Here is a 117517-nt window from a genome sequence, read left to right as displayed (position 1 = left end):
ACATAGCGTTAGATATTGTCGGTCGTGATGGCATGCAAACATGAACATCGTCCTACGTGTTGCATTTATTTGTCGTACCTTTGCAGGGCTGTCATGGGTTTTCTCGTATTTTTTCTAGCATTAAGGGCCGATCCGGAGGATTGTTCAGAGTATTCTTTTTTTTATTATATAGAAGTAGCGAACGAGCATGCAGTCCACCTGATGGTAAGTGGCTACTGCCGCCCACGTACATCTGTGATCAACCCCAGGTGGGATCAGATATTCCCACCTGAGGTCGACCACAGATGCGCCGCTACACCTGAGGACTAAGTTGGAACGCCTCGGAAAAATATGTCTCCCTTACCACACCCTTAAAAAATGAACACAGCAGCGCTTAACACTGCTGCTATTAGGCAGAAATAGGTATGGCGGTGGTGCCGCGGGAGTCGACTCACAAAGGGTTCTACCACCTTCAAATTGAAAATTCCTGTTCGAGTGAAACTCGAGTGTTTTACGTCGGGCGGAAACTTGCGCAATTTTACTATAAGCAATTAAAAAAACAAAATAAATTTGAACCTTGAGTTTCTTGACGAATCTCGAGGTCGTGGTATGTGGTCTCTAAGAGAAGTAAAAATGTAAGGTCATAATTATTAAGTACAGGACAGGACCTAGGAGGACTAGTAGGTGTGCCTCTTCCGATGTTCAACCACTGTTGGATCACCTTTCAAACCAAAACATAATAACTCTTAACACTGTTGGTAAATTTCTGTAATAGGCATGGACTTAGTGCCTCCAGTGTCCAACTACGAAAGATTTCAAAAATGTCCAAAAATAAACTCGTTCACCCAAAAACACACGGAATTTTAAATTTATTCTCCGATATCGGTAATTTGGTGTTGACAGCCCTACCTTGGTACCTCTGTCGGCGCTTCACATGTTATCGCTCCGTCAATATTTACACTTCGCTCGTTTGACGGGAATGAAAGCCATGGGATCAATGCATAATGATGGTACTTTGGGCCAGTTATATAGACTTTTATAGATAAATTTTACATGGTAACTCTAAACGGATTGGCTTTGCGCAATCTAAAAAGGTTTCGTTTTAAATCGTGAAGAGGTACGTGATGCTTGCAGGCACATTTCTTACTTAAACCACGAAATATACTATATATTTCGTGGTTTACGTTTTAAGTTTGGAGGTACAAGGACCATTTCTTGCCTTATAGCATCGCTGCTATATTCTCGTTAGAAAGTTTAACTTAGTCCTTTAGAGGCAGAGCTCTTAGTTCTATCTCAAGTAAGAACCTGAACTTATTAAAGGTGGATAACAGATGTCTATGGGTGCCAGTGGCCAGTTATCTGCAGTGGAACTGTACGCTCGTTTGATACTTCTTTTTCATTATAAAATAAAGTAAAGTAAAGAAGAACACGAACTATATTCTAAATAAACACTGACCTCTCTGCCTCCAAATTTATTAATATAGACACGGCAAAAATCATTTAATAATATAAATTAAAATAATTTTAGACGTAGCGCATGTAAATAATCATACAGCTAGTGCCATCTATCGTAAATTTGAAGAACTGTGTCTACGAAAATTACACCCAGAGGGCGTAAGAAGTGTAAATCAAATGTTAACTTGTCTCGCAAAAATAAAAGAAAAACTATTCTTTTATTTTTGCAATAATTCTGCTATGAAAACGTTAAACAGCCATTATATTTCATCATTCATAGATTTCTCATTTGTTCGCGATATTTTTATTATGTGATAAGTTTAACTCACACTTCACTGAGAGAAAGCTATTTACGAATAGAATACTTATATAATACAATCTGAAATCGGTTAACCAGATTAATTAAAGGTTATCAAAAAGTAGAGAAACCAATAAAAAAAAAAACAAAGAGTAAATATTGGCACAGCTCGCTTTAATTTCCATAAACAACTAATAGTCTAAGATCCGACCATATGATTTCTATATCCATTTCCATTTTCATTAAAATACATTTTTGTGAAGTAAGTTTAATTTTTTCTTTTTTGTAAAAAAATACTAGACGCTTTCATTAGTTAAAAAGAACGAATTGTCTATGTCATGACATAGACAACCCGACTTAATCATATTCCTGTACTAATAAGAATATCATTCTACAAAAAACATATTTTAATCAAAAAGGATATGGACATAGTGATCACGTGGTCACATCTTTTACTATAACAAACCAGTAACATTTCTAAAACCAACTATTTACAATTACTACACGTATTTACCCATCAACAATTACTTTACAAAAATGTTCAACACGAATTTCTTTGAATAAATTCTTATACATTTTATCAAATCCAATATGAGGCATTGCAAATATTTCATTGTTTAATTTACTGATATCAAAAATTTATTTATTATATTAGTATACTTCAGTGCTTTTGAAAAATCACTATTGTCACAACCAGAATATAAATTGCGCATTTTTATAATGAACTGCTACGCAGCTTTCGGATTCGATACACGGGCAGACATTTAAATGTAAATATATTATAGATGTCTAAGGCTGCGTTCAAAACAAACGTACTATGAACACGCTTTACTAAGTTTTTTTCAGTGTGCACTCCACCTGGTGATGAGGATACTGCTACCCTTGGACATCTGTAATCAACCCCAGATATATTCCTACCTGAGGTTGGCGACAGATGATTTGCTAAATTGCTACCTCTGAGGACTAAGAACGCCTCGGATAAATATGTTACGTTGTACATACATACAAATAGGTTTTTTTTTTTATAATATAGGAGTAGCAGTCGAGCATGCAGTCCACCTGATGGTAAGTGGGTACTGCCGCCCATGGACAACTGTAATCAACCCCAGATAGGATTAGATATTCCTACCTGAGGGCTGCCACAGATGCGCCGCTACCCCTGAGGACTAAGCTGGAACGCCTCGGAAGTCTGTCTCCCTTACCACACCCTTCAAAACGGAGCACAGCAGCGCCTAACACTGCTGTTATTAGGCAGAAATAGGTGTGACGATGATGCCTCCGAAATCGAATCACAGATGGTTCTACCACCTTCAAGTTTTCTGCTTGATGGACGGGTATTATAAGGATATGATTTCGGCGGTCTTAATACGTTTGATGTGGACGTAGCCTGAATGACCTTTATATAAATATATGACGCACACACAGAATTCTAGTGCAGGTTTATTATTATTAATGAATAATTACATAAGCTATCATATATACATGTCATATAAAATTTCCATTCATATTATACATATAAGTAGGATTTATAATAAATATTTTGTACATTTTCTTCATTCGAAAGAATATTTGAGTTTTAAAAATTAATTTTATTAATAAATACATCGTGAATAGTTCAAAATCTTAGAAAGTATTATCATTTTCGTTGTCAATTATAGTGCCAGCTATAATTATGTGCATCAAATAGAATGTGAACTTAGTAGCCGCCTTATGACCTACATATAACCATTTTTTCACCCTTTCAAACTATAAAAGACAGCCAATACTAAATTACTGATGAGGTAGGTCATCATCAACCCATACTGTCCCACTGCTGGGCACGGGTCTCCTCTCAGAATGAGAAGAATTAGGCCATAGTTCCCTGCACTAGCCAAATGCGTATTGGCATACTTCACATACCTTTAAAAAGTTTTATATCACGGCGTGCGTAAATGGACGTTTTACGCACGCTTCGCGTGCGCAAAACCCCCATTTCCGACCCCGTAATATAAAATTTTATACAACACGCGGACGAAAAATGTTTTTCTGACTCGTGTGATTGCAGTCCTCGCCTGCGGCTCGGCCTGCAAACTCACACTTGTCAGAAAAAAATTTTTCGTCCTCGTATTGTAATGTACTATTTTTTTAGATTTCTCAGGTATGCAGGTTTCCTCGTGATGTTTTCCTTTACCGTTTAAGCAAACGATAATTAATTTCTTAAAAGCACATAACTTTGATCAATCAGAGGTGACTAGGATTTGAACCTCGGGCCCTTTCATCGAGAGGCCGAGTTTCTTAACCACTAGGCTATCACTGCTCTTCAATGATTTAGGTATTGCAATAATATTTTGGTAGCTGGCTATACAAGTTCTTTACAATTAATTGAGGTAGTCTGTTCAGCTCGAAAGCAAAAATAACAATAACATTGCCAAAGCGATTAGCATTCCAAATAGATTTTCTTTGGACCCAAACAACAAAACACTCTGGACTGAAGTACTATACCTTCCTTTGAAGTCACTATATCTATCACACTAGTATAGTCCGCGCCAAACTGCTAGTCCGCTCTGAAGTTGCGAGCAGGTGTAGTCATACAATTTGCTATGGTGACGCGATTCATTTCTATATTCAGAGCGGACTAGCAGATTTACGCGGACTATACCTTTCTTTCAAGTTACTGTATATCACACTAGTACTTTTAATGTTACACTTTCAATTTCACTCAGTCTATAATCCACAAGCTTTTAATAAGTTTGCTAATCGAGTATAATAACAGGATTAGCGGGTAGAGGATGATCGATCTGTCAGCTCGCGTGGTAGAGACCAGCCAATGCATCCTGGAGAGCTCTCAAACACGGCAATGTTGAGGAATAACCACCAGCCTTCTCTGTGTCCGTCTCTGCTCTGTAAATGAAGAACAAAAGTAAGTACAATTTCGTTTAATAGTGGTTAATTGTTTTCAGAAATTGTATTATTATCATTGGTTATTAAATAGTGAGAATGAATGTCAAATAACATTAGTGACATTTTTCATAAAGCTCATATTCATCCATGGTATCCACTATGTTCGTGAAATAACTGTGCTCTGTACATCTGCAACCGCTCTAATGGAGACGGTAAGCACATCTCCCTAAGTAATTGGAATATAATGAAATAAAATATGTTTATTGCACACCAAGAAAATAAAAAACTATATTCAACTATATTCAATGCTACAAACTAAAATAATAGTGTTACGCTTTGTAAGTTACAGTTTTTTTTATAAGTTTGGAATAACAAACAAGCTTGCAGTACATCTTGTTATATACACTACTGACTAGTGTACACTTGGTTATATTCAATACATGTGACCAATGCCATATAGTATGAATGTACTGCCTAAAACAGATCACAGATATTTTGCCACTCCTGAGTACTAAAAAAGCCACCTCATGTGTAATTCAGCTGGCATTTATACTCTTCCATCATAACCTGGCACTACTTCACATTACCACCTTTGATTTATTACAGAAATGCTTTCTACACTCAGCACCTCACTAACATTCCCGGTATTGTGTACACACACATAGACAAATACACAGAAACCCAGACCCAGAAACAGAAACCTAAATTCGTCATTTCGTTGTTGTTGGCCGGGATTGAACTCAAGAGCCTCTGCGCATCATACCAGTATAGTGACCACTCTGCCACACAAGTCATCAAAACTCTATTTTCTTTTTGATGTAACAAACTTTCTTTTTTTAGTATTTCTTTTTAGACATAATGACAAAAACTCACCTAACATGTTGCAGATACCCATTACTAACGATATCTTGGATGGAAGGTGCGTCAGGGCCACATCTGTCAGGTACTATTGGTGCTTCATACTTGTATAACGGTCCCTCTTCTATTATGGGAATAGGTAATTGCCCAGAACCTCTTGTGAACTTAACACCTGATGAGAATTGTGTTACCTGGAAACATTAAAAATAAATTACTTAAAATGTTAAATAATAGACAAATGTTTAACTTACATCTTTAAAATAGCCACATGGCCAAGTGTAGATGAAACATACAAAGAAAATAAAAATTATCAATTTATAACTTCCTATTATATTTGCATACTAGCTGACCCCGAAAACTTTGTACCGCCTCAAAATGTATTTATCAAATATATTTCATATAAAATATAGCCTATGTTACTCGTGGATAAGGTAGCTTTCGAATGGTGAAAGAATTTTTAAAATCGGTGCAGTGGTTTTTGAGCCTATTCATTACAATCAAACAAACAAACAAACAAACAAAGTTTTCCTCTTTATAATATTAGTATAGATTATATTGCAAATGATCCTTTTTGAACCAACTTTTAAATATACTTTCATAATTTAAATAATGCTTTCTTTCATTCATTTTTTAGTGATAAAATTATTTCTAATAATATGTGAGCAAATATTTTTTAACTCAAATGTTGTAAAGTACATATTGACACACTTGAGGATTATTATAAAAAAAAGAACTATTTAAATCACCTATTATGTCCATCCATCACGCGGTTGTGACAGCTAGGCTTGTCATCAAATAAGACATACATTCATACACTTGAGAAACATTACTCTCCACAGTTGAGTAAACAAAATTCATTTTGGATAATAGGTTGACCTGTGCCTTGCATAAATCTATACATTGCTTTAAATATTGCTCAATGTCCATAAGGATAGCTTGCAATTTCACATTTAACATTTATAACATTTATTTGCAGAAATAAGGTACAATTTAGAAGGCATATTACATGTATACAAGTCCTCTTATTTTATCTATTGAGGCATGCAAATTACAATAGCATACGTAATGTATACGTAATACATAATAACTGGTGAAATATAAAAAAATATTTTTGGACAATACATAAGAACAAAGAAAAGTACATACCTTTGGTACAACAGGAGCAATTTCAACATCAGGTTTATTGGCAATGGTTTGTGCAAAGGTCGTCAATATATCCTTTGCATCCCCATCAGCGAACATAAGTTCATCAATGAGTGCTTCTTTGTCCCTAATCTTCTGTTTTTTCGCTTCCTGCTCCATTCTGACTATTTCTGCTCTTCTGAGCTCCTCCATTTGTTTCTCTATTTCTAATATTTCTTCTAACTCTAATTCTTTTTGACCTAGAAACATTTTCAAAAACAAATATGAACTGACATAACTAATCACATCAGGTAAAAATTTGCAAATACAGAATATTAACATGTCTCTATGAATATGTATATTGTCATGTAGAACAAGCTAACAATTGATTTATTATTTTATTATTATCAAAAGCTAGAAAGAATTTCAGTTTAAATAACTGACAACTGGTAGAGAATCTGGTACAGGTAATAAACTGACCAAAATAAGCTCAACCAGAATGTGCCTTAAGTCTGAACATTAAATAATTTCGTAGACATACTGCTAAGAATTCAAACAGAAAGTTTCTTTGAACATTGTTTTTATGAATTTAATACTAGACACCACAACTATTGTTTTCTGAGTCAAAGGCTATCTCTTAAAATAAAAAATCATACCCAGTTTAGCTTTATTCTTCATAATAATCTCCTTATTTTCTTTCTTATATTGCTCTATCCTTTTATTTGTGCCAACAACATCTATATTATTAGCTAAATTGTATATTATGGTCTCAATTTCTTCTAAATAGTCATTGTACTCTCTTATTGTTGCAAAGTCTTCTTCTTTCTTGTTATAATCCTTAAGAACTCTCTTTCTAATATCTATTTCTTTTTCTACCATAGGATCTTCGAAAATTTGGACCCTGAAGTTGCTTCTACGGAGTGGAACATTACATTCGGGGCAGGAGCCAGAACCTGTAAATAGTAAATAGAAACGAAATTTTAAAATGACCAATCATACAACATAAATGTTGATGAATGCTAATGATATGCAAACTAAAAGGTTATTTAATTGCCAATGGAAAATATAATCTTAATAACTGTCAAAACAAGACAAGTATGAAAATGGCCTCCACACAAATTTTATATATTGTGGTGTCGATTTTTCGGACAAAATTAGAAGACTAACAAGTTGATAAGCAAAATATTTAAGTCATACCACCTACTAACTAACCAAACAGTATTATATAAATTATTTAACACGTGTAAAACCAGCCTAATACCTCAAATAATGATGATGAAATTATTAATACCATTCAATGTCTTGTATTTAATAGATTTGGCATATCTCATCATATAAGCAGTTTATACGTCATGTGTTTATAGCGTTATGTAGTTAATACAACAAAAATAATAACGAGTGCCGGTACCTTTTAAAAACAGCAATTCCACACAGCTTTCACACAAAGCATGGCCGCATACATTAACCATTAATTTTAACGACGGATTTCTGTATTTCGTCGTTTTACAACGAGGACACACTTGGTCATCCATTATAAAGATTGTTTCGAACTTATTTAACACATAAAATTGTTAAAACTTGTCTATTTGCCCATGAATTGTGAGAAATATGTTCAACAGCAATTTTACTTTTACAACAACCGCGATTATTAGTGACAGATGGCATTGACAGTATTTGACAGAACAGACAGATGGCTGACGTTTTGTTTCATCGAAATTATAGTTGTGCGTAAAATGAAACTCCCAATGAAAACTTAAAGAAAAATATATATTGCATAAATATTTTTTATAATGCACTATTCTTTATTTTCTATGGCTTTATAGACATTTATAATATACATTGATTAATTCGTAAGATTAACCCTAAAATAATATATAAAAGAAAGTATGTAAGTATGTGCACATAGTATTATTATGTTATAAATACTTAAATAGTTAATATACACGGCAGTATAGAAAAATAGCTTTGGCTCTTCTCGTCTTTCTTCATATTTCTTATAATGCATATAAAAATAATATTGAAAAATATATCGAAATTTATTTAATATTTAGTAACGTTTATTTTATACTAATGTGATAATGTAATAAGGACAACTGATTATAAGATCTTTGCTTTACTTCATAGATGACAACCATATTGTAAACAAGTCTAGCCAATAGGAGAATGCAATTTTCCGAAATGTAACCAATCACAAAAGAAATCTTATCCAAAATAAACAGATTATCCAATCGAGAGATTGACAGATTCAGTTATCCGAAAATTTGGAAAAAACAAATGTTTTTATTTTATGTGTATATTTAATTTTTAAGAAATCGCATTTCATGTTTCACTATCAATTTGCGTTTAAGTAAACCTTTTATTTTTTCCACAAAAATAAAATATGAACTTAGCTCTTAGGCAAGTTTTGACTACTCGGACATTTAGGTTATGTGACAGAGTAACTTACAAAAAATTACAAATTCCTGTAACCTCAACATGTCCGGTAATACAGCTTCGAAATTACTGCGACGATCGCTCAGGTGCTTCAGGGGCTCGGAAACTCCCACAGTTAATGGAATTCCCGCCAATTGTGTGGCCATCTTTCATAAAATTCATTAAGAATTGGATGTTTGCAAACTTTATCATTAGGCCTTATTTCGATCAAGAATTTAGCTTGCAAGAATTCGTAGAGGCCTCAAAACATGCTGTTCAGGTTTGTCGTCAATTATTTATATTTACCAATAATTTGTAATGCAAATTTTTAGTTTTATCTTAAATTCAAGAGTGTGAACTATTTCTCTTAACAACAAGGCAATCACTAAGCAATTATGTAAGCATCCAAACCTTCATTACTCCAGAACTTTAAATATTTTAGAATTAAATTTAATTAGTAAATTAAATTAACACATTGTCTTTTTCAGTATAATAACATTTGGCTGCCTTATTTATAAGGCTTTGATTCTGAAAAGACCTTGGCCAGCATAGGGGACTATGGCCTAAAGTTTAGGCCCTATACCATCACTCTTACAAACACACTTCCAGAGATGGGTTGATGATAAAATAATGATTTCTATACACCATAGTAGATATCTTCAGGTCATAATAACCAAAACAAAATCTCTCTGGCTAAGGATTGAATCCAAAACCCACAATGCCAGAACCAGTTTCTTGATATACCATGTAGGTTGGTCATGATGACATTTTCAAATCTAACATTTGTTGTTAGGTTGTTTCAGAATGCCTACAAAAGAGTGATTTCAAAGCGCTTGACGGCCTAGTTGATAAGGATGCCATCGCAGCCTTGAAGACAGCGGTTTCCCAACTGTCTGTCTCACAAAGACAGTTACTGGCTGTTGATAAAGAGGATATATTCTATTGCTTCCCCTATCAGGTATGTTTTGGTTTTTATTATATACCCAAAGGGTAAAATCTGAACCCAATTTCTATGTTGCTGTCTATTCATCTGTCACAGGACTCTATGTCTAGAACCAGAATAGATAGACACTTCAAATTTTTACAGAATGGACATAATAGTGGCCGGTTTAATAACAAATACTAAACTCCAGCGGCACCACCACCACAGCTATTTCTGTCTCATAACAGCAGTATTAAATGATGCTGTGTTCTTATTTGAGGGGTGTGGTAAGGGAGACATAGTTTTCTAATGTGTTCCAGTGTAGCACTCAGGCGTAGCGGCGCACCTAGGCCGACCTCAGATAGGAATATCTAATTGTGTCTGGGGTTGATTACAGATGTCAATGGGCGGCAGTAGCCACTTACCTTCAGGTGGACTGCATGCTCGTCCACTACTCGTATGTTACAATAAAAAAGTAACACAATTATTGTTATAAGTTTTATATTAATCCTTACAGGTAGGTGTGATGTTCGATGAATCAGATAAACGTTGGGTGGAGATCACAATGTGCTATCATGTTTTAAGAGGGCTTAAACAAATGCAAGAGACTGGAGATGTGCCACCTATATCTTTAGGGTAAGTAGTAAACTAGTTTATTGTGGAATTCTTATTTCGTTTTACAATCTAAATCTCATTGTGAAAGTTTTACCAACCATGGAAAAGTCCAATTAGTGGACCAAGTTTGTTTATGATGAATATAAATTTTTTCAATACAAACATTTTAGTTGACTTCTCTTTATCTAAGAATAAATTTGTGACATAACATAACAATTAAATTTATGGCATTATGGCCGAACTTTTTATTACATTTACCGAATATGTGAGGAAAATCTAATGCTGTTGTAACAGTACATATTAACACACCTTAAAGAATTTAATTTATATTACAGTTATTTGAACTATACCAATAAGTAATCATGGTTATTTATTAGACCCTTGAACTACTTAAGACACTATTTGCAAATTGCACTATTAAAACCGGCAGTATTGATTTTTTTACAACCTTACCCAATTGGGTACTTGACAGTTATAACAATAAAATATGAAATATGTTGGATATGATAGCTTATAAGTAAACATAAATTATGCAGTATTTCGTTTATTTTTTAATACGCTCTAAGTATTTTAATTTTTAAAAAGAAATTTTTGATTTTTTATCTGTGGATTTTAAATCCCAAAACGGCGACAGTGCTGCCTCAAATGTCATGTGACGTCACTACATCGAAACCAAACAAGACAAATAATAATTAAATCGTTTGCTGTTAGAGTTGGTTGAATTTATAATATGTTGTGAACCGAAATGAAGCCATACTATATTAAAGCTGATAGCGTGAACCTGCTTAAAGAATCTCCATATATGCAGTGCAATAAATTAAAATGCATACAACAACTTCCGTGAGATAACCTATGGAAATATCAAATAAACAACGTAAGTAAAACATTCTTTATATTTACATTTAATCATATCGGACAATTAAAACATTTCTTAACTAACTTCAGACAGAAGAAAGGTTGTCTTCAAGTGATTATTAAGATTTTTCAAATATACTTATATTCTTATGTGAACTGTTTTAAGGTTATTAATTGGTTATATTTATATTTACAGATCTTCCCGACAATCGTATAGTGACGACGTTATAGAGTATGTGCAGTTTAAGAGGAAGGCAAGTTTGTGTTTCATGAAAAGTAAAAGTTGTCCTGAACACAAGGTACATCAATGAAAATGAAAATGTGATGACTGTCCTGCCTAGAAGAAGTGAGGAGCCAAAAGTTTCGAAAGTAGGCACCAGTCTGAAATACATAAAGTAAAGTACACGGGAAATAGTACTTCTTTCTTGCGTAACCTACCCAACAAGATGAAGGAAGAAAAGTGACTATACAGTTCCTATTATTGCATTGCAATTTAATTCTGAAAATGACAGTGATAAAAATATATATCCATTTGTTACGGAAAATAATTTTAGTAATGAAGAAAAGCAGACACGCAAGCAGCACAAATATTTAGCTTAGGTGATCTGTAGTAATTATTGTAACTGTAACATATGATAAATATATACAAAAGTTCTACTGTGTGTACTCACTAATAGAACCATATAAACCAAATAAACAAAGAAATCGGTTAATAAAATACTAATATTAGCAAATCATATATTTTTAATTATACAGTCCTGTAACTTAATCAGTGCACATGCACCATCAATAATAACACAGTCATGAAATATTTTAATTGTGTCCTATTAATTACAGAATGGGCCCTTAAAATAGAATTCTCATATTCTATTCTTATCATAGACATCTATATAATATATTAAATATATGAATACTTCCACTTGCTGTTTTGTTTTGATTACGTCCTGTTCCAATGATTTGGAATTGACGAATCACTCGAGAGTTACTAAATTTATTCCTTTTTTTCAATAATACTTCTCTTACATAGATAGTATAAAATGTCATTGCTTGCAAACAGAGGATTTAAACATATAAGAATCTGCAAGTTCTTTAACGTTTATGAGATTTGGGTTTAGGAACTTGTATAAGCAAATTTGTTAGGATATTTAGTGATCGTACTTGAACACATCGTCACTGCACACGCCTTGTAATTTGACATTCTTGCAATTGTACTAATAAAAGTTAAATAATTCCCAAGATTTCCCCTGAAGTATGTGTAGCGTCGAAGTTTATTTCTATATTTTCAATGTGTTGACGTCACGCTACGAAATGACACTTGACGGCCTGTTTTGGCGTAACGTTCCGTTTACCGTAATAAAAATACGTTTTTTATTAATAAATATCCCTTTTTTCGAAAAAATGATCAATGAAAGGCATATATAATACGTATATGAATTCATAAAAACAGTTTCCCAAAAAGTGTCAAGTAGCCAATTTTGAATTACTTACATTTTTACTGTATTTTTTGTTTTTTATTTTGTAGTGTCCAACCAGAGCTTCAAGACAAAATGTTCATTCTGAACTACAGATTCATCCGAGAGTTTACGAAAGGAGTAGAAGATAGCTGGTGGGTAAACATAGTCAACCACTTCCAACCACATAGTCTGAGAAAATTATAGATACTCTAATGTTAAACGATTTAACCAATATAGTCAGCTAACAATTCAGTGAAACTTTGTTAAAATAAAAAGCAATTATGATAACATGTTTTTTATTTACAGATGTTTATAATAGACAAAACTTGCACACTTTGAATATTAAAAAATAAAATACATATAAAACTTTCTGGTAGAAAAACTCACTTATATTATCACAGAAATATCATAAATTCAATTGTATTATTACTAATTCATTAATACCTATGGGTACATATTACTTAATATACGATGCACTATGTTGCACATAACAATAAAATTGTCTTGATTTTTTTTTAAATAAGTTTTATATAATAATAATTTAAACTGATTTTTTTTTAACTCAAGCAGAGTGAAGATGCAATGTATATGTAATTCAGTGTCCTAATTACTTTCTTTTCTTAAACATTGTACGAAAACCAATGACATAAATGATGCAGTTGGCTCATTGACAAGGAATTTGGCTCAAAGAAGATTAATCTCGGTCATCATTCCTTTGTCTGCGATCAGTCTGACAATTCTATTTACATATCTTAAAATCTAACGCTTGATACGGAAATAACTTAACCAATTTTTGCCAACAAAGACAATAAAAATATTGGCAAGAAAATTTGTCATTTTTAACTTTGAGAGGCAATAATTAGTTAAGATGTTTATAATAGGATTGAATGTTATTAACGGGCGTAAATGCTTAACGTGTCAATGACCATAACCGACGATAGAGAGACCAACAACTTATAAGAACTTGGGAGCCTCACCTGTAACTGATGTCCATGAATGGTAAATAATATTGTAGACACAAATGAACTATTTTCTTAAGCAAATTGTCTAGTCCTTGTAACTCTTAAGTTCAATTTATGCCCCAGAAATCCAATCTTAATCGCTCCTAGATGACAAAATGTTCATCAGGAGAGAAGAATAGTTACCAAGAAGAATACCAACCAATCATAAACTTAAAACAAAATTTTACATGGAAACACACTCCTTGTATTTTTCACTAATTTCTTGTAAATTGCAAAGCAGATCTGGTGTATTTCCTGGAAAGAAAAAGATTTTTTAGAGTTGTGAGAAACAAAATAAGCAACTTTTAATGAGTTAATAATCATTCAATTTATAAAATCACTTATAATAAGTGCAGTTTGCATGAGACTTATGCCATAAACATACAAAAGAAAAAAAAAATGTAAAAAAGTCCCACCTTATATGATGTAGAAAAAAATATTTATAGAGCACTATGACAAGGGGCTTAAAAGTTCAAAAGATTTCGCCAGCCTTACTACGAGGTTTAATTATAAAAATAATTACCTCTAACTGGATCATATAATGATCTCTTGGCTACACCACATTGTACTTTGATAGGTCTTTGCTTTTTCATTGAGTTTTCTACATCTGCAAAATAAAATGGAAATCACTAATTTATAATAATTATTTTTCAGTTCATAAGTGTTCATTTTACTTTCAGCTTCAGACCACCTTTAAACTTAACAATTATCTGTGCAAACAGTTCTGATTTATATACCATTTTTGTTTCACTGTAAATGATTTTAAATAAAAACTAAAGAACATATAAGCTCAAATATGCCAAGTTTATGGTATATTGAAGTAAAATGACAATCACAACATTATGAATAGCACTAGAAAGTCACAACTAAACTCATACCAGCATGTACTTTGTCCAGAAGAGTACTGACGTCAACATTCTCCATCAATCGTTCACATAATGCTGCAACATACTGACTTGATCCAGGCACTATTCTACCCGTATCTCCAGGCTTAAGCTCATACGTTACACAATTGTCTAAGGTGGTTGAACACTCGATTTGTAGTACTTCATAAGCTGCCTGGGACGATTCTGCTGAATATCCTATTAGCAAGTTGCTGTGTATAATGTAGTCTTCTATGAATGGTACAGCTGCAAATATTGGTAGATTTGTATTCCTGTAAGAGCACAACAGTTCAATATATATTCAAGATGTCATTGTCTTTTGTGACAACATAACTTGTGAATTAATTCACAGATTCACACCGTCTATTTATTTGGTTTGAATAATAGCTCAAAGTTATGCTAGGATCTTTAAGTGATGTGGTCAAGTTATTAACGAATTCCAATACACTTTTTTGTCACTATACCTAAAGCAATCAATAAAGCAAAGTAATTATGAAATCAAAGTTAGGAAAGGCTAAATAAAGTGTTATATGATAGCTAAGCCAATTCTTATAGAAGTTATAAACAAGAATGCAGGTACAGTGGCTGCAGCCCATGGACATTATCACCATAAGTAAGTAGAACAGGGTCCTTTTATAATTTATTCAAAATAAAATAAATAAATAGGGCAATACTTAAAAAATTAAGTATTAAATTTGCTTGTAGATTGGCCATAGTTGAGCTCAATGCAAAAATCACCCGAATTAAATATTTTCACACTTAATTTATTAAGCTTATAGTTTTACTGAATTAAGATTTTCTCAAAATATCTCACCTATCCAAATACATTCTACACATATCCATAATAAGCACACATAGTTCTGGCTTGCATTTGCTTATTTCTCTTAGTATCCAGTTCTCTGTAACACAGTGGTCGATCTCAATATTTTCGGTGGGGCAGTCTATGCTTAGTATGCACTTGGTATTACACAGTTCACAACCATGGCCTGCATAGAAAATAAAACCTGAAAAACCATAATAAAATTATTAAAAGCATTCTTGCCAAGGACATCAAAACATTATTATGAAATCAATGTTCATAGATTGACAGAAAATTCAGTTTAATTTCTTACTATGTACTTACTATGTAAGAAATGAAACTAAATTTTCTGTTGAGTGTAAAAGACACAAAATAACTGCTATTCCTGAAAATGACAGTTATTCTGCAATTTTGCAATTATGTGCAATATATTATGTATAATGCCTTAGAGCCTTATGCACATTGTGATTATGCTAAGACCTTTTTTTTATTATAATATAAGAGTAGCAGACGAGCATGCAGTCCACCTGATGGTAAGTGGCTACTGCCGCCCATGGACATCTGTAATCAACCCCAGATAGGATTAGATATTCCTGAGGTCGAACACAGATGCGCCGCTACCCCTGAGGACTAAGCTGAAACGCCTCGGAAAAGTCTGTCTCCCTTACCACACCCTTCAAACCGGAACACAGCAGCGCTTAACACTGCTGTTATTAAAGACCTATTTTTAAATTGGTCTATCTTTACAAGCAATTCTTAGAATTGATAATTGACTATGAATTATCCAGACTAAGAAAGACTAGAAAAGCAGGCAATGTCCGCAAAACCACTCTACAGCCAGAATATCTCATTGACGATTTAAAAATAAAACAAAAAATGTTACAAAAGAACATCTTCATTTAACAAAACAATACTTACAGTAGGAATCTTCAGGTATCTGAGAGATAACTTGAGTCAAAATATTCTTCAAGTCTTCACTATAAGTATTTCTTATTATCATGCAAATAAAACCCAATTCCTTCAAATTTACAGCTAATGACTCACAGTCGATGGACGGGGTGATCAATTTGGATAAATGCTCATATTTATCATTCGCTATTAAGATAGCAACTTTTGATTGAGGTCTGAAGTATGTAACTTTAAAATTCAGTGTATTTGTTACTAATTGCTGAAATTGTGATACAGAAAAGCCTCTTCGATCTAGAAATTTCATTAACTGTTCTCCAGGACTTTTTGAGTCATTGTAGGTAACCCTGTAAAGTTAAGAAGCAGAAATGTAGAATATGAATTCATAATATTGTACTCACAAAATATTGTAATGGATATTATATGGATATATATCATAACACAATAGTCTGTTTTCATTAACAACCCATTACTGTCCCACTGCTGGGCACGGGTCTCCTCTCATAACGAGACTTCACATACCTTTGAGATTTTTTTATTTTATAAATCTCTCAGGTATGCATGTTTCCTCACAATGTTTTCCTTCACCGTTAAGCGAGTGATAATTAATTTCTAATACTACACTACTTTTAGTCTGTTTTAAACCACTAAAATTACTTAGAATATAGAGGTAGCCAATAAGTTTAAAGTTTGTTTGACAGTAAATAGCTACAACCTATGAACATTTATAATCAACCTCAGATGGAGCAGGACTCCATTGGCTCACAAGTGCATTGCTACCCCTGAGAACAAAGTTGGAATGCCGCGAATAAGTGCCTTTCCTTTACCGCGCTCTTTAAACAAAAATGATGCAGTTTTATTATTACGCAGAAATAGGTACAGGGACAGAACCTCTTCAGTCGAACCACGAAGAGTTCTGCCGCCTTCAAACCAATCCTGTGCAATACTTACGTTAAATTTGCAAGTTTAGCTAAAATATCGCACTGTTCTTTACTCATAGCACAAACATTTTTATATTCAGGATACGATAAGCTCTGTAATAGTGACATTATTGTGCGTGTACAAATTTACCCTTCTTATGAATTTGCAACTTTACAATTCTCTGAAGGAAGACCGGTTGTATGATTTTATTTCTTATTGTTTACAGTTTATTTCCTTTTTCCTTATTTGATGATATATGACAACATGACATATGATCGTTGTCAAAATCTCACTTAGGATTAGTATCATAACAGAAGCATAATTTAATCGGAATTAAATCGTAATTCATTTTCGATTCGTTTCTTTCTCACCTAATCATGCGTTGAAAGTCGAACAGAGAATGAGAGTTAAAGTTAAAAAATCAATGTGTCCGTAGTTACGTATATTTGGCGGTCCATTGGATTTGGTATAACGGTTGACTACTGGTAGCATATAAATTATACAAATACACGGTTTTCAGATACGAATCTATTACACGAACCTATCCACAGAACACCTACACCTCGGTCAGAATTCGTGATCTGCTTCTGCTGGCAATTTCGGCTGTACTTTTACCGAATCAATTTGAGCTCGAGTCGACAAGTTCAGAAAGTAGCTCGAGTTACTCGAATAAGTCAACTCGACATGCACATCACTTACGGAATAAATTGTCAAAAATTAAATAAAGTGTCAAACTCAAAATGGCAATCGGTATAGATACTTCAAAGTGGAAGCCGAGAAAAATAAAAGGAACACCAGCTGACAGAGGAAGAAATATCCTTGGTTTAGGCATCATCGGTTTTGGATTGATATGCGGCGCTTTCTATCAGTAAGTATGCGTACTAGTTTGTGTAAAAAATCGTACCGTAACGTCAAAAGGTTATGTGAGAAACATCAAACTATTATGATTTTACTGTGCGTAGCTCGAAGGTTACACATTATAATTATTATTGCCAGCTAGTGAGCTATATGTATTCTTAATTATACAAATGCTTCGGGGTCCAATACCAGTAAAAATAGTGTTAAGCACTGCTGTGTTTTCGTTTGAAGGGGCGTGTTGAAGTAATCCTCAGAGGTAGCGACCCTTTTGTGGCAAACTTCAGGTAATCCTATCTGGTGTTGATTATAGATATCAGATGAACAGCATGCCCATTTGCTGCCTCTACAATATGTAACAAGAAATGTACAGAATTTTAAAAAACATCCTATTGTTATGATAGGTAAAAATTTTTTTTTAGATTTTCAGGTATAACAGGAAAGTTCAGAAAAGCATTAGACAACTTCTATGAAGATCCCATAGAAGAAGTAGAAAGAAGACAATTGATTGTTAGCGGATTACCAGTTAGAACTGGTGACAAGATAAGAGAACTTCTAGAAGATGCTGAAAGGCCCGACAGACCAGATAAATAACATGAACACAGACAATTGTAATAGGTTAGTGTAAGAAAAAATTAGATGATTTACGTTAATAAACAGTTTAATTAATCAAACATTTGTTTCAATTGTCAGAGAGGCCTCAAATTCATGTGAAGTTGTGAGCACATACTTTACACATAACCTTGTTATGGATGAAAGTTCCAAAAAAATCAAGGAGAATCAAAATACATCTCAAAAGCTAAAAACAAAGACAAATCAAGCCCAAAAGAGACCAAGAAAACGACCACAAGGCCAAAAAGATATAAGGACATTGATAAAAAAGAAGAAAAATGAACTAGTATCATATTCTAAAGATTTCGAATTAATTTGCAAACAATCTGGCATAGATGTTGATCCCGAACAGTTGCAATTAGCTATAGCTCTATCGAAATCACTCCAGGATTCTGAAGCTAGTAACAGTGACACAAAGGCAACAAAAAATTTAACTTCAAACCAAAGAAAAGGAAAAATTCGAACCACACTACAGGAGTATGGTTTTAAAGTACCGGAAATTAAAAGTAATACTGGTAAAAAAGTGAAAAGGTATCGAAAACAGTATAAATTACTTTTAGTGTCTGATAATGAAAAGCAGCAAATAGTCGCTGATAAGTATGCACAAATATTAATCAGGAACATTAATATATGTTCAGTAGATGACAACAGTCTATGTAAAGTTGATAATTCAGATTCCTTTTTATATCATTTGTCAACAAATATCACATATGAATGTATAAAAAATGATGACATTTATTATGTACCTGATCTAATACAAAAAACTTCAAACGAAAGGCACAATTTGTTAAGAGACTGGTCTACAATACCGGGGAGGCCAGTAAGCCCTAAAATAGAGCCTTCAAATATAAATTTTGATAGTATAGAATGTTCACAAGAGGAATTGTGTGATATATTAAGTGGAACGATTGAAACAGCCCAAAATATTGTTAAGAGAAACTATGAAAATAATATTACAAGTGAAATAAGTTCTGAAGAAATTAAATCTAATACTGAAAGTTCAGATATTCATACTTCAGTTGAAGCGCATAATAATAGCAATCAAAATTCGATAAAAATAGAATTGGTACAAGAGAAATTGACTGAAATGAATTCTGACAAAACAAGTAAAGTAGCAGATGATTTTATAGATTTGTCCAATTATAAAGAAACAGAAAATATGAGGCTACCACCAAATAGGAGTTATTCGCCTGACATATTCGATGATGAAGTTACTATAATAATGGATAGTTCAAAAGACATGCAAGAGGAGGCCACGGAAAAAACAACGGTAAGAGAACAAAATGATTTTATGGATCTCACTGAATGTGTAAATGTAAATTTTAATAATACTAATTTCAAACAAAACCCATGTTTATCCCAAGGAAGTAACAAGACTACAATAAATGCGAACGACTTCATGGAACTGACTGCATGTGTAACTGCTAATTCACAAAAAATCCTTAAAGATATACAAATTGAAAAAGAAAACAACAATCCTAATATAGTAGAAGATAATAGTAATATAGATAATATGGATTTAACTCAATCTTCAAGCTCTAATAGTTTACCAATCTTAGAGAAAGATACCTGTTCTAATAAATCCTTAGAAGATGACACCATTATAATGATTGATGAAGATTATTGTAATATCAATACAGGTAGAAATCCAGTGATGCCTTCAAGAGACACTGACATTATAGATTTAGTGGCAGGACAAAACAGTTATCCCAAAGTATTACACAATGCCCCTGATCATCATGCAGTAATTCATTTAGTTCAAAGCCCTGAAAATGATACTGAGAAATCTGAAGAACTGGGATGTAATAAAAATTCTGACTCTATAGACTTAACTCAAGCATCTAAATGTGAAAATGATTTACCAATGAGTGGTAGTAGCAAAATGTCTTCAATTGATATCATATCGAATCATGACCCTAAAGAAGACAATAACATACAAGATATAGCAGAAGACAAGCTGAATAGTCCCGAAGTAAACTGCAATTATGATAATGCATATAACCCTGAAATAGATTTAGAGAATAGTCTAGGAATTAACAGAAATTCCATTGATTACCATGATTATCATGCATTTGACGACCCCATAAACGATATTCCACTAAGCCCTTGTAATTCGGATAAAAGTGAAACAGAGGATAACATATCGTTAAAAAATAAAAGTCTTGAAGCAATGGATTTAACACAATCTTCGAAGTCTGAAGACAGTATAAAAATCGTTAATGAAATTGATGATGTCATTACCAGGCACACACCTACACCCAACGATGAGATTATAATGGAGTCATCTCTTCAAGACGATACCATATTACTGAATGGTGAAGACTATTGCCCAAATAATTTAGCTAACAATGATTTGGAAAGAGGTGACGATATAGACATTATAGAAATTAAAAATTCTAGCCTAACAAAGAAGATTTGCAATAATATTAATGAAAATTGTAATCATTCAAACATCGACAGGGCACAGCAATCATCAGGAGCAATTTTGGACTGTGATAATGACTTTGAATTTGATAACCTACTTAAAAACGTATCTAACAGTAAACAAAGTACTACAAGAACCTCAAATTCGTATTATGAAGATGAAAATAATCATGAAAATGAACCAGAAACTCAAAATCGTGAATGTGATTTAACTCAACATTCAGATTGCTCTGAAGATAAAAATTGCAGTCCAAATATTGCAGAAATATCTCATAATTTTGGAAATCAGCAAGATATTAGTGATGATGAAAATAGTGAGATCGATTTGACTCAACATTCTGATTCTGAAGATAACATAAGAAAAACGAATGAACTAAATAATAAAAACATCATTTCTATTGTTTACGATGAAGATTATATTGAAACTTATAATAAAAACGATTGTGATATTGTATTTGAAGCTCCTACATATAACAATAGCAAAGAAATAGGTAATCATTCAAAAGATCTATCAAGTTCAAGTCAGAACTCAGAAGTATTTGAGATATCTGACAATGAATTTAACTATTCTATAAACCAACATAAACAAGATTCAGTGCGTTTAAATGACACAAGATTTGATATAGGTGGGATGTCTATAATAAATGAGTTTTTGAGCCGTAAAAGTGATGCTATTCGACGGGAGAAACTAAGTTGCAGTTGTTCAACACCAGAAACAAATGAAAGTAGAAATCAAAATTGTTTAGTACAAGATACCGTAGACTTTAATGATAAGGTTTTAAATATCAACGAAAATAAGAGAAAATCGTATACAGAAATCGAATCTGTTAAAATCGCAACTCCTTCGAAATCGAAAAGTTGTGATAATGTATTATTTGCACAGACACCAAAACATAATGACTACATTATAAAAACTGATCAAGTGACTCCTATGCCTAAATACGAGATGATGTCTAGTCCGGAGAGGAATGAGGAATTAGATAAATTTGGAATCAAACCACTGAAAAGAAAAAGAGGTAAGCAGTTTAAGATATCATGGTTAGTTAATTATGATTTTCTTATAATGAAAAATGATGTAAACAGTTCTGTATTAACTAGCTATGAACTTTTACCAATCTTTATTAAAACAATAAGCATTTCTCCTAATTAAATTAAAATAACAAACGAGCATACAAACCAACTTAATGTAGGGGATTATTGCTCTCTGGACATCTGTAATCAATGGTAAATAAGTTTAAAACCTGTGGTTAATCAGACTTCTTCTCGAAATAACGAAAAATTTAACTATATTTTTCTTTACATTTACAGCCATACAAATATTAACACACATCTACAACCAAACTCACCCAGTAATGGAAATCGTATCGGACTCCGAAGCATACTCATCACCATCTAAGATAAGAAAGAAGAGTCTTGCGTCATTTCCAAGAAGGGCCATAGTTACGCAAATTGATACTGAAATAGTAGAAAATTGTATAGAATTGCCTGGCCCTAGCGAGTATTCAGAGCCTTTATCACAAGAGTCGAAATCACGTAAGGGAGTACCTAAAAATCAAAATAAAAAGTCAAAAACATCCCCTACAAAGTCTTACCCGACGCCCGAATATTTGGAAAGTGTGAATAAAGAGAATAATTTATACGAAGAAAATAAACTGCTTCCAGATATAAGGGATATTGAATGTTGTTCTGAAGAATGGGTTTTTCAGAAGAGGGAAAAAGCAAAGGTAGGCGAATTTTATACTAAGTTAAAATAAATATTTATATTGCTTGCAATTGTCCTACAATAGAATACTTTGAGGATACCATGGATCACCTGATGATAAGTGGCTACTGCCGCCCATAAACATCTGTAATCAACCCCAGACAAGATAAACTCAACTGGAATGCCTCGGAATAGTATCCTTACACCATTCAAACCAAAACACAGCAGTTCTTAACACTCCATTCATTGCGCCTCCATTTAGAAAATGACGTATTCATTTATTTAGACAAGAGATGTACCAAAGGTACCTATACTATAGACTTGAGAGCCAGAAGTGAACGCAATCGACGTTATTTCATTCAATCAATCAATAATATATTATTTCTTCTTCCAGGTGCATTCTTGTAGAGTGCCACTGCACATAGCTTTCCACAACTACGTATCATGTCGAAGAGCACTTAGAGAGGCCATCCTGAGATATGAACCTATAAATATTGATGACATTCATAAAGGATTGGTCGCTATTGGCTATAGGTACAATCCTAAGGTAAGGGTATCTCTGATTATATAGACTGTAGTACTAAGTAGAAATCATTGTGGCTGACCGCATTGGCACAGCCGCCGCACCTTTTTGCTTTATAATCGCAGTATTAGTGGGTTTTTTGGGATTTCAAACCAGAAGCCATAAGAATATTTACGTCAAAATCCTTTTTAAATTGAAACAATAAAGATTTGTATAGTGAAGACATGTATTAAAACGTAAACGCTCTATCGCTAACGTTTTAATATCTATTGTGGATATTTATCGATATTTTATACATAAAAACGTATTTTATTAACATATCTAAATCTTATTTGTTTCAGGATCTCTTAAAATTCATGGATAAAAAGTGTATCACTGTGAAAACTGCGGACAACGCGAGGAATAATAAAAAATAATGTTAAAACAATTTTACACAAAATATATTTTTAAACTGAATGTAAATATACAAAGTAAACCATCTTTTTATTTTATCACCAACTTTTACGTCCGGCTTCACTTGGTCACTGGCATGTGTCTATCAATCAGACGCGGTAAGTTCGGAATAAAAGGTACCCTATATCCTGTTCTGAGCCGCTGATAACATGCATATAAAATTTCATACAATCGGTTATGAAGTTAAGGAGTGAAGGTGTAGGAAACTCACATTCGTATTTATAATATTAATAATTGACCCATCCCTGGCAGTGATAGCCTAGTGGTTAAGAAACTCGGCCTCTCGATCGAGGGGTCCGAGGTTCAAATCCCAGGCACGCACGTATTGGAAATGAATTATCACTTGCTAAACGGTGAAAGAAATATCGTGAGGAAACCTGCATACCTGAGACTTATGTAAAAAAAAATCTCAAAAGTATGTGAAGTCTCCCAACGCACATGGCTATGGCCTAATCCTTCTCATTCTGAGAGGAGACCCGTGCCCAGCAGTGGGAGAATAATGGGTTGATGATGATACCCATCCCTGGACAGAGGGTCTCCTCTCAACATAAGAAATTAGGTTTGGGAATTTAATTCTAATTTGCTTATTGTGTGAGTAGGGTAGGTACAGAGGGCTAATACATGGGTGGTAGTGCAGGACCTTTTTTGTCTTCATCCATGAAATTCAGAAACTTCTAACCGGACTCCCGGAAAAAAATGGTTATGTAAGTATATAAAACCAAAAAGAGCATTAAATTGTACAGTTTAATAAATCCATTCAGAATAACAATATTATTAACATTTTATAGTTACTAGTCAGTAATTAGGCACTTCATAAATATAGGTAGGTACCTGGATCTGATACTGTTTTGCCTTGAAATAGTAATAGACACAATCAATTTATGTATGATGCCTTATGAGAAAATATAAATAAAAATGGTAAACACGACAGACAATTTGTTTACGCCCTAAAATTAGGGCTAAAAATAATTTGTTTATTGCCATTTCATTCTATTTTTTACCATTTTTATAATATGTCTTAGGAGGAAATACATATAAAGATCCTTCCTATTATTTTCTAATAATTACAAATGCTAGCAGTATGAAAGGTGATGCCAGTATGAATGAAATTAGTTAGTATTAAATGTCATTTCTTCAGCAAACCAGCCTGCTGTATGACTTGTCTCGTCGCATTATTGATGTGCCGAAATCTATCTGGACCTAACTGGATTCCACCATACCTATAAAAAGAAATAAAAACCAGTTACTATGGCCAAAAAGTTCAAAATTTGTTAAAACTGCATTTAAATTGGGACGATATTTTATATAGAGTTGAAATAACAAAACATCTATAAGGGAATAAAAAAAAACATTGTATCGAAGAAAATATGAAATGCCTGTTCAATAATTTATAACATCTTAATTTACAAAGTATATCACTACGTGGCGTTGTTAAATATTAGCGCAATAATTTATTTAAACAAGCAGTAATATGATTTTCCTCATAGAATGTTATAAGTTTATGTTCATTTTATCTTCACCAAAAGCTAAATATTAATAGTGTCGATCTAATACACGACTTCCGTAACCAATGCGGTATTTCCGTAACTCACTGATCAGTTTTTGGCAACGTGAGAAAATAAATGTACTTCCTTAAAAATCCTTACCATCTAGATACTACAACAAGTGTGTTCTTCTGATCCAATATTTGCAATAGATGGAGCATTCTACCACCAGCGTGGGTTTCCCCATCGTCATCACAGTCTTGTAGCACAGTTGTCCCTTTAGATGCTTTCTTTTCTATCCGATATGCGTACATATTGTGCGTGGCGTTTAAGATCTTCTTGTTCTGTTTTAGCTTTGCTAAGACCGCACTAAAAATAATATTAAGTTTATTGTTATGCACACACAAAGACAAAAACTATGAGACTTGGAACAGTAAAGGAGAATGCCCATTCTTGGTACTGATTTTTCTCATGCGTCAAAATGAAAGTAATATTAAAATTATTTTTTGATTTTCTTACATAATTTGTCGATCAGAATAGATTCTTGGAACAGAGGATTCCATTTATTCCATTCCATTCCATTTATTTTCCATATGTTAATCGAACTACATTATAGGTACCTACTATCAGTTAAAACCGACCATCAATCTATCGTCGGATATTTTCGATTTTGAGGTTATGTAACATTTTGGTAAATAACTTCAGTACCCAGGTGCTGATCTAAAAAAAAAAATATTGGTGGTAGTATTTGGTTAATTATACATCGTCCACAACAAGTTTCAATTTGATGCAACTCTGGACGGCGGTCCATACTTTCATGGGCATTGTCCTTTACAATTTGGTTGAATTGCTAAAGACTATTTTATAATTTTGCAGTTATTAAGTTTGTCAGACTGGTCAGACATTATATTTTCTCAAAATAATGTATAACATGACCCCCAATGGATTGCCACAAAGAATGTAGATGTCGCGATAAATAATTTGTATTATGAAATTTATTAAGGGGACAACTTCAACTTGTTCATGACTGTCACCAGTATTGTCACCCATTTTGAGCTAAGCCTTAAGTAATATTAAATAGTATCACATATAACCACTTAAGAAAAAGCAAATTTACTCACTTTATGTCATCAAGACTGTGCACTTCTGCAGCATGACCTTGGAAGGAGCTTTTCCTATCAATGATTACTTCTCCATGAATAATTTCTGGACAATTTATTTCTAGCTGGAAAAGCAATTAGTAAAAAGGTTTATTATGTACTAAAAATCTATATATTGAATATGGCTTTGAGAAATGTGAGGCACCGTGGTTCAAATCTCTAGTTTTTAAATTTGCAGTTTTGTATAGGCTTTCCTTTACAAAAAAAAAATAACAATTTACCTTAAATATCTCTATCAACCTACGGCTGTCCCACTACTGGGTATGGGTCTCCTCTCAGGACAAGAAGGATTAGATCAAGTCTTCCCAATATATCAACCTCTCCTACGTATAATAAGTAACTGCAAAATGACAACTTTACAGGAGAGCTTTTCAAAGTTTTGAATATGCTAAAAGGCGCATAAAAGCTACATTTTTGCAGGTATCTCTATGAAATTGGGTATGTTATGGAATGAAATGTTACTTGTGTCAAAAAAACACATTTAAATAAGGCAATTTATGCAATTATAACGAAAAGTCACTTTTGTGGGTTACAATATTATACATATGAAGGGTCGATATTAATTAGTGACTTCATTTTAAAATATTATTGTTACCTGTGTCAGATCTATTTCTTGCTCGACCGGCTTAATTTGCTTTTTCTTTTCAACTTCAGGTGGTTTAATTGAAAGTAACAATTCTCGTATTTTTTCTACACATTGATATATCACAGATTCACCAATATTTTCTCTGAAAAATTTTAAAATTAAATCTATGTGTAAGAATAATACAATAATATAAACACTTGAAAATAACTAGAGATACAGCTTGACCTCTCCTTCATATACCCAACCATACATGATGAAGGTGAATGGTTTTATGTTTCTGCAGTATTCTGGAATGACATATATAAGATGTTTTCTGACATCAAAATCTAGAACATATATGTTTTAAAATAGTTACTTTCAAATTTAAAATTTTACATCCATATTTACTATGATTATCTACGTCATAAGTACTATGAACATACACATGGGTGTTTATTTTTACAGATATAGGTTTGCAAAGGGTCCTAAAAGGTCATTAAGTCTGTGAAATTTGTTGCCAAAAACAAAAAAGGTGGTTCAAAGAATTTTTACCCTGGGAATTTTATTTATTTATTTAATTTTTGAGAATTGGATCTATATGTAACTGCGCAATAAGTGTGTACTGCTTGGGTGGTTATATGAGTCATCCTTTAAAATTGTCTATCCTATATGAACCCCCAAGCAAAAAGTAATATACTAATACCAGTTTCCACTTACAAATATACCTCATCTAAGCCTCTGTGTAAGTCCTCCTTCATCTTCCTACTCATCCAGGGTGCAGATATCTCAAACTTTGGGGGTGAAAGGGTAGGATAGTCTGGTGGCATTGTAACTGATAGAAGTACTTCATTGTTGTTCTCCTTCACTCGGATGCTGTAACATCTGCTCTCTGCGCTCTCCGTTATGAAGTCATCTTCGTAGATTGAACATAGGGCTTCTACTTCATCTATCTGGTTATAACACATATTTGATTGTATAAAGCTGGCAACAAAATTATTGTACTTATTTCATATAATATTTTATTTCAGTAAATGAGCATGTAATCTACCTGTTGATAAGTTGACACTGCACCTCATGAACATCTATATCCAATATAATATTGCAATATCAATAAGATAGAATATCTATCATAAGTCAGTCACAGATATGTTGCTACCATTTACTGCACAGAGGTAGCAGCGATACACGATACACAGGCAGGTTTTACCTTCGAATATATCCAAATAATAACATAATTCTTGTGAAATATTTCTCACCTGTTTGGTTAAATTATCTGAATCCATGTTGAGCGGTGAGAACTTAATTGTCAATCTGTTAAAAGAGATTCAATAAATTTATTTTAACCTTTTTGTTGTACTTACATACAACTTTAATTTTACTACAAATATAATTCTGGTTTTTCTTTCACATAGTTCACATACGTATGAACTGTCAAACTGTCTAATGTAAACTGTCAGTGTCAATCAAACTGACATTGTCAAAGAAATTGTTTGTTTTTTTTATGACAAAAGCATGTATACGCTCAGCCATTTAGACATTTTAACGATCGTGAATTATTTTTGATTTATTTATTTTATCACTAATTATCAACCTTGATCTAAATTTACCTACCTATATTATTATTTTTGATCAAATAAATCCGATATACTGAGTACTGCCATTGTTTTCAAGCAAAATGAGAAAAAAGTAAGTATGTGGTATGTGCGGGTATGTTAGTTGTGACGTCGTGACTTATCAGAAACATTCTAGCATAGAGGAATACTATACACGGGGTATATTCTGACTTAGTCCTCAAGAGGTAGCAACGCATCTGTGGCCAACCTAAGGTTCTAATCATAAGTTTATATTTCCATGGGTGGCACTATCCACATGCTTGTTTTCTCCCTACATTAATATTAAGTAAGATATTATTTTAATTTAATGTCTTATGAAATAAAAACATAATTATGTCAGTATATAATCGAATTCATTAATTATTTATTGGTTACTAAAACTACTTATTGTTATTTTTCTTAAAAACCAAAGGGCAAGTAATATTTTCAAAAATAGATCCTGCATAATTTGAAGGTAGAACCCTTTGTGGTTCGACTCCGGCGGCACCACCGCCACACCTATTTTTACCTAATAACAGCAGTGTTAGGCGCTGCTGTGTTCCTTGTGTAAAAAACGGGACGCCTGGCAGATGTGAAACATCGACATTATTTTGTAAAAGTAATATGCAGAAAAGAGCATATTGTGATAGGAACTAAATATGTCATAATGATAAAATCAAATATTACGATTTTTTTCCAGATAACGATGACTATTTATTGAATTCGATTGAGCATGGCGACGCGTCGCCACACCGTACACGCTACTGCATATAGACTGTATATATATACCATCGTATAGCGTGGCATGCGTCGCCACGCCAGAAATCGGTTTTACGTGCGGCTATAGATGTTTCACATCAAAAAACGGGCAAGCACTACTTACGAATATTTAATAGGCGTCACCACTATGAAATATCGTGTAAGTAATGTCGAGCTTTAGGTAGTTTTTGCATAAAATTACCAAGTTTCCGGTGGTTAGGCATTTCCATAATAGTTACATCTATTACTTACGTATTTGCATACTACTGTGGCAATTATATATGTAATCTGTGGTAAGGGCGTGGATGTGTGCAATAATTGAACGTTGAATTCGATTACCTTCGATAAGCTGGTGGTGAAACACAGGGTTAGGGTGAAAAGCTCAAGGTTCTACCATGTTTTTTCTTTATAAAAATATTGAGTAGCAAACTAACTTCTACAAATTAATTATCACTTGCTTAAAATGTCGAAGGAACGCATCGTCAAGAAACCTGCATACCTGAGAGATTTATATATAAAAAAAACTCAAAGGTATGTGAAGTCTACCAATACGCACTTGGCCAGCGCAATGGATTATGGCCTAATCCTTCTCATTCTGAGGGGAGTCCCCTGCCCAACAGTGGGACAATAATGGGTTGATGCCTCCTATGGTCATCTATTTTCAAGCCTACGTAGAATTGATATAAATTTAAGTCACGAATTTTTTGCCATCTACCTAAAAGGACTAATTTGAAACGCCTCGAGTACCTAAGTGTTTGTGCTTAACACGTCCGTTGAAATTTTATCGGTCCTTATAAGTTCGTTTCAATTCCCAAGAACGCACCTAGAATTGTACAAATTTATATACGCATAGAAAATATTTTTTATTAAGTGTGTGAAATCTATATAATTCTAGACTAGCGTGATGGATAAGGCTACATCCTTGAACCTTAGAATACCAATGGCAATAGCACAATAATGGATTTAAAATGCGCGTAATAACTTATTTAGAGTTTAACAACACCCACTACGTTTACGAAGCATGCCCCACTTTTGTCGACTTTCAAATCTATTGCTCAATAATCATGTCTGCTTTATTACTTTTCTGTAAATATTTATTTTTATACTTACTTTATTAGTCCTCAAACATTAGACGGCATTATCATAATTTAATAGATTAGCTATGGATTATTGCCCTTTGCTTCATGGCAGGTGCGTTTAAATAGGTAGACATAAAAACAAATATTAGCGCGATGGTGACGATTAAAAAATTATACGCTCCAAATTTGAATATTTGGTTTATTGTGCTGTTTAATAAACAACTACAGTGTTGTCTATGATACAATGTATGATGCAAGTTTAAATACATTTTTATAATGAGAATGGTGCGTCAAAGTTTACTGTAGGTGACGCCTGAATTATTTACCAAACTATTTTATTTTATTGAACCTGCCATTGCTTTTTCTTTATATGGTATGAAAATTGGCGTCTCTACCAGTAGACATTGGCTTCCCATTTTCAAAACATAGGTCATAACTAGAACTAGTCCATTTTTTGTCTATTTTACAATAATCTATGACACTAACAAAGGAATGTTTGAAGCAAAATTAGTACTAATAATATTCTAAAGTATTCTACAATTAGATAAATTAATATTGTACAATATCACAGAATCACGATACATAATCTGTTTGAAAATTAATTTGCAGATAAAAATGGTTGACTTATGGCACCAATTTGTATCATCTATTTAGTTTATTGATTGAGAAATATAGGGGTACATCCAATTGGTATATATACATTTATTTTGATTAACTTTCAATATGTTACCTACATGTAATTTTTAGATGTTTATTTACTTTCTTTCATACCATAACATTTATGTTTTATTAATCTAGACGATTTTAAAATTAATATTTACAACAATGTACACTAATAACTTATTAAAAATAATTTATCTATCTAAATAATATACAAATGGAATGTCTCGACCGCTTAAGAAAAATATATTGTATGGCAACTAATGAATATTTTTAATCTATATCGCTAAAGACCAAAACGTGATTTTGATACTATGTCACGACTAGGTGAGAAGAAAGTTAATTTCCCGCTTTTATTTCGGAACTTCCGGATTCTGTGAAACAGTCGTTTGAAACTCCGCTTTGTACAGAGCAGTAACTGGCGGGAGAGCTTCTGTCACTTGAAGGTTTTTCTTGGCTCGGATATTCCACCATACTGCCGCTGGGTTGTCGAAGGAAATTCTGGAAACCAACGGGTGCGGCGTTGACACTTTCTCTTATTTTTTCTGGTTTTTTGAGTAGTTCTTCGATCGAATACGGATTCTTTTTCTTCTCTTTTTCGTTCATAGTTTTCTGTTCTTGGTCATCTGTATCAGGCCTGTCAGTACTATCGTCGCTGGCTTCGACGGAAATATGTTCCGAATTCTCTGACTTCACTTCATCGGTGTTTATTCTGTTTAGCAGATCACCATGTAGGTTCAGGGCGTATGGGGAGAAGTTTTTGTCTGTATGGCAGGGCATCATGATTCTTTGCCAAGGTGATATTGGGTAGGGTTTGAGAAGTCCTTGGGCTTGCACTTGGTTGGCTATAAGCCAGGAGGTGGCAAGTCTTCTGTCGTACATGGTCGGGTCTGTTGGTTGCGGTGGTGGTACTCTAACAGCGGAATGAGCGAAGTATGGAGAGTTCTGTTGAGGGAGAGGCGTCGGTGCCAGCGTGGTCTTCAGAGACATGTAGTCCATCATGTTCGGTGTTAGCTCCGGTTGTGGAAATGGTTCTGGAAAGAAATATTTCAGTTCAGTGAATTGAGCAAAGATTTTATGTAGTTATAACCGTGTTATAAATTATTAAAGAAAATATTTTTTTCAAATATGGTACATTTCTTAATTCGAGAGTAATGTGCGCATTTTATCTCCTACTGACTGATTTTTTACAGGTAGTATTTAGCTGTAGGACTAAACGTGATGTCTATTGACTACTTCTATATCCTAAAAATGTCTATTCCTAAAAATATTATAAAATGTGTTACATTTTACGTAAAAAAAAGATAATTACGACTTGTTAATTATAAAACATCTTTAACTTATAATTATCAACTGTTGGCACTTTCGAAACATTGATCGCATCTATTTAAGTATTTTACATCTATTTAATTAATTCCATTTTATTACGATAACCCTAAAAGTACTTTAAATAATAACTTTACGACGAATTTATTCCTTAAGCCCATTAATGAGTAATTATGCAGTATTAACCTAACAAATATAAATTTACGGCCACAAGGCAGTAGAAATGTCATGTTAATATACAGAGCACCTCGTAATTTAAGGAAATTATGGCCGACAATAAAACAAACAGACAAGCAAACAATTATGAAAAAGAAAACATTATACTTTACACATTGTTCTAACTGGCACTAAGAATCGCAGTAAATATGAATGTTAAACGATTCAAGTAGATCTTTAGTATTCTTTACTACCCCTTTGTCTATGGTCTATAAAACAAGTACTCTATGTCTATGATCTGTGGACCGAGCGTTAAAATGGCGCATATTAGTGTCAGAATTTCGCACGGCATTTATAGCTCGTAAACAAAGAGCTTAAGACCTTAAGCTTTGACAAGTTGGCACATGATTAGTAGAAGCAAGAGGTACTTAGAATAATTAGGGGTATAAATAGACCATTACAGTTGAAAGTTACGAAGTTGGAGAACATTATAGAAAACCAGATTCCTTCTCTATGTATTTCTCATAGATAAGTAAAGATTACTCTCTCCTAACAAGAAAATGTACCCAGTTTTGAGAATTGAAATAGTTGCGTAAAAAAGTTTTGCCACGTCTCCGTGCTAAAATTTCCCTACAATATTTGAAATAATTATTTATTTTTTATGTAAATTACGCAGTATTAGTTATTTATTCGTAAATTTTCTCTAAAAATGTTTTTATTTGTCAAGAATTCAAAAAAAGAACTTACTAATAAGCCATTTGTGGCTTCAATCAATTTCAAGGCGGCGAAGTATCTTTACTAATCTATGGTATTTCTTAAGAAGTCGGTTAAAAACTGCGTTAATTTTATAATCACTAGTAAGTCTGAATTTAATTAGATTAGTTCTAGTGTGAATTAAATAAGAAACGAAAAATATAATTAATTTTAATTTGATATACGTAGGTACTTGTGGTCGAAACCATAAATAGGATTTTACACAAAAAAAAAATATTAAAGCTCGCCTTGGCCTACGAAACAAAAAAAATGATTTCTTGGTCTTCGCCTACTTATATAGGCATTTATAGACAGCTTTTTGCTTTATTTTTTTCAACGCATTTTTTTATAATTTAGGAGTAGCAGACAAGCATGCAGTCCATCTGATGGTAAGTGGTTACTGACGCCCATGAAAATTTGTAATCAACCCTAGATAGTATTAGATATTCCTACCTGAGGTCGGCCACACATGCGCCGCTATCCCTGAGGACTAAGCTGGAACGCCTCGGAAAAGTCTGTCTCCCTTACCACACCCTTCAAAACGGAACACAGTAGCGCCTAACACTGCTGTTATTAGGTAGAAATGGGTTTGGCGGTGGTGCCGCCGGAGACGAACCACAGAGGATTCTACCACCTTCGTTATTAAGTTAAACCTTTACCTTCTATCATTACATAACATCTATACTAATATTATATCGAGGAAATCTTTGTTTGTTTATTTGATTGTAATGAATAGGCTCAAAAACTGCTGGACCGATTTAAAAAATTCTTTCACCATTCGAAAGCTACATTATCCACGAGTAACATAATATATTTCATATAAAATATATTTCATATAATATATTTTATATGAAATATATTTGATAAATAGATTTTGAGGCGGTACAAAGTTTGCTGGGTCAGCTAGTAACATATAAAACTACAATTTCCGAATAATTAAGACATTATATAAATTAATGAACCAAATAGTCAAACTTTACAACTTCCTGTGCTAACATAGAATGCGATATGTAGTATTATAACTTATAGACTTGTGCTAACACAGCAGGGAGTATCGCGTGCCGGCTATAATAAATATTAATTAGTAATCTATTTAGATAATTAATAAATGTGATAATTTTGACCATTATAATTTTTTATTTAGGTTAGTTAATTATTTTCATAGTGAAGGTATAAAATTCGTTGCTTGACCATGGAAGGACCACCGACAGTGTGACAACATTCTTCCTTAGTTTAATAACTACTAACTAAAGCCTGATAGCAGTGATAGCCTAGTGGTTAAGAAACTCGGCCTCTCGATCGAGAGGTCCGAGGTTCAAATCCCAGGCACGCACCTCTGATTTTTTAAAGTTATGTGCGTATTAGAAATTAATTATCACTTGCTAAACGGTGAAGGAAAACATCGTGAGGAAACCTGCATACCTGAGAGATTTATAAAAAAAAAAAAAAAGAATCTCAAAGGTATGTGAAGTCTACCAATACGCACTTGACCAGCGCGGTGGACTATGGCCTAATCCTTCTCATTATGAGAGGAGACCCGTGCCCAGCAGTGGGACAGTAATGGGTTGATGATGATGAACTAAAGCCTAATGACTTTTGTAAAAAAAATAAAATAAAAAATATAATTTAGATAGACACATTGAAAATTCTGCGTAACTTAACGCTGCTGTTAAGGCACGCGCCTACAGCGCTTAACAATGCTGTTTTAAAACCGAAATACGTGTGCACAAAGGTTTAGATAGACCGCGCCAAACTTTTTTTATATAATATAGGAGTAGCAGACGAGCATGCAGTCCACCTGATGGTAAGTGGCTACTGCCGCCCATGGGCATCTGTAATCAACCCCAGATAGGATTAGATATTCCTACGGTCGGCCACAGATGCGCTGCTACCCCTGAGGACTAAGCTGGAACGCCTCGAAAAAGTATGTCTCCCTTACCACACCCTTCAAAACGGAACACAGCAGCGCCTAACAGTGCAGTTATTAGGCAGAAATAGGTGTAGAGGTGGTGCCGCTGGAGTCGAACCACAAAGAGTACTACCACCTTTGAACCTTTGAGCGGACTAGCAATTTTACGCAGACTATACCACCTTTAAAGCCAAAATATGTGTGTGTGTGTGTATCACCTTTAAAGTAGTAGAATTGAGGTACCCAATAATTACTAGACTATAAATACATCCGCAAGGTTAATAGAACGAATGTTTGCATACTTAAGAGCTTAATGGCAGTAAAATAAGGTTTCAAAAACTAATATGGATAAATAATACGAATTTGTAAACCCTTTCGTTTATGGCAGGTGGTCTCGTCAATAGGAAAAGGCAAAGGTTATGTCTATTAAGGTTCTATTTAAAATCATATGCTTAATCAGAACTAGGTACTGGCCATTGATTTATTTGCGTTCTTTTTTTCTTTTTGCAAATTTTGTTTTTTGTTTTATTTTTATAGGCAGACATGAGGCAGACAAATGGACGAAACAATCGTCATTTTTTTAACTGGACTTATATTATGATTTAGAATTTAATAACTTGCAAAAAAGGAATAAAGTCAGATTCAATCGTTATATTAAAGACACTGAAAGATTTGGAAACATAATAAATATTTTTATTTATTTGTGTAATATCATTTAAATTACGATAAATAAAAATAAATCAGTTAAACAAACATAAACATAATGAATAAATTATAAAATAAGTACCTAACGAATTGAACAAAAAAAAATTTAAGTAATTTTTTTAAGTATTTAAAGTACACCTATTAAGTGCCTTCCGATTAATTGTGCTGTACTAACTACATTACTGCAAATGTTTCGAGTTCACAGAGGCACTTCCAAAACAATTACGTACCAAAAAATACAATTAAAGTGGCCAATAAAGGCTTAAATTAGAGGCACCCAATAAAACGTTTACGTCCTTGGCAAGCCAAGCGTTACTATAATTTCTCGTAGGTCCGATTTTACTTTAATTACTCTACAGTTGTGCTTCTCAAAGTGTAAGCAAACCCTCTGAAGTAGAAAGAATATTAATCCCAAAATACAGTCAATTTTATCGAAAAAACACTATTTGTTTCCAACTATTGTGAATAGGCAACCATTTTAATTTTTATGTTACCGAAGTGGGAATATGTTCAAATTTTGTAATATCTCCCAAAGTAGAAGTTTTACAAACGTAAAAGGTATCTTCTTTGATAGCTAAACACGTGGGCATAAACACGTAGTTAATTGAAGTCGTTTGGCTACATAAACAATTCAAAATAGGTCTATTTTCGATCAGTAATTGTTTTATATACATAAAATACAAGTCACAGCGAAGGAATGGGGGGTCGCGAAATATAGTGTTATAAAGATTGAGAAACACTGCTCCATAGTATGGAGTATGGATACTAGCATATTATTAAAAGTTCGTATTATTTTAAAACTTCCTCGCACCTGTTCGCGTAATGTATTACAAGTCCCTAGTTAAAGCAGTAGGGTTCTCGCATACTGTAATTATCCGTAGGTAAGGAAAAAGCCCAGTAGATAGAAATTGTCATATTTTTGTATTAAACTAAAGCACGTGTAAAAAACCTTCAATTAAAAAATCATATTTTCTTCAATTTATTTTTCATAAATTACTTTTTAAAATATAATTTACTTTACATTTGTAGCTAAAACTATTTGATGTTATACTAAACACGTGAAGTGAATTTCAATATTTCCAATTAAATGATTTCACTATTTTGGGTTTTAAATTGTTTCTAATCTTTACTAATATTATAAATCCGAAAGTAACTCTGTCTGTCTGTCTGGTTGTCTTTTCTTCACGCCTAAACCACTAAACCGATTTTAATGAAATTTTGTACAAAGATAGTCCGAGACCCGAGAAAGGACATAGGATAGTTTTTATCCCGGAAATCCCACCGGAACTAGGAATGGCGATCTAAGATCGATTAATCTGAGAATCGATCTTTTGGACCAAAAACATCGATTATTTTAATCGATATTAGTAAGGATTTAATCGTAAACTTTGCATTTGATCAAGTGATGATCTTTAGCAAAGTTGTTGTCCATGAGCCCACGAAGGTTTCAGAGTTGGTACGACCAATTTTTGCCAGACGGCGCCACTGGTATTCCAATGAAGGTACGAATTTTCAGTTTTATGTATGTTAGTATGTCATATTATATTCTTTTAAACGCGGGCGAAGCCGCGGGCAAAAACTAGTATTAGTATAAATAATAACTTGTACTTCCTAAATTCTTTACTTATTTGACAACCCTAAGATACGCCCATATTACTATATCATTAAACTAAGTTTATGACCATGATAACCTGATTTACGTCCTTTGTTTGATACACCAATGAAAAAGTGGGTGCTAATTACTAATATTTTGATTTCCAAGATATACAGGGTGTTTGCTGATTCGTGTCGGAGCCTTGGGATATAGTAGAGTCAATCTTATCGGCATTTTTTTTTCTAACTATTGTGAAACGGTAGACATTTTTATTTTTGTGTTACCGAAGTTAATGTATGTGTTTTAATTTATTTTTACATACCAAAGTATAAGGTTGTTAAATCGTATAAGTAGGACATATATCTTATTTCATAGCTAAATATATTAAATGATGTGACTTAAATACTTCGGTAAAAATATTTCAATAAGTGACTAAAAAGTATGACAAAAATAATAAAAAAAAAGAAAAAAAATCACCACAAACATTATCAGTACATATATTAACAATAGGAACTAAAGTCGTAGGTTTAGGTAAAGAATTATAGTACTTTGAAAATGATCCACAAAAATGTTTCACTATAAACTAGTGAAACACTAGTGAAACAGCAATAAGGGAAATGCAAATAGGGAACCATCGAAGTGAAAAAGTCATAGATAATTTGTCGATAGAATACCAATGTCCAAACACCCTGTATATTTATTGCCCGATTATATTGTAATGTAAAAATAAAATGACTTACCTTCCATTATTATCTCACTTTATTTAAATTCATACCTATATTTAAGACGATTTTAATTTTTTCAAGTTTTATTGTTAAAGATAAAAAATAATTTATTATATTCAAAGGAGGAGTTAGGAATTAAATGAATATAAGATATATAAGAATACAGTGTAATTTCATATAATTATCTAGAATAATTAAGATATTTGCATACTAAATATTTTTTCCCAGTAGGTTGGTATATAAATAAAATATATAAATATGATAATAATGTGATATTTTAGGTATATATTATTATAATTAATATAATGCTTAGTAATAAAAATAATATACTTATGATATTTGCATATTTAATACATTTTCCGGTAATTAAGATTTAACCGTGGTATGAACGTAGCGTAGACCATATTTACTGATTAGTGTTTGCATATCTACCTAACTTTTTATACTTTACAGCAGAGTTTCTCAAACTTATAACTCCGTACCCCTTTTAGATTTCTTTTATACAGTGAAACTTTTTAAAAACTGGGTTTAGTTAGAAATTTACAAGGTGTTGTTTTTATATGTTACTAAGAGCAACAGATTCACAGATTCTCATGGTTGCCATCCTTCTACTGTCCCACTGCTGGGCACGGGCCTCCTCTTGGAGTGAGGGGACTTTTTTATATTCATATCCAAACGATGAGGCATACGAGCTACCTGATGGAAAGCAGTCACCATCGCCTATGGACATTTGCAACGCCGGCTTTGGAGGGGAGCTCTTTTTGTACAAAACTAAACTCTTTTTGTTTAAATACATGCGTTATTAATTAATATGACGGCTAGATGTCTGTACTGCCGCAAAATGAGCTGATTCTAAGAGTTAAAATAATTTACTTTGAAATATTTTATGTTGATTAGCTACTCGTAAATATTCGTCTTCATATACCTAAATGTTATTGCGAACCCCTACGCTTAAATGGCATACCCCAAGGGGTACGCATACCACTGTGAGAACCATTGCTATATAGGAAATAAAAACATTAAAACTAGTTTTTGGAAACAAAAAGCGCAACAAGTTATGATAAGTAGCTGTTAAGCAGACGAAACGAGTTTTGATAAAATTTTGCTTTATCTAGCATCTATCGTGCAAACTAAATAGAATTGAGAAACAATGAGATTATTTAAAATTAATTCTTTTAAGCCAAATAATACTTTTAATTATAATTTAAAGAGGTGCTCATTAAAATATTATACTAGTTTTAAAGTATGATCATAAATTCTGTAAGCTTTTAACGATTTTTAGCGTAGAGAAACTTTCTGTGACTTGAGTAATAACTTGATAATGTGCGAGTTTATTAAGAAAATTATCATAAATTAAACTATTTTAAAATTAGACGCGGTCTGATCATTACTTTAGGCATTTATATATCTACCTGGAAGTCGAATCCGACAGATCATGCACTTGTCAATTGGATTAATTGCGCTCATTTGATTCTCAACGAACGCGTCAAATGATCTGAAGAATTATTAATTAAAAATAAAACCCGCGATATACTTTTTTTTTATTAACGAGGGGGAAACCTTCAAAAGGTACCCTACGACGTCGAAGCGACGCCGGGTTATGTGGCATTTTTACCGCACTAAAACCCCCCCGGTGGCCGTCCTCAACGCTTGTTGGAGAACTCCGGGATCTCCGACGGAACTCCAAGCGCGATGTCCCGATCGGGCTCTACCCTGGGAGAGCAGTTTTCGCTCCTCCCACACCATCTGTGTTCACGACGGTATGCGACTACACATACCGCCGTCCTTCCCGGGGTCGCTTACTGGACGGTTCGAGCTCCCACTCTTGTCACCTCTAACGACAGGCAGGGGATACCGTAGCCCTATTCTAGTCCCGGAACTACAGGGACAAACCCGCGATATACCTACATTTATACATTACCTACCTACCTACATTTATATTTACCTACACATATATTTATACCTACATTTACCTACCTAGATTTATAACTACAGGTCACTCCCACAATTTAGACGAATCCGACGACACGTCGTATATTGTAAATCGTAGCGAAAAAATCTAAGTCTATGTTTAAATCCGTCCGTTAAAGGTATGTCAAATAATGAAATACTTACAAACATACATGTTACATTTAAAGGTGGTAGAACCCCTTGTGGTTCGACTCATAACAGCAGTGTTGAGCGCTGTTGTGTTCTGTTTTGAAGGGTGTGGTAAGGGAGACATACTTTTCCGAGGCGTTCCAGCTTAGTCCTCAGGGGTAGTGGCCGACCTCAGGTAGGAATATCTAATCCTATCTGGAGTTGATTACATGGGGTCTGTGAACGGCAGTAGCCACTTACCATCAGGTGGACTGCGTGCTCGTCTGCTAGTCCTATATTATATTTATAGGTATATATAAACCTACATACATCCATAATACATATGGATGGAAATCCATTACCCTTTGCAATAGAATAAAGGTATAGATAGGTTTAGTATCTCACCATGGCCACTCCTTGGTTCCTCATCACTCCAGGCCAGTCCACTGTTTCTCAGGATTCTGTTGACAGACGACACTGAGGGTATGGAGTGGGGCTCGCACACTCTCGCGCTAAGCAGTCGCTCGCGGATCTCCCATGCGAACATCCCTGGGTTCTCCTGCTTCAGACGGAGTATCTTCTTCACTACAGTCGGCGTTGCTACTTGCTGGAAAGAGAGAGATGTTTTTGTAATGTTGGCGTTTTATATGGTTTTATATAAAGTTGCATGGACATGTAGGTAATTATCTTAATGCCAAATCGGTGTTATCGAATACTTTGAACATAGAAGCTGTAATCGACATAATTGGTTTTATATGTAATGCTAAACATCAGGTTTTTAATTTTATTCTTTCTATATAAAATATCTCTGCATAAAACCTTTTTATTCTGTACCTGTGTAAATCATCTGAAACTAACAGATGAATCTCTGCTGCTACTCCTGAAGACTAACTTTGTAAAATATTTAAGTAAATAATACATTCTGAAAATATTTTGCCATAGTATAGAACAATGTGGCGATGTATAGACAACTTTATCGCTTTGAAAAATCTTCTCTATTCCTGTTAGTTTGTTTTTAATGAACATAGAAGACCAATATATCTCAAATTATTTATAATGTGTTGTCTTTAATCAAATGTAGAAGATGCTACAGTAATTACTTAGCAAATGGAACTTACTACTTGTCAGATTAGAAAGTTCCTCATCGGAAGTCTCGACTCATCGATGTCTGTAAACAATATCCGCATTGTATGGACATTGCAGGAACTTACATAATATCCTGATTTTTTTCTGAATACCCATATTGATAGAGAATATTTGACTACGTATGAGGCGTTGATAGCTTTAGCAGTCACAATATTTTTATTAAAGCGATGGTCCTTGACTATTGAAGAACTCCCATGGCACTGTAGTCACCATTTTAGTTTGACGTGCAAAGGGTTCAAAGATAGATTTGCGGTATACCTATTTAATTGTGATGTTTCCACTTACACTTTTATACCTATGAATCATTATTATTTAAGATTTATTATGTATGTTTGTCTGTTTGTTTTATGTATACTTTATTGATACACACAATGCATAATAGTAGTTTCATGTTTTCAAAAAAGATTTCGCATATTAAGTTTATACATATCAGGTTTATAAAACTGTACCAACAAATTTTACTTTTAACTCTTAAAGCAAGCAAAATTGATTATTAATAAGACTACCAAAAAGCAGTACAGGAGGTCCATTCATACTGCGTAAATCCTTTCTCTACATGTAAATTAAAGTAATCACAGGGTTTTAAATTAAAAACTGTCAACTGCTCTCTCCTTTGGCACGCGCTTTATTACGAGAAAACATACAAATAAACCCAAATACTACTTTACGATAATATGTAGGCAGGATCGGACTTGGAGATGGGCTTGATATGATGGGGCCCTGGGGCAACGAGGGAGTTGAGGCCCCTCATTATTTTCTATCTTATTTATCCTATGTTTATCTCTATTCTATCTATAATAAAAGTAACAGTTTTGTCCGTAATATCTATCAAAAATGTATTACTAAGATATAAAATTTGTTCAACGAATATTGTACCTAATAATTAGTGCGAATGTTGTCAGTAAAAATTCAAAGATTTACTGTTCGTAACAAACATTTAAGTTGCTGACCAATCAAAATATGACTATTTTTAATCGACTTCAAAAAAGGAGTTTTCAACCGCTATGTATGTATATTTTGTATGACTGCAATTTTCTCAAAAACTACTCATCCAATTTGGATGGGGTTTGGTAATAAAATTTCAATTGTGGGGCCCCTCTCTTGTGGGGGTCCTAAGGCAGTCGTTCCAAATCCGGCCCTGTGCGTATCACAGATTACAAGGAAATCATAAAATAGTGTAGCGAAATTACAAGGTTACCGGCAGATGGCGCTCATCGCCGCGGTAATGGCTATTTAATAATGACATCCATCGATGTTTGTTTTTCTGACGCTCATTTATACGTGGAAGTGTGAAAGGCTTGCGAAGCTCCGTTGTTTATGAGTCCGTTATTTTTTATCTGTACGTTTTATAAGACAAAGTTTTTTTTTTATTTTAATCTTATATGGGTACCCATTAAAATTACACATGATCCAGCTTATTCAAGGATAACTTTATAAGGCTTCAAATTTAATTTAAATACTAGGTATTCAGGAATGATTGCACGCTTCTTACTAATATATTTAAATAAAAAGTAGATAGTAGGTAAATACTGCGTATATAGACATTTTAATAGTGGAGTCGCTAATAATGTAGAGATAGATAGAACAAATCACCTGTTACTAATAATAATCAAAATAAACCAGGTTTTGCTTATTGAAGTTCGAAGTTTTTAATTTTCATAATTTAATAATTATTAAATATTATGTCATTACACGATATTAAGATACGCCTACTAAACATTTGGTATATCTATCGTATCTTATGGAGTATTATACTTGGTACTTATGGTACTTATGTATCACTTGCTCAGCAAGGTGGACTATGTTTTAATCTCTCTTACTCTGAGAGGAGACCATGCCAGCAGTGGGATGGTAAAGGGTGGACGAACGGACGTATTTCGCTAGCGAATGTAATGATATATGTAGATTTTGAAGGTGGTAGAACCCTTTGTGGTTCGACTCCGGCGGCACCACCGCCACACCTATTTCTACCTAATAACAGCAGTGTTAGACGCCGCTGTGTTCCGGTTTGAAGGGTGTGGTAAGGGAGACAGACTATTCCGAGGCGTTCCAGCTTAGTCCTCAGGGGTAGCGGCGCATCTGTGGCCGACCTCAGGTAGGAATATCTAATCCTATCTGGGGTTGATTACAGATGTCCATGGGCGGCAGTAGCCACTTATCATCAGGTGGACTGCATGCTCGTCTGCTACTCTTATATTAGAAAAAAAAATGTATATATTTTTAATTTACCTCACTAGTTTAAAAAAAATGTAAATTGAAAATATTCTTTTAATTATTAAGTATACGGCCGGTTAATTCCATAAAAAATAGCAATAGCGTGATCTACACATAAAATATTATCTAATATTGTTGCTTCATAACACGTATCTCCTACTTCACGTGCTAATATTGTTCGGGCAAATGAGAGTCCGTGCGACCATACAGCTGTTTGTAATGACTAAGCTTACTTCACCGGCTTTGCTCATTAGTTGAATTTCAAGTGTTCTCTGTTAATATCAGATTTGGAATAACGCTCATAATAATTGTCTCATATAGGGTGGTTAGAATGAATCTATGACGGTTTATCTACCCAACGAGAAGTAAAGAAATAGAGTGCTAATAGCAATGGGAATTTCAAACGTACTTTGGCAAAGAGAGATATCCAGCCGGGCTAGGTGATCATGCCCGGGGAACGGCCGTGCTCCGACAGTGTCTGGTCGGAACTTTGTATATATGTAACATGTTTAGAAAACTTCCATAGCGTGATTCAGAATACTCGTGACGCTGTCTTGTCCAGTAGTGGGAAACCACAGTAGAATCTCTATTGTATGTATGAAGGTACCACCGGTGACCGGTCGAAGGGAGAGGATGAAACGGTATAGTAGTCCTCATGAGTGGCAAAGCATCTGTGATCGGCTTTAGGTAGAACCCCTTCTCTAATCATTCCCTATAGAATCAGTTACATATATCCATACACGGCAATTACCGTTTAGCAGGTGGACTGCATGTTCGTTTGCTATTTCAAAATTATAATAAAATTTTACGGTGACAATAATTGGCACCCCGGCCTGAAGTCAATGACCTATGCCCAAAACTTTTGATTTTAACCTCTACAAGTCCTATGGGGCCCATTTACGTGATTGCAAATAATTAGTTTCTGTACAAATGCCGTGAAGTTTGTCCCTAACACCTTTGAAATATAAAATAAGTTGTTTTTAACACGTTAGACTATTAAAATACGAATTAAGGGAAAATATAAGTGAATCATGAGTATTACAAAAAAATACGAGTGAATAAAGCATAAATAATACTAAATTTTATTACCCTAAAAGGTTTCGTTTTATTATAAGATTTAAATTAAAGGCTTATTCAGCCTTTTATAAATAATCTGTAATTGTTATGTTTTTTAGTAATTTAAAGGTGGTAGAACTTTTTGATGTTTCTATGAAGAAGCACCCTATGTGTGCCTTTTATAATGTAGCCCTCCTGGGTTTTGGGTTGAAGAGTGTAGGAAGGCAGTTTCACTATTTCAATAGAAAAAGAAATGAAATGTAGGAATAAGTTGATATTGATTTTTAAAGGCTCTAAATACACAAAGATGGCTGCGATACCTATAAGTTATTATTGAGTGGTAGCAATATATGAGTAAACCTACCGCTTTCTAACAGTATTTCAACCTCTATTTTGTTCTCTTTGTGAGTTAAGTGCTTAATACATACATTTCATGGCCGTTTGCTGTTAGAAAATGTGTTTTACATTATACTAAGTAGTAAATACGCACTATGATTGACAACTTATTTATACCTAATTTTTGGTTTCTTCGCTTACGTATTTTTAACATAAAAAAATATATTCTCTACGTTTTTATGCTCTTTACAAATGTCAATCAACATTTAACTATTATTAGTTTTAATTACAAAGTAACACTTAACAATGGAAATAATTCCTATGCGCAAAATGCTCTTAAAATATTATGACAGATGTATTTTTGAACGCATCAAAATAATTATAGTTCCTGTAACGGAACGCGCCCTTCGATTAGAAAAAGTATAAAAAAGATGGCCGGCGCTAAAACGCGTTCAATAGGATATCGATTGAGCATCTAATGTAGTAATTGCTGGGTTCCCGCCAAAATTAACGCCCTTGGGTTCAGTGGCTTCTTTAAACAATCCTCAGGGCTACTATTTACACATTAACTTTGACAGGCTGCTTAAGACTTATAATTATTTTTAAGATGGCGTGTAAGGAAATACGATTTTGAGGCAAAAAATTACAGTTCTCATAATGGATTTCCGACCGCAAGATTTGGTGTTAGATATCAAATGGACACGCACGCTTAGAACCGTTTATTATACAATTTTTGATTTAAAATGGTGCTAGACAGATGTTTGATAAAATCTGTGATGTATTTTATTTAAATAGGATTAAATCAGTGACCTTAGCAATACAGCAGCAGGAAATCTTTCTTACGTTTTTATTATTAAAACAGACGTAATAATCTGTTACGATAGGCCATAGATTAGTAAAGATTACTCATTCCTAACCAGAAAATGTACCCAGCTTTGAGAATTGAAATAGTTGCGTAAAAAAGTTTTGCCACGTCTCCATGCTAAAATGTCCCTGAAATATTTGAAATAATTATTTAGTTATTATGTAAATTACGCAGTATTAGTTATTTATTCGCAAATTTTCTCTAAAAATGTTTTTATTTGTCAAGAATTAAAAAAAGAACTTACTAATAAGCCGTTTGTGGCTTCATTCAATTTCAAGGCGGCGAAGTATCTTTACTAATCAATGCTATAGGCACAAGTTGGTTCTTAACTTCTTAGTATATATACTCGTATAGCCCACGTCAAACTGCTAGTCCGCTCTGAAATTGTTGCAAGCAGGTGTAGTCATACAATTTACTATGGCGATGCGATTCATTTCTATATTCAGAGCGGGCTAGTAGTTTTACGCGGACTTTACCTAATATTTTTACATAAAAAATGCTTTGATAAAACTAATATTTTTGTCCAATTAATATATTATTTCTTATGTTTAATTAATTTTGGGTGTTAATCTAATTTATTCACACAGAATTCCACACATTAACTACATGTTTGGTTCTTGCATATATTGTAGTCTTTTTAACTTTGGTACTCTTGCAGACAATCTCTTGTGTACATTTCAAAGCTACTTTTTTCTTTTAAATTATCAACGATAATGATAATAATAGACAACGTTATAATATTGTTATAAGACAGATTACACTTTGTATCTGTTTTTGCGCAAGACCTCTATATTTTTAGGAATGGTAGAGCCCTTCGTTGTTCGACTAACATCTATTTATGGCTAATAACAATAAAGTGCTGCTGTTTTACAGAAGGCATTATAAAAGATATTTTTTCTTAGCCCTTAGGGCTAGCAACACATCTGTGGGCTACCTCAAATATGATTCTATCTGAGGTTGATTAAGTGTACATAAGCAACAGTAGCCACCTACTTGTACTTCCTCATTTCCCTTTTGAAAATTAGAATAAATCTGTACTTATAAGATATAAGAAAATTACAATAATTCTAATTTATAGATACTTCAGATCTATTTTAGTATTGGTATCTATATTAATAGCTCTCAATAGCAATTTAACTTTAAGGATCGTTAAATATAACGGTACGTACGTAATATAATAAATATAGGTACTTGGGATTTAACAGACTTTAGATAATGTAATTAATCGTAAGTTGAAATTAAAATCGAATCGAAATCGAATCTCAAATGGATAACTGCCTAGGCCGGTGGTTTGTAACTTGGCCTCTAGTCGGCTGGTCCGAGGCTGGAATCCCAGGCACGCACATATTTCAAACATAATTCAAACGCACATATTTCAAATATATATATATATATATATATATATATATATATATATATATATATATATATATATATATATATATATATATATGCATCTTAGAGTTAATTATTATTAAGTTTTTATTATTAAAGAGCTTTTGCCCACGGCTTCGCTCGCGTTACGAAGTAATATTTTCATCCCTTATTTTATCCCCTTGGGGGTAGAATTGATCAAAATCCCTTCTTAGCTGATGCCTACATCATAACATCTACCTGCAGGCCAAATTTTAGCCCGATCCGTCCAGTGGTTTGGGCTGTGCGTTGATAGATCACTATGTCAGTCAGTCACCTTTGAGTTATATATATTTAGATAGTTAATTATGATTTGATCGTCAAGGAAAACATCGTGAGGAATCCTAAAGTTAAAAAAAGAATAAGTGTCGTCTGTCGAAGGTGTGTGAACTCTATCAATCCGCGCTTGGCCATCTTAGCGGGCCTAAATCTAAATTTCCCTCATTCTTAAAGTCGCTCGTGCTTATCAGTGAGATTATAATGGGTTAAGTAAACTAATCATAAGTATCCAAATGGAAAAGTATAAACAAATACTCATATCATACTTAGGTCTAGCTACTAGATGATGTCCGCAAGTAAGCATCTCATAAGAGGAGAGATGTTAATATTACGGTAAATGTCGAAGCCTCGGTGCGATTATGAATAAATGAAGCGGAGTGCGGTAGCAGCGGCATTCTCGGCCGCGTCACGGCCCGTTCCGTTCATACGACGGTTTTTGCCCGACGCGCGCGCATCAATCATCCTCTGACACATCCAATATCGGTTTTTGCACGCGCCCGCTACGCGCTACAAAATGGCGGTGGTAACTGTCCGCAAACGCGTGGACGATTAGAGTTTCTTATTACCGATTTCTATTAGACTTTCCACCTTCCTGATGGGGTGAAAGATAATTTGCCGGGGCGTGAGACCCGTTGCTTTAATGACGGAATGATTCGATATTAATTCGAGGGAAGGAGATGACGTTTCTACGTAGTTAATATTGGCTTAATGCGGTATTGCAGCTGCCCACGGCTAGTTATCTAGGAGTTGAGAGGTTTTTTGTGACAAAAACCTCGCGGTGACCCGGTTCGCACTTGTCGTTTGCTGTCAAAGGTTATTTCCTGGAGTTACAGGTTGTTGTATTACTAACCTAATAATTAGTATGACATTAATTAATTTTTTTCACATAAAATATGATACAGCTGTGTTGAATACGATGGATAGCATCAAGCTAGTCTATTCTTACACGTAAAGTTCGAGTATATGAAATGTTTTTTTTTTATTTTCAGAATATAGAGCAGCGTTTTATGCCTGTCTAATATAAGCCAAAAGTATACCGTAGTGAGATGGCTAAATTCTAAAAAAAAACGTGTAGGCCAATTCCTAGATTTAATCCTTTAATTGCCGCCTAAGATTGACACGGGAAACACATTGATGTTATTCGAGGACCAAATAAATTTCCTACGAAAACATGGTTACGAAAAAAAGTACGAAAACTTCTCTCACCATACATGAACTTATGTGATTTTATTACGCATTCAGCTAGCTTCGTATTAAAGTTATTCTAGGAAGGGAAGTTTTTATTATAATCCCAGTACCATATTAACGTATTTTAAAATATGGCTTTATCGAGTTCAAAGCGAGTAAGATGTCAAAAGGAGTCTAATAAATATAGTGCTTAAGGGTTGCGAGTCTTGATCTAGTAATCGTGTTGTATGATAAAAGTACTCGTCGCTAATAGGTAAGCAGTCAATTTAGGTAGTATCGGCACCTCTTCATATCTGTGACAAAACTAAACAAAACAGGAGTAATTACAATTTTTTTATCACATATGCTTTGCTGTCTCCGTGGACAAAGATGGAACACCTTATTACAGTAAATCTGTCTTACTAAGTGCCTTTATAAGGTAGAATGAAGTCGGTTAAAAATGGAATGACAGCAGTCCCGGGGCAATCGAACTGAAAAGTTCCAACACCTTTATAGACAGTATAAAGTTCGCTTGACATCTCATCAACAACCCATTACTGTCCCACTGCTGGGCACGGGTCTCCTCTCGGAATGAGAAGGATTAAGCCATGTTCCACCGCGCTGGCCAAGTGCGTATTGGTAGACTTCACATACCTTTGAGATTTTTTTTTATAAATCTCTCAGGTATGCAGGTTTCCACACGACGTTTTCTTTCACCGTTTAGCAAATGATAATTAATTCCTAATACGCACATAACTTTGAAAAATCAGAGGTGCGTGCCTGGGATTTGAACCTCGGACCCCTCGATCGAGAGGCCTAGTTTCTTAACCACCTAACTTAAATATTTAACTTCTATAAAAGGTATTTTTTTATTACGAATAAAAAAATAATTTAATAATAGTTTTTTGATTTTATTCATAAATTCCGTTATAGCAACCCTAGAGCGACCGATAGTGCACAAAAGCGGCAATACCAGAGGCAAGATAAACTGGACATATCGAATATAATTTCCAATATGTTTTATGAACCAGCTTTACGGTATTAAGAGGCGAGTAATAATATTGACGGTGTAATCCACATGAGCATACCATAAACCGAATTTTATCGTCGCAAATCCGACTTAAGTTACAAAAATACCTAAGGTTGGCGCGATTTTTTATATTTTTTATATTGAAACCTAGGGATAAGGCTACCTGATGGAAAGCAGTCACCGTACTATATGGACACACAAGACACACAACACAAGAGGAACGCCAATACATCACCTGCTTTGAAGAAAAGCATAATATTTTGAAGCGTTCCATATCATATTTTTGAAAGGTTTAACTTCCTCTAAGCCTTGTCTGTCTTGTGGCAGCAGTGTATAATTTATGCTAAGTGCTAAGCTATCCAATTTTCTAGGAGAAAAATCGTTCATTTTACAGGAGAATAACGATTCGCTTTAATTATTAATACGGGAAAATAGATATACATTTTGTCATGTGGCAAACGGAACAGTTCAATCAGGTATTTTTTAAGGTGCCAGAACCCTTTGTAGTTCGACTCCGGCGGCACCATCGCCACACCTATTTCTGCCTCATAACAGCAGTGTTAAACGCTGCTAAGGTTCGGTAAGGGTGTGGTAAGGAAGACAAACTTTGTCGGGGCGTTCCAGCTTAGTCCTCAGGGGTAGCGGCGCATCTCGTAGGGATATCTAATTCTAACTGGGGTGAATTACAGATGTCCATGGGCGGCAGTAGCCACTTACCATCAGGTGGACTGCATGCACGTCTGCTAAAGTTTATAAGTAAAGGGAGAACTTTTGCTTTTGATACGGGAGTCATGACATACGACATTTTCGATAATCTCATCTGTAATTTTCTTAATAGGTGTATAAAGCAAAAATAATTTATATTATTTATAGTTGTTTTACAAAGTTCAAGTTATACCGTAAAATAAATTAACTTTATTAATACGAGTGATATAGAAGTAGGTAGTAAAAAGTTATTTATAATACGTAGTATTACAATTTTCCATATACATCAGATTCTACCTTTATATACCGGAAGAAAAGAAAAAGGAATAATGAAAACGCTGTAAGGGCCGCGATTTATTTTGATAAAATTAATACTGACACTAAAAAAATTTCTTAGCCGGGAATCAAACGAATTCGTTATTTTTAAAAATAAATACAAAGTATACGCTTTATTGCGTCATCTGATACTAGGAAAGAAAATGCTAACAAAATAAATAGGCAATAAAAAATATATGGATGAAGTTCTAAAAAGTAGACAACAAACTAAAAGAGGCTCTTTTAAGAAAATTCATTTAATTTAAGAAAATACTAATTTTCTTACATTTATTACACCTTAGTCGCTAGGTTCAATACTTGGGTACAATCGACAGACATCGTTGAAGAAATTTACGAAAAAAACACATTAAAATATAGGGTAAAGAACCCCATTACCGTAAATTTATTTCAGCTCTAATTTTACCATCTAATCTAAATATATATAACTCAAAGGTGACTGACTGACATAGTGATCTATCTATCAACGCACAGCCCAAACCACTGGACGGATCGGGCTGAAATTTGGCATGCAGGTAGGTGTTGAAAGATGTTGAGATTGTAAGAAAGGATTTTGATCAATTCTACCCCCAAGGGGATAAAATAGGGGATGAATATATTACTTCGTAACGCGAGCGAAGCCGCGGGCAAAAGCTCGTTAGTTATATATCTGTTACCTGTATAGTAGTGCCATCCCTAACTGTTATTAAGGCATTACCAGATAACACTGCGATAGTCAAGTTGACAGGTGTTCGCTCCCATGACCCCCAGCAAACCATCGCCACTACAAATTACTTTTACTTTTGATTATTCGTAAATCAGTCAATGTTACTCGTATCTATCATTCAACGACGTTTCTTAATGTAGAGTAGCAAATGAGTTGTCCAGCTGATGGTAAGTGCGGAAGGCCGCGAATTTCCTTTCCTTTGGGACTTCGGGACGGACTCAAAAATTTGTTAACAGATTTTCTGATCTTTCCCACAGACCTGTATTTGTTTTGTTTTTTGTTTCAATCCCCTAATTAAGTTTATATTGTTTTACCCTAAAAAAAGTTAAGCCTTTAAATTGAAATGTACCTGTGTCGCGTATCAGAACATAAAGGTTTCACTTCTACCTTAAATCACCGCCGTATAATCTATTTCTATGCAATATATCCTGAGAACTTGCATGTTATTAGTTCGTATGTAAATATTAATGTATAAGCCATGTATGCCGTTAGCATGTTATACCAGTTGGTGTTGCAACAGTAAAAATAGATAATATCTATGTTATGTGGCTACAGCTAAAATAAATTCAGTGATGATTTAAAAACAAATATAGTCTATGCGTGTGGATGTTTTTAGACATAATAATTTGGTGTCAGCTTAATGAGCGATTTTTCAATTACCCCGATTAAAATGTTTTTGATATTGAAACTAATTAATTCAAATTAAGATCTTAAAAACTAGAGTTCGAGTTTTTATCAATTAAATTAATATTAATCACAGTGTTATGAGAGATTTGTACTAATATCTCAATAGTTGATATAAATCCAATATTTTCCATTTTTTAGGTAGTATTGACAACCTAGCAACATTATGTGGCCTATGGCGCCCCTGCCCACAGATTGCCCATCTATAGCATGTTATATCAGTTGGTGTTGCAAGCCTAAAACAGATAATATCTATGATACGTGGCCACAGCTTAAGTAAATTCCGTGTTGATTTAAAAACAAATAAAGCGCGCGCATCGGTGTTGCTTGCGCAATTAAACGCGGCACTCGTGTTGCCAGCGCTGAATATTTGATATTCACGTTATTCTGTTTGACATAGCTGTTAATGTCGCTTTGGCATGTCATTGCATCGGCGATGGTTATCAGTTTTCAATAATATACGAGTGTTGGTCGATTTAATTTCATAGAATTCCGTTATCTATTCGTACTCGTTATCCTCAACACACGGGTTTTAAAAAAAAACAAGTTTCTAGGAATCATTTTAAATTGATAAAAGAAGGTAAAAGTATATTATTTTAATATTTTTTTAAATTAATGTTATGTCTTGCTTAAAACACGGTGTTTTTATTAACACAAAATCTATGGTTAACTGCTATAGCATAGACAATATATTTAAAATTCGAATTTAAATTTACGAATGTCTTTCAAAAGAGCAAAGTTATTCGATACAAACTGGACTTATAGCTATCAATTGAGCACACAGTTTTGTTTGACGTGTAAATATGAATGGTAGAAATTACCTATCGCTCCATTCCGAATGCAAGATCTAATAGAGATACCACAAATGAGCGTTCAAACCACGAGCGGGTAGTATTTAACCGTCAGTAGTGCTTCCATGAGTTTGGCAATTGATGGATAAGTCCCACTACAAAAATTATGTAATCACCGATATTTGTTTTAATATTTAATCAAATATATTCCTTAGGATTTATATAACGTACTTCGGATATTACCGACATAACCTTCGATTAGACACAAGATAGAAATAGCAGCTATTAACAAGACCAAGCTACTACTACTAACTACAAAATCTGTTTTAGTTTATAATTTGTTATTTAAAGCATTATAATATTATACTTAAACAAACGGATGTAAAAGGTACTTATAAGTAATAATAAATTGGGAAGCCTGATTATCAACAGGCATTTCCGCCATTAGGACAATTTAAACAGTTTACTTACATAATGTACCACACACTTAATATTTTAACATCCATTCATATATTATTAAAGATTACTCACTCCTAACAAGAAAATGCACCCAGTTAAGAGAATTGAAATAGTTGCGTAAAAAAGTTTTGCCACGTCTCCGTGCTAAAATGTCCCTAAAATATTTGAAATAATTATTTATTTAATATGTCAATTACGCAGTATTACTTCTTTATTGGTAAATTTTCTCTCAAAATGTTTTTATTTGTCAAGAATTCAAAAAAAGAACTTACTAATAAGCTGTTTGTGGCTTCATTCAATTTCAAGTCGGCGAAGTATCTTTACTAATCTATGCACCCATTCTAAAATAAAAATGACTTATGACGTCACTAAACATAAGCTCAATTTAAAACCAGGACATCCCAATAAAGTAACTACAACTGATGGTGTCCCCCTATTCCGATGTATTAACATGTTATTAAGATAAACGGTGTCGCCACATTTCCGGAAATTGGGGTGATTTTGTTTTCGTGCACACCACAACATATAATTGGTCATTAGGGTTGCAAGCATTTGAATAATTGTGAACACTGTTCTTTTAAGAGCTGTTTATTATTTTTAATTGATCCCTTTATTTATTGCGGTGTTTGGGTTAAGTTTATTTTTGGTAGTGGTTCATTAAAAGAGTAGGTACATAATAAGAATTTCCAACTAAAGTTTGATGATTGTCAAATGTCAATCTTTCGCAAGCAAAAATTGGATAGATTGATAAGGTAGTTAAGACGCTGTCAGGACCAGATTAGAATTTGAGTCAAATTATAATATTTACTTGTTTCCTACTTTCTTATTAAGGTTTCTTCTTGATTTTGAAGGTGATAACACTCTCTGTGGTTCGACTCCAGCGTCATCACCTCCACACCTATTTATGCGTAATAACAAGAGTGTTAAGCGCTGCTGTGTTCTGATTTGAAGGGCGTGGTAAGAGAGACATACTTATCCGCGGCTTCCCAACTTTGTTCTCTTGGGTAAAAACATATTTGTTGCCAACCTCAGGTAGATGTCTAATCTTACAGGGGTTGATTACAGACGTCCATGCGAGGCAGTAGGCACTTATCAGGTGGTTATATTATAAAAAATATATTAATAATTAAAAAAAAAAACTTTTAGCATCTATTGTAGCCAGCATGAGGCCGATGCTATTAGAAACAAATAGTTTCTCATACCTTATAAATAAGGACAGACAATTCACACATAGGAATGGAAGATTTTATGCGTTTTTGCATAAGAGGAGTATAGATGAAGCAAATGTCACGCTATAATGAACTTCACGAGTACTTGCAATCTCGCTAATTGCCTGCAATGATACGGTGCTATGGTGAAATATCCCTTTATTATATTCATATTATTATAGACTAGCTGACCCGGCAAACTTTGTACCGCCTCAAAAATCTATTTATGAAATATATTTCATATAAAATATAGCCTATGTTACTTGTGGATAATGTAGCTTTCGAATGGTGAAAGAATTTTTAAAATCGGTCCAGTAGTTTAGTAGGTCTGAGAATCGGCTACTATGTAACTAACACTGTAACATAAATTATATTATATAAAAAATTATATAAAATATAGAAATCAAGTGCGTCAAAAACTCAAATAATAAAATCCTCCCTTTAGTGAAAATAATTCACTACAGTACCCTTAGTACGAGTTTTTACGTTTTTACAAAAATGACTGTTTTTGTATTTGTTTACGTATTTGCCCATACATTTCCAATCAGCGCCCCTAGCGAACTGTATCAGAAATGATTGGAAATGTATGGGAAATCGTAAAAAAATACAAAAACAGCCATTTTTATAAAAACATAAACCCTCATACTAAGGGTACAGAAATCGTGTTTGATTTTGCTCAACCTCCAAAGCGTTTACGCACGAAGAAATAATATAAAGTTCACAAATACTCGCAAACTCACCATTTAGCTTTAATGACACGCTACAGAGACGAATAAATACGAGAAACTATATCTAGGTATCTTTCCTTTTAGTAAAGGATGTGGTTACACTAACTTTAAAGGTTAAACTCAAGACATCCCACTAATATTGTAAGTGCGAAAGTATGTTTGCTTGTTCGTTTGTTTGCTACGCTTTCACGCCTCAACTTCCAAACTGATTGTCATGAAATTTTGTGCTCACGTTTTCAACAGTCCAGATAAGGATACAGGGTAACATTAATTGCAAAAGAATTACTGTTTCCGAGGAATAAATAAAAATAACTATTGTCGTCGACCTCTGGTCCAGCAAAGGCACGGGTAAAAGGTCATTCATAAATGCTAATCAATAAATTTAAATCAAGATTTTATTGTTATACGCTGCCCGGTGGTGATCTAGGAATTATTCGCAATAAAAAATGAAACAGTGGAACAAAGGTGTGGTAAAACATGTTTTTCTGAGGCGTTTCACCTTAGTCTTCAGGGGTAGCGACTCATCTGTGATTGACTTCAGGTAGGAATATCTAATCCTATCTGGCATTGATGACAGATGTCCATACGCGGCAGTAGCTACTTACCATCAAGTGGACTGCATTTTTGTCTGCTACTCCTCTTTGATTTATATAAAAAAGGTTTTAAGAGTGTTAAGCTCGAAAAACATAACCCTCCGCTGTCAGGGAAACAAATCTGTCACTACTAATTCTTACTATTGCCCTACCAAAGAAGTTATCAGTAGGCGTTTACCTCGTAGGCGGAGTCACGGGCGTTCTAGTGTTTTAATTAAAACAAACATTTATCACACGTGAAGCCATTAACAAAATGTTGATTGCATTTATGTAAAGGTTTGGATGGTGAACCATGTCGCAGTAGTATGGATCTACCTACTACTTTAAGAAATGGTGTGGTAAGGTACCTACGATTATAATCCACGCCAAACTGCTAGTCCGCTCTGAAGTTGTTGCGAGCAGGTGTAGTCATACAATTTGCTATGGCGACGCGACTCATTTCCATATTCAGAGCGGACCAGCAGTTTGGCGCGGACTACACGTGTTTAAGACAATCTAACTCCCCACGGTAGGTGTCATTTGTAGAAAACAACGAATAGATTGATTATTAATAATGGGCCTAGGTAATCGATTCCTTTCCTAGGAACTCATTGCAGATATTAATGTATGTAAGTACATAAAAATACATCAAATATATAACATGTAAAAAATAGTTTTAAAATGACATATTTATAAAAAAATAATACCTCGTTTAATCCCGTTGAATAATTTTAAAAATCCTGTTACGGCCAAATAAAATGATATTCGAAGAAAGATCATGACGACCACCGGTCAGAAATCGATTGGTTTCGGTCACAATTCTCAATACCAATAATTCAGGTTGGTCCATACTAAAAATTGTGTGAAAGTGGTCAATACCGAACCGCCCTTAGACCATAAAGCGCGGTGAAGCGGCGTGGCTCTAATTATGGTCATTTGGCCATAAATGGTGGCCATCGATCATAAACACCATAACTTAAGTCGTAAATCGGAGATAGCACCGCCGTGAGCGAACGATTTGAGTATGCAAATGCAAAATATGACACCTGTGCCTTCCAATCAATGCGTTTTAGTGGTTTCTGGATCTAATGGTAAGTTTTGATTGGTTTCGACGTTAGAGCAATTTGATATTGTTGTGATAAAACGGTAACTCTTAGACCGTATTACTAATTTAATTAGTGCATGGTAACATAAAGTTACAATTTTAAGTAGGTTTGGAAGATAAATAAATCTTTACCATTTTAAATTTTTCAAATATGGAACTGTGACGTCATTTTTATGCATCATATAAACTTTATACTTTTTAGCGCTAAATGTATAAATCTTAGACCATTTTATTAATCGATATATTCTTCTTACCATGATACATTTGGCAGATATGCTAAAATTGTCAAATGAAACTTTGACGTAATTTTCATGCATCATAATATGAACATTATTAGCTACTTTTTAGCGTTTAATGTATAAACTGTACGTTCTTTTAACTAGTATTGTGTATAAATCGAGAGGATTGAGAACCAATTTCTACAATATCAATATTCGCCCCATATTCGTCGGAATCCGCAACATTTTTCACAATTTCAAAAAAAAATCTATTTTTCTACTCTTACACTAAAACGTCTATTATTATTGATAGCCGCACCGTTTTCCACGATTTAAGGCTTTCATGTTAAACGTCAGTCAGTAGAAATCGAATGATTGCTGCGGAGTTTAATTATAATTTATAACGAATCGAATGGCTACCATTTGTTATAGATTCCGGTCGTAGCCATCGAGATAAATGCTTCTGTGGCGATCACGGATAATCTTCGAAAAAGCGTGTCGTATTCAATCGTTCCACAGAAACGAACGGATTTTTACGGCAATTTGATCTTTCTGTCTTCTGTTGAAGCTTTTTATACGAAATGTGTGTATCGTGGATTTATCGTAGTTTTCGCAGTAACACATGTTATAACGGTAAATATTTGGAGGAATAGTGGCTGATCGCGTGTTTTCCCACACTCGCGATTCGCTCTTTCAAAGTCGATTGGTATTGGATATTATTCCGAAATTAGTTTGTTTTTTGATACAGGTAAAAGCCGTGGTATTGGAACGTATACACATTTTAAGTTAAGGTGTAACATCTTTTTCTAACGTATAAAGTTGTATCTCAGACTTGTCTGGCATACTTTTATTCGCCTTTTCACGTAGAAACAGTCATGTGTCAGTTTTTCTGGTAAATATAAAAAAAAAAACAATATTTAAAAATACTAATACAAATTTTCGAAAGCTATAACAACATTATAAAAAAAATATTCGTAGAATTGTATAGAGTATAGAGAATTATTTCTAGAGTGGTTTGAACATTAATTACGCTCTTCTGTAAACCTGCGTTTTTGACATGTCGCTTTATACGTAGGGACCGTCGATACAAGGAACCATATTTGATCCTCAACAAGTAATACGCGGGGATAGTAGTATGAGCCGGCAGGGGTAGAACGATTTTTTCAGAATATTTCGATTGGATTAATTTGTGTGCTTATAGATCAAACATCAAGATATGCGGTTCTAATTATTTATGACATGTAATGCTGTATTCTATGATTAACTGTGATTTCATATTAGAACCCTAAAATGAATAATATCTTAAACATCAAAGACCTCTTAAATCAACCTTACATACATAATTGAAGGTAATCAAAGTTATCCAATTAAATAATTAAATGTTTTCGTACACTCACGTTTGCAACGCTCAATTGAAGTGTATGGAAAAAATATTAAATATTCATCATTATTTTATTTACTTAAAAATATAAACATAAAATTTGAGGTACAAAGGTCTCACTTTAATACATAATTACAAAAAAAAAAAAACATTCGTTTATTTGACTTAGGTAAGTTTAAAGGTGGAAGAAAAAACGTCTGTAGGTCGACGCCGGTGACACCACCACGCCTATGTCTGCCTAATAATTGGAGTGTTAAGCGCTTTTGTTTTGGTTTAAAGGTACGGTAAGGGAGACTACTTTTCCTTGGCGTTCCAGCTTAAACGTTAAGTGTAGCGGCGCATCTGTGGCCGACCTGAGAACTCTATCGTACCATTATATGGAATGCTCCTTTTCTACTAGATACATTTTTAACTAAATTGTAAATTTTCCGAGAAATATAAATCCACGTTGCGTTTCTTCAATCACAACAGAATGTCATTAAAACGAGAATATACGAAGCAGGGCAGTAAAAAATCAGTTTTCCCGTAACATATCCGCGTTCGGTGAGATCACTGTCGTATGTCGGATTCGACACGAAAACAATTCCCATTCGATCCGTAATCTACGGGCAGCTTGATTAGCAGTCAATTAAATATTCTCATAACAACGTCAATAAAAGTATTCGGTGATTTCGAAGTATTTTGTTGTAATCAATTCTTGGTCGGCGTTCGTTTGTGGAAACAAAATGGTCTGTTTATTAGCGTACCGAATTTAGTGAGGTCGGTTGGCCGCTCACTTGGGTTCAGCGGGCTTTACGGCTCATCTCGGATTAGTATTATAGGGTTTATCCGGATAAGAGTATGTGAGTAATTATAATTGAATATATAAGGTATGTTATTACTTACCTGTGAATTTACGTTAATAAATAAGTTTTAGTGTTATTGTTGGAATCTTAGGGAGCTACATGAGCGACAATCCACGACGAGCAACTCTAACTTTATTAGCTCAGTTTTACTCCTCAGATTTATTTTCTATTCAGTTTATAGAAGCACGAGTTACACTTACGAGTCGTGTTTTAAGAAATCTCTACGTTAATTCTATTAGAACTGTCTTTGTATTCAAATAAACGACGATCAACAATGGTAAATGTTAAAAAATAAATAAAAAAAACTTGCAGTGTAACATAAAATACGATAAATGAAGAAAATGGGCCGAATATACCCTAAAGAAATATAATATTAATAATACTTAATAACTTGGAATTTAGTTAGTTAGTAAGTTTAGTACGGAACCCCTTAATTCTCGTGCTACTAGTGCCTTCACGGCGTGTCGAAAGGGCAACGCAGAAGCCGAAAACTCGGGTCAGTTTATAGTTTATAATTGCTGATGATTGCCATCGGGCGTCTTGATTCGATGTTGCACCGCCGCTTTAGTTGAAAATTTTAAAATATTTTTTGTACGTTACAGAAACAGTAAGAAAAAATGTTTAGTCAGTAGTTTTCACGGTATTCAGTGTTTTTGATATTTTAAGAGATGAGTGTTTTTATGTGTATTTAATAATATATTTTTAAGTAAATATAATTTATGTATAGTCCGCGCCAAACTGCTAGTCCGCTCTGAAGTTGTTGCGAGCAGGTTTAGTCATACAATTTGTTATGGCGACGCGATTCATTTCAATATTCAGAGCGGACTAGCAGTTTTACGTGGACTATACGAGACGTAATATTTACAAATATTAGAATATTTGTCTTTATAATATTTATTGTTTTTATTACCCACGATTGCTGTTGTTTTATTAAACCGGACTACATACGATATATACTTTTATTTCTTTCGAACGCAGTTCTCTTACAGTAGGAAAGGGCAAAGCAAGGAGCCACACTCGGGTCAGTTTATAGCATTTATCTTTGATTGCCCGTAATTGCCGCCGAATGCCGTGACCCGACAATTTGCCGCCGTTTTATCGAATCCACCTACACACGAGATACTATTTACACTTATATTGTTGCTAAATTAATTTATTCAAACAATTTTTCTACTATTTTCAGAAACAATTTTATTTTAATGCCTAGAACTGGGAAGACCTACATTTCCGTAAGTCATATCACACTGTATTTTCAACAAACGAAATATGATTTTAGTATTTTTATGATACGGAACCTTTGATTATTTCGAACTCAGTGGTATTAAAGACAAAAGGGCAGTGCAAGGCAAGAAGCCACACTCGGGTCAGTTTATAGCGTTTATAGTTTATAATTGCCGGTGATTGCCGAGTGCCGTGACCCGATGCGTTGCCCGATTTATTAAAACCGTATGGGACTATTTATTTTGATTGTTTTGGTAGTTTTGATGCAGTTTTGGTTTAATGGGAGTTTATTAACGCGAATGCTACAGTCAAGGATAATCGAAACGTTTATTACAAATATTCATTTCGTAGGATGATTACGTAGGAGTACGAAAACAATAACACAGAAAATTATGAAAGTCATGCTGAAATGATGTAAGTAATATTAAGTTTTGAGTTTAAAGTTGTGGTAGACGATACATACTTTTTCGAGCTGTTGTAACTTAGACCTAAGAGCTACGCATCTCTAGCTAACCTCTCGTAAGACTCTGACCTTATCTATGGTTAACCACAGATGACACATCTAATAGATAACATGCTCGTATCCTACGTTCATATCTTTATACTCAGGCACTCACCTTAGTCTTACTCCCGCCTATCGACCCAGGTCTAATAGACCCAGTCTCGTAGAACCTGGTGAGGATCTTGGAGACGCAGCCATGGGAGACGAGGAGCTGCCTGCTGATGTCGCAAGGCCTGACGCCCATGATGGCCAGCTCTACGATCCTCCGACGAACCACATCGGGCAGAGGACGACCGTTCACGAACACACCACCCAGCTGGTTCACGCCGGCTTGACCTGACAACAAATGGAAGAATGAATGGGGATAGTCTAGACAAAAAAATCTTCATCCTAGATTGCATCAAACATCCTACTAGATGAGATTGCGAATAAATGCAAGCCTATAGACATATAATTACGTACAATATATTCAAAAGCATTAACATAACATGAACTCTGATCGAAATTTGGACGACCTCAACCGACCTGTATTTGTACAGGCTTAATTCTATTGTTGCAGCAGACAGGCAGCAGGCAGTCATCAATTATCTTAGGACAGATTGCATGGTCAGTTTCGCTATTTTCCCGATCCTTACACATTAAAAAGTTTTTAAAGGTTCTTCCTTGTTTGTAATATCAATAATCTTATTGAATTATAATGTGTATCTTATTGAATTAAAATGTGTAAAATTATTTGCAACATTTCAATAACTAGGTACTATGCGTAACTTGCTTAAACTCTTCACCCATAAACTCAGTTATAGTTCCCCAATCTAAAAATACAAAAAAACAACTAAACAAGTTATTTGTTTCGACGATTTTCGTTTTATCGCTTGATGTCATCATTCATTATTCACTTTAATTACAGCATAAACCATAAATACCTGTTTGCACTGACAGGACAACGGCCTATCTTCAAGATCTAACGAAAAACATTATTTTTTCCTCATAATTGGCGATATAAGTTCAGGTAGCGGAGGGAATTTGGCAATCAAATAAATATTAGGACTAAATGGGACAGGTGAAGCCGGATAACTCAATGTGCGTCCTTTTGTTCAAACGTAACGGAAATATAATTGTTAATGAGACGAAATTATTGTGTTTAGCGTTATTAGGTTTTGATAAAATTGTAATGTCCGCATGCTTTTCAAACCGTCACAAATGCAAATGTGTGGATAGAATATTTGATATGGTTTGTGTACGTTTGCAAGTGCTTGTAGCATAGCTTTTGATTTAGCCAAAAGTTTGTAAAGGTTAGAATAATTCTAATAAAAAGTCACATGTCACATGTTTTTAGAAATCCGTAATGTACTTATAAATAAGTCATTTTCTAATTAAAGGTTTTTACTCAGGACTCTACATTGTTTTTTGTCTTTGAATCACTGTAGCCTAGTGGTATAACTTTCAATCGAGTGGTCCGAAGTTCTAAACCGAGACAAGCATATCTGATTTTTCAAATTTGTGCATATTAGAAATTGTATACCTATCCTTGATTTTACAGTAAAGAAAAATATTGTGAAGAAATCTGCATACCCAAGACATCTTTAAAAAATGTTTTCAAAAAGTATGTAAGTCTACCATCCCGTATCTCATCAAGTATTGTGCGAACTTTATTCCTTCGCTAGCAAAAAGATTCTCTTGCCAATCAACTCAGTTAAAACCCCAACTAAACCTTCATGTAACTGCTACCGTTAACACCGTTAATTGTAAAGTAATAAAACAATCGCCGAGGCGAGGGATTTATGACCTTAATGTAATAAAATTAGCGGTTTAATTTGTTCGTAGCCATTTGCGTTTATGACGTTTTCTATAGCGCCGCCGCTGGATCATTTCACGGCTATTGTCGAGAGCTCGGAGTTCGGATGCAAATTGCTCCTGAGTTTACGATTGCCTTAATGGAGACTGCACACTTGGACGGTGGATGATAACCGAATATTCCTCTAAAATAAAAAAAGCATTTATTAAAATAAAGTCTGAAGGTGGTAGAACCCATTGTGGTTCGACTCCGGCGGCACCACCGCCACATCTATTTCTACCTAATACCAGCAGTGTTAGGCGCTGCTGTGTTCTGGTTTGAAGGGTGTGGTAAGGGAGACATACTTTTCCGAGGCATTTCAGCTTAGTCCTTAGGGGTAGCGGCGCCTCTGTGGCCGTTCTGCGGATGTATAGGATGCCGATTTGTAGGAAACTACGGTGGACAGATATATAAAGTAAATTATTAAAAGAGTAAACGCGTAATTTACAGAAAAATGTATTAATGAGTGCGTTTATACCTGTTTAAAGTTTGTTAAATTATGTGTGTAAGCCACTTAACAGTTTTTGTTACGATTCTGATCCTTAAATCTTGGAGACATTGAAGCAGTTAAGAGTAAGGTAACATTTCATGTCGTAATTAGACTTTTATGTATTAAAGTTCTTGAAACTCTATGTTTAGTATTTTATTTTCATTCATCTCTGATTCTGGACGAACGGTATTCAAATTTCAAAGATGATGATAGACGATGAATAATATTTAAAAAAAATGGATTTTTATATTTTTTCTAGAAGTAAACTCTTCTCGAAAACTGAGTACATGTTTTTAATGGCTTATTTAGACCTAATTCTCATTGCAGTATGTACCTCTATAAAAACGGTGGTTATTTTCACTAAATGATTATACTTCAATATTTTCTATCCAAAAATATTCTTATAGGTATTAGGTATATAAAAAAAACCGACTTAAAACAATCGACTGAAAAGGGAACTTATGCTAATCTCACAATTCAGATAAATAAAACGACACCTTAAAACCCGCTTTTTTGTAGGACGTGTCAAATAATGAAACATACATATACTTACGCTAAGAACAAAGCCTTCCGCAATTAAGTATTTTTTATTTTATAATATAGGAGTAGCAGACGACCATGCAGTCCACCTGATGGTAAGTGGCTACTGCCGCCCATGGACATCTGTAACCAACCCCAGATAGGATTAGATATTCCTACCTGAGGTCGGCCAAAGATGCGCCGCTACCCCTGAGGACTAAGCTGGAATACCTCCGAAAAGTATGTCTCCCTTACCACACCTTTCAAAACGGAACTCAGCAGCGCCTAACACTGCTATTATTAGGCACAAATAGGTCGGTGGTGCCGCTGGATTCGAACCACTTCCAATGTGGTAAAAAGGGACAGACATTTTACTCTATTCACTGAACTTAAAGCTAACCGTACACATAATCGTGCAAACCGTATAGCCTCGCAGTAAACCGTTCAATTCGTAATGGTACCGAGACGCAGTGCTTCTGGAAAATCGTACAGCCGCGATACAATCTCATTTAAAGAAACGATCGTAATGTTTTAGGATGATCGCACACGTAAATCTGACGACGCATTATATGTAAGGGAAGATTTCATTACTGTCAGGGCAAAATAAATCGGAAGAAAGAAAGAAAATATTATTTCAATACACTTAATACTACTTTAAAGAAGCAATTGTAATGTTTAAGAATGATCGCGCACGTAATTCTGACGACGCATGATATGCAACGTAAAATTTAAATTACCTTTGAAGCAAGATAAATGGGAAGAAAGAAATAAAAAACATTGTTTGAGTACACTTCCTACTCATTTAAAGAAGCGATCGTAATGGATGATTAAACGCGTAATTCAAAAGAATTCGAAGATGACTCACATGGGATCTAATATTTGTAATCCTGTTAAAAACACTATTTAAAACCACCTCCCAGATTCGACTCAAGTTCACTACCGCTTCGCCTACTACTATATTATTAAAGCAGCGTTGAGCACTGCTGTTCTTGTTGCCCCCTTCTCTCTGTAGAGACTTCTCGTTCCAATTGTAACACTCCAATTAAATTACACATTTGTGACTGTTCTCAATTATCGCTTCAATCACACTCCTGTATTGTACCTTCTTCGATACCATTTGGGGTATGATAGGATACCAAATGAAAAGCATGGCAACCCACGGAGAATTTAACATCGGGTGGACTGCATACTGCTTTTCTACGTTAATTTAATTTAAAAAAAATTTTAGACAATATTTTTATAACGATTTTATGTATCGAAAGCTGTAAACGCGAAACGTTTTACTTCTAGAAGCGCAAATCCGCGCGCGTTTTTAATTAAAATATCAATGTAATTAGACAACATTTTTTATAAAGAAATTATGGACGAAAGTTGTAATAAACACGAAAGGTTTTACTTCTACAAGCGCAAATCCGCAATCATTTGCCGAAGAAAGATTAACACTTAAACTTGACGCGCCACAAACTAGAAGCTCTTGATGATCAAAATATACATTGTATCCTTATTGTATCTTAGTACTGGCTAGCAAGCAATAAAAATTGCCCAAGTGCAAGTCGAACTCGCGCCCGGAGGGTTCAGTACCACCTTTTTAATTTTTAATTTTTTAATATTTGATATTATAGCAGCTATTGTGCAAATTTGAACCGTCTACATATTACGGTTTAATAGACAAAATGAAAAACGTCGAAAATAGCGGTTTCTTGTATGGCAACCCCCACTTATTTTCAACTTTTTTACTTTTAGTAAGTATTTGCTGTTATAGCAGCCACCTTTATACATACATACTCTGTAATAAGTTTAAATGTCTATTACTGTTCAGGAGATAGAGCCTGTAGGCTTTAGGGCTGAACGTAGACTTAGTAATAGGGTTCCGTTTCCACCCTTTGGGTACAGAACCCTAAAAACGGTCAAATGTCCATATGTTTGCACTTTATGACATAACTTTCGAGAAAGGGCTCTAAAAACGGGGATTGCACGTTGAGGATGCGCGCATCACTAATATGCGCCCAGTTTTACAATCAGGCGCTCGTAAAACGTTATTTAAAGTTTTTTTTGTTGTTCGCCAATATCGCTCGTATATTGCGGAGGTTATTGCGTATTTTACAGCTTGTGACTGATTTTACAACACCGCCAATTGGTAGCGTTAGAGCCAACGGGAGCACCGACGTTCAGGGTTCCTTGTGAAGTTCTTGGTAGTTCCTTAACCCGTGTAGGGCTTTGATTGTATTTTTTTCTTATAACAGTGTTAAGTGTTGCTGTGTTTTGGTGTAAGATGTGGTAAGAGAGAGACTTATACGAGTGGTTTTTACTTTTGCCCTGTGCCCGATCTTGGACAGGACTCCTAGATGGCCATGAGCGGCAGTTACTATTTACCATCAAATTCAAAATTCTTCAACCTTTTTCTATTAAATAAGATTTAAATATGTCCGTTTGTTAAATAGATAAATATGTAAAGCAATTCTCAGATTTACTTAAAAAATAGTTTACTCTTAAAGAGGTTATATATTTATATAACAATACTTACTTTAGGTTTATTTCAATATCTTAGATTTTCGATAAGTCATATTAAAAATAAAACATAAGCAATCAAAATGACAGTTATGTAAATAGGAAATTTTCGATGCTATATACAAGCAATATTTGTAGTTTTTGGATATGGACCGATGTCGATGTGAGGAATACGCTGCCGCTGTTAAGAAACTGAGGTTCTACACCGTCGGAACCTTACGACCTGATATTATTGATAACTATGACCGTATGTAAAGTAAACCATTGCTTATTTCCATAAGTTTTGTCGTATTGTGAAAAATAGCACTTCTCCTATCTTGAAGTCTTTTAGGAGGCAAATAAGTACCCAATAAAAATGAACAGTAGTGTTCTACAGGACACAACTTTACTAAGGCATCTATACAGCTGGCACCGAAAATAGTTCAATGTCTTTGGCTAGACATTTTACTGTCGTGTTAGGTCATAATGCCTTTGAGGGATGTGGTAGGGAAGAGACTATACAAAGCTTTCCAACTTAGTCCCCTGCCTCTGTAAGAGTACACAGACTTGAGTTCCTCATTGTTCATAAGTGGATGTTACATCACCATCATGTTAGATCCACTCGTGAACATATCAGACCTTTTTGATGTGAAACATCTATAGCCGCACGTAAAACCGATTTCTGGCGTGGCGACGCATGCCTATACGATGGTATATATATACAGTCTATATGCAGTAGTGTGTACGGTGTGGCGACGCGTCGCCATGCGCAATCGACATATTTTATCATTATGACATATTTAGTTCCTATCACAATATGTTCTTTTCTGCATATTACTCTTACAAAATAATGTCGATGTTTCACATCTGCCAGGCGTCCCGTGACGGCTCACATTGTTTTTTTACTCTTATATGTCTCGAAATATACAAGATCACAAACAAAATTACTTACACTAATCAGAAAGATTATGTCAAGGATCGTATTTTTTCGGTACTACGATGCACTAATCAATCCAATGTTGAAAAAAGCCACGCCAATTTTTTTCAGCGGAGCATGCGCATCTGTAGCAGTACAAATAGAAATTGAGGTCAATCAATAAGTTGTGACCATATTCAACGCCATATATTATTACTAGTTTTTACCCCCAAAGGCACCTTAAAAATTGTTTTTATATATCCCTCGGGAACGGCTTTTATTACAATAAAAGGTACCCTATATCTTTTCCTAAACTCCTGACAACGTGTGTACGAAATTTCATAACAATCGCTTATGTGGTTCAAGCGTGAAAACAAACAAACAAACAAACTCACATTTGCATTTGTAATATTAGGATTTCTTACATTCAATACCCAGAAGCGGTACACGTTATTAAATGGTGAAGGGTTCCACCATATTTAACTTTATTTAATTAATTTGTCTCTAATTAGTTACGTAAACACACGTAATTTACAACCCATAATAAATCACCTAAATGTAGTTTTCAGTGGAAGTATTTATTTAGTTTCTACAAATTCATACAAAAGTCGAGCAGGTGACTCTATTAAATATATTTACATATTTTTCTAATTTAAGGTAACTAACGATTACATAAATATCTTGGGGGTAAATATAATTAATTGTTTGTAAGCAGTGATAGCCTGTGGTTAAAAGTCGGTTTAATCGTAGGGTCCGAGGTTCAAATTCCAGGCACTTTCCAATTTTTCAAAGCTATGTGCGTATTAGGTACATATTATTCCCTTACTTTAACGGTGAAGGAAAAGATCGTGATGAAATCTGCGCAACTGAAATATTTATAAAAAAATCTCAAAAGTATGTGAAGTATACTAATAGGTACGCACTTGAACAGTCCGCGCGGTCATAATAATATAGTCTATGACCATTTTTAGAGGAGACCCATACCCAGCAGTGACACAGGAAATTAATGGGTTGACGACGATAATTAATTGTCTGGTAAAAACTTCATTACAAATGTATATTTTTAATATATTTAGATACGTTTGAAACTTCCGATTAGTAATAGGAAGAAGTAAAAGCTATTGAAGGTAAACTCATTATCATTTGAATATGACAGCCGCGACAGCTTTCTTCCGTATAGGTAATTGTTGTGCATTGGTGATGGATTTCAGTTTAAAGTTTATTGTAACACGAGCTTTTGCCCGCGGCTTCGCTCGCGTTACGAAGTAATATTATTAACTAAGAAGATTTATACAAACTTTCATCACCTATTTTATCCCCTTGGGGGTAGAATTGATCAAATTCCTTTCTTAGCGGGTGCCTACGTCATAACATCTACCTGCATGCTAAATTTCAGCCCGATCCGTCCAGTGGTTTGGGCTGTGCGTTGATAGATCACTATGTCAGTCAGTCACCTTTGAGTTATATATATTTAGATTACGCCAAATAAATTAGACAAGACTTAAATATGCCTATGCCTACTTGATGTCAGAACTAGCATTAGTCGTCACATCAACATCAACAGAGATCGAACCTGGAACCTCCCACAATTGTTTTTCATATCAAGTTGTCATTTCATTTGAACTTACGTATCGCCAGCTCGGAATATGACTTATAATAGTTATTCAATTCTATTGATTTATTTATCAGATTACAGATAATATCCATAACAGAACATAAGTAACAACAGACATAGTAAGAACATACTTAATTCTAATGTTAGTAAAATAATATTACTGCATAAATTTTTACAAATTATTAATCATTCAATTCAATTCCATAGATTACTAAAGATTACTCACTCCTAACAAGAAAATGTAACCAGTTTTGAGAATTGAAATAGTTGCGTAAAAAAGTTTTGCCACGTCCGTATGCTAAAATGTCCCTAAAATATTTGAAATAATTATTTATTTATTATGTAAATTACGCAGTATTAGTTATTTATTCGTAAGTGTTCTCTTAAAATGTTTTTATTTGTCAAGAATTCAAAAAAAGAACTTACTAATAAGCCGTTTGTGGCTTCATTCAATTTCAAGGCGGCGAAGTATCTTTACTAATCTATGTTCAATTCATAAAAGATATAACAATATAACATTCATAATTACAACTTTGTTATGGCTTCACTACCCTCTGCACGAAACTCTATTAATGTATCGTCGAATTTTGTTATTTTCCAGGGACAGGCTACACAGCGACCTGGGTGAAGCACGGCGTGGATTATGAGGACATGAAGTTCTCGAGGCCCCGAGCGACCAGGATCCTGGAGCCACATGAGATACCCGAGAACCAGATGTCGGAAGCAAGCCGCCGCATTGAACAGATGTGGTGTCCTTTCATGACTCCTGTCAAACGATGATGGAGTTATCTTTTATGAATATATGGAAACGATGGAGGTTTTTGGGTTTTATTTATGTATAACTTCCTAATAAACATTAGTCTATTTGTTGACTTTCTAAAGTATGTAGATTGTTGGTTTTAAAAGGTTAGGGCCGACAACACAAAGAAGAGCTTAGAAAAATTAATCCATAACCATCTAAAAGGAACGCTTGGACTATACTTCACCTTTTTATAATATAGGAGAAGCAGACGAGCATGCAGTCCACCTGATAACCACCTGTAAGTGGTTACTGCCGCCCATAGACCTGAGGTCGGCCACAGACGCGTCGCTACCCCTGAGGACTAAACAGAAACGCTTCGGAAAATTATGTCTCCCTTACCACACCTTTCAAACCAGAACACAGCAGCGTTTAACACTGCTGATATTAGGCAGAAATAGGTATGGCGGTGGTGCCGCCGGAGTCGAACTACAAAGGACTCTACCACATTCAAAGTTATGTACTGTTTGTGATTTATTATTGCAGGTGACCATGAGCGGCAGTAACCACTTACCATCAGGTGGACTCTATACTCATTTCCTAATTAATAAAAATCTTTGATTTACAAATTGTATGTTAAAAGGCAATCGATACTTAACCATTCACATAAATAACGTATCTCAAATTAATTTAATTCACGAAACGGCCATTTGTATGTGTTGAAACTAGATTGTGTTAGTTTAATCGACAAATGGTTTGAACAACACCTTGCTTCACTTATCTAAATCAAATTTCCATAACAAAATCATTTCCGTTCTTAATAAAGTCAAAACAAAACTATAAAGTTATATTGATAGATGTTGGCCGCATTGCAAGAACTTGGAAGTCAAATGGGTAAATCTATTATGAAAGGAATATTCCGAAATACTATATCAATCAATCATTTTGAAGGTGGTAGAACCCTTTGTGGTTCTACTTCGGCGGCACTACCGCCACACCTATTTCTGCCTCATAACAGCAGTTTTAAGCGCTGCTGTGTCCTGGTTTGAAGGGTGTGGTAAGGGAAACATACTTTTCTGAGGCGTTCCAGCTTAGTCCTCAGTGGTAGCGGCGCATTTGGCCGACCTCAAGTAGAAATACCTGATCCTATTTGGGGTTGATTACAGATGTCCATGGGCGGCAGTAGCCACTTACCATCAGGTAGACTGCATGCTCGTCTGCTATTCCAATATTATAAAAAAACAAAACAAACAAACAAACGCTTTCTACACTCACAGCCCCACACTAGGATTCCCTGCATCGTGGGTGCTATGGACACACACAGAGACAAATACACAAACACCCAGACCCAGAAACAGAAATCTAAATTCATCATTTAGAAATCTGTCTGGCCGGGGATCGAACCCGGGACCCTCTGCGCGTCAGACCGGCATGGTGACCGCTCCGCCATGCGGGTCGTCAAATAAGTCAAAAAAGGAATAAGTATATGTTGTTCGACAGGTGGTAAGTATGATTCAATCAGCGAGGTACAACCTTCACACCTATGTTCTTCGTGAAGTTATTGCATCTCCTTAAAGGGCCACACGTATGTCGGTAGGTAATTGCTGCTGTGTTCCGTTTTCAAGGGTTTGGTAAGGGACACATATCTGGAGTTTCTTGCGCATCTTCTTCTCCATAGCGAATCACCTTCCGAAGCGGTGGTAGTTTGTTGACTTTCAAAAAGTATTCTATATGAAACAATTTTGAATAAATGAGATTTGAAATTGAATTTGAATTCCAAATTAGTCCTCAGGGGAAGTAACGCATCTGTCAATCTCTAAATTTAATATTATCTGGGGTTGATTACAGATGTACCTACATGGGCAGCAGTAACCATTAACAGATAGGTTTTATTAAAACTTAGTCTATTATACAGTGAACGAACAGCAGTGATAGACTAGTGGTTAAGAAACTCGGCCTCTCGATCGAGGCGTCCGAGGTTCAAATCCCAGGCACGCACCTCCGATTTTCTGAAATTATGTGCGTATGAGAAATTAATTATCACTTGCTAAAACGGTGAAGGAAAAACATCGTGAGGAAACCTGCATACCTGAGAGATAAAAAAAATTCAAAGGTATGTGAAGTCTACCAATACGCACTTGGCCAGCGCGGTAGACTATGGCCTTCTGATTCTGAGAGGAGACCCGTGCCCAGCAGTGGGACAAGAATGGGATGATGATGACAGTGAACGAAATGTCCGCATGTAATTCAATACTTTAAAAAAAACTATACGCACAATCTTTTGATACTAACGTAGAAACAACCTTAGAATTATGGTTTTTCGATTTAAAATTTCGGTTCCAATGTATACCTATCTATCCATTTAAATCTATAGTCAAAACATAAAACCAATAAAGAACCAATAAAACCTTAAAGATTTCCGTCAGAGAAAGTTTCGGTTATGTGGTTACTGTCATATAAGATCAGATGTAAGATAAGATATAAGTGAGCTACTTATTATTTAGATTAAAGATAAAATCAAGATGCCATAGTTTTTGGTGTCGCTTCGATTCACTTAAAGTGTGGCATCCGGTATGATATGCTTAGAATTTAACACTTTAATTATAAGTGATGCCGACACCTACTTGGTTTCGTCTGAACAGGAATTAATTTGTATATTTTAGCTGTGGCGGGTAATGTTTAGAAAGAAAGAAAGAAATAAGTTTATTACGTAATGCATTGTACACACACATCAATTACAAATTACTTAATTACAAAGTAATGGGATACAGGTACATAGAAAACTCAAGATACATAATAAGACAACACAACCGAATAAAAATACGATAGTTAATTAGGTACGTTACAGCATATCCCTATGTATGTATGTTTACAATGCATACGGAAAAGGCACTCACTCAGCATTGATGCCATGGTGAGTTGCACCACGGCGCTGATTTTCAGAGAGCCCATAGAGTGACGTATTGAGCGTATGTTTGTATGCACGTCTCATTCTTCAGGCGGACCCTGTATTCGAAACGGCTTGACGGTTTTAATAAATGACGTTTATGATATAGGAGTAGCAGACGAGCATGCAGTCCATGTAATGGTAAGTAGCTACAATACCCGTGGACATACAGATGTCAAATCAATCATTTAATATTAGGTTCCTACCTAAGGTCAGCTGTGTCATCTTTGGCCGACCTCAGGTAGAAATATCTAATCCTATATGGGGTTGACTACAGATGTCCATGGGCGGCAGTATATTACCATCTGGTGGACTGCATGCTCGACTGCTACTCTTACCTATATTAAAAAAATGCCACAGGTGCGCCGCTACCCCTGAAAACTAAGCTGGAATATCTCGGAAAATTATGTCTCCCTTACCACACCCTTCAAACCATAAACCATGTGGCGGTGGTGCCACCGGGGTTGAACCACAGAGGGTCCTACTACCTCTAAAAAATTAAGATTAAACTTTAGTAATTTTTACCCAATACGTAATTCTGTTCCAATGGTTTCAATTAAGAATATCTCATTACACAAGATTAATTAATCCTAAATGTTGTTTCGCCAATTTAGTTAAAATGTTGCGCACGCCTGCCTCAGTATTGCCGGAGCACGACGCAGGTATGCGCAACATTTGGTCGAGAACTGACCGTGCTTAGAATTGTTTGTCGTTAACATTAACATTTAGCATTGCCAACTTTAGATTTACATTGTAAGCTCTGAGTTTGTTAAGTTAGAAAATAAAGCTGAGTGTGTGTGTGACTTTAAAAATTATTTTTTAAAGTGATTTTATTAAGTGTCTATAGTTTTAGTTAATATTTGATAGACTGTAGTGTGGTAAGGTAGAGACAATTATGATGAAGCATTCCAATTTAGATCTCAGGAATAACTCATCTCTGCCAGAACTCAAATAGAACTGTAATTTTATCTGTGGTTGATATAATGTCCATGGGCTATCTATGCTACTTCTATAATGTACATTTTTTTCATAATAAAACTAGCTGACTCGGCAAACGTTGTGTTGCCATATAAATAAAAAAATGTTAAGGATGAACAATCCTTAACTTAGGGGTATAGAAAATAGATAGTAGCCGATTCTCAGACATACTGAATATGCATATAAAATTTGGTGAAAATCGATAAAGCCGTTTCGGAGGAGTACGGTAACTAATATTGTGACACAAGAATTTTATATATAACATTACCGCACTTTATAACAGTGGAGTAAGCTGTTGTATTCTTTTAATATAAATGTAATATTGTTTATTAACTCTAATTAGTAAATATAGTATAATTAAATATGTGTTACATTGATGCGCCATTTATCGCTTAAAATACACTTCGATATGTTTTTCTACATACGCCAATATATATATTATTATAAAAGTTTCTTGTATGTATGTATACAGTTGTATTCGTATGTATATAGTTTCTTGTATAAATTAGTACTTATATCACAATCCTTAGCATATCAAATCCTATTTCTAGCCATAAAGATACCAAAGTGAGAAAAACCACAGCTAAAACATTTAATAAAATCAATTAATCAAAGGTGAATCATTTCGCACAGTAATTGCTTAATCTATATTTATTGCGCTCCAAATCACGATATTTTCTATTTCGATAAATTGACAATAAAATATAAAAGTTTACGATATAAAATTGTAACGCAGTTGTAAACACCGAAGTAGAAAATTGATCGTGATGTTTAAGATTCATTAGATATTGCCCGAACTGGCGTATTAATATGGATAAGACCGAATTGAGGTTTATTAATAATTTATTGTGCAGTTTTTCTGATTTGTGAATAGGTTGACTTGTGACATACTATTGTAATGCTGTATCCACATGCGTGGCAATTGCCGTAAACGTCAAACCTTCACACACAAACATGGACGCGTTACAAGCGCTCGTGGCAAATTTGCTTTCATTTGTTAAAAGCTCTATCTACACGTTCGAATTCGTAACGGTACGTTGAGATTTGACATGCGTACCTTTTTGTGTGCGTGCGGACATTACGCAATGACAGAGATGCAAAAGGTGTATAATGCGGGTAGATCAATAATCATATTTAGTGATAAGCAGGTAGCTCACACGGCAGCCTGGTCGCGACCGCCGCGTGGTATAGATCGCACGTTGCATCTGTTCTACGTTGTTGAGAAATGTGTTAGTGTAGTGATTTTATGTTACAAAGTAATCTGTTTAACGAGTGGTGCCCTAGAGTGCTTACTTCAGAGCCTTTGAAGGTATTGTACACGATAGTTTTATTATACAATATGTTTTTACATATTTATAAAATATGTTTTTGTGTGATATATAATAGTTGTCGTGTATGGTCGTTGTTTGAAACTTAAAATGAAAAATAATTAACAGACAAATTAGAATGAATGATGACCAAGTTGCAAATGGGCAAATGGGCATGCTGCCCATCTGATGGTAAGTAGCTACTGCAGACCACCGATGGTGCAGAGATGGTAAGTAGCTAATGTAAATAACCTCCGTTAAGATAAGATTCCTACCTGAAGTTGTCAACACAAGCATTGCTAACCCTGAGGACTAAGATTTCCTCCCTTACCTCCTTGAAGCCATAACACAGCATTGCTTAACACTGCAGTTATTAGTTAGAACTCAGAAATAGATGTGGCAATGGTACATCCGGAGTCGAATCACAACGGATTTAAACACCATGTCCAGTAGGACAGTAATGAGCTTTTACTATTTTCTGCACAGCCCAAAGGTAGCCCGCCTAATGTGGAATAAATCCACATGTTATGGTTCAATAAAGTATAAAAAAAAAACAAAATGAGTTACCAACAGCGACAAGTCAAGGTCGAATTGCAAATGTCATATCCACATAACATTAACTTCGATCCGACCGCCCGTACATACCAACGAGCTAATTCGTCAACGCGTCAAGACAGTCGATAAAGCGTTTATAAACTGTCCCCCGATCTACTCAGCTGATAACGTGTCATGTGCATATCGATTTATATAATGCTGTTTGTATTTAACGTTGCTTTAATTATTGGCAAGGTAATACAGTAAAAGATTCATTGCAATTAATTACTTTTAGAAAACGAAAATTACGAAAAAAGCGCGGGGGGACATTGTTGGTGACGGGAGAAACTTTCAAAAGAATCAAAGGGTACCACGATGCCTTGGGAGAGACACCGAGTTATTTGGGATTTTTACCGCAGTTAAATCTCTTGGGTTGCCTTTATTGGTGCAGTGTGGAGGACTCGGGGATCTGCAACAGGTATGCAGGAGTAACGCTGAGGGACCTACGTGCCTAAAAGTTCTGTAATAACGAAAAATGAAATCTAAAAATATATTTACGAATATAGAGATGATGCATATATGTCCTTACTATATTTACCTTCTCCGTGATATTTAGTCATTATGGCTTCCGCAAATACGTAGTAACAATGACAGAAAGCTTAACAAAACAAAACTCATACACAGTCTCGCTGGGATCGAACCCGGAACCCTCCCACGATGGTCATCATTAAAGTGTGACTGTTACGTATATAGAATATAAATAAAGGCGATTAAATATTTGGGCGAGTGTTAATTAGGAAGCGAGAAGACCGCGGTGACGGAATGCAAGCAGGGCCCCCACGGCGTCGGGCTCGTTTTATACTGAACCGTGTTTGTTAAATAGCTCGATATGCTTTAAAATCGAAAGTTCAAAAGTAGTAGGGTAAATAATAGTACTTATGAACTATGGAGCGGTAGAGGTAAAAAGAAAAAACAAAAAAAAAAACAAATGTTTTTATATTAATTTAGTTATGCAACGTACGAGTAGCTGAACACAACTCTTGTAGTAAAAAAATAAGAACTGTCCTGTATGTCTGTCCGAAATTTCTTATCCATTCGAAATTCAATTTGACATAATTACCCGATTAAACACCTGTCAAATAATGCCATATAAATTTGCGTTTAGCTGTCAAACATCGTTCATTCGTAAATCCTGTCCGAAACTCGAAACTTCGGTCGAAACTACGGATTTATGCATATAAAATTTAGCATTTTTTAGTTTATTAGGAAGCGAAAACACTGCGGTGACAGTATGCAAAACGTGCCTTTTATAGTCGTCACAATTTAATAGGTCCATTTTGACACATGTTCTGTTCCGGCGGCACCACCGCCACACGTATTTCTGACTCATAACAGCAGTGTTAAGCGCTGCTGTGTTCTGGTTTGAAGGGTGTGGTAAGGGAGACATACTTTTCCGATGCTTTACAGCTTTGTCCAGTTTATAAATTAAAACAAAATAATACTAAGTACTTATTTCTCCTGCAATTGGCATTAGTTAGTAGTATGAATGTAAACAATTCATATAGTAAAAAGGGTACTGCTCTGTATGTGTTTCTGAAATTTCTCGTCCATTCGAAAGTAAATTATCCAATGAAACAACTGTCACATTTAATATATTTAATGCAATATGAGGCCATATAAATTAGCGTTCAGCTGTCAAATATTATTCATACGTAAATCCTATACGAAAGACATCCGTAGGTAAGTCAAACTAAAAAATATAAAATTATTTCCTAGCTTAACCAGCTAAATAATTATCGATATTATAAATTATTGATTTGAAAGTGGTAGAACCCTTTGTGGTTCGACTCCGGCGGCACCACCGCCACACCTATTTCTACCTAATAGTGTTAGGTTACTATGTTACCTACCAGCAGTGTTAGGCGCTGCTGTGTTCCGGTTTGAAGGGTGTGGTAAGGGAGACAGACTTTTCCGAGGCGTTCCAGCTTAGTCCTCAGGGGTAGCGGCGCATCTGTGGCCGACCTCAGGTAGGAATATCTAATCCTATCTGGGGTTAATTACAGATGTCCATGGGCGGCAGTAGCCACTTACCATCAGGTGGACTGCATGCTCGTCTGCTACTCCTATATTATATATATATAATACCCTTCTACGCCCCCTCCTCCATGATTTCACCGCGTTAAAAAAAATCCCCGAACGAAAAGGATATCCGTAAGTGAAAGCCCGACACTTCGGATACATCCGAAGTATATACCTGCCCGAAACTTCGGATGTCTGTGTAATAAGTAGACCGCCAGCCGTCTTCAAGCTATAAGGCATAGGTAAAGGTAATTAAGACGCGATAAAACAGCGGTGACGGAATGTTAGTAATGGTCTCCCGCTGAGATCGCGCGGTCCTCTACGCTTAACTTGAACCGTGTCTGTTTGTGCATAAGTTAAAGTCCATTAAGCCATGTATGCAGGGCGTATCAAAGAATGATATATACGTACAAACTTACATCCCTACATATATACACATACGCTTGAAGTACATACTACATAACCCTCGCAGTCCCGTAAAAAAAGATATTTATGAACTGCGTTTAGCTGTCAAGTATCGTTCATTTGTAAATCCCGTCCGAGACGGATATCCGTAAGTCAAAGCCCGAAACTTCGGATACATCCGAAGTATATACCCACCTGAAACTTCGGATGTCTGAGTAATAAGTAGACCACCAGCCGTCTTCAAGCTATAAGGCATAGGTAAAGGTAATTAAGACGCGATAAAACAGCGGTGACGGAATGTTAGTAATGGTCTCCCGCTGAGATCGCGCGGTCCTCTACGCTTAACTTGAACCGTGTCTGTATGTTGTTTTTATATCAAAACGTAGTGGTTTTAATTGTTTCGTACGTACGATTGCGAATTTAAAAGGAGTTAAAAAGGACTATATAAGAACAGCTTTAAGGATTTATAAATTACCTGGATTACTGAACTAGCCAAGTGGGCATATTTAAGCATCTTCAAATGTATGAAGCCACTCAACTTATTTCATTAATGTTCTCATTTGTTGTAAATTGTTTCTGTAAGCACTTTTTAAGCAAGGAGGTCTACTCAGCGTGTACCTAACTCTTAATTCCTTTAAGTTTAGAGTAGGTATTTCTTTCGTTGGATTACTTACGGATGCTTATTGTAAAAATTGACAGATAGTTAAGTAGTCAAAGATTTTTTTATCAATAGTTGTATAATCGCATAGTTATACTTTTGGATAGATTACAATGTTCAATAACAGATAAAGGCCTTCTGGAAACCACAGCATCTCATAAACGCGGCATTACCCAATTAAAAGCGTCTGTTGCGCCTCCGAATCTATTAAGACCGATATCTAAGTGACGAAAACTTATAAATATGAACACACCAAACGATTTACAATAAATTAAAAAAATCGGAAACATCGTGTGTGATCTGAGAATCTATTTAAATATTCGGAACCAAATCAAAGGAGTTAAACGTCTAATGCTCTGATACTATCACATTTATAGCCTCAATATGAGATATTACGATAAATATTATATTTTATTGATCATAATTAAATGTTTGACGTTCAAATCGTCTTCTGCCTTTTCCGTAAAGTCGAAAATGGCCGCGATATATTTGGTTATCACGAGCCAGATTCTAAGTGATTTCACATCAGCATACATTAGCTCGGTAAAGGCGGTTGTACATGGAAGAACAGTAGCGATCAAAATATATTGTGTAAAAAAAATCTTTTCTAATCTACTGTCTAAAAGACATTACAGTAAGAAATATAAATAAAGTATATGGAAGTAGGTAAGTGAATATTAAATTAAGAATTTAAACAATCGTTGCTTCATTTGATATTAATTTTTTTTTTGTGAATTAATATTTATTACTTAAAAAATAATACATATAATTGAATAAATTTCAAATTATTAATCTCATTAAATATTGAAAGTATAAGACTTTTAAAATAAAATTTAAGATTTTATGAAAACAAGTAATTTATTAAAAAAAAAAACCGCTTTTTTATTTTAATAAAAATAAAATAATTACATAAATGTTGCACATTTCTTTGGCTTATATTATACCCAAATTCCATTTTTGAAAATCGATATAATTTTTATTGATACATTAAATATATCTTATTAAACAAACAAAGCAAAAATGCGAACAATTCTTACCTTACTAACGACGTAAGCATTGTACCGGCCCACCTAATGTAAGTTTAAGCATGTATAATGAATTAGAAAACGACGCATTTGCCGGGTGGGCTGATACCGATCCGATATTATCTCGATACGAGATTCGGCTCGATTCCCTTAATTACCGTTAATGGCCCTACCGTGATAAGGGTTCTTTGAAACGCTTATGATTTCGACGCGTGAGGTAAATTCCTCTGGGATCCGAGACTCTAATGTCTCTCGTTTGACTTAATTAATCTGTTTAGCTACTCGCCTTTGAGTAGTTACGATTGCCGATTTTATCCGTTTTAACGGCAAATCAGAGAAAGTTGAAAGTTGCAGTACCAGGAACTTATTTAATATTACGGTGCATTTATTTACAAATCATGCGTCTTCATAATTAAAAATATTTATATTTCAATTATTATATTATTATTATTATATTTATAATTATATTCAATTTAAGTTTATTTTTTGGGACCTTCCCCAAAAATAGCGATAGTGAAATTTTACATTTTGTAAATTAGTTTTCATTAGTACCTATATGGTTTATTATTTTAGTTTAATTAGTGATCAATTTAATGTTTTATATTGTAAATAAATTGATTTATGTTTTAACAAAAAAAGTTTATTGTATGTGTTTGTATGTTATACATACGTCCTTATGTCTTTAATTTGAAAAAGTAAATAACGGCTTCATATTATGTTATTCATAATTACCTGTGTGCGGCATCTTGCCAAGTAGTTTCCTGCAACAAAAAATACATTTTTAATATTTTTTTAAAACTTTTTTGCTGTATCATCCTACATATTTATTAATAGCTGTATTGATGTATTGTTGCTATAATTTAAGGTTATGTTGCAACGCCTCATATTATCACAATTGATTGATATAATTATTACTATTAATTTAAAAATATTTGTTTAATAATGATAAACGGTCACAGCACCTCCACCGCTTTAGTCAGAGTGTGTGACGACGTCAGAAAAGGGATGGACGATCGTAAACTGACGGTGATGGCGCTTGTTGACTTTTCTAACGCTTTTAACACAGTCGACCACGATATTCTCCTCGCTATTCTTACTCACTTACAGTTCTCGCCCTCTGCCCTGAATTGGTTCTCTTCATATCTTCGCGGGCGCCAGCAGTCCATCCGTATGGGTAATGCCTCCTCGGACTGGGCTTATTTAGATGCTGGCGTCCCGCAAGGCGGTATTCTCTCTCCTTTATTATTTTCTCTATTTATTGACTCCATCACTCCTTTTATCAACTGTTCGTATCATCTGTATGCTGATGATTTACAACTGTATGCTCAAGCCGAAGTTGATAACATCCACAGTGCAATAGGTGAAATAAACACTAATTTGAGTGCTCTCCGGAGTTGGTCTATGCGCTATGGGGTATCAGTCAACCCTGCCAAGTGTCAAGCTATCATCGTAGGAAGCTCTAGACTGTTGGCTAGGATTGACCGGAATTCTTTACCAGCGGTCATTTATGACGGTACGCAAATTCCAATATCGGAGTCGGTGAAGAATCTTGGCATATACATTGACAGCTCCTTGGGATGGACTACACAAGTTACAGAGGTGTCTCGTAAGGTCAATGTTACCTTGCGATCTTTATACCGCCTAAAGCACTTCCTTCCCGTTAAGACCAAACTAATGCTTGTGAATACCCTTATTTTGCCTATCATAGATTATGCAGATGTGTGCTACCCAGATCTGACCGAAGCCCTTCTGAATAAACTAGAACGCCTTCTCAACAATTCTATCAGGTTCATATTTGGCCTTCGCAAATATGACCACATTTCGCAGTTTCGCAGTCAACTCAAGTGGCTTTCTATTCGTCAGAGGCGTAATTCTAGGATTCTCTTTATGCTTTACTCTATCTTGAATGATACGAATACTCCTCCTTATCTTAAGGATCACTTCCAATATAGGTTTTCAACGCATGACAAGACGCTTCGGTCGTCTAATAATTTAAGAGCTGATATTCCACTGCATTCTAGCGGTTTTTATCATTTCTCATTTTCTGTTCAGGCGGTACTGCTTTGGAACGCCTTGCCCGTGCATATCCGGAAAGCCCCCAGTAAAGCTGTGTTCAAAAAGCTTGTCCGTGAACATTATCTGAACTCCTCATCAAACTCTTAATCGACTGTTATTACTATTTGTGTTTATTTATTTAATTATATATATGATGAATGGTATTTATGTATGTATATATATATATATATCATAATATAATATATATTTATTTAATTATATATCTGCTGTTTTTTTTTTTATTGTTTGTCGCTTTTTATTTCTTTGTACACACCTGCTGCAAATTCTCTATATCAGCTCAGGGTTGACTGGTAGAGAATGCCATCAGGCATTATGTTTGCCCTTTTGTGCATTTCTTTATAGAGGTGATGCAATAAACTTTTAAATAAATAAATAAATAAATAAAGATATTTCGGTGTTAAAAAATAAAATTGTAAATATTATATTGCAATACCCTAGCAGGGTGCATGCTTGCACTATAATTAATTTGTAAGACCTATTATAATGATCATTAGCAATAAATAATTTGAATTTGAATTTAAATAGGATCCCTTTAACCAGAACACAGTAGCTCTTAGTACCAGTAAGTTTTTATCAATTATTTTTTTTCCTATAGATTTGAGGAGCAAATGAGCTTGCAGTCCACTTGATAGTTACCGCCCATGGACATCTGTGACCAACTTAATACATTGTAGAACATATAATCTAAACCCGATCACAGATACATTACCATTTCTGAAGAGTGAAGACAAAGATCAGCTTACGCAAGGATATACAATAAAATCAGGTTAAAAAAAGACCTATCATAATTTTATCACTCATGTAATTGCATTCGGCACAAACTTGTAAACATATCAACAATGTTATCTTAAGAAATCGGGTTAACTCTTATCTTAAGATTTGGCTACTGAAAATCATTAACCGTACGAACGGCAAACGTAAAATTCTTTTCAAAGCCACCGAAAAATATATTTGAGACAATAAACGTTTTTTTCTCGTAAAATCCACAATCTCTGTGCACGATCACCGCACGAAATGAACGCATGACATCTTTATCGGCTGTACCACTCATAATCACCATAGTAATTGTGGTGTACCCTAACTTAAGGGCTGTTACCGAAGAACAGATAAGATTATAATAATCATGGTCCAAGCTCTGAAATGCTTATGATTTTTTGTAGTTGGTAGTAGAATACCATCAACCCACTATTGTTTTCTTGCTGGGCACGGGTCTCCTCGCATAATGAGAAGGATTGAGCCATAGTCTATCGGGCTGGCCAAGGGCGTATTGGTAGACTTCTCATACCTTTGAAAACTTTTTTTTCGTCTTCTCAGGACTTGCGCACTAATTCTGTGCTTGCTGGTTCTGGCTTTCACTTGAGCTCGTGCTCTTATTTAATGTGATTAAATGTTAAGGGACGATGTGACATCAAATTCACTGAATTTTTGTTTTCAACTTCCAAAACTAGCTTAGGTCTCATATAAGTTTATCAATTATATGTAAAAATGATGGCTATAAAAGAAGGAGAATAATTATTATTGAAAAAAAAAGGCAAACCCACTGAGTTTCTTACCGGATCTTCTCAGTAGGACTACCATGAGTTTACAAAAGTATTACTCGCTAGCGACTGCGTAAAATAAATGTATGAAAAATTGTACAGCGCCTCTGGTGGTTACTCGTAGAACTAAAATCCGTAGTGACGTAACTCGATACGTAAAAAACCTATCGAAATCAAATCGCTAGCGAATGTCATTATGATCTATTGCCATACAAATTCGGTCCCATGAGTCATTAATTTGACAGACGTTGTCAAGAAATACCGTAACGATAGTAGTTATGTTATTCACTAGCAAAATGACAATAGTTTTCTATTTACCATTTCTATAGTGGCGTTTCTATGCCAACTCATGGTAATGCTACAGTAGAGGTCGCGTTCCGATCCGGTAGTAGTTTAAGAAAAATATTGTACCTGACAATTTGTAAGTGCCGTCGTTGGCCTATACAAAATAAATATGTTTCATTTCATAAGTCTTTAATTTTTACCTGAAAGTCTCTCTAAAATTGTTTTAATTAGGTTTATTTAACATTATCGTAAATACACAGGGACTAAAGTTTAAGACAGACAAACAAACAACAAAATTTAATTCTTTGTATACATATTAGATCGTATATCGCAAATGGGCATTGTAAGGAAATTGTCCACCGTTTATTTCCCGCAGTCCCGCCCATAGCTAATCCCATGACATTCTACCATGAAACGCCACGGTTATGATTAAACCTCCCATAACGCGCCGATAGCACCCTTAAATCATAATTTATTCAAATTAAAAATACTTATCAAAATATGATGAGGTACTAAATCAGGAATTAAGTGACCCAGTGCGTGTTTAGGCGAAAATCGATGGTATCGCTGCCCGGATCACCGTGAAAATCAAAAAATTATGAACAAAAAGTTGTGGTTACACGCAAATATCAGTTTTAAGCGACTTGGCAGTAGGGACGGGCCACTACAGATGTTTTTCCGTGAAAAATATCGATTATCATAATCGATATTATGTTTAAAAATAATACACGGTGTGAAGTTTCAGGTGGTGTTACCATAAAATATTAATATATTATTTAAGAAAAAATTACTATGTTAGGGATTTAGTATAGGGATAAAATCGTATTATTTGAAATATAAATTAATATCAATGTTAATAACTTAGTAATTTAAACAACTTTATTTATAAATCGCTGTAATGATTTAATTATTACGACATATTCTGTTTAATGAAGGCTAACACTGAGAACGCATAACTTAGCTTAGTTTTTCTAACAGTATGAGCTTTTACGTACAGGGGGCCTACAATCATCTTTTAAAAACCATCATAGTTCAGGAAAGTTTTATTTCCGCCTTAAAACAGTAAAATATTCCGTCATACACAGTTGAACAAACTTAAACCCTTGTTAATTTTTCGCTTATCCATTGTATGAAAGCCACTGAAATGGCTTAAGAATGTCATATTTTGCTTAAGAAGTTAGATTTCCTACAAAAAAAGTAGTATTTCCTGTAAAAGTATGATTAAAATAATATTGTTTTAAGAAATGGTAGTAACCCCCCAGTTCCTTATATAATATAGATTAAATAAATAGATTATATAATATAGATATTAGATGAAATAAGCTTTTATCTTTATCCTAAAATAGAACAATAATACATATTTGCGAGTATGTCAATTAAAATACATTAAAAAATATTAATGTCACCTTTAATTTTGTAGTATGTCTGTTTATATTACACGCTTTATTTACTTTTATGAATACATAAACAGTAAGTTTATTATAGACGTCGTATTGAGTAACATTTGCAATAATTATTCGCAATCGGATCATTCAATCAAAATATATGCAACTTAAAACATTTAAATTACATATATTAACTTTTGACGGATGCTATAAAATAAATAAAATAAAAATAAATACGATATATAAATGTAACACATAAAAAAACGCGAATTGTTTTTCATCTTCAAGAAGTTCTTGGAAGTAATTTTAGTTGCAGACACACACAAAACTATGTTTGTCTCTTTTACTCGTGTGTGTTTTTTGCAAATTGGCGTTAAATATAGACGTTGGTAATTTTCCACTTAAACACTGGTGATTGAACCCAATCCCTAAGTGCAGTATTTAAACATGAATAACATTTTTTGCACATTACGAGCAATTAACACTCATAAATAAATTAAAATATTTGAAAAAGGTGCATAAATACTTTTCCTTCAAAGCCTGCGATGCACTGGCGATATAGTTGCAAATGCAAATATCCATGCAACGATGAATATTATCTTCCATATAATCCATTCGACGTATTATAAAAATATAATAAAAATAAAACTTTAAAAATCGGTCCTAGGGTTATATTTACATTTTTTTTTAAAAAGTATTCTATGTTAGTCACTATTACATGTTCTATCTTTACGTGAAAGTTTTGCCGAAATCAGCCTAGCAGGTATTTAGATGAATGTTTATAAAAACTGCAAAAAATTCAAAAGATTCTTATACTCGTATTTGACGAGCCGTGTGGCAGAGCGGTCGCCATACCGGTCTGACGCGCAAAGGGTTCAGGGCTCGATCCCCGGCCAGACATGTCTGAGTGATGAATTTAGATATCTGTTCTGGGTCTGGGTGTTTTTATATTCGTCTTTGTGTGTGTCCATGGCACCCACGATACAGAAAATCCAATTGTGGGGCTGTGAGTGTAGGAAGGGTTTACAATTATTATTTGAGCTTGAAATTTGTTACAAGTTTTACTTTAATTACAGACGGTCTCTTATACATTTATTTGTGTAGATACAAAAAAATGTAAACTTACATTAAAAATACCAAAATGTAAATGAGTGTTGTGAAACGGGGTAGAGTGGCCGAATGTGGAGTGTGACCGCGTGCCACGATCAGATTGTCGTAGTTTGCATATCAAGATGGAGTAGTGTTGTACTTATGATTATTATCGATATCGATATATTAGAAAATGATCCTAATGAAAAATGTAAAAGAGTTCTTAGAAATGTGGCTTAGGTCATCTATATTGCCAAAGTGCGAATTGGTAGACGTAATAGATCTTAGAGAATTGTATAGAAAAAAATCAGGCACGTTTCTCATTAGGTAATAAAAAAAAAGTTTTTCGTCACCGTTGAAGCAAGTTTTTTTTATATAATATAGGAGTAGCAGACTGCTGGCCTAATGGCAAGCGGTTACTGCTGCCCATGGACATCTGTAATCAACCTCAGATAGGATTAGATATTCCTACCGGACGTCGGCCACAGATACGCCGCTACCCCTGTGGACTAAGCTCGAACGCCTCAGCGGTGGTGCTGCCGGAGTCGAACCACAGAGAACTCTACTACCTTTACCTTTAGTGATAGTTAATTCTTAATTTCTAAGTGATTATTATTTATTATATGCAATTCAATCAAGGATTTCTGCCTGATTTGAACTGCTTAATATCGGGCTTAATTAATTATCACAAAGTTTAACGTAATCTGTTACCTAAGTCGCAGGCGTATTACAAATCCGGTATTTGATTAAAACCCGATTTTTGGAAAATGCATAATCGGTTTTGTCAAAGACATAAATAAACACATAATCAAATTCGTAGGCAGGTTGCGGTGGCGTCTAAATTCGATACATAGATACAGTGTAATTTTCAAATGTTTCAAATGAATGGCGAAATCCTGAACTATAAGGAATAGTGAAAATGATTATCAACTTAGCTAGACAGGAATCGAACAAGTTCTGTGTCAAAAATAAAAAGAAATCCGTATCTTTTATCTGTTGCCAACCTATTTTTTTACGTGTGTTTTTATATGTTCTATTCTTTAGTAAGAACTGCAGCCGAAATGGCTTGACAGATTTTAACATATGAGGCGTCGTTGGATTCGCCTAAACTGTAGGAGTAACATAGGCTATATTTTTAAGCAATCGGTTTTTTATAATAATTTCTAGTTTACTTGGTAGCAATGACGACTTTCATACTGTGTTATCAATAAAGAAAATTGGGAAAATATGATTACTTACGGTAGAATTTCAGTCAGTAGGCGAACACTACTTATTATTGACTGTTTTGACGTACACCGACATGCATTATTAACAACAATGACGTCATAATTCAATAAAATAAGAAGTAACACCGTGACGGGTAGTGGGGTGAAAGGGAGAGCGTATCAAACTGCCACGGAACCGATTACCATAACATTAGACGACAAAATACTAAATTACCGTATGGACGCGAGCACGCCATGGTAGGGCTTTCCTTGTTTTAGTGAAGTTAATTAAGTGGGCTTGAGGTACAAGGGTTAATAAGAACTTTGAGTGTGATACTTTAAAAAAATGTTATTGGTTTATTTGGTTAAAGACAAGAAAAAATAATCACTCTTATGCCAAAATTACATGTCTATTAATGGATTTTTTTACATAATTAAACTCAGGCAAAAGTAGACGTGGTCACGGCCAAAGGAACCCTAGATATGTACGACAAACCTAACCATGCTCTTTAAATTAGAACTAAGCAGCGCTACACACTAAGCTCCCGACGCGCGTGTTACACGCACGCGTGCCACCTGCATACACACACGCATACGAGTCGCAAAAAGATTTTAGCGAGTTAATGTGTACGGATAGACGCGCGTGTGGGCGTCAACATGCGCGACAGGAAAACCACTTTAATGTTGAGTATTTCAAACATTAAATGCTTTTGAGATATCCGTGTTTGATATAAAGCGAGAAAAATTACATAGGGATTCTGTTTTCTTGTCTGGCGGCCGTTATTAATAATCAATCAATCCTTTTTCGATATCTGGTAGGTACCAGAAATCGAAATTTTGCCAATGTCTAGTATGAAGAAATTGTTACACATCGATCTGTCAGTAAACAAAACATTGGATGGATTGATTATTAATATCGGATATAGGTGTATGTACGCACAGATGGCGTACACGACACATGAAATCCAAGTGTGTGTAAAAGTGTAGATAACATCATTACATTCTCACGCCAAGTAAAATTTAAAACGTAACACTTAATCAATTCCTAATCGAGTAAGACTTAATGTAGATATCAAATGTTGACGGTTCGCGATGTAGCATGTGTTACACGTTAGGTAACTCTGATTTATAATTCTAGTACTTGTTTCAGATTTAAAATCTGTGACAGACCGCCAGAATGAACTTACGGTTGATTTAATAAACTGTCTTAGGCTGACAAGTTGGTTGCTATCGCTTTAGCAACTTAGCTTTGACGAGTAGTGGTTAGGGCGACTTTTTATAATATGCGAGTAGCAGATGAGCATGCAGTCCACCTGATGGTAAGTGGCTACTGCCGCCCATGGACATCTGCAATCAACCCCAGATGGGATTAGATATTCCTACCTGAGGTCGGCCACAGAAGCGCCGCTGCCCTTGAGGACTAAGATGGAACGCCTTAGAAAAGTATGTTTCCCTTACCAAGTTTACCCTTTAAACCAGAACACAGCAGCGCTTAACACTGCTGTTATGAGGCAGAAATAGGTGTGGCGGTGGTGCCGCCGGAGTCGAACAACAAAGGGTTCGGTTAAGGCGACTTTCAAAAGTTGCTCCACAACTATTTAATTTAGTAGCATATAACTATTTAGTTACGTTTCTTCACAGCAGCGTAAAAGACATATTTTTTTACTAAAATCAGACATATCTCGCTCGTTTCTATTTCAATATTTGTCTGACTTAGGTACATACATACCACATAGTCCTTATTTATTAAGAGCTTTAGTCATCAAGCAGTTCCGCGGACACTACAAACTCTATCTGATTGTGGGAATTACATCAAATTATTTTAGCTGTTTTTACCAGTATAGAATAAAAATTTGAAAAATATATTGTCATGACTAGATTTTTTCAAAACAAAATATAGGAAAAACGATTGTTGTAAATCTATTTAAATTATGTTATTATTTTAATTAATTATTTTGTGTTATTTTCATGATTTGTTATTTTTAATATAATAAGTTCTCACTTATATAGACACTGGCTGGTACGATTCTATGAGTTAGCATAAAAAACAAAAATAACTTATTGACGTTTGAGTTGTTATTTGCGCGAGAATAATAAAAATAGTAAATTGGTTCAAGAAATTCCTTTATTCTTTCACGATAGACACTTCAATGATATTAGGATTTTATAATTTAATATTTTAATAAAGGCGTGGTTTTAGTATGTGTGTTTACTAAACTAACTAAAGATATATTCGTCAACGTCTAACTCAAGTTGTGACCGTAAGCGGAGCTGTCATCCAATTAGGTTTATGTGCCTACATTTTACGGTAATGCGTGACCCTGACATGGCTATCGTGTGCTGTGATTTAGTGATGTGCGAAACGTAAATAGATCCGCGGATACGAAGATCCGAACTTGCCTCGTGATTTTTTATTGCGCCTCACTAGCTATCATATTAATTTTGAATGATTTTGTGATTTATGGTAATTGGGTTGGGTATTTTATGGTGAAATATAAACATGTTTCGTATTAAATATTTGTCAATGATATAAAAATAACAAAGGTAAGCCGAGTTTCGTGTCTTAAGCTAATAGTTTTTTTTTTTTGTAATTTCAAATGTGCTGTCAAATTATCTTTTTAAAGATAGCATAGGACATGCACAGTGTGTGATTTTAAATATTTTTTGCTCAATATGCAAGTGCTCCAAACTCATACCTAATATCCCCGTGTTATTTATTTATTTAAGTAGACACTTACTGTATCAGACTAAACACTATCCCGTTGAGTATTTTGTTACTCTATCGATGAACATATTAAAGCATATAAACAACGGATATTTTTTCCACGACAATTAAACGCACATCACTACAACACTTGTAATAAACGTGAAATTGAACGCAACGGGGTTTGCTTACAAAGCGCTCTCGTAAAGAAATGTTTAGGCCGCTGTAAAATATGCACAAATTATGAAAAGCACGCACAATGTTCACGAAACGAGTTGACGCCGAGCTCGCTGGCGTCACCGTGTTCGTGTTTGAGTGATGGGCTGTAATGCGATTTTTTAAGGAAATTAAACACCGAATAAACATTTAAATTATTTAAGTCACAGAGTAGTCCGCGTAAAACTGCTAGTCCGCTCTGAATATAGAAATGAATCGCGTCGCCATAGCAAATTGTACTACACCTGCTCGCAACAACTTCAAGGGGACTTGCAGTTTGGCGCTGACTATATCTACATGAAGCTTCATTTTATTTCGTGACTTGGAAGATGCCTAAACTATATTGTAAACTTTGATGTCCTTCCTAAGTTATGCTTTATGCCAAATTATGAAAAGAACGCACAATGTTCACGAAACGAGTTGATGCCGAACTTGCTGGTGGTGGCACCGTGTTCGTGTTCGTGTTTGAATGATTGCGATTTTGTTAAGGAAATTAAACAACGAATGATCAGATCACTTGATACGGAAAGTAGTACATGAAGTTTCAAAAACATATTTCGTGGTTCGAAATAGGTGTCAACGCACGCTACAAATAAATATTTAAACTTCCTTAAGATTAATTAAGGGATAAAAATTTAAACGGAAAACATTTTTTTCCTAAAACATTTAAGGAGATTAACTTAATAGTCGGATTTTATAATTATGCTAGAGAAAAATGTTCTACTTTAGATAATTAATTATCATCAACCCTTTACCATCCCACTGCTGGACACGGGTTTCTCTTTAGTGTTCGGACTTATTGTATGTCATAATAACTAAGTAGGTTTCGATAGAGTTCACACACTTAGAACTTTTTATTATGGTGTAGTCCGCGCCAAATTGCTAGTCCGCTCCGAATATAGAAACGAGTCGCATCACAATAGCATATTGCAGATATTAGCGGGATGAAGACAGCGCGGGACATCGCTGCGTTAGTGCGCCCTTACGTTACGGAGTATATGTTAACTAAGCCTGCGCGCGTCAACTTCAGAGCGGACTAGAAGTTTGGTGCAGACTATACCTATTCATATAAACCTCTTCGTTACTTTTACACTCATCATAATCATCTTTATTTAGTCAATTTTTGGGTTACAATATACAAGATACACGTAGTCAGAAGTACAGCAAGTGAGAATAATTTCGAATACACTCATAAAGTCCATAAGTCACCATATTCGAAGTCATCCGAATCCTAAAACCCCTACACAGTTCCAAATTCAAACCACAAGACTTATAAATCATTAGTAGTTAGAATCCCTACAAAATAAAAATATTTTGGTTCGTTGTTTTAAAAACAAACCCGCTTATCTCTCCGCATGACACATTGCCAGAAGGTCGCGGAATAAAATAATACAGATATATAAAGACCACACTAAGATATCTTAACCCGGCGACGACAGAGCTAAATTATACGCTCCGTTAAAAAATAAACCCAGCCCGTTTAGACCCGCCGGCGGTTGAGGGTTCCGTGGGGATTTTGTATACATTTGGGTTCAAATTATCCCAAAATTAATGTGACAAAAAGATTTTTAGGATAAATAAAAACAAACTTTATTTATAACTTATTCCGATGTTATTTAAAGGATAATGAATCTTATATGTAAAATTATCGTGTCACAATGTTAGTAACCGTACTCCTCCGAAACGAGTTTACCGATTTTCACCAAATTTTATATGAATATTGAGTATGTCTGAGAATCGGCTACTATCTATTTTTCTTACCCGTAAGTAATAAGGGTGGTTCATCCTTAACATTTTTTTATTTATATGGCAACACAACGTTTGCCGGGTCAGCTAGTAATAATATAAATGTAATGTGATATAGTGAAGTAACATCATCGTCAACCTTTTAATATCCCACTGCTGGGCTCTGGTCTCCTTTCAGAGTGAGATTTACAATAATCCACCGCTTTGGCCATGTGCGAATTAGTAAACTTTGCACACCTTTGAGAAATTCTTTTTTTAAGACTTCCTTTTTCCTCCGTTTTTCTTTACCGTTAAAGCCAATAATAATTGTTAATACGCAGAATTGAAAAATCAAAAGTGCCTGGGATTCGAACCTGGGATTTTCGAAAAAGTTTATAGTTTCACACCACTAGGCTTTACATTAAATGTAATGTATTGTAATGTAATATGACAAAGTTCATACACCAGCGAAACGGACCAAATTTTTAAATCAACCAACTATAAGCTATTCTTTTTTTGATGGTAAGTGGCTACTGCCGCCCATGGACATCTGTAATAACCCCAGATAGGATTAGATATTCCTACCTGAGATCGTCCACAGATGCGCCGCTACACCTGAAGACTAAGCTGGAACGCCTCGGAAAAGTATGTCTCCCTTACCACACCCTTCAAAACTGAACACAGCAGCGCCTAACACTGCTGTTATTAGGTATAAATAGATAAGCTACTCTTTAAAAACATACATTTATATCATTGTTTTCCATAAGCCAGTCTTTAAATTCACTTATATTCATTTTATTCCAACCAAGGTATCTTTTATGGGCGCAGAATTCCAACTCTAGGAGCTTTAAAGCTATGGGTTATAAAACGGTGGTTTTATCACACAGGCAAGTGCAAATTAGTAGGCTTTACGCAGTAGAACATTATGGAGAACTCTTAGGCATTTCAAGCTTTTTTTACGAGTATAATATAGGTAGCAGACGAGCATGCAGTCCACCTGATGGTAAGAGGCTACTGCCACCCATGGACATCTGAAATCCACCCCAATTAGGATTATATATTCCTTCGGTATTCCCACCTGAAGTAGCATCTGCGGTCGATCTTAGGTAGGAATACCAAATAAGAAGGCTACCTCTGAGAACTAAGCTGGAACTCCTCCGAAAAATATGTCTCTCTTACCACACCCTTCAAACCAGAACACAGCAGCGCTTAACACTGCTGTTATTAGGCAGTCGAACTACATAAGTTTCTACTACCTTCAACTCTATCAATTCAATCAATCCTAAAGCTTTCTAAAAGCTCTATCATAGAGTAAGACATTATCTAGCAGCTAGGATCTACAAATCTACAAATATGGCGTTTGGTTTTTTTTTCTACTACTGGTACCAAAAGGTTATATGCAATTATGCACATACCAAGTAATTAATTAACCGCATTAAACTACTAATCAGTCGCTGTCAAAATGTCTGCTTAGACATTTAGACAACTTTATAAACTGACAAGTTTATTAAATTTACCATTATCTGTACTCTCAGTATGAGTTTTTAACGTTTTAAAAAAATGACTGTTTTGTATTTTTTTACGTATTTCCCATACATTTCCAATCAATTTAAAATTACACAATACATCTATAGGAATCTGAACCCTTAGTATGAGATTTTTACGTTTTTACAAAAATGTCTGTTTTATATTTGTTCACGCATTTGCCCATACATTTCCAATCAGCGCCCCTAGCGGACTGTTTCAGAACTGATTGGAAATGTATGGGAAATACGTAAATAAATTCAAAAACAAACATTTTTGTAAAAACGTAAAAATCTCATTCTATATTAATAACTGACAAGTTTATTAAAATTACCAAATACATCTTTAAGAATCTCGTTTCATAAGCGATTCTCAAAAAAACAAAAACGACCAATTACATGTCGTCAAAGCATTGAATAGGCCCTTAATATTGTCATCACGAAATATTGGAAGCGTGTCATTCATTTATTCCACTTTAATTACTTTGCAAAAAAGTCCTTATTCTGAAAATTCCAGCCGGGGAAAATTCCGACTAAGCCTCGCCAGTTACGGAACCCGAATAAAAAATAATGGCCGATTCCACTGGCGATTGGGAGTAAAAAACAAACTAGTGAATTGATTAGCATAAGGCAACACCTCCGGACCCCCCATCGGCTCCACTCAATTAAGCTACTTGTCTTTTCTTGCAGTGTGCGTCCACCCTATCTCGATCGGTTTATTTTATGCTGGATTTTGTGCTAGACACTTAGGTATATATTGCGTTAAGCTTGCATTTACTGTTTTATTTATTATTTAGTTACTTTTTTATGATTTTTATTGATGTGCCAGATATTTTTATGTACGTGTGATTTGTGATTTTCAAACATTTTGTGTTAAAAAGCTAGATTCTTACGTCAAAAGCAATACCTAATAAAAAATAATTAATTATATTTTTAGTAATCCTTTTTTCGGGTTTCAAACTAAGTCTACGGTGTTGACAGTTATAGACAATGTTTTAATGAAATACGTTGCTATATCAACAATGACTGAAAAGTGAAAATTAAATGATTAAGCCTCAAAAAATGGAGAGGAGCTTGTCACGCACAGTATGTTAATTTTTTACATATACATACTCGTATATACACATATATATATTATTATACAGTATACACATTTTTTAAATGTAGATTTATTATGGATTTTTTGTAACACATTTTCTTTACAAATAAATATTTTAAAAGCTTATCTTGTTTCTAAAAAATACGTAAAAAATATATTAATTCTACTTCAAAATCGTATTGAGTTTATTTTATTTCACTGAATGATATAATTTACATTAATAAAATACAATATTACCACAATATCCTACCGAGATGGGTGGTTTATCTTTATTTTATACAAAAATAATATACATACGTAATTTATATAATATTTATTCTTTTTACACACGATAGGAGAGCATTTTCGGTTATCTAAACGTATTAATCTCTTAGACCACCGAATAATAATTATCTACAATGAATTATGGATGATTTGTATGCTATTTTTTAATACAGATGTTTTGGAATTTGTCAAATATACTCGAGGATGTATTTTTGTACATATATCGTGCCAGTAAAGTATTGTTGCTACGAATATATTTATATTAATAAAAAAAACTCATTCGAATCCGACCACCAGGTTTAGGTTTACCATGCCACAGATGTATATATTATTTTTATAAGAGTAGCAGATGAGCATGTAGTCCACCTGATGGTAAGTGGCAATTCCGAACTATGGACATCTGTAACGCCAAGTAAGATTAGATTTCTACCTGATGTCGGTCACAGATGTGCTGCTATCCCAGAGGACTAAGCTGTAATGCCTCAAAAAAGTATGTCTCCCTCACCACAATCTTCAAACCAGTACACAGCAGCGCTTAACGCTGCTGTTATTAGGCAGAAATCGGTGTGGCGGTGGTGCCGCCGGACTCGAACTACAAAGGGTTCTAATTCCTTCGATATACCACAGATCCATAGGGATAAACATTAAACTTTTCTCTCTTTTTAAGTCATAAGTTAAAAAGTTGGGTTAAGTAACCTAAAATTTCTTAACCATTTTTCGATAGAATTTACCTAAACATATTGAGACATTATTTTCAACGTATATTCTTTACAAAATCGTTGAACCAAGTTTTTTAAAACCTAACTGCACTAATTTTCACATATTTTTTGTAATTCCAGTACATTCTTGCTGTTAACATATCGGTATTGTATGTAGATACTTAAAAGTTAAATGAAATCACAACATTAACCAATCGTATAAGAAGTCTTGTTTGGTCAAAATTGAAAGTGAAGGAGAAATTTTTACGAGCGATAATGATCTGTTTAAGTCAGTCAGTTATGTCTTCCATACGTTTGTTGTTGTGGCCATGTGTAATGAAGATGTGTGTCTATTTTAAAATACACATTACATATCTTATATATAAAATTATCGTGTCACAATGTTAGTTACCATACTCCTCCGATACGGCTTTACCGATTTTCACCAAATTTTATATGCTTACTAGTTTTTGCCCGCGTCTTCGCCCGCGTTTAATTGAAAATAATGTGACATACTAACATACATAAAATTGAAAATTCGTACCTTCATTGGAATAAGAGTGGCGCCAGCTTTTTGGTCTCGGATCTCGACAAAGATAAATTGGACCTTTTGGACTATTGCTATTATTTTTGATAGTATGACGATATCATTAACCGACTCCAAAAAGGAGGTGGTTATCAATTCGGCCGGTATCTTTTTTTTTATGTATGTACACCAATTACTCCGCCGTTAGTGGACCGATTTTAATAATTCTTTTTTTATTGTGAAGAGACTAGCTGGAAGTTGGTCCCATTTAAATATGGTTAGGATCCATCGATTGGTTCTGGAGAAAAAGAGGGGAACATTTGACACGCTGTTTACATCGTTATCCAACGAAATATATTGAGCGCCGACTTCAGAAATATGTACTAAACCAACATTTATTTCAATTATTTTTTACTTTGTAGTGACATTAGAAGTCGGTTGTATTTATTGTTAAAATTTTTTTTTATTAGTATTTAGTATTATTAGTAAATATTAACATAAGTATTACTAACTAAAGGTTGAACGGAAAATATATTTAAGTATCCAAAGTCTTAATTATAGATAAGCAATGCAATTTTCCAAATATTACCGACAGTATACATAATACTCGTATAATTTAGCTATCGGAATGCCACTTATCTTACCATCTTCGATCTTACTGGTTTGTTTCTGATAGGTCTTGTTGACATTGGTCTTATCTGATTGACACCTCCGTTGTGACCTTTACCGAATTTATGTCGGAATCCTCCATGCTATTAACTTTATGTTCTGTTTTGAATCTCTATACTCGTTTAAGACGTAAAACAGAAAGATCGTACAGTAACTGATTACGCAATTTGTTTTTTTTTAAATAAAAATAGCAAACGAGCATGCAGTTAGTCATGGTAAGTGGCTACTGCCGCCCACGGACATCTGTAATCAACCCCAGTTAGGATTACATTCCTACCTGAGATCGGCCAGAGATACGCCGCTACCTCTGAGGACTCAGGTGTAACGCCTCGGAAAAGTTCGTCACCCCTAAAACACTCTTTAAACCAGAACACAGCAGCGCTCAACATTGCTGTTATTAGGCAGAAATAGGTGTGGCGGTAGTGCCGCCGGAGTCGAACCACAAAGCGTTCTACCACCTTCAACGATTTGTAAAAATACAAATAATTGAATCATACAAGTACGTTATTTTTTTATTTGCTACTTTTCGTAGTAAGTGATATTTTAAATCTTTCTCGATAAATTACAACTATGAATTAAATTAATTAAAATCAAGAGTTTATAACCATCATTAATTTTGTAACATAATATCACTCATTATTATTTTAACATCATTAAATTAATTACCAGTTCATTGAGCATTAATTATACTATTAATACCACCGCGGTACTCTCTTCAAACTCGCCCGGGCAAAGATCGTATCTGAGATATACAATAGCCATCTACATATACATTTGCGGCTTACAAATATATAAGTAGTATCTCAGATATACGAACGTGTAAGATTAACGTAGAATGAGCTTCCTCCTGAGGTATTCCCGGAGCGCTATGACGTGGAGCTCTTCGTAAAGATGCAAAAAGAGCTCCCCTTCAAAGCCGGCGATGCATTGGCGACTCCTCTGGTGTTGCAAATGTCCAAAGGCGGCGTTGACTACTTTCCATCAGGTAACACATCTGCTTAATCGTTAGGATAAACAATAAAAAAGGCATCTATATATGAGGCTGTTAGAACCAGAGTAGCCTAACTATATACGATTTACAATATGGTGAAAAGCAAAAGTGTGTGTGCTCTGAAGTTGTTGCGAGGAGGTGTAGTCATACAATTTACTATGCCGACGAAATTCATTTCTATATTCAGAGCGGACTAGCAGTTTTACGCGGACTTTACAATATTTTTAAATTACGAAAATACAGATAGGTCAAAAATCATTAAAATGCAGTTAGGCCAATGTGGTTCTATCAGCCTCATATATAAATTTGCGCCGTATTATCATCAACCCATTACAGTCCCACAGCTGGGCACGAGTCTCGTCTCAGAATGAAAAGTATTAGGCCGGCTCAGAATGAAAAGTATTAGCATAGTCCACCGTGCTGGCCAAGTGCGAATTGGTAGACTTCACATACTTTTGAGATTTTTTTTATAAATCTCTCAGGTATGCAGGTTTCCTCACGATGTTTCCTTCACCGTTTAGTAAGTGATAATTAATTTATAATACGCACATAACTTTGAAAAATCAGAGGTGCCTGGGATTTGAACCTCGGACCCCTCGATCGAGAGGCCGAGCTTAGCCACTAGGCTATCACTGCTTACACTTGCGCAGTATATAAGTATCTAAATGTAAATAAAGCTCACACCATGGTATTGGTGCGAGGGGTGGTCGCGCGCTGTGTGGCGCAAATGCAAATCCGCTCGCGTCGGTGTCGCTATCTCTATCTGCGCGACATGGCCCCGGCGGCACCGCCTCACACCGTAGCGTAACGAGCGAGGTTTATTTCTTTTATTTTTATACAGTAATTTAAAGGTGCGCGGGCATTTATTGTTTCTAATAAGAAAAGAAAAAGATACAGGGACAACACGAATATCGATGATATAATTACTCTCTATGTTTCTAGTTTTACCAGTGGAAATAATACCAATTAAGACTTAAGTATTAAGGATTAATTTAATGGCCCGTTTAACAACTGTTTTTGTATTTATATTTTTTACGGTATCAACATTATTTTCTGTTCTCAAACTTGCTTTTTTTATTTATACAAGCTTTGTGCAATTTTGCGACTACAATGCGACTTTAGAGAATTAAATCTCAAATATATTTTATAATTACTTTCTTAATTAACATACGGAGCCCCTTTGTGAAGTTTTACGCCTTTCGGCCCACCAGTTTAAATTTCATTTAAATCAATGTTGAAGTTCTACTAAGTAAATTAATTTATCACGAATGAACATCACTATATCACTGCAATATGTAATTAAAAATCTATAAATATAAACATTTAAAATCCAACTTAATAAGCCAATGCGTCGCACAAAGTTAATGGCGGGTTGGTCGCGCGCTGTGTGGCGCAAATGCAAATCCGCTCGCGTCGGTGTCGCTATCTCTATCTGCGCGACATGGCCCCGGCGGCACCGCCTCACACCGTAGCGTAACGAGCGCACTTTATTTTTATTTTATACAGCAATTTGATTCTACGAAGCACACATTTATAAGGCAATTTGAGTTATTGTAAAAAATAACGTAAGAAGAACGAAGATTAGCTTTCGTATTAAAGTATTTATAATAATAATAATAATAAGCACAAGTAAATGTAATAGAATCTGCGATTAAAATAATAGCTAGTTACATAAATGGTAGCCATAGTTAAGGTTCTTGAATAAAAATAAACAAAATTTACAACATGACAAAAATATGACTTATTATAACAAACTATCTATACTTAAAGTGATTTCAAAATCTTAATAAGTCCTAACAAATACATCATATATTCATATAATGAAAGAATGTAGTGTACATTTTAACGCATGTAACAGTATTTCGGTTACAATCTAATGCAAACTCAAAATACTTTGTTAAAGAAGAATTAAGCATTTTTATCAACACCCAATAGCGCGGTGGTCGCGCGTTGTGTGGCGCATATACTCGTATGCAAATGTGTTCGCGTCGGTGTCGCTATCTCCGCGACACGCCACCCGGAGCCGCACCTCACACCGCAGCGTATCCAATTGGAGATATCTTATTTATTTTTATAAACGGATGCTAGGATAACGGATGTGTGGATTCACACATAAATAAATAATAAATCTTTCAAAGTATTATCTTCAGCTAGGAATAGAACTCAGGTATTTCTAAAGTAGAACCAATGCAAAACTGAGTTACCAATACATAATGTAAAAAACAAAATATCTCTACATGATTTCAGTGTACTGACATATAATACTGCTTAAATATTTCAAATAATCGTTAAATGCAAATGTAAACCACAAACACCGATTTATAAAAAAATATATATCCTGAATGAATCTTAAAATATAAATTCTCTTGAAATTACAACATCTTGAGCGAATATTTCAATGAGGCACTAAATTAAATTTCATAATTGTTACGCCGTTACAGTACAGTGTAACAGCTACCCCATTTAAGTATTACACTCTGTTTGCTATACGGATAATGAAGATATATTTATTCGTTAATGTGTCGAAACCGCTGTGGAGCCACAATCAAACGCCATCAGTTATTAATTAAACCCAGATAGCTCGCTCGGAACCAAATTACCGAGCTTAGTTTGTGCTGCGATATCTTTGTTATAAATACAAAGGTGCTTGCTTTGTACTTACTCAGTCAGTAAGTAACTTAGTAACTTTCACGTTTGCTCTAAACTATACTTTATAGATTAATAGTGTTTAAAGCAGCGACAGCTTGCTGGTTGAAACTTGGTATTTCGAAGTTGGACTCCGAGGTTCGAAGCCCAGACACCTCTGATTTTTCAAAGTTATGTGCGTATTCAAAACTAATTACCTATCAATTGCTTTAACGGTGAAGGAAAACATCGCCAAGAAACCTCTCCTGAGATATCTTAAAAAAAGATATCACTTGGCCAGCGCCACTTGGAACTAAACTAATGCCTCTAATATGTATGTCTCCCTTACCCCCTTCAAAACAGCAGCAGCGTTTACTGCTTTTATTTGGCAGAAATAGGTGTGGCGGTTGCAGCCGCCGGAGTTGAACCTCAGTGGGTTCCACTTTGAAAATGGTATGCGCGTACAGTTTACAGGCATGCCTAGTTTAAAATAAAAATTGAATCATTACGAGTTTCTAGTATCAACAGTTTTTACGTCCCATCATCAGATAGGGCTATGCAGGAACGCGGGAAATTTATTCATTTAGAGTAATTTAGAGATTGCGAGAAAAAACTAATAACGTAAGGTGCGGGTAACTGAGTTACTTAGATTGAAAATTTTCTCACAGACCGTGTTCCTTAATGACAATGTCGTTAGACTGGATCCTAGGTATGCAGGGTGGTATGCGGGAAATAGTTTAGTGCTGACAAAAAGTGGTATGCAAATCAAGTGAAGTGAAAATCTGGAAGGGATCTTACGTTTTATCACGGATGTCGAAAGAATATACGCAATCCTCGCAATCTATGCCATAAAAACATGTACTGTCTGTTTGTAATGTTGAAATAACGGGTTTTTACTAAATGTATAATATGAAACAGTTATTATATCAATGCGGTATTTAAGTAAAAAAATATAACAAAAAAGTCTTGTGTTTTTTTTATTTTTGACAAGTAAAGTCGTGGTCGGTCGGCGAGGTTGACATTATTTTTTCACCGTTTTGTTGAAATTGTTAAACTACCCCTATCAAAAATAGTACCACTTTGGAGGTTGTGTTCTTTACTGAACTGAACCTTTAGTATGAGTTTTTACCTTTTTACAAAAATGACTGTTTTTGTATTTGTTTACGTATTTGCCCATACATTTCCAATCAGCGCCCCTAGCGGACTGTATCAGAACTGATTCGAAATGTCCCATACATTTACAAACAAATACTAAAACAGTAATTTTTGTAAAGACGTAAAAACTCACATTAAGTGACCTTCTTCGCTGATCTATCTTTTGCAGTAATAAGTTAATATTTTATATTCATTTATTTATTAAAGTTCAATTGTGTTTATGTCATTCAAATTATACGAAGAAGACAATCTATCATACCACTCATCGTATGGACAAATAAGAAATAAAATATCCAACCCACTAATCTAAACCACATTACGCTTGTAACTCAGATTATAAAGTCCTAATTAAGCGCATGAGTGGCTCGAAAGCTTGCAAAAAGCTCTCATTATTTAGGTTGACATCAAAAAAGTCATTTGCATTTTCGTGCCGCATGAAATATCCTGATACTTGCTAAAGCTTAAAATTTTAATGCATTCGCACAAATCTACATGTATTTGTGGTCACTCGAATGGTTAAGGCAACACGATTATTAAAATAGTCAAGGTTTTTAGGGGAATTTAGAATATTTTTATGATTAGGTTCTTGAATTTACTTATTTATGTCCGTTGAGGACGAACAAGGGAGTTTCTACACTAATATTATAAAGAGAAAAACTTTGTTTGTATGTTTGTTTGTAATGAATAGGCTCAAAAACTACTGGACCGATTTTAAAAATTCTTTCACCATTCGAAAGCTTCATTATCCACGAGTAACATAGGATATATTTGATAAATAGATTTTGAAGCGGTACAAAGTTTGCCGGGTGCTAGTATGTAATTAAAGAAGAAAATGAGCATGCAATCCTGATGGTAAGTGACTATAGCCGCCCATGGATATCTGTAAACTATCCCAGATAGGATTAATCCTACCTGAGATCGGCCACACATGCCCACCCATGACGACTAAGTTTGAACTCCTTAAATGAGTATGTCTCCCTTACCACACCCATTAAACCAGAACACAACAGCGCTTAACACTGCTGTTATTAGGCAGTAGGTAGCGCGCTACGAGGACTCCGGTTGCGTTCCTTTGGATATCCCGGAGATCTCCGCGCAGCGCCGAGGACGGCCATACAAGAATACCATATAACACGGCGTCGCTCCCACGGCACCGGGTACCTTTTGAAGAATCCCCCTCGTAAACAAAAAAGGCAATAATAGGTTTGGCTGTACTTTCTCCGGTCGAACCACAAAGGATTCTTCAACTAACCTAAGTCATTGTAATTATGATGTAGAGGTGATAATCATTTTACTTTAATTACTAAGTTTTAGTTAAATTTACTTCCTTATTATCCAATAGAGGACTAAACTTTGTTACGTGAAACTTTGTACGGGAAATAACTAAACATGTCCGTTATTGAATAATGCAGTGTTAATGACTGTGTTTACGATCGCTTTATGATGCTGTATGGTTCCTTTTCATTGTATAGACGTCAATATTTCAACCACAATAAAAATATAGAGAGGTCATAACCATCTTGCAAAAGACTATACGACTATTATCGATGATCTTTCTGAGATGGTGTAACTCTATGGGGTTGTATTTCGAAAGCATACACAAATATCCCCTATTCACTTTTTTTATAATATAGGAGTAGCAGACGAGCATGCAGTCCACCTGATGGTAAGTGGCTACTGCCGCCTATGGACATCTGTAATCAACCCCAGATAGGATTAGATATTCCTACCGGAGGTTCACCACAGATGCGCCGCTACAAGTGAGGACTAAGCTGGAACGCCTCGGAACGGTATGTCTCCCTTACCACACCCTTCAAAACAAAGACAGCAGCACCTAATACTGCTGTTATTAGGTAGAAATAGGTGTGGCGGTGGTGTCGCCGGAGTCCGATCACAAAGGGTTCTACCACCTTACAAACAAACACAAAGCATACACAAATACCTCCTATTTTCTTTTACTTTAAATTGACCTAAGGCCTTCCGTGATTGGTACCTAGTTTGCCTTAAGGATGACAAGGTATCTGACGAAACGACTCTTCTATGTACGAGTAATATTATTTACAAATTTCGATAGGAGCAACTTATGTAAAAAACAATAATTATCTACTTCATTCTATTTTGATTCATTTTGAAGGTGGTAGAACTCTCTGTGCTTCGACTCTGAAGACACCACCGCTATACCTTTGCCTAATAACAGCAATGTTAAACGCTGTTACGTTCCGGTTTGAAGGGTGTGGTAAGGAAGACTTACTTATCCGACGCATTCCAACTTAATTCTCAGGGATAACAACGTAATCTTATCTGGGATTGATTACCGACGTCAATGGGCGGCTGTAACCACTTACCATCAGGTAGACAGCCAGCTCGTTTGCTACGTCAATATTAAAAAAAATCAATGTAAACTGGACCATCATGGTAGACTGGATGAGCCTATGTTTTGAAGAAGAATCCATGGGTAACCCTAAAGTAATTACAGTTAAACTGACTAACCCATCCGAACCCCACGTAGGTTCTACATAAAAACAACATTGTAGAGCTGTGAATTTTATTGACTTCACGCTTATTTGCAGGTTTATAATGCAAATTTATTGCGATTTTATAATGTAAAAATACGCACTCCTTCGCATTACGATGCTAATTAGATACAAAACTATATAATTATTGAAATTAATGTACTGCAAACTTCACTCAACTTAACTTCATATTTCTGGTTTAAAACACCTTATTATTATAATTTATTACGCAAAATGGCGTATCCAGAATCAAGTAGTTTTATTATATCTACTTATAGCTTATCTAGTCGCTAAATAATTCCGTTTCTAGGGTTCCGTATCCAATTGGTAAAAACGGAGCCCTATTACTTAGACTCCGCTGTCTGTCCGTCTGTCACGGGGCTCTATCTCCTGAACCGTAATAGAAACACACTTGATTTTTTTACAGAGTAGGTGTAAGGGTGGCTGCTATAACAACGAATACTAAAAAAAACCGCTATTTCGACGTTTTTCGCTTTATCTATGGAACTGTAAAAGGTACACAGTTCTTCGGTACTTCAATAGCTGCTATAATAACAAATACTAAAAACAAAAAATATGAAAAAGGTGCTACGGAACCCTCCGTGTATGAGTTCGACCTGCACTTGGCCAATTATTAATCTTAATTTTATGGAAATATTGTTAATATTTCGTCTAAAATATTTTAAACAAATACTATACGAAATAAATAGCATAAAATTAAATTAAATTTAAGTGCGAAATACTGTTTATAATTGTTTCCTGCTTAATATATCACAGATAAGACTGAACTATCGCAAAAGGCTATATTTTAAGTCTTTTGTTTTGTCAGACGTAATTTAGAAAAGCACTGGAGCGATTAGAAATAAGCGTAGAGGCGTTGGCGTTCTAACTTCGCCATTTGGATTAATAGGTTTTGTGACTGATTTCAAGTAGAAAGATATTTGAATATGGTAAAATATTTATAGTAATCATCTTCAACCCATTACTGTCCCACTGCTGGGCACGGGTCTCCTCTTTGAATGAGAAGGATTAGGCCATACTCCACCGCGCTGGCCAAGTGCGTAATGGTAACTTCACATACCTTTGAAAACTACTTTTTTAGGTTTCTCAGGTATGCACCTCACGATGTTTTCCGTCGCCGTTTTAAACAAGCGATAATTAATTTCGAACACGCCCATAATATTTTGAAAAATCAGAGGTGTGTGCCCGGGGATTTGAACCTCGGACTTTCGATCCAGAGGCCGAGACTGTTTGTTCAATGTCCTTAGATATATATACGACCTAATAGCCAGAAATTGAACTACGTAGGTATATCCAAAAACGGGATATTTACCTTCACTGGAAACAGCTAGACACCCTGAGATACTGTCCCGCCCAGAATGCACGTATGGTCACATTAGATACACGCCCTTTTACTAAATAACACAAAAACTAACTATAACTCAACTGCATTTACTATTAACGTCATACTCATTTATGTTTGGTATTATTTTTTGTTGCAGTTCCATTGAAATGTCTCTTAAACGAGATGACAGAATACTCCTACTTAAGAGGTAATGTATGCGAGCCAATCAACTTACATCGTTAATTACAATGCATTACGCTAAACGTTTAATTAGTACACTTGTTGATTGTATACTTTAACATTTTACGTTTTCTGGGACGTTTTTTTACTTTACATTTTTTTATTTTTTCCTATCGGAACTGGAATTTACTTGACTAATTAACTATCATATTGACTGCGCATCGCCAGTGCATCTATGAATATATAAATGTTCGGTAATACCAGTAAACAACAAAAATATGACTTGACTTATACATATAGATTAATAGCTCAATTATTCATGGATAACTGTCTTTTTTGTTTTAAAATATTATAGAATAGTATTTTATTGAAATGATAAAAACGATAAAATTAAAGTAATCTAAATCCATTGAAGTCATGTTATGGAGTTTCGGGCAGTACTGATCTATAAACAACAATTTGTTTAGATACAAGACTCAAAAGTATTCCATCAATATTATTTAAATAAATTAATTGAAATATATATTTCATTAAGTTTTATTAATAAATTAAATTTACCGTTAAATTAATTTGTTACATATCTCATGATTTTGGATACATTCAGGGATTTGGAATACATTCTTCTAGCACGGTATACAGGCTATCAACATCTTGTTAAAACACAATTACCTACGTTATAATCCGGTCAATTTTAAGTAACACATCCTGTAACTAAACAACATCCCGCGGCACGTTAATCGCAACAACGCCCGTAATACCTGTATTTGTTTGTAATTGAGCCGACGTTTACGGAAACATCCCGAAGCAGCTGTGATGACGTCACTCCTCATTAATTCCACTCACCCCCATTGCCTGAAGCTAAGTCCCTCAAATACCCCATTTTAACACCTCTTCTGTTCCTCATTTACTCAAATTAACACGATATCCTGGCATTTGACATGCAGCCGACGGCCGCGAGCGAAATCTGTGCAACTTCACACCCATTTTATTTCAACACGTTTCGAACGCCAGTAGTCCCCTATCCCTCTGAATTAAGAGCTAAATCACAGTAAAACAGCCGAAATTACACGCAATCACGTGTGGTAAGCGCTAACCATGACATTTTCCGATTGCCGCTCCCGTTCGCACTTACCCATTTTCCGGTAGGACAGACAAGGACGTCCAATTCAATTTGGTTCGAACGAGTTAGCGGGTATCGTTATAGAATGCTAATTACGTCGAATTACAGGGCGAAGTGAGTAGAGGTGCGAAAATTGGGTGTAAAAGTGCGGAGCTCTCATCAACATCTCATTATACAGTTGTTTGGGAGACACGCGAGCGAGCGTGTTTCGGGAACCATTGCTTTTTATAGCCGAATTTGATTGATAGGTGTTAAGTTTTAATATTTTAGAAAAGTATGAAAATGCTAAAAAGCAGTTAACAAACTCTACGCACTTAAGTCATGCTAATTACGTTTGCTGCTCTCGGAGGCTCCAACAAAAGCCAGATTTACTTTAGAACTAATTTAATTATACTAAAATTACAATAAAACTCTTATATCTAACTAAGCCTAGTGATTCATATCGAAGTTAGATTAAGAATACACATTTTAGTGTTACAATGTTTAAAGAAAACATTAATTGGTAATTGCTAAATTGCTAATCTGCAATAAATCTAGGTCTAAAGTCGGTGACTCGCCAATACACGTGTTGGTAGCGTCAGCGATCCTCTTAGGACTGCTATACGTAATTTGCTTGGGCTCCAAGTGGATGTTACGCACACACTAACACATATCTAAACACCCAGACCCAAAACAAATAGATATCGCTATTTAACATTCTCACCGCCTTGTAATTGAAGGAAGCCATTAAATGACTTAAACGGCTGACAGAATTGTCAGCCGTTCCTTCTCATTATGAGAGGAGACCCGTGACCAGCAGTGGGACAGTAATGGGTTGATGTTATATGTAAGAAGCTAAATAGCTTCTAGCTACATACTTCTTTCTATACGAAGGACCTTGTGCGTATTTTTGGTACGCCCTAAAGCCCAAATGGCCGGATGAGGTGTCGTCTTCGTCTTCGGATTTGTCTTAATTGTTGGAGTGACATAAGCTATATGTTTAAACGAGCTGGCCCGCGGCTTCTCTCGCATTACGAAGTAATATTTTCATCCCCTATTTTATCCCTTTGGGGGTAGAATTGATAAAAATCCTTCCTTAGCGGATGCCTACGTCATAACATCTACCTGCATGCCAAATTTCAGCCCGATCCGTCCAGTGATTTGGGCTGTACGTTGATAGATCACTACGCCAGTCAGTCACCTTTGAGTTATATATATTTAGATAGTCAGACTTTTAATTTTTTAATAATTATTCAAAATTATATATCAAATACTTGTATATTTAAAAAACGTAATAGGGTTTAAAGAAGAACTGTGCCATAAAATAGTAAAAAAAAAATTTTTAAAACATTTTATTTCAATTTTTCAACTCGGAGGTCGTAAAAGAAAAGTTATGTTTAACGGAGTTAACTGATAAAGTAAATTTGTCGTAAACTTATTTTGGTTAAGTTTAAAATCAAGATAACTTACTGTGTTTGTTAATACGTACTATTTAAAATTATTCCGTCAGTAATTAAATTATGGTTTATAAATTAGGGCATATTTAGAGCTTAGTAATTAATATATTTTTTTTTAACCTTGAAATTTAGTTATTTATAAACAATAAATTTAAACTTTTTTTTATAATATGGAGTAGCATACGAGCATGCAGTCCACCTGATTGTAAGTGGCTACTGCCGCCCATGGACATCTGTAAACCAGAACACAGCAGCGCTTAACACTGCTGTTATAAGGCAGAAATAGGTGGTGCCGCCGTAGTCGAATCACAAAGAGTTCTACCACCTTCATAAATGATACGGCAAAAGTTTAATAACTATGCTTTTATTAGCTTGACTTGTATGTACTCGTATGTATGAAATGTCCAAATAATTTAAAGTTTTGAACACTTATCAAGAACCGACGACAATATACAATTTTAATAATTTTGTCCCATTCTCCTCGAGATAATCAGGATTAACGAATTTCCTTGTGCGATTTTAGCGTGGTTTTTAGTTTTTAACTATAATTATTTAATCTATAAACTTTTTATTATTTTGTTAGCGTTCAGTATTGGCACAAGTGAATTTTTATCGCTACGTAGAGAGACAGTACCCTCAATCCTGGATAGTGTTCACTGAAAGGAAACATTCATTAATTTTTGAAGTGAAACAATGTCCACATTTAAAGAATTTTGCGGGAATAGCAAAACTAGCAAGCATTTATTTTTAAACTTTTATTTTTATATATAAGGAGTGACATAGGCTACATTATTAAGTAGTTGGGTTTTTATAACATTTCTGTAATTAACTTTGTTCATCTTGCAATACAGCACAGAAAGAACTCTGACCATTCAGACAGGACTTCTTAGAGTGATTTTCTATTTTGTATATATTCTAAAGTGCTTACAAATTACATAAAATGTTTTCATTAAATAGGAAAATGAACAGCACCACACCCTAAAACTAGTATTAAAATCAAACCAACCAATAAAAAATATAAGTTCAATAGACATTCAGAATCTTACGCAAACCGCCGATTTCCATTACGTTTTGGCCATTACTTATCACCCATAATATTTAATAGCAAACGAGATACAAATTGGTCGAATGACCAATTTACCCACGCCCTGAAAACCAGTCATTAAATAACCACGCCTTTATACATCTATATCTTATAATAAGGATAATGAGGTAATTCTGTTTTTTGATACAGCTAAAAAAGTCTATGGCGTCCAATCTATGACATTACGCTTTTATACATATGCAAAGAAATTTGCAAAAACCTCATATGTTTGATAAGTATGTCAATTTTATTTATAAACTTCATCGTATCTATATTCACGTATCTATATTCATTATAAGGCAGTGATAGCCCAGTGGTTAAGAAACTCGGCCTCTCGATCGAGCGGTCCGAGGTTCAAATCCCAGGCACGCACCTCTGATTTTTCGAAATTAAATTATGTGCGTATTAGAAATTAATTATCACTTGCTAAACGGTGAAGGAAAACATGGTGAGAAAACCTGCATACCTGAGAGATTTATAAGAATAATATCTCAAAGGTATGTGAAGTCTACCAATACGCACTTGGCCAGCGCGGTGGACTATGGCCTAATCCTTCTCATTCAAAGAGGAGACCCGTGCCCAGCAGTGGGACAGTAATGGGTTGATGATGATGAAATATGTAAAGAAATTTGCAACAACCTCATATGTGTGATAAGTATGTCAATTTTATTTATAAACCGTATTTGTATTCTTCTTTAACTACGTACCTATGATTTTAGATACTAAAAATAATGTTTCTAGTTTGCATTGGTGATGTTACATTTTTTTATAACATAGGAGTAGCAGACGAGCATGCAGTCCATCTGATGGTAAGTGGCTACTGGCGCCCATGGACGTCTGTCCACCCCAGATAGGATTAGATGCCTAACTAAAGTCGGCTTCAGATGCAACGTTACTCCTAAGGACTAAGCTGGAACGACTCGAAAAAGTCTCCACACTCTTCAAACCAGAACACAGCAGCGCTTAACACTGCTGGCATTAGACAGAAATAGGTGTGGCGGTGGTGCCGCCGGAGTCGAACCACAGAGGCTTCTACCACCTTCAACTCAACCTGACAATTTCATTTCTTATTCACTATTATGCTTTTATTTTTTGGAAATATCAGCGTCACGACCTAACACCATGAAACAATACAATCAGTTAGCAACTAGCCTTGGAGTCCAATAACCCAGCTTTTTACAAACCAACACGGTACTTGACCGACCCATTACTTTCCTCTTATCTCAATTAAATTTAATTTATTATAAACAAAAATGTGCGACTAGAGTAATACCGCATACCATTATGCCAGCGTGAATAAATCACAAAAATAATTTTAGCTTTAAAATGACACGCCTAAGGAAAGGTTAGTTGGCGTGCAATATTATGGTGTTTCAAGAATAAGAGTTATATTCCGATCGCACGAATTTTATTTTTAAAAACTTGTAACCCTCCGAAACGTAAACGAAAACGTTCGAGGGAATTTGTTGAACATTCAGACGACATAATTCGAGCTACTTATTTCCGTAACTTGACAGCCTTTTTAGGGTTCCGTACCCAATGGGTGAAAACGGAAACTTATTACTAAGCTGCTGTTTGTCCGTCTGACCGCCTGTCCGTCAGTCACAGGGTTCTATTTCTTAAACCATAATATATAGACACTTGAATTTACAATTTATACATAACGTTAGCCGCTATAACAACAAATACTAAAAATAAAAAAGTTGAATATATAAAAGGAGGTCCAAATACAAGAAATCAACGCCCAGATGTTACTATTAACGCCATCTATATTCACATATTATAATACGTTGTCAACGCACATAGTGTGCATCACACATCAGTAATATACAGAACTTCGAATACTAATATACTAATATTCCAATAATAATATAAATTACAAGGCTTTACTTGCATTTATATATAATTCGTACGACTAAATACTGTAAGCAAGAAAATATAGAATGGAAATAATTACCACAAAGTAAAAAATAATGAACGTTTAGTGTTACGGAAGCATCCATGTGCGAGTACGGCTCGTACTTGGCCAATTATTTAAATACACAAAAATGAGCGTGTGTTGTTCGGCATAGGAGGTATTTTCCAGTGTAGTGCTTCGTAGATACATCCTTATGGTCTAAGCGTGTTGTTCTGAAATTTTTCCTGGCTCGACGCGGTAAAATCACGTGGGAAAAGTCGACGGACACATGCAAACAGCGGTAATTCGAATCTAGCTCGAATTAAAAGCGCGGCTTGATAAAAGAACTGGCGTTATAATATTTGTTTGGTGCAAAGCATAAGCGTAGCCGATGCAATATAAAATTTTACATAAAAATATAACTGTTTGTTACATTTTACAAAGCACACGTACACCACATCTGCGTTGAAATTTGCCATAGATTTAAGATGCATGTAATTGTATTTTTGTAATTGTTTTTGTAATTAACCATTAATATTCTTTAATTTTATTTCTATGTTCCGAGGTGGGCGTAAATAGTGGCGACACAGTTCATACTATTGCCGCTGTTTACGACAATATCATTTGTAAAACTGTTTTTGCTTGAAATAAATCTTTAAATCTTCTTTTTAATCTTTACATTACGCAGTAATAGGAACCATGAAACAATAATATACTCGTATTTGTAGATTTAGATTTGATAGGATTAAAAAATTCTGTGATATTTTTTTAAGGATCCAATAAAATCTAGTACCTTTTTTAATTGATCTTATCATGTCGAAGCGATAATCTTATACAATATTTAAATACTCGTAAACAATTGGCGGAGTAATTTGCTAAACGATGGCGTGTATGTAGACGCCGCGCCCGAGGACTGACAAGTATTTTTTTATAATATAAGAGTAGCAGACGAGCATGCAGTCCACCTGATGGTAAGTGGCTATTGTCGTACATGGCCATCTGTAATCAACCCCAGATAGGATTAGATATTGCTACCTGAGGTCGGCGACAGATGCGCCGCTACCCCTGAGGACTAAGCTGGAACGCCTCGGAAAAGTCTGTCTCCCCTACCACACCCTTCAAACCGGAACACAGCAGCGCCTAACACTGTTGTTATTAGGTAGAAATAGGTGTGGCGGTGGTGCCACCGGAGTCGACCCACAAAGGGTTCTACCGTTTTTGATTCGCGCTGAAAAAACTGCCTCGCGGAGGATAGACAAGCGCTGTAGCGAGGCCGAGCATACATTGGGTTATTTATACACTCATCCTCGCGCCTACTTGTCTATACACTAAGTACTCTGGGATTAAAATAATTAAAAATACTTCATTAAAGACTATCCCAATACATACGAATTAAAATGGCAGTAATTACTGACATAGAACTATAAGAGATACCTTTTAGTTGTAGATACATCATGTAATAGGTGAAGGCGTTCATATTTAAGGTTATCTTCGACCGCTCAGAAAATCATTCCAACCCACTTATCAAGGGTGCAGCGGACTATGCTGCCCCTCTTCCTACCCGTCACAACTGCCGTCGGCCAAGAAATATCTTGACCGACGCTCCTAACAAACTCTCCACGGATGTGGAGAATCTTCTGGCCGCCCACAGGGGCGTTCAACTCTCCATAGAGAATCGTCTTCCCGACGATTCTAGTCTTATTCATGATACGTTGACACCTTCAGTGTCATCTATCCAGCGGTCGCTCTCTAGGGAGCGCCGCTAGCGCCTCTCGTTCCACAACGAGAGGTCGCTATCCGATGTCGGCTGTACGGTCCCCTCGGACGAATGCCTATTAAGGAGTTTTTAGTGGGATGGTCCTCCCTTCAGGAGGACCTTTCATTCAGCCCCACACGACGCAGGCACCGGCCGTCGCGGCCTGTAAGTGCTTGGATGCATTTTTTACTCCTCCCTCTCCGTAGAGGGTCAGCCCTTTTTCCACCTACATCTGGGCGCAAAAAAAAAAAAAATTAAGGTTAAAGTTTTATTAAAATTTATTTTTTCAAAAAAATGTGAACATTACAGACTAGTTCGTCCACTTACAACTTTTTACAAAACGTTAACATTTTTTTACAAGCTTTTGTTAACAATCTTTCTGCGTCCTATGTCTTGCGCCATACGTCTAAATAATAGACGTAAAAAACTAAACCTTACGTCCTTGCAATAAGAAGTGTAAACTGGAAGTCATTACAATGGAAAGCTGAGCTTGAAGAGATAATTATAATTGTTCTACCACACTTTGTATGGACACCGCGCTCGAATAATAGCAGAAAAGTACCTATTTCATACTTCATCTTCTATATTTATATAACTTAACACGTAATATGTTTCAAGATATAAAATGTAACAAAATGTATTTCCGTAAAACGTAACCCTTTCAAGTAATACGACATATCAACTTACATTACTTATAAACAAATGAAAAGTCAATTTTTAAACCTAAAATCCAGAAATTATAAAAATAAAAATTACTACTGGAAATACCTGATTGACGGAGTTTATTGAAAGATTATTAATAGCCGCAGATGTGTCTAATACTTAAAGGTTATTAAAATATTTGTGAATCCACTCCAAACTCACACCTACTTTTCTGCCTTATAACTCTTGTGTTAAGTACTGCTGTGCTCTGGTCTCAGGAGTGGCATACAGAAGAGCTTTCTGAAATGTGGCTCACCCTACAGTTAAGACCCAAGCAAGGTAAGATATCCATCCTATCTGGGATGGGATCACTTACCACCGGATAGACTACATGCTCGTTTACCTGCTTTACCAGACTTTAAAAATAAGATACTATTTACACTATTGTCATATAGGTATTGCTATTACGGTTAAACTAAAAACAGTTCTATTAAAATTTAAATAAAAAATGAGTAGTACTTTAACTTGATAAGGAAATAAACTTTCTTGCCCTAGGTATTAAGCTCACGTAAGGGAGTAATAATCAAAAATCCTTTCATACTTATTTAAGCAACTCCTGTGCAAAATTTCATGTTTTTAGACCACTGGGTTAAAGTTTTATTAGTTTATTAATTTGGGGGTATTTTTAATTATTAAAAAAAACTTTATACATAATAACTTGTTTAAATAATTAATTCTTTATTTATTTTGATATTTTGAAAACACTTTAATTATATTATTTAAAAAAATTCTATAGACAAAGAATGGTATAAGAAATCAACCTATAAATTTATATACAATGTACATATGCACAAAATATAACAACTTAACTAGCTTAAGTTAAATCTCATCTATATATTTAAATGTAGATAAAGTTAGGTTACAACTTATATATACCTATAGTTAAATGTAAATTAGGTGATTACAATAGGTAATGTGCTAAACGGTTTTCCGGTAAGTCGTGTAGAGTTTGAAGCTCGCGTTGATGTCTTTTCTTATCGCACTTTACGTTGGTAGAGATAGGGATGAGCGCTGAAGATTTTATCTCATACTCTACACATATAATTAAATGATAGAAAATATGAATTTATGCGTCGAATATTTTTGAATATTTAAATTTATTATCAATTATACCAATTCGATACTCGCTACTACGAGAAAACTTATTAGAATTTTTGTCTGTAGGTTGGTCCCTTCGCGCGCTGTTTTTAAAATATTATTAAGTTATTAATTTTAGTAAAAATAAAATTAAATGCTTAAGATTAAAATACATATTTTATATGCTAATTTGGTAGATATTCAAGCTTTAAGGCCGTTGCTTTAATATTTGAATATAAAAAGTGGGTACGTAAATTATATTTTAAGTAATGTTAACAAATGCTCTATTATAAAGAAACCGTAGATATAAAAACATACCAAATATTTTAAGTAAAAAACATAAATAATAAAACTTACCACAAACAGCGCAGAAATTACTGGACCAAACTAAAAACCATTATCTGAATACAGTCACTCAAACAGTCCGAGTCCAACACTAATTCAAACCTCAGCACTTTTAAAACAATTTTAAAAACTAAACATTCGAAATTCAATTTCGGTAACGAATTCGAAATTCAATCTCGGTAACGCATTCGAAATTCGAATCGGTTCCGTGACGCGACGCGTAAGCTCGAAGCGCGGATCGCTTGTAACGGTTAGGAGCGTGTCGCGGCAAACTCCGCCCACCACGGCACGGCACGGTGGGGACCGATACACCTCTTAGCTTCTTCACACAGTTCACACTTGCCCCGTACCTACTAGTGCAACCAGTTTGCTGAGCTATTACCTCCCTCCTGTGCCAAACAAAACAGACGTTCCAAGAGACGTTTGTATGCAAAGCACAGGTCTTGATAAACTGGTCGTTATCTATAATTGAATTTTTCACTCGCTACACGCTAAAGTGAGTCTTCTTACAACGGTTTAAGAATTGAACGACCGTTTTTGGTGTTTGTAAGTGAGCTTTCAGAGCATCTGGGCGGGAAGATAAAAGCCGTTTATAAAATTTAATACCCGTAGGTACAGCATAGTATATCTAAACGTTTTCTATCAGCGAAGGGCATTAAGCGAATTTATTTTAGGGGACCGTAGGAATTTATGTCATGACTCTGAATCCTGTTCTAGCTACTGCTGGGTAACGGATTTATTACGATTGCTTTGTCCTCGGTTGAGCAATTAAAACAATTACATTATACATGCCTGGGGAGTTATTTGATTCGTTTCATAAAATTGCCATTTATCTACGGAATCACAGGTATTTTAATAACCATTACAATGGTTATTGGTGGCTATTTTACGTAAATGTTAATTGAATCATTTTATTCATACTTTCAATCATAAGTATTGTGTATTAGAGATATTGCACCTAAATTAAGTTAAGACTAATATACTTTTTCAATAATATCGTCTAATTAATTTATTGAATCTATTATTTACTTACTTTTAAATGCTTAAATTATTGTTTGTATTTAACTACTAAGTAAGGTAATGTAGTGTCAAACATTGTGTTAGATTTAGCTAAAAAGTCGTTTAAAAAGATAAAAACGTTTAAGATCTAAGAAAATATAATTAAAATATTACCTACCTAATGACATAATACATCTAAAAATAATTAGGTATTAAATGTTAGCAACCGGAAAAGGTGAGTGAAGAACCCAGCACGACATCGCATGTATAAAAAAGATCAAAACTTTTTTTTATAACTTAGCATAGCAGACGAGCATGCTGTTCACCTGCAGGTAGCTAACTGGCTACTACCGCCCATGGGTATCTGTGACCAACCTGAGATAAGAATCCCAACCAGATCGACCACAGAGACTACACCTGCTACACCTGAGGAATAAGCTGAAACGCCTCGGATAAGTAGCTCTACTTTATCACACCCTTCAAATCAGAACACAGCAGCGCTTAACACTGCTGTTAGTAGGCAGCAAAAGTTGTGTCGGTGGTAGCCCCAAAATCAAACCACAAGGAGCTCTACCATCAAATACCTTAATCATATATTGTCGTGAATGCAAAAACTAGTTATAATTTCTGAGTTCGAGTTTAACTACATTTTTAGTCACCACTCAGTAGAGATATTATCATTGCTAGAGTTTTCCTGCAGCCATAACTATAGCGAAGCGTGCTGGTCATGGGAGGATACGTCTGTCTGTCTGTGACGTCTGTGGCCCGATTTAGAAGATATAGCGTTTTAGAAATCGCTTCTCTTGTGAATATTACAGGTGCGATATGTTGACTGGTAGAGCTATTTGTAGAGCCTTACATCTATAGCTAAGTTATCGACGAGATGCAATATTTTCTATTTTTTAAGTATTTTCTACTCCTGAAGACTAAGTTAGAAAGCCTCGTATAATCATCTCACGTTTCAAACCATAACAAAATAGCACCAATGTGATTAGACGGAAATAAGTTTGGTGCCTCTCTAGCAGAACCACGAATGGTTTTACCACCTTCAAAACATTTGTGATAGCAAATCTTACGTTTCTATTACTTTTTAGCAAAGAGAGACCTACCGCCTCCTGGGGAGGGATCATCCCACAATCGGAGGTTACCTAAATATATACTCGTATTACAAGATATTGAGAAAACTTCGATAGCGTGATTCAGGATCGTATACTGCCATCTCTTAATGAATTGCTGAAACTTAATAAATGCAAAACTAACCACTTACTTGTAGTATATAAAAGCTGTTAGAACCCTTTGTGGTTCGACTCCGGCGGC

At 34.8% G+C, this 117517-nt stretch overlaps 7 protein-coding genes and 1 long non-coding RNA gene across 8 annotated transcripts; 4 read left to right on the top strand and 4 right to left on the bottom strand.

Moving 5' to 3' along the window:
- Positions 1-3909: 3909 nt before the first annotated feature.
- On the bottom strand, positions 3910-8249 carry Mat1 (CDK-activating kinase assembly factor). Its single transcript, XM_073090344.1, has 5 exons — positions 8001-8249; positions 7249-7545; positions 6617-6852; positions 5486-5661; positions 3910-4612 (listed from the first exon to the last, which is right to left on the bottom strand). Exons 1-5 carry the CDS (start codon positions 8122-8124, stop codon positions 4513-4515), a joined length of 933 nt encoding a protein of 310 aa, XP_072946445.1. The 5' UTR covers positions 8125-8249; the 3' UTR covers positions 3910-4512.
- Positions 8250-8776: 527 nt separating this feature from the next.
- On the top strand, positions 8777-13138 carry LOC140755205 (m-AAA protease-interacting protein 1, mitochondrial). The gene is made up of 4 exons (XM_073090420.1): positions 8777-9284; positions 9798-9962; positions 10444-10562; positions 12919-13138. Exons 1-4 carry the CDS (start codon positions 8973-8975, stop codon positions 13052-13054), a joined length of 732 nt encoding a protein of 243 aa, XP_072946521.1. The 5' UTR covers positions 8777-8972; the 3' UTR covers positions 13055-13138.
- An 818-nt stretch (positions 13139-13956) lies between these two features.
- LOC140755204 (mucosa-associated lymphoid tissue lymphoma translocation protein 1) lies at positions 13957-17645 on the bottom strand. Its single transcript, XM_073090419.1, has 6 exons — positions 17392-17645; positions 16453-16787; positions 15550-15739; positions 14730-15007; positions 14375-14458; positions 13957-14106 (listed from the first exon to the last, which is right to left on the bottom strand). The coding sequence occupies exons 1-6, from the start codon at positions 17487-17489 to the stop codon at positions 14036-14038; spliced, it is 1056 nt and encodes a 351-aa protein (XP_072946520.1). The 5' UTR covers positions 17490-17645; the 3' UTR covers positions 13957-14035.
- A 384-nt stretch (positions 17646-18029) lies between these two features.
- On the top strand, positions 18030-18890 carry LOC140755206 (uncharacterized). Its single transcript, XM_073090421.1, has 2 exons — positions 18030-18229; positions 18639-18890. The coding sequence occupies exons 1-2, from the start codon at positions 18102-18104 to the stop codon at positions 18808-18810; spliced, it is 300 nt and encodes a 99-aa protein (XP_072946522.1). The 5' UTR covers positions 18030-18101; the 3' UTR covers positions 18811-18890.
- Positions 18891-18964: 74 nt separating this feature from the next.
- Positions 18965-23952, top strand: mus312 (mutagen-sensitive 312). Its single transcript, XM_073090418.1, has 4 exons — positions 18965-22268; positions 22561-22976; positions 23349-23501; positions 23819-23952. Exons 1-4 carry the CDS (start codon positions 18965-18967, stop codon positions 23891-23893), a joined length of 3948 nt encoding a protein of 1315 aa, XP_072946519.1. The 3' UTR covers positions 23894-23952.
- Positions 23953-24990: 1038 nt separating this feature from the next.
- Positions 24991-28544, bottom strand: LOC140755172 (protein IMPACT-A). Its single transcript, XM_073090383.1, has 6 exons — positions 28396-28544; positions 27857-28089; positions 27170-27302; positions 26536-26639; positions 25577-25783; positions 24991-25150 (listed from the first exon to the last, which is right to left on the bottom strand). Exons 1-6 carry the CDS (start codon positions 28420-28422, stop codon positions 25057-25059), a joined length of 798 nt encoding a protein of 265 aa, XP_072946484.1. The 5' UTR covers positions 28423-28544; the 3' UTR covers positions 24991-25056.
- A 2210-nt stretch (positions 28545-30754) lies between these two features.
- On the bottom strand, positions 30755-115432 carry Poxn (paired box pox-neuro). Its single transcript, XM_073090318.1, has 5 exons — positions 115214-115432; positions 80706-80734; positions 61556-61776; positions 40882-41083; positions 30755-32263 (listed from the first exon to the last, which is right to left on the bottom strand). Exons 2-5 carry the CDS (start codon positions 80716-80718, stop codon positions 31569-31571), a joined length of 1131 nt encoding a protein of 376 aa, XP_072946419.1. The 5' UTR covers positions 80719-80734; positions 115214-115432; the 3' UTR covers positions 30755-31568.
- On the top strand, positions 66879-70115 carry LOC140754938 (uncharacterized). The gene is made up of 2 exons (XR_012103722.1): positions 66879-67038; positions 69903-70115. It is a non-coding gene; the product is annotated as an uncharacterized LOC140754938 (long non-coding RNA).
- Positions 115433-117517: the final 2085 nt, after the last annotated feature.

The sequence above is a fragment of the Epargyreus clarus genome, unplaced genomic scaffold (assembly GCF_041222505.1).
Source record: "Epargyreus clarus isolate Ecla_fem2 unplaced genomic scaffold, WU_Ecla_fem_2.2 ptg000032l, whole genome shotgun sequence".
Lineage (NCBI taxonomy): Eukaryota > Metazoa > Arthropoda > Insecta > Lepidoptera > Hesperiidae > Epargyreus > Epargyreus clarus.
Note: the sequence above shows the minus strand (reverse complement) of the source record. Positions and strands in the feature narration are given on the sequence as shown.

Coding starts and splice junctions, on each gene's coding strand:
- LOC140755206 (XM_073090421.1), top strand. CDS start 18,102: ATGGCAATCGGTATAGATACTTCAAAGTGGAAGCCGAGAAAAATAAAA. Junction 18,230..18,638: donor ATATGCGGCGCTTTCTATCA/GTAAGTATGCGT, acceptor ATTTTTTTTTAG/ATTTTCAGGTATAACAGGAA.
- LOC140755172 (XM_073090383.1), bottom strand. CDS start 28,422: ATGGATTCAGATAATTTAACCAAACAG. Junction 26,640..27,169: donor AAGAAATAGATCTGACACAG/GTAACAATAATA, acceptor TTGCTTTTCCAG/CTAGAAATAAATTGTCCAGA. Junction 25,151..25,576: donor CTTGTTGTAGTATCTAGATG/GTAAGGATTTTT, acceptor TTCTTTTTATAG/GTATGGTGGAATCCAGTTAG.
- LOC140755205 (XM_073090420.1), top strand. CDS start 8,973: ATGAACTTAGCTCTTAGGCAAGTTTTGACTACTCGGACATTTAGGTTA. Junction 9,963..10,443: donor TCTATTGCTTCCCCTATCAG/GTATGTTTTGGT, acceptor TAATCCTTACAG/GTAGGTGTGATGTTCGATGA. Junction 10,563..12,918: donor GTGCCACCTATATCTTTAGG/GTAAGTAGTAAA, acceptor TTTATTTTGTAG/TGTCCAACCAGAGCTTCAAG.
- mus312 (XM_073090418.1), top strand. CDS start 18,965: ATGGATGAAAGTTCCAAAAAAATCAAGGAGAATCAAAATACATCTCAA. Junction 22,977..23,348: donor AGAAGAGGGAAAAAGCAAAG/GTAGGCGAATTT, acceptor TTCTTCTTCCAG/GTGCATTCTTGTAGAGTGCC. Junction 23,502..23,818: donor GCTATAGGTACAATCCTAAG/GTAAGGGTATCT, acceptor TATTTGTTTCAG/GATCTCTTAAAATTCATGGA.
- Poxn (XM_073090318.1), bottom strand. Junction 41,084..61,555: donor TAGGCGGGAGTAAGACTAAG/GTGAGTGCCTGA, acceptor CTCTCTTTCCAG/CAAGTAGCAACGCCGACTGT. Junction 32,264..40,881: donor GGAACCAAGGAGTGGCCATG/GTGAGATACTAA, acceptor ATTTCTTTCCAG/AACCATTTCCACAACCGGAG.
- Mat1 (XM_073090344.1), bottom strand. CDS start 8,124: ATGGATGACCAAGTGTGTCCTCGTTGTAAAACGACGAAATACAGAAAT. Junction 5,662..6,616: donor TTGCTCCTGTTGTACCAAAG/GTATGTACTTTT, acceptor TAATGTTTCCAG/GTAACACAATTCTCATCAGG. Junction 4,613..5,485: donor GGGTATCTGCAACATGTTAG/GTGAGTTTTTGT, acceptor CTTCATTTACAG/AGCAGAGACGGACACAGAGA.
- LOC140755204 (XM_073090419.1), bottom strand. CDS start 17,489: ATGTCACTATTACAGAGCTTATCGTATCCTGAATATAAAAATGTTTGT. Junction 15,008..15,549: donor TGTAGAATGTATTTGGATAG/GTGAGATATTTT, acceptor GTGCTCTTACAG/GAATACAAATCTACCAATAT. Junction 14,459..14,729: donor TCTGGACAAAGTACATGCTG/GTATGAGTTTAG, acceptor TTTATTTTGCAG/ATGTAGAAAACTCAATGAAA.